Source organism: Oncorhynchus gorbuscha, linkage group LG01 (genome assembly GCF_021184085.1).
Source record: "Oncorhynchus gorbuscha isolate QuinsamMale2020 ecotype Even-year linkage group LG01, OgorEven_v1.0, whole genome shotgun sequence".
In the NCBI taxonomy this organism is placed as follows: Eukaryota; Metazoa; Chordata; class Actinopteri; order Salmoniformes; family Salmonidae; genus Oncorhynchus; species Oncorhynchus gorbuscha.
This window is the reverse complement of record NC_060173.1, coordinates 34,603,491-34,747,669: the sequence shown is the minus strand read 5'-3', so window position 1 is coordinate 34,747,669 and position 144,179 is coordinate 34,603,491. Positions and strand designations below refer to the sequence as shown.

Below are 144,179 nucleotides of genomic sequence, written 5' to 3'. Positions count from 1 at the left end.
TGTGTGTGTGTGTGTGTGTGTGTGTGTGTAACACTGAAGTGTGTGTGTGTAACACTGAAGTGTGTGTGTGTAACACTGAAGTGTGTGTGTGTAACACTGAAGTGTGTGTGTGTAACACTGAAGTGTGTGTGTGTAACACTGAAGTGTGTGTGTGTAACACTGAAGTGTGTGTAACACTGAAGTGTGTGTAACACTGAAGTGTGTGTGTGTGTGTGTGTGTAACACTGAAGTGTGTGTAACACTGAAGTGTGTGTAACACTGAAGTGTGTGTGTGTGTGTGTGTGTAACACTGAAGTGTGTGTAACACTGAAGTGTGTGTGTGTGTGTAACACTGAAGTGTGTGTAACACTGAAGTGTGTGTGTGTGTGTGTAACACTGAAGTGTGTGTAACACTGAAGTGTGTGTGTGTAACACTGAAGTGTGTGTAACACTGAAGTGTGTGTAACACTGAAGTGTGTGTGTGTGTGTAACACTGAAGTGTGTGTAACACTGAAGTGTGTGTGTGTGTGTAACACTGAAGTGTGTGTAACACTGAAGTGTGTGTAACACTGAAGTGTGTGTGTGTGTGTAACACTGAAGTGTGTGTAACACTGAAGTGTGTGTAACACTGAAGTGTGTGTGTGTGTGTGTAACACTGAAGTGTGTGTGTGTAACACTGAAGTGTGTGTGTGTGTGTGTAACACTGAAGTGTGTGTGTGTAACACTGAAGTGTGTGTGTGTGTGTGTGTAACACTGAAGTGTGTGTGTGTAACACTGAAGTGTGTGTGTGTAACACTGAAGTGTGTGTGTGTGTGTGTGTGTGTGTGTGTGTGTGTGTGTGTGTGTGTGTGTGTGTGTGTGTGTAACACTGAAGTGTGTGTGTGTAACACTGAAGTGTGTGTGTGTGTAACACTGAAGTGTGTGTGTGTGTAACACTGAAGTGTGTGTGTGTGTAACACTGAAGTGTGTGTGTGTAACACTGAAGTGTGTGTAACACTGAAGTGTGTGTGTGTGTGTGTGTAACACTGAAGTGTGTGTGTGTGTGTGTAACACTGAAGTGTGTGTGTGTGTGTGTAACACTGAAGTGTGTGTGTGTGTGTGTGTGTAACACTGAAGTGTGTGTGTGTAACACTGAAGTGTGTGTGTGTGTGTAACACTGAAGTGTGTGTAACACTGAAGTGTGTGTGTGTGTGTAACACTGAAGTGTGTGTAACACTGAAGTGTGTGTGTGTGTGTGTAACACTGAAGTGTGTGTAACACTGAAGTGTGTGTAACACTGAAGTGTGTGTAACACTGAAGTGTGTGTAACACTGAAGTGTGTGTAACACTGAAGTGTGTGTAACACTGAAGTGTGTGTAACACTGAAGTGTGTGTGTGTGTGTAACACTGAAGTGTGTGTGTGTGTGTGTGTAACACTGAAGTGTGTGTGTGTGTGTGTGTAACACTGAAGTGTGTGTAACACTGAAGTGTGTGTGTGTGTGTAACACTGAAGTGTGTGTGTGTAACACTGAAGTGTGTGTAACACTGAAGTGTGTGTAACACTGAAGTGTGTGTAACACTGAAGTGTGTGTGTGTGTGTAACACTGAAGTGTGTGTGTGTGTAACACTGAAGTGTGTGTGTGTGTGTAACACTGAAGTGTGTGTGTGTAACACTGAAGTGTGTGTGTGTGTAACACTGAAGTGTGTGTGTGTGTAAAACTGAAGTGTGTGTGTGTGTAACACTGAAGTGTGTGTGTGTGTGTAACACTGAAGTGTGTGTGTGTGTAACACTGAAGTGTGTGTGTGTGTGTGTGTGTGTGTGTGTGTGTGTGTGTGTGTGTGTGTGTGTGTGTGTGTGTGTGTGTGTGTGTGTGTGTGTGTGTGTGTAACACTGAAGTGTGTGTGTGTAACACTGAAGTGTGTGTGTGTGTAACACTGAGTGTGTGTGTGTGTGTAACACTGAGTGTGTGTGTGTGTGTAACACTGAAGTGTGTGTGTGTGTAACACTGAAGTGTGTAACACTGAAGTGTGTGTGTGTGTGTGTAACACTGAAGTGTGTGTAACACTGAAGTGTGTGTGTGTGTGTGTGTGTGAAGTGTGTGTAACACTGAAGTGTGTGTAACACTGAAGTGTGTGTGTGTGTGTAACACTGAAGTGTGTGTAACACTGAAGTGTGTAACACTGAAGTGTGTGTGTGTGTGTGTAACACTGAAGTGTGTGTGTAACACTGAGTGTGTGTGTGTGTGTGTGTAACACTGTGTGTGTGTGTAACACTGAAGTGTGTGTGTGTGTGTGTGTAACACTGAAGTGTGTGTGTGTAACACTGAAGTGTGTGTGTGTAACACTGAAGTGTGTGTGTGTGTGTGTGTGTGTGTGTGTGTGTGTGTGTGTGTGTGTGTGTGTGTGTGTGTGTGTGTGTGTAACACTGAAGTGTGTGTGTGTAACACTGAAGTGTGTGTGTGTGTGTGTGTAACACTGAGTGTGTGTGTGTGTAACACTGAAGTGTGTGTGTGTGTAACACTGAAGTGTGTGTGTGTAACACTGAAGTGTGTGTGTGTAACACTGAAGTGTGTGTGTAACACTGTGTGTGTGTGTAACACTGAAGTGTGTGTGTGTGTGTGTGTGTGAAGTGTGTGTGTGTGTGTGTAACACTGAAGTGTGTGTGTGTGTGTGTGTAACACTGAAGTGTGTGTGTGTAACACTGAAGTGTGTGTGTGTAACACTGTAACACTGAAGTGTGTGTAACACTGAAGTGTGTGTGTGTGTGTAACACTGATGTGTGTAACACTGAAGTGTGTGTGTGTGTGTAACACTGAAGTGTGTGTAACACTGAAGTGTGTGTAACACTGAAGTGTGTGTAACACTGAAGTGTGTGTAACACTGAAGTGTGTGTAACACTGAAGTGTGTGTAACACTGAAGTGTGTGTAACACTGAAGTGTGTGTAACACTGAAGTGTGTGTGTGTGTGTAACACTGAGTGTGTGTGTGTGTGTGTAACACTGAGTGTGTGTGTGTGTGTGTGTAACACTGAAGTGTGTGTAACACTGAAGTGTGTGTGTGTGTGTAACACTGAAGTGTGTGTGTGTAACACTGAAGTGTGTGTGTGTGTGTAACACTGAAGTGTGTGTGTGTGTGTAACACTGAAGTGTGTAACACTGAAGGTGTGTGTGTGTGTAACACTGAAGTGTGTGTGTGTGTAACACTGAAGTGTGTGTGTGTGTGTAACACTGAAGTGTGTGTGTGTGTAACACTGAAGTGTGTGTGTGTGTAACACTGAAGTGTGTGTGTGTGTAACACTGAAGTGTGTGTGTGTGTAACACTGAAGTGTGTGTGTGTAACACTGAAGTGTGTGTGTGTGTAACACTGAAGTGTGTGTGTGTGTGTGTGTGTGTGTGTGTGTGTGTGTGTGTGTGTGTGTGTGTGTGTGTGTGTGTGTGTGTGTGTGTGTGTGTGTGTGTGTGTGTGTGTGTGTGTGTGTGTGTGTGTGTGTGTGTGTGTGTGTAACACTGAAGTGTGTGTGTGTGTAACACTGAAGTGTGTGTGTGTGTGTAACACTGAAGTGTGTGTGTGTGTGTAACACTGAAGTGTGTGTGTGTGTGTAACACTGAAGTGTGTGTGTGTGTGTAACACTGAAGTGTGTGTGTGTGTGTAACACTGAAGTGTGTGTGTGTGTGTAACACTGAAGTGTGTGTGTGTGTGTAACACTGAAGTGTATGTTTTTGCGTAACACTGGCTCCTAACCAGCACCCCTCCAGAGACACTCTCCCAAAGCGGGTCTCTCTCAAGTGGGCCAGTCATAACCCACCCACTGCCATCTCCCAAATCCACAAGAGCTATTTGCTTAAGAAAATAAATAGATACTTACTCCATACTTACATTTAAGACGTTTCACTAGTTACCACAGAAGAGTTATGTTAATTCTAGGTTTTCCATAACGCGCTTTAAAGAAACCTACTGAGAAATCTGGGAAATTACTATGAGTTGTATTCCAAATGTTTTGAAGAAAATATTATTTCCTTTGTATTTGTAAAAACGTATCAATCAAGTCCATGTACACTAAAGGGACTGGAGGAAATGATTTGATGATATTATAACCTGTAGGGGCGGTGTGTTACAGGACAGATTGGAGATGAGCAGCCTGACGCATATATTTGACCATTTCCTTCTCCCCTCAGATCATTGCAGCCCAGGAGGAGATGCTGAGGAAGGAGAGAGAGCTGGAGGAGGCCAGGAAGAAGCTAGCTCAGATCAGACAGCAGCAGTACAAGTTCCTGCCCACTGAGCTAAGGGAGGACCAGAGCTGATTGGTCAAGAGCAAAGTAGATGGACATCTGATTGGAACCTATTGTTACACAGAGATGTAGCTTACTCCAGCGATTTGCTGTTTCTCTCACACACGGGTAGAGTGTATAACGTATTTGGGCCAGGACTGTTTCATGAGTGGAACTAGTGTGTGTGTGTGCGTGTGCGTTTCACAGAGGATGATATTGACATTATGACATAAGGACCAGCTGGCTACAGCTGTGCTTTATTAGCAGGGTTAGGACCTGCAATCTAAAAGTTGAGACAGATGCCCTAATTGATTTTATGGTAGGATACTCAATAAGGACATCACAGTTAAATGAACATTACTGGATCCAATAATGGTAAATACTATGAATACTTTAAAACCTGTAAAAGCTCATAAAAAGGGATAGCTCCTTCTCCAACTGGCACAGGGATCCATAGCTTCAGTTCCTCACACAACATATTAGTGTTGATCTACTGTAGGTATTGCAGTACTCTGATGCATCATTTGAATCATTAGCCTGCATGCACCATTATGACTTGACAGGTCTGGTATCTTAATTTGATCACTCTGTTGCAGAGAATTTTCCTACGCAGTAAGAAATGCAAAGTGTAGTGCATTCAAGGTTTAAAAAGGCTTCTAAATGTTGTAATTTCACTTAAAATGTTAGACTTGATTTGCCCTAATGAATAATGTATCAATCAACCCCCACAAAAATGCCCTTTAATTATAATCCACATAATAATTAAAATGTCCTGTTGCTACAGGATTATTTTCCTGCTGTGAGAAGCAGGGTCAAATTAAGATCTGTACATATCAATAAAGCCACTAACCAATAGTTTAGCTTAGGATTGGGCATTTGTAATATGTTAGTATATGAATGTGATCTTTGGAATTGCTGTTGAATAATTAAACGTTTGGATTTTATGTACTATATTTCATGTAATAGAACTTCAGCTTCACACCAAATTCGTAGTGTCAGTGAGTGGGTTTGAGCGGATAGTAAAGCCAACAGCAGACACTAGTTCATCTCTTACAGCATCGTAATACCTTTTTAAAGTAATACTTCTCTAAGTAATAATTCTCCCTGGTGTGTCAGTAGGGAGATCCCTGCCTCGGCTCCCATGTTTGGACATTTGGCTGTCACTCAGCAGGGAGCAGTCACGGCAGAGGGCTGTTAATGGGTTAAATCTCAAAGTCTATGTGCAATCTTTTTGTCAGACTGGTATTCTCTCCCCCAAGCCCTCAAACACTCTTTTTGGTTTTCCTGCTGCCTGCAGGAGGAGGCTCTGTTTACATTCTTTCTCATATTTGTTCTCTCTTTCTTGCCTTTGTGTTTTAATTCCAGTCTAATTGACAGTAGCCAGAGTTTGGTTGGGAGTTCCACCACGCACGCAACAGTAAAGCTATGCTCTGTCTGTCCGTTGCCTGTTCAGCTGGTGGTGTTTGGTTTATACTCAGATTCCATTGAGGTTGGGAGGTGAGCTTGTCCTCATGTTCATGTTCTTATTGTTCCTCTAACCATAGCAACACATTACCACTCATTATACTGTGTCAGACTAACAAGAGAGCAGCATTGATTGGAATTGTGTATGCAACTGTGTATGCAGCTGTGTATGGCTTTTCCCCTCTTAAACATGTAGGAAACTGTAGGATGTGGTGTAGAATGGCACTGAGATGGCTGGTATAACCTTATGCACTGAGGAGAGCAAGCAATGCCTTCCATGTCCAAACCATTCAGGATTACTACTAACGCTCCTGTCAAATGTATTAGTGATGAAACCACATACAGTACAGTCCTGACTAGGGCCGGGACGATACCAGTATTGCAATACTCGTTACTATCGTGTAAAGGAAACAAAACACAAAGCGGATTTAACTTGTTTAGAAAAACAGCCCTAATGTTGGAATGAAACATCATTATGTTGTCATCCATAGTCACATGTATATATTTTCCAAGCTATAGCAGGCTCTTAAAGGACCAAAGAGTTTGGTCTGCTTCGTGTTTTTCATTTTTGTAATGGAGAAAAATATTGCGATACTGGTATCATCCTGGCCCTAGCCCTGAGTAGGAAAATAGTTCATTTATGTTATTCCAGTATTGGTGTAGTATAAGGTCATTAGTATTGTATCCACTCCAGCAGCTCGGTCCCTCATTGTCAGTCTGTGGTCTGCATTGTGTACCAGTGCCTTAATTGAAATCGCGCTGTAACAGCATCTAAAGGCTTGTTCTTCTGGATAAGAACATGTATCCCGTCTAACCCAAACTCTCTCTGGGCCATTAACTATCACCTAGTCCCATGCCATAACACAATGTATTGCCTTGGCTGGTAGCCCATCTGCCTGCCGTAAACCATGCTGGTATATAAAGTGTATCCATGGATAAGTTTTAGGTTTTAGACTATATACAGAAATGAATACACACTACACTGCATTCCATGAGCATGTGGCAAGTTGTTATTGAACTCTTAAAGATGAGAACTTGCTCTGCCTTGAAAATCATTCAACATACACATAATCCTTATAAATAGGACTAAATAACATCCTTGTTTCATTGTTAAACCACTAGAAATTAAGTCTTTATCGATAAATCTAACGACTATCCTGAGATAAGGTATATTGTCTAAGCAATTTGTCTATAAGCATTAACTGGAATAGGAAAAACGACTAGCTGTTATTCAAATGTAGGTGTTGTGCTTTCTTTAACAAACTGAATTAATTTCAACAGTTTAACTGATGCTGTATGTCTAATATTTATCTTGTCACAAAAGTATTTTTTGTATTCACCGAAAAATAAATAATTTGAAACAAACATGGCCCAGTTTGTTAGTGGTCATTGTGTTTAATTTACTGTACGTATCATTCATTCTTGAACAGGAATCCTGAATGAACTTAAAGGCTGTATCAGCTCACCAACATTCTTTCCAGTAGGTGTCACTGTTAGTCTTTTCAATGTAGAGATTGGGGTCACTGGGTGTTTTGAGACACTGGGTGTTTTGCTGTAGTGGATGGAGAGTGCAAATTCAGGCAGACCAAATATGGTCATACAGTATGTGCTGTATTCCCCTGGTTCACAGAACAGACCCTGAACCATGCAGAGACTGAATGCCATTTTAGATGTTTGTACTTTCAGTTCAGTTGATCAGATTCCCAATAGATTCAAATGAATTACCCATTTTTATAATGTTGTCTGTATAAGTCCTCTGATGTTAAAAGTGATGCCATGAAATTCTGATCAGCTGTTCTACGTCGAGTAGACCTTACGTTGGCAGTGAGCACATTCTCCTCAAGTGACAAATCTTCCAGTAAGTCTGGAGCTCACATACCAGTCCTCCTCTCAGTGCCATGCCCTGGGCTCCCCAGGACAGACTGTATGAAAGACGGTCAGAGCAGAGGTGCCCAGCAGTGCGATACACATAGTCAGCCTAATGAACACCATATTTGGTTGTTTGACTGTTTTGGTCTCATGCGAGGCCACACAGTGGAGATGGGAAACTCAAGCCATGTGTCCAGCAGGGAAGGGGTTGCCATTCCATCACAACTTAGACCAGATGAAGAGGATGATGTTTGTTTGGGGAGCTTTGGCTTAGGAATAGGACTATAACTCTCAATGGGCTGAATAATGGTGTGTAGAACCCACGATCTCCAGTGGGTCTATCCTCTTATTGCCATGAACTTCATGATTGCAGTCTGATTAGGAAACCACTTTATTAGACCTGCAATCAAGTTCTGCAAAATGTCTGTTTGGCACACCAGCATGAAAAACTTCATGGCTCCAACACTAATAGCGATTTTGTTGTTGTTGTTGTTGTTTATATACAGTGCCCTCAGAAAGTATTCATACCCATTGAATTACTCCAAATGTTGTTATTACAGCTTGACTTCTTAATGGATTAAAAATATATATATTTTCACCCATCTACACACAATTTTTGCTAATTTATTGAAAATTAAATACAGAGATATCTAATTTAAATAAGTATTCACACCCTGAGTCAATAATTTGTAGAAACACCTTTGGCAGCGATTACAGCTGTCCTTCTGGGTAAGTCTCTAAGAGCTTTCCACACCTGGATTTTGCAACATTTGCTCATTGTTCTTTAAAAAATTATTCAAGCTCCATTAAATTGGTTGTTGATCATTGCTAGACAACCATTTTCAAGTAGATTTAAGTGAAAACTGTAACTCGGCCACTCCGTAACATTCACTGTCTTCTTGGTAAGCAACTCCAGTGTAAATTTGGCTTGTGTTTCCGGTTATTGTCCTGCTGAAGGGTAGAAAGCAGACAACCACGTTTTCCTTTACGATTTTGCCTGTGCTTAGCGCCATTTTTTTATCTTGAAAAACTCCCCAGTCCTTAATGATTACAAGCATACCCATAACATGATGCAGCCATCACTATGCTAGTAGTGGTACTCAGTAATGTATTGGATTTGCCCCAAACATGACACTTTGTAGTCAGGACAAAAAGTGAATTGCTTTGCCACATTTTTTGCATTATTACTTTAGTACCTTGTTGCAAACAGGATACATGTTTTGGAATATTTTGATTCTGTACAGGTTTCCTTCTTTTCACTCTGTCAATTAGGTTAGTAACTGTAATGTTGTTGATCCATCCTCAGTTTTCTCCTATCACAGACATTAAACTCTGTAACTGTTTTAAAGTCACCTTTGGCCACATGATGAAATCCCTGTGTGGTTTCTTTCCTCTCCGGTAACAGAGTTAGGAAGGGAGCCTGTATCTTTGTAGTGACTGGGTGTATTGATATGTCACCCAAAGTGTAATTAACAGTGGTGGAAAAAGTAGCCAATTATAATATACTTCATTAAAAGTAAAGATACCTTAATAGAAAATGACTCAAGTAAAATAAAAAATCACCCAGTAAACTTCTACTTGAGTAAAAGTATATGTTTTAAAATATACTTGAGTATCAAAAGTAAAAGTATAAATCGTTTCAAATTCCGAATATTAAGCAAACCAGACAGCATCATTATCTTTTCATTTAAATTTACGGATAGCCTGGGGCACGCTCCAACGCGCAGACATAATTTACAAATGAAGCATGTGTGTTAAGTGAGTCCGCCAGATCAGAGGCAGTAGGGATAACCAGGGAGGTTCTCATGATAAGTGTGTGAATTGGACCGTTTTCCTGTCCTGCTAAGCATTCAAACTGTAACTTTACTTTATTTATTAGGGCTGTCGGATTAATAATTTAACTCTAGTTACTTTTTGTAATTTCAGTGAACACATTTTTTGTGATTAACTGCATTGTCTGAAAGTGTTTAAAATACACTGAAAACATCCACAATACATAATCTATACATGTACTGTAAAAACAACAATGCGATGTCCAAACAAGGTGACATTGAGGTTAAAGAAAGAGTTCTTTATCAATTTACCTGATTTTGTAAACTGTTACTTTGGACACAATCAAGATGTCAATATTCTTGTAATGCTTTTTGTATAAAAACTCTTACATTACAGCTCAAATCTCGAAAATTCTGAATTTGCGATTAAATCACAGTAAATCCTGCGATTAACGAAATATCACTTGACAGCCCTAATGTTTATGAACCACCAAACCCTCCTCTCTCTCACACACTCATCACTTGCTCATACTCACTCACACACTCACTTTTCTCTAGTCTTGACTAGGTCCATCCTAAGGTAAGTGTGGAAGCCTAGAGAGAAAGACATTTGTTGGTGTTATAATACAGAAGTGGAGATCTTGCCCACTCATCTCTGCCAATCCTGCTCACTCGTGTATGGAGGCCAGCTGCACCTGGTAATAGTTTTGACGTCTGAGCTCTTACACAAGGGAGTATGTCATTAATATCCAGAGAACCTCTGAAGGGCCCCTGTAGGCGCTTAGAGACTCGTGGACATCCAGCAATCCCAGGCACCCACACCAGGGAACTGTGACCCTCCAAATGTGTTACATTAACAGTGTGGAGTGTTTTTATTAGAGGGACTGTAGCTTGTGCCGTGCCTAATCCCCACAGCCTGGCAGCAATTTACTCCCTGCTTTGTTCTATGCTCAAGTTCACAGAGAAGGGGCCATGCCAAACCATGGCTAAACTGGGTGAAAATAGGTCAATGTTTCGCTTTCATTTATGTACACAGGTGATATTCATCAATGTGCAAGTAATTAGAGAGGGGTGTAAAGTATGTAGCACTTCATACACCTTGTAAAAGCAAATATTCAAATTTGACTGGACTATTGTCTGAATGCTTTTGTGTTGTTGACCAGATTGCATAAGATCGTTCAGTCATGTTTCATTCTGTAAATTAAACTGAACTGACACAGAAATGACTGGTGATAGATGTATCCATAATTATAGTGCTAAGGAATGTCTTGGTAACATGTCTTACTGTCATAGCTGATGATTGACTGGAGATGGTACCAAGGGTTGAGCAGTGCAATCCCACAGCATTCTTCAGAGGTTTTATTTGTCAGGATGTTGCTAATTATATATTTTGAAATGGCTGAATATTAAACATTTATATTGGTCTCTGATGGTATTGCCTATTGAGTTATATTTCAAGACTAAACAGAATTAAAGGATCTATAAAATGAGAACAGCATGCAGTAAATTCTTGGGATAGAAGAAACCCATTGTCTGTGAATGGGCCCTTTCTGGTTTGCAGACTTTTCCTCATGAAAACTAGCCCAACATAAGTAAGGCTGAAGTTGGACTGAGTTCAGATAGCATCATGCTTTTTTTCTCATTTACAGTAAATTCATACTGAAGCAGCAACTGCTCTGATTCTACTCCTGCTGTAGAAACTGGAGAGAGGAAGCATAGAGTTTGAAAAATGTTTTGCATGTCAGGAAAGGAATTCTTTTTGGTTTAAGCTATGCTTTTTTCAACATCTTAGGGGCCCTACAAACATTGATGTTATATAGACTGTTAAAGTGTAGGCACTGAAGCTCTGAGTATGTGGAGTGAAATCAATGTTGAATGTGAAACTTAAAAGAAAATCTAAAGCTAACCGAACAGACAAAAGAGCTGAAACCATTCTTAGGTAAAATGCAATGTAGCCAATGTTTAGATATTGGTTATTTTTGTCAGGATGCTCCATTAAACACAGCCCAGAGCCTGGAGCACAAGAATGGTGGTGTAATGGTTTATTTGAACTGTATCCCCAAACCAAGTCGCAGGTTATATGTTATGGTGAAAGCCCCTGACAAGTCATGAAAAAATTATCTCCTGAAGTTTTTCTTCTAGCCTTGTCTCTTTCAATTATGTTTTTACAGCTGGTTTCCCAACTTCGTTTTGTATTTTCTTCTTTCTCATTTTAAAGTGTCTGCCTCGGCTTAATGTTACAATGCTCTGTTATCTTTGACAATGCTCTTAGAAACGATACCATTAAGCATTTAAAATTGGCCTTTCACTACCTATAGCACATTACAAATAGCTAAGTGATGTCTTACCTAAGTCAGAGTGAGGCCATTGTGAACCTTCAGAGAATGGAGGACTTTAAAACACGTTTCGTCTTCTTGTGTGGACTAAATGGAATATGCTTGGAGAGGTATTGCTCTTTAATATAAATGCAGGTGACAGCAGCTAATGGATGAGCGGAAGGATTCTCCTTTGCAGCGCTGCACATTACTATTTTAGGCCATCAATGGGGGGGCTCTCCCAATATCCTGTCTTTCACTCACCAAACGTACAACAAGAGTCTTCTCAAGAGTACAGAACATAGTTCAGAACAGGGGTTTCATAAAATGGGGCGCTGTCTATGTTCCACATTTTGATCATCTCACAGTTTCTCTCTCTTTTCCAAAATTGTAGAGTAATGAATGTGATGTGTGGTATTGACATGACAAGCCATTACAATCGTTTGGTTATACAGCACTATTTGTTAAGTGTTTTTGACCTTAGATGGAGAGACCTGCACTGAACTGTATGTATGGCTGAATATCACTCCACAGAGCACCGTTTGGGCTAAATACAGCATACTATAGGAAGACATTTTGACATGGCTGGATGAGGAGAGTAATGTCCTTCAAGAAGGAAATCTCCCTTTGAGTGACAGGCACTGGACAAAATATATAATAATACACTACAGTGTCTTCAGAAAGTATTCATACCCCTTGACCTGTTCCACATTTTGTTGTGTTAAAGCCTGAATTAAAAATGGATTAAATATGATTTTTTTTCTCACCCATCTACACACAACAACCCATAACGACAAAGTGAAAACAGTTTTTTAGACATTTTTGCACATTTATTGAAAATGAAATACAGAAATGTCATTTAAATAACTATTCACACCTGAGTAAATACTTTGTAGAAACACCTTTGACAGTGATTACAGCTGTCCTTCTGGGTAATTCTTTAAGAGCTTTCCACAACTGGATTGTGCAACATTTGCCCATTTTATTATTTACAAAACTCTTCAAGCTCTGAAATTGGTTGGTGATCATTGCTAGACAACCATTTTCAGGTCTTTCCATATATTTTCAAGTAGATTTAATTCAAAACTCTAGCTCAGCCACTCAATAACATTCACTGTCTTCTTGGTAAGCAACTTGGAGATTTGACCGTGTGTTTTAGGTTATTGTCCTGCTGAAAGGGGAATTCACCTCCCAGTGTCTGGTGGAAAGCAGACTGATCCAGGGTTGCCTTTGATCAATGGAAACAGAATGCACCTAGCTCAATTACTTTGCTCTGTTCATCTTTACTTCGAGCCTGACTGGTCTCCCAGTCCCTGGATGGTGCCAGGTTTACTCCAAGTGGGCTGTCATGTGCTTTTTACTTGCCACTCTACCGTAAAGGCCTGATTTGGTGGAGTGCTGCGAAGATGGTTGTCCTTCTGGAAGGTTCTCTCATCTCCACAGAGGAACTCCGGAGCTCTGTCAAAGTGGCCATTGGGTTCTTGGTCACCTCCCTGGCACTTCTCCCCCAATTGCTCAGTTTGCTCGGGCGACCAGCTCTAGGAAGAGTCTTGGTGGTTCCAAATTTCTTCCATTTAAGAATGATGGAGCCCTCTGTGTTCTCTGGGACTTCCAATGCTGCAGACATTTTTTAGTACCTTTCCCCAGATCTGTGCCTCGACACAATCCTGTGGCTCTACGGACAATTTCTTCGAACTCATGGCTCGTAGACAGGTGTGTGCCTTTCCAAATCATGTCCAGTCAATTGAATTTACCACAGGTGGACTCCAATCAAGTTGTAGAAATACTATCTCAAGGATGATCAATGGATACAGAATGCACCCGAGCTCAATTTAGAGTCTCATAGCAAAAGAGTCTGAATGCTTGCAGTTGAAGTCGGAAGTTTACATACACCTAGGTTGGAGTTATTAAAACTTGTTTTTCAATCACTCCACAAATGCCTTTTTAACAAACTATAGTTTTGGCAAGTCGGTTAGGACATCTACTTTGTGTATGACACAAATTAATTTTTCCAACAATTGTTTACAGAGATTATTTCACTTATAATTCACTGTATCACAATTCCAGTGGGTCAGTTGTGTCATGGCTTTAGACAATTCTGATAGGCTAATTGACAGTCAATTGGAGGTGTACCTGTGGATGTAATTCAAGGCATACCTTCAAACTCAGTGCCTCTTTGCTTTACATCATGGGAAAATCAAAAGAAATCAGCCAAGACCTCAGTAAAAAACATTGTAGATCTCCACAAGTCTGGTTCATCCTTGGGATCAATTTCCAAATGCCTGAAGGTACAATGTTCATCTGTATAAACAACAGTATGCAAGTATAAACACCATGGAACCACGCAGCTGTCAAACTGCTCAGGAAGGAGCCGCGTTCTGTCTCCTAGAGATGAAAGTACTTTGATGCTAAAAGTGCAAATCAATCCAGAACAACAGCAAAGGCCCTTGCGAAGATGCTGAAAGAAACGGGTACAGACGTATCTTTATCCACAGTAAAATGAGTCCTCTATCAACATAACCTGAAAGGCTGCTCAGCAAGGAAGAAGCCACTGCTCCAAACCGCCATAAAAACGCCAGACTACGGTTTGCAACTGCACATGGGGAGAAAGATCGTACTTTTTGTAGAAATGTCCTCTGGTCTGATAAAACAGAAATAGAACTGTTTGGCCATAATGACCTTCGTTATGTTTGGAGGAAAAAGGGGGATGCTTGTAAGCTGAAGAACACCATCCCAACCTTGAAGCATGGGGGTGGCAGTATCATGTTGTGGGGGGTGCTTTGCTGCAGGAGGGACTGGTGCACTTCACAAAATAGATGGTAGCATGAGGTAGGAAAAGTATGTGGATATATTGAAGCAACATCTCAAGACATCAGTCAGGAAGTTAGTTTGGTCGCAAATGCGTCTTCCAAATGGACAATGACCCCAAGCATACTTCCAAAGTTGTGACAAAATGGCTTAAGGACAAAGTCAAGGTATTGAAGTGGCCATCACAAAGCCCTGACCTCAACCCTATAGAAAATGTGTGGGCAGAACCTGAAAAAGCGTGTGTGAGCAAGGAGGCCTACAAACCTGACTCAGTTACACAAGCTCTGTCAGGAGAAATGGGCCAAAATTCACCTAACTTATTGTGGGAAGCTTGTGGAAGGCTACCTGAAATGTTTAACCCAAGTTAAACAATTTAAAGGCAATACTACCAAATACTAATTGAGTTTATGTAAACTTCTGACCCACCGGGAAAGTGATGAAATAAATAAAAACTTAAATAAATAATTCTCTACTATTATTCTGATATTTCTCATTCTTAAAATAAAGTGGTGATCCTAACTGACCTAAAACAGGGATTTTTTTTACTTGGATTAAATGTCAGGAATTGTGAAAAACTTAATTTAAATGTATTTGGCTAAGGTGTATGTAAACTTCCGACTTCAACTGTATGTAAATAAGGTATTTCTGTTTTAAAAGTTGTATACACTTGCAAACATTTCTAAAAGTATGTTTTCACTTTGTCATTATGGGGTATTGTGTCGATTGATGAGAATTTTTACATTTAAAAAAATGTAATCTGTTTTAGAATAAGGCTGTAACATAAAAAAATGTGAAAAAGTGCAGGGGTATGAATACACTGTATGTGTACATGTTTTCTAAACCATACTCCAGAATTTACTGTAAGGTGCCACGTGTCATGGCAGCATCCTGGAAAGACACTTGGCCAGCTGGTGTGAGGAAGTAGTCCTTGAGGTTTTTGCGCACGTATATAGCAACTCTGGTTGCCCTGCCTGCCGACATGTTGTTTGGGTCCAGAAAACTAGTGTCCACTTGTACCACTTGTCTCCACTCTTCTGGATGCAGGTCCCCGGTGGGTGTGAGTCGCTCTGGATAAGAGCGTCTGCTAAATGACTTAAATGTAAATGTAAATGTGTGGAGTGGACAACAAACGTGGGGTTGATGACTCTGTTGTCAGTGTTTGTAGTGGAAATGTAATAATAGATGGCCACACAGACCTTCATAATGGTCTCAGGTTTCTCTGGGGCAACCTCAAGGGCTTCTCCCAGGATCCTCCATCTTGCAGGATGGATCCCAAAGCAGAGCTCTGAAATTCTTCTGGCTCCTGAGTGGTGGTAGTTGTAAATCTTCTTGGTGTCGTCCAGACCAGAATACAATAAGTGTTTCCATTAGTTTTGAACAGGAAAATGAAGGCTATCAAATGTGTCCTGTAACAACTGTGTAGCCTAAGCTTTGGCCTTAGGCCCCCATCCTCTTACTTGGATGCCAGATCACTTTTATGTAAGGTATATAAGTACAATGTCTATATAGGTATAATTTTCACATCATATGTATAGTCACGTGTTTTTAGAGTATCTTACCTGGATATGGTCGCATCAGGTTTACCATCAGCCTCGTCTCCCACAAAAACATGTGGGCTCGGTGTTTGGGCAAGCACTCTGGCCTTGGTAACGGCAGCAGGCCTGCTATGAATTGGGAGCAGAAATTGCTTCATGAGAAGATTCCTGCATCTCCTTCCTGACTATGTGCCTACGTCAATCATGGTGAAGCCCATTTTTCCACGGAGGGATAAGCAACAAAATCCCTCTTCAGGACATGCCAGATAGCTTGGCACAATTTTATGACGATGGCACAAATTCTCGAGATTCCTAGCTTATAACTTTGCTGCGTGCTGCAACTCGCCAAAAACCAAAGGGTCACAGACAGCCTTCCTGTAGCAATTACAGGCAAGCTGTGAGTTCTTTCCTGTGAGATGTGAGGGGCAAGCCGCTGAAGAAAGTATTTAAAATGTCTTTCCTAGTCGATGCTTCGCATAGGTTGGACAAGAGATGAGTATTCCCCCATTGTCCCCTCTTGTAGTGTTCAGTGGACGAGCTCGCCATTTTCTGTTGTTTTTTTTCTTCTCCTCAGTAGTAAGAGCAGTTCAAGCTCTTGCTGTTCAAACACCAGCAATTGCAGTTCATAGACATACATGTTTGCTTCTGTTTCTGTGGCTAAAATGTAGCGTCGTAAAAGATAGAACACCCGCCTAGCCTAACATGTAGCTTGCTAGCTAGCTAGTATTTGTAAACAGGCATATAGCACCGGATCCGGAAGTTCAAATGTCGTCGCTAGCTAGTTAAAAAGAGTGCCTCGAACCCTCTTGCTTGGTAAGCTACTCTAGCTCCCCAAGCCCCCTAGTGGATAAACACTACACAAGGTGGACTTCCTCTCTGGCTGGAACGCAACGAAAAGAGCAACAAAAAAAAGTCCACCCACTAAAAGGCCTGCGCATAGATCTACGCACGTAAACCGTGTAGCCACCTTTAGCAGCACCCAGTCCCCTGCTCCGTGACGGTAATGGATGCCTCTCTTCGTCTTAGGCACGGCAGCTCCTTTAGAGGAGGAGTGTAAGAAAGAGACAGCATTTCTGAGTCAGCAGGGCAGTAAGAGCTGAGCTATATTGGGCCAAAGCTATGAAGCTCAAACCTTCAGGGGCTAATTTTGGACACCTCTAAAAACTAGGGAGGTAATGTAAATGTATCTGCTGCAGCTGGTCTCAAATAAATAATAGCGCCTATAACAGCCAACCCATACTGAGCCTAATACCAAACCTGATTTTTTTAAATGAACCTTTAATTAACTAGGCAAGTCAGTTAAGAACAAATTCTTCTTTACAATGACGGCCTACCAAAAGGCAAAATGCCTCCTGCATGGGACGTGGAATGGGATTAAAAATAAAAAATAAATTAAATTAAAATATAGGACAAAACACACATCACGACCAGAGAGAGAGCACAACACTACCTTAAAAAAAAGAACTAAGACAACAACATAGCATGGCAGCAACATAACATGACAACAACATAGCATGGCAGCAACACATGACAACACTGCATGACAGCAACATAACATGACAACAACATGGTAGCAACACAACATGGCAGGAGCACAACATGGTAGCAGCACAAAACATGGTACAAACATTATTGGGCACAGACAACAGCACAAAGGGCAAGAAGTTTGAGACAGTAATACATCACACAAAGCAGCCACAACTGTCAGTAAGAGTGTCCATAATTGAGTCTTTGAATGAAGAGATTGAGATAAAACTGTCCAGTTTGAGTGTTTGTTGCAGCTCGTTCCAGTCGCTAGCTGCAGCGAACTGAAAAGACGAGTGACCCAGGGATGTGTGTGCTTTGGGGACCTTTAACAGTATGTGACTGGCAGAATGGGTGTTGTATGTGGAGGATGCAGTAGATATCTCAGATAAGGTGAGAGTGAGGCCTATACAGAGGTTTACAGAGATGACCAGTTTACAGAAGAGTATATATAGTGCAGTGATGTGTCCTATAAGGAGAATTGGTGGGAAATCTGATGGCCGAATGGTAAAGAACATCTAGCCGCTCGAGAGCACCCTTACCTGCCCATCTATAAATTACATCTCCGTAATCTAGGATGGGTAGGATGGTCATCTAAATCAGGGTTAGTTTGGCAGCTGGGGTGAAAGAGGAGCAATTACGATAGAGGAAACCAAGTCTAGATTTAACTTTAGCCTGCAGCTTTGATATGTGCTGAGAGAAGGACAGTGTACTGTCTAGCCACACTCCCAAGTACTTGTATGAGGTGACTTCGTCAAACTCTAAACCCTAAGAGGTAGTAGTCACACCTGTGGGGAGAGGTGCATTCTTCTTACCAAACCACATGCCCTTTTTTGTTGGAGGTGTTCAGAACAAGGTTAAGGGTAGAGAAAGCTTGTTGGACACTAACATGAGGTGGGATAGTTCAGCTGGTATCTGATACAGACCCATGATGGTGAGCAGTCGGAGAGCTCTGTCTCAAACTGTGCTGCTGCAGACTGAAACCGAGCCGCAGTGTCCCCAGGGATTTAAGCTGTCTCAAATGAAATGTAACACTCATCTCTCCGTCCCTTCCCCTTCTGGAAACTTTGCAGTGCACACTAGATGAGAGCCCAAATTGGCTGCACACAAATGTCCTGGCAGGGCTACTTTTTTCTCTCAATTCCATTGCTTCCCCTCCATGTATAAAAGCTGAATAAACAGTTACTCTGGATACTCTCTTGACTGATGCCATTTTTCATGAGGGTTTAAACTGTGTTGAACCAGAGTGATTAATCGATGTGGCTAAACTCTACTCTCTATTACTCTGAGAGCATGGCTGTCCATTCTTCCGGTGTACTGTTCACCCAGCAGCTCTGGTTGCAGAGACTAAACCAGAGACTGAGCTGGTTGACGGAGTGGGATCCTGGGATAGCAAGCTCCAAGAGTTTTACGCCCTTTCCCAGTTTCTTTAATGTGACTCGTGATATGAATGTTCCTCTCAGCATCCTCAGGAGATAATGACAATAATCATATGCTGTTATCTCTAACAGTGTGGCCTCAGGGCAGGGATCACTCAGACCACACCTCCACCACTGGATGTCTATTGATTCTCACGTCTATGCATTCAGACAGTTGTTTGATTACTTTTCCCATCTGCTCTACCTGATGGGGAAGTCTAAATGTGACGGGAAACAGTCACAGCATCTGAACCAACACAGACAGGGTCACAGCCATGCTTTGGTATGAGCAGTAGACAGTTACTATAGAGTTGAGGGTTCCTGCAGAATTCCTTACTGTAGGGAGACTGCTGGGTCAGGTTGTAGTATGAACACTCTGTCAGCCTTTCACCAGTCACTCAAAACCACACTGGAATGTATCATTGCCATAGATTCCCACGCAAGCTCCAAATTACCGTTTTACTTTAACTTTAAAAGTAATTTTGGGGTTTGGAGTTCATTCACAAAATCTAGTTTAAAACCCCTACTGGTGGATTTAATTTTAGAAATGTTATTTAATCATGAAAAAGGAAATTTCACATTTTGGGGAGATGATGCACACAGTAATATAAACTGGCCCAGGTTTTATTTGAGAGCTGATCAGATGGGCTATGCCAATCTATGTACAGTATGTACTGGCCATACTGCTCAATGTGACAATAGATTGCCATTATTCCAGGTTAACTATGCAATAATACATTTGTATCATATATGTATGTACAGCATAGAATATTGGCAGAAAAGTGGTTCAGTAAGTATTCCATAACAAACCCTTATTCCTATTCTAAGATTCGCTTCTCCTTTACGTTGCTTTTTCATCTGTCTCTTCCAGTAGGTTATTACACAAGGAGGAGAGTATTGGAGAAGAACAGTGGCTCATTTGTAAGTGCATACCGAAGGGTTTTATAGCTCTGTGGAATGGAAAAAAATATAAAGTAGGACTTAGACCTCACAAAAAGGCTCTCCAACCGAGCCCTCCACTTCACACACAGAGGCTACAGCACAAGAGACTCCATATATGGACACGTATGGAAGTGTCTCTATTTGTGTAGACACGGAAAGTTCTAACCTTGTGACATTAGGGGCAAAATCATTTAGGCAACAAGATTCTAGGCTACAAACTGCGTAAATGTAAAACTTGGAGTGTGAAGATATTCGTAAGGGGGTCAACCACTCAGAACGGGAAATTGTCAACACAAGACCACTCAATGAACAGTGGGTTTTCAGTTCAACTACTTGTAAAGATCTCCCCCATATCAGTAGCTTTCAACATCCTCTGATCCATGGAGGGAGAATTCCTGACCAGGACACGGCCCTGATGATGCTGGTAAGGAATCTCTTATCTGAAACTTGGAGAAATTCAAGCTGCCAGTAAACAGTCATTTACTTTCTCCTCCCCCTTGTTGGCTTCCCCATTGGTATGTGCAAACAAGCACATTCAAAGTGCAAAATACAATGAGCCCCAAGTTCAAAAATGTTTCCTAATTTGAACAGGTCTACATGAATATCTGCCATAAGCAAGCCCAAGTTAGTGTTTCAAAATGTATCGATAGGGCTGATATTGATATTAAAAAACATTTAGGCTTGTAGAACTTCTATTTGTTATTTGGGTTAAATTGTTGTATTAGCACCTTCTATGACTTAGAAATTAATCATGGTGCCCCCCCCCTCATTTATTTCCCCCTCTTCATGACAGAGCTGCATCAGATATGCCTGACATTCTTCCCTGTGTGTCTTCCCAGATGTGGAGGGGGAACACAAACAAACGCTTTGGGAGGAGTCCTGGCTAGCTCACAAATATTCCATCATTATGGCTACCACCCGCAGTGGTCATTTTGGAGCAGAAAAAAGGAAAATTCTTCATGGGTTTCTTTACCTCAAGTTCATGTTCTCTTTCCATATACTCCCAGTTAGCACATTTCGCTCCTTGGAAGCTGTGGGAATGTACGTTTTTGGTTTACCACTGGCCCTGGGAACAAAGCCATAAGTTTCCTGACCGGTAAAACGGAATGTTCTGAAGTGAACATTTCACCTGTTATGGGAACATACATTTGTAGGTTGCAGGGAGGTTCTGAGAATGTTTTGCTATGGTTCCCTGAAAGTTTCACTAAAGTTCTCAGAATGTTCTCAGAACACTGCTAGTTTAAGTTAACTGTTTTGAACTCCAAACACAGATAGCAAACATGGAAATTAATTTGCTTAAGCATTAATCACACAAGCACATACATTTTTTTGTGACACGGTGCCAGTGAGATTCAAACCTAAACTCAACAAAAAAAGTAACTCACTGTCTCACTGTCAATTGCGTTTATTTTCAGCAAACTTAACATGTGTAAATATTTGTATGAACATAACAAGATTCAACAACTGAGACAGAAACTGAACAAGTTCCACAGACATGTGACTAACAGAAATGGAATAATGTGTTCCAGAACAAAGGTGGGGGGTCAAAATCAAAAGTAACAGTCATTATCTGGTGCGGCCACCAGCTGCATTAAGTACTGCAGTGCATCTCCTCTTCATGGATTGCACCAGATTTGCCAGTTCTTGTTGTGAGACGTTACCCCACTCTTCCACCAAGGCACCTGCAAGTTCCCGGACATTTCTGGGGGGAATGTTCCTATCCTTCACCCTCCGATCAAACAGGTCCCAGACGTTCTCAATGGGATTGAGATCCGGGCTCTTCGCTGGCCATGGCAGAACACTGCCATTCCTGTCTTGTAGGAAATCACGCACAGAACTAGCAGTATGGCTGGTGGCATTGTCATGCTAGAGGGTCATGTCAGGATGAGCTTGCAGGAAGGGTACCACATGAGAGAGGAGGATGTCTTCCCTGTAACGCACAGTGTTGAGATTGCCTGCAATGACAACAAGCTCAATCCAATGATACTGTGACACACCGCCCCAGACCATGACGGACCCTCCACCTCCAAATTGATCGTTCATTGTGTAACTTGGGCAGTTGTTGTTGCCATCCTGTACCTGCCCCGCAGGTGTGATATTCGGATGTACCGATCCTGTGCAGCTGTCCATCCTGTCTCCCTGTAGTGTTGTCTTAGGTGTCTCACAGTACGGACATTGAAATTTATTGCCCTGGCCACATCTGCAGTCCTCATGCCTCCTTACAGCATGCCTAAGGCACGTTCACACAGATGAGCAGGGACCCTGGGCATCTTTCTTTTGGTGTTTTTCAGAGTCAGTAGAAAGGTCCCTTTAGTGTCCTAGTTTTTCATAACTGTGACCTTAATTGCCTACAGTCTGTAAGCTATTAGTGTATTAACGACCGTTCCACAGGTGCATGTTCATTAATTGGTTATGGTTAATTGAACAAGCTTGAGAAACAGTGTTTAACTTCTTCGAGATAGGCGCTCTTTTAATTTTTGGATAAAAAACGTTCCCGTTTTAAACAAGATATTTTGTCACGAAAAGATGCTCGACTATGCATGTAATGACAGCTTTGGAAAGAAAAAACTCTGACGTTTCCAAAACTGCAAAGATATTATCTGTGAGTGCCCCAGAACTAATGCTACAGGCGAAACTAAGATTAAATTTCATACAGGGAATGCCCCAGATTCTGAAGGCGCTGTGTTCCAATGTCTCCTTATATGGCTGTGAATGCGCGAGGAATGAGCCTGCCCTTTCTGTCGTTTCCCCAAGGTGTCTGCAGCATTGTGACGTATTTGTAGGCATATCATTGGAAGATTGACCATAAGAGACTACATTTACCAGGTGTCCGCCCGGTGTCCTGCGTCAAAATTATTGCGTAATCTCTTGGTCCATGCACGTTCCATTTCTTCAGAGGAGAAAGTCAACTGCCACGAATGATTTATCATCGATAGATATGTGAAAAACACCTTGAAGATTGATTCTAAACAACGTTTGCCATGTTTCTGTCGATATTATGGAGTTAATTTGGAAAAAGAGTTCACGTTGTAATGACTTAATTTTCTTTTTTTTTCTTACCTAAACGTGATGAAGAAAACGGAGCGATTTGTCTACACAAATAATATTTTTGTAAAAACGGAACATTTCCTATCTCACTGAGAGGCTCCTCATTGAAAACATCTGAAGTTCTTCAAAGGTAAATGATTTTATTTGAATGCTTTTCTTGTTTTTGTGAAAATGTTGCATGCTGGATGCCAGGCTTAATGCTATGCTATCAATAATGTTACACAAATGCTTGTTTAGCTATGGTTCAAAAGCATATTTTGAAAATCTGAGATGACAGTGTTGTTAACAAAAGGCTAAACTTGAGAGCTAATATATTTATTTCATTTCATTTGCGATTTTCATTAATAGTTAACGTTGCGGTATGCTATTGAGCTTGGGAAGAGAATTACACTCGTGGATACAGGTTTTTTTCGTAGCTAAACGTGATGAACAAAACGGAGAGATTTGTCCTACACAAATAATATTTTTGTCAAAACTGAATATTTGCTATCTAACTGAGAGTCTCCTCATTGAAAACATCTGAAGTTCTTCAAACGTAAATGATTTTATTTGAATGCTTTTCTTGTTTTTGTGAAAATGTTGTATGCTGAATGCTAGGCTAAATGCTATGCTAGGCTATCAATACTCTTACACAAATGCTTGTTTAGCTACGGTTCAAAAGCATATTTTGAAAATCTGAGATGACAGTGTTGTTAACAAAAGGCTAAGATTGAGAGCAAATATATTTATTTAATTTCATTTGCGATTTTCATGAATAGTTAACGTTGCGTTATGGTAATGAGCTTGAAGCTGTATTCATGATCCCGGATCCGGGATGGCTAGAATCAAGAGGTTAAACCCTTTACAATGAAGATCTGTGAAGTTATTTGGATTTTTACGAATTCTCTTTGAAAGACAGGGTCCTCACAAATGGACCTTTTTTTCTGAGTTTGTGATGTTTTGTTCTCCACATCCATGGAATTAGTCCACTGTGCCACCTGGATGGAACTAGCAGGCAATGTTTTTTTACTCATTCAAAGCTGTTCATTTTAGCCTATTCAAAGAAACCCCTTTTCAAAGGAAACAAGTAATCATTAAGATCAGGTGTGGCAAATTAGTGGGCTCGGCCAAGACACCTGAACAAACTTAACAAGATAGAGCAGGGGCAGGCAAAACTTTTCCTGGACTGCACCAACTTGACCAACAGCTAATTTGTCAGTTCAGTGATTGCCTAAATTCAAAGCACCTGGTCTTCCAGGTTGGACAAATCAAAAACAGGGTTACCTATCCCTGCGGTAAAGGATAGAGAGGTTTTTTTTTCAATGATGCTGAGAACCTGTTGTATATATTTTTTAAATAACATTCTTAGAACGTTCTCTGAGCGTTACTAAAGTTTTCTTGTGGTTTTTATGAAAGATTTTCTTAACATTCTCTGAACAATTTGAGAACATGACTTTAAATAGAACCATGAGGAAATCTATAGGAAATGTTATGCTGAAGTACTAAAATTCCCACAGAATAATTATATTTCTTAACATTCTCTGAACTATTTCAGAACATTCCCAATGTCAAACCAGTTGGAGAACACTCCTAGAACATTACCGACATTGAAATGAAATGTAACCATGTTTGGACTTTTGGGAAAATTCTGTTAAAGTAATGAAATACCCAAAAATGTTGTCTAGTTCCTTAAGTGCTAGCTGGGCTCTCTGTGTTTGTTTGAAGTGTATTGGAGGTTAGTTGTAAGCTCATTACTTACTCTAGACAACATATGAGTTTGAATTAAAACAGAAAATCAAAATACATGTTTCTTTATTTCAACTGTGACAGATTGATTTGTACCTCAGCACAGAGTCAGCCCTAAAACAGGATATTAACTTCAACCTTACAAGCAGAAATATGTCAACTGAGTTTGGTACACAGATCAACCTAAGACAAAAAATAATGTTGTTGACTTTGAGGTTAGCCTTGATGGTTTGTGCTACTTGGAAATGTTCTTCAGTGGCAGACAGGAACTCCAGTGAGGACAAAGAGGTGCCCCATTCCTGGCCCACACAAGACTTACCCAGGCAAGATACATAGTTTGAGCAGTGAAAGTCCCTCTCTATCAAAATAAACCTCATATAGCAAAAGATGGAATTCTGTGCAGCTTTAGTGGGGCACCTCTAGCTGAAAGGTGACCTCCTCCACCCCTGAGTCTCTAATTTCTTAGTTATGAAAGTGAAAATGTACTGTACCTGGTTGTGAAGGCATTGGCTGTGGCTAGATGTCGGTCTATGCTAATTTAGTGTGTGATATCAGTAACTTAGTGGAACATAACGTGCAGAGAGACCCAGGACCCTATGACACCAGGGCATTAATAGGCCATGGCACTTAGGTTACAGGAGGGTAGGTTTACGCCCCCCCCCCTCCCCAACATACTCTCTCCATATTTGCTGTGCTAAATGTATGCCCATGCATGGCACTGTAATCCTTAGGGAGTGGACACAGGGATCCAAGGGGCTCTATATATATCTGAACCATGTCTGTAGAATCCTCAAATAGTATTTTACAAGGAACCTTCTAACACTGCACTCCTCAGAAACACAGACTGACTGGGTGTATAGTGGGTTCTCAACCAACTGTAGAGTACCATCCAGAATAGGCCATTGCTCTCAATAACATTCTTGTTTGTTTGACTGACTGATTGGCTTGGGTTCACACGAGGGACCACTTTTTTGTGTGTCAAATGGTAGATGTGATTTTGTCCAGACAGGAGACAGCACAGGTATACAAAGGGTGACTTACAAAAAAAGCAAGCCCAAACAAGCAAGTCCCTTACCACTGGTGAAATAATGATGTAATATTCATAGGTAACACTGTACTCATGAAGTCAAATCAAATCAAATGTATTTATATAGCCCTTCGTACATCAGCTGATATCTCAAAGTGCTGTACAGAAACCCAGCCTAAAACCCCAAACATCAAGCAATGCAGGTGTAGAAGCACGGTGGCTAGGAAAAACTCCCTAGAAAGGCCAAAACCTGGGAATAAACCTAGAGAGGAACCAGGCTATGTGGGGTGGCCAGTCCTCTTCTGGCTGTGACCAGCATGGTACAATAATAATCACAGGCAGAACAGTTGAAACTGGAGTAGCAGTACGGCCAGGTGGACTGGGGACAGCAAGGAGTCATCATGTCAGGTAGTCCTGAGGCATGGTCCTAGGGCTCAGTTCCTCCGAGAGAGAGAAAGAAAGAGAGAAAGGGAGAATTAGAGAGAGCACACTTAAATTCACACAGGACACCGAATAGGACATGAGAAGTCCTTGCCTAGCCTTTTCAGCTACTCTGGCTCTGGCTGGGGCCTTATCTTCAACCCCTGGCCCGGAAGACTGCTTCCCAGATGTAAACCAATGCAAGCATGACAAGAGTAAACTTCATTGTTTGTAGGATTGGCAAGCACATAACGATTTCATCCAATTTTCTTCCTATGCATATATAAAGTTGTGTGGAATATGCTACTTAATGTATCTACAGTATATTTACTTTCCCAACATAGGTGTCAATCTGTTATAATGGCACACTGTGACGTTTGGAGCCCACTTCCTGTGAGGCTATGAGGCCGAGTGATTTTATTTTATTATTTTCAAATGTACCCTTCATTTAACTAAGAAAGTCAGTTAAGAATACATTTTTATTTACAATGACGGCCTAGGAACAGTGGGTTAACTGCCATGTTCAGGAGCAGAACGACAGTGTTGTTTATTTATTTATTTTTTTAATTATCTTGACAGCTCGGGGATTCAATCTAGCAACCTTTTAGTTACTGGCACAACGCTCTAACCCCACTAGACTACCTGTCGCACGTGAGACGCAAGAGTATTTTCAGCCATGACAAAGTCCCGTCACTTCTCTCCCATGGGCTCTCACGTTTAGCTAACAAGCTCTTATACAAGAGTCCAGTGCAGCTCAACTCAGCCCCTCCCTATGCAGCCAAGGAGGGTAACTGGACATTTCATACACACAGGGGACCCTTACTGTAAGAGATCAGCAGACCTGATAGACCCTCACTACCATCTTTATTATTAACGCTGAAACAGACCTGGCTGTGGTAACAGTCAAACAGACATTATTCTCCTGATTCAACCCGTCTGTAATACTCTTCCTGTGTCATTTCGGATTTGTGTCTCATTCGACTGGTCTGGATCTGATCATGTATGTAATCACAACCTTAAAGAGTAGTATAAACTCATCTCTAGAGGAACTTTCATTGTGAATTATCTTACATGCTGCCTGACACAATATAAGGCAAGCCAAAGGAATGAGTTCTTCACCAGGTATCACTTGGTTGGAGTAGTACAGCCATAGTACAGACTCCCTAAAGCACTGGTAAAGAGTGAGGATCCCCCGCTGATCCACTGTGATCTCCATGCATGCCAGGCATGCTGCTATGTTGTCCTGGGCTCAGACAAAGCCAAGTGTCAACTCTCTCACATAATAGAAATAACACAACCTTAGTTTGACAGAGGGTGACATAATGGGAGCCAGGGGAGAGAGTGGTGGTAAATGACCATGAAAGTTAACTCAATGCACTCTTTTATGGAGAACACTTTATTATTTCAAATGTTACAATTTGCATGAGGTTGATTATTTTTCTCAATAAAATTGTAGGTTTAGCCTACATAAACACATAAATTTTCAAAATATGCTCTGATCCCTCACAAAATCATTGAATTACACAGTAGTTATTAAGAGGTATTTTAATTATTGGATTTCAAGTAAACGCACTTCAAGATTTTTTTTCAGTGTCAGGGAAATATTCGGTTCTGTAGCTGTGCCAAGTGGTTAGAGCGTTGGACTAGTAACCGGAAGGTTGCGAGTTCAAACCCCCAAGCTGACAAGGTACACATCTGTCGTTCTGCCCCTGAACAGGCAGTTAACCCACTGTTCCTAGGCCGTCATTGAAAATAAGAATCTGTTCTTAACTGACTTGCCTGGTTAAATAAAGGTAAAATTTCAAATTTAAAAAAGACCTATTAGGACTGAAACATGGTTGACACACTAAGCCAAACAAAACTCGGACTACTCTCTACATTCTGAAACTACAAAATCATATTCACATTCATGTGTCGATTTGATAAGGAAAACCTATGTTTACCAAAACTACAATAAGACCTTTCCTACTCTGACCATTCTAAGAATGACATCTTTCATCTATTACATCTATTGTTTAAAGCACCTAAAATAATAATAATAACAATTCAACAAAACTTTGCTATGACCGCCTTGCACTGTCTGGTAAGAATTGAGGTATATGTTGTATATGTTGCAGCTGTAGTGTACAGTATATCTATGAGTACGAGTTATTCTAATGATTACAAACGATTGTGGCATATTCCCAGCATGGTGAAAAGTTGAAAGGATGAAAGTTGAACTGAACCCTGACCTCTAAACCATATTTGTTTTCCAAGATCGCTATTCTGAGTCAGAGTGAAAAAAAGGATGTCGTAGACAAATCTGCAGATAATATTTCCTATGCCAGTTATTATTATGCAAAACGTTATCTGCTGCTGCATGGGCTGGAATAGCCCTGCAGGAACATCATAACATCTTAATACTACCTGTCACTCAAAGGCAGCCCATGACCTCCACAATGACTAACTACAGTTGAAGTCGGAAGTTTACATACACCTTAGCCAAAAACATTTAAACTCAGTTTTTCACAATTCCTGACATTTAATCCTAGTAAAAATTCCCTGTTTAAAGGTTAGTTAGGATCACCACTTTATTTTAAGAATGTGAAATGTCAGAATAATAGTAGAAAAAATGATTTATTTCAGCTTTTATTTCTTTTATCACATTCCCAGTGGGTCAGAGGTTTACATACACTCAATTAGTATTTGGTGGGGGGTTGCTGCAGACCAGAAGACTGCAGCCAAGGCAGCACTGGTCCACACCTGCACTGTCTGTCAGATGAGCCGTATTGATTGGTACTATATGAGCCTTTAGGTTACTTTCTATGCACCTGTTTCGCTGAGATTGTTTTTTTTAAACATGCATGTTTTGCATGTTATTTTGGAATGTGTCACAAATCAGTTTGCAAACAATGTAAAAAATAATAATAATTGAGATAATAAAGCAGCATACAAACATGGTCTCATTTTTGCTTTCTTAAATAAGGCAGCTCCAAAATGTAGGTGTTTCAGCCTAGCTCAGTCCTTTCTGTGGTGGTGGTGGTGGTGGTGGTGGTGGTGGTGGTGGTGGTGGTGGTGGTGGTGGTGGGGCAGCCAGCGGAAAATACGTAGCGTAGAGGTTAGTAAAATTCTCTAGTTACGCCGTGATTGGCTCAGTGTTCTGGCGCTCATGGGGAAACTATTGGCTCAGTGTTCCAGCACTCATGGGGAAACTATGTCACCGCAAAATCTATGAGTAGAGCTCCAAAATTCAAGCCATTTGGGTACTGCCATAGAGTTACATTGGAAGTGCACATTCAAGAAAGCTAAAGGTCATTGGCCACAGATAAAAAGTCAAATCACGTTATATCTACCGTTGCTTTTATTGGACTGATCATGTCAACATCATACTTTCAAAATCTTAGCTAGCAAACTAGCAGTCATCATCATGAATCAAGTCGACAATCTACTAGCAAATCTTTTTCAATCCTAGTCATATGAAGAGAAAAAAATAAGAGAAACAAGTTGGAAATCACAAATTCATCAATGAGTGGTTTGGAAGGAATCTGTGGCTAACTGCAAGCATTGCAAATAAATCACTAGCCTGGTATTCAGTGGAGTGGATGTGTGGTCCAAGTCTGGGTTTAAGGGTATCTTTGCCAAGCTTGAAAGGATAAATATTCAACATTGGCCATTCTGTCAATCCAGCCTGACTTCTGCCGCATTCAAAACAACTGGAAACTGGAAACTTGGAAATCTCAGACGCCAGTGAGTTCAAGACAACTGGGAACTCCAGAAAGAAATGAGCTCCCACTAGAAAAATACATTTTGAACGGTCATCCAACACGGAATTCCAAGTCGGAAATTGATATGTTGACCGAAACTAAGAAAGTAATACTGAGTGTATGTTGTGCAGTAAGCTGTTAGTAGCCCATGTGCCTCACCCTAATAATTTGGTCCCTTTCCCCCTCATAATTTAGTCTACTGTTCTGACTTGGTGGTGCACATGTGGCCTATAGCCTGTTTTAGAGACATACAGTCATCAAATATTGTAAGAGCTTTCATTGTCTGCTTATATGCCCCCTTTATTTATCCTATGGTTCTGACTTGATGTACAGGAGGAATACTGAAAGAATGGCCCATGTTCTGAATTCTGTCGCTGTACATTTCAAATGTGCTGAACAAATAGCTATATTGACCACGTCCATCCGAGTTCGCTCAATAATGTCTTAATTGAAATGACGGATATCCTCTTAACCGCTCGTCGTCCCCTTATGCCATAGTTTGTACATCTTAATTGTCGGGAGAAACTATCACGTTTCAGGTAAGACCTAGATGCAGACAGTGTCGAAGTAACAAAAGTTTATTACTAGTACACAGGCAGGCAAAATGGCAGGTCAATGGCAGGCAGAGGTCAGTAATCCAGATAGGGTGCAAAAGGTCCAGAACGGCAGGCAGTCTCAGGATCCGAGCAGGCAGGGGTCAATAATCCAGTGTGGTGTGGCAAGGTACAGAATGGCAGGCAGGCTCAGATTCAGGACAGGCAGAAAGGTCAAAACCAGGAAAAACTGGAAACTAGAACAGCCATGAACAAGGGGAAAAACCGCTGGTTGGTATCACAAAACCAAACGAAGTCGCAACAGACAAACAGAGAACCCAGGTATAAATACACTGGGGATGATGAGAAAGATTGGCGACACCTGGAGGGTGGTGGACACAAACACAAAGACAGGTGAAACAGATCAGGAAGTGACAGAAACCACATTTGTTTAAGCAAGTCAGCCATATCAGCTAGGTTTTTTAAAAAGGCAGTAAATGAGGCTAAATGAAGTGTACTGTTTTTGCTACCTTTTTTTCACCTGTGTAATGTTGTCCTTCTGCTTATTCTGGGTTTCAGACTGAATGCAGTGGTAATTGTGCTGCTCACAACTGACAGCAGCAACATGGACAAGAAGGGTGTTGATATAGCTGTGTTTAGGCATGGCTTCCTTATTTTGAGTCTGTTAAGTGTGTTTCTCATCCTGCTGGAGCTAGTTCTTTATATTAAACCTACCTTACGCATCCAGTTGTTTCTCCATTTGTAACACATCCATCAAAAATCACAAAATGCTGTTTTACATTTTGTTATTTGTGTTGGTCTAATTCCTATAATGACAAATATGGTGCTCTTCGATGTCCCAGGTTTGTGGCTTTGGTTAATAAATAATTGTATCTTTACTTTCAAGTCAGATGTTTGTTATTTTATGTTTGAAAGGCATATGTATGCATTGTCTACTATATGTTTCTACTATTTTAGATGTATTTAAAACAATTAAATTGTTGGAGTTCAGATGTTTGTGATTGATGGGTGACTAGGTGCATTCTTTTCAAATAAATATGCTTATTCATTCATGATTATGGATACATTCTGCAACAGTTAATCTGGCTTTGAATCTGCAACAGAACATGTCAACAAGTTAGTTGACGCCCTGAATTCTGTCACCATGAATTTAAATAGATTTCACCTCTTTCATATAGTTGGCAGGAATTATAGTGATTAAATATAGACCTCAACTGGCTGAAGGAGAAGAGGATCCGCTTAAATAAAGGCTGCCTATTTTGCTAATATCATGTAGGCAAAGAACTAGCCTAGTATTCATGGCACATTGTAAATATCTGACTACCACTAGGGTAGTATTATGTACAAGACACAAGACCAAATGCATAAAAAACCAAAACATTTTTGTTAGATACTATATAGAACAGTCAATTGAAATGTCCTGCTAGCTAGCTGACAGAAAAGATGACGTGCTGGAACTGGCAGGGATTTGTAGTCTTGCATGATGTCAATTTAGATGCTAATGACCTAATTGTTAATCTGAGATTAAACAAAGCCAAATATAATGATAGATTTCACCTTGTCTGAAAGACATTTACATGGTTATCAAAACATCACACCAAGGAAAGCCTACATGAAACAGACCTTGTTTGAAGTGGTTCTAAATTCCCCCATTTGAAAAATGAACGGTGAAAAAAACAATTGGAACCATTTCTATGTTTGACCGCTAGGTTGTGAGTATTATGATGCGTTTACTGTGGAGCTCTATGGTAGACTGTGACAGAGCAGGCAAAAGTTTAACTGGAATGCAAAAATGCGCTGAAAAGTTACTTACTGGCCCTTAGGGCCAGTGAGAGATGAGATCCACTGGCCCGACACATGTTTTTACTCGCCCCATGTACCATCTTTAATGTCGGACCCTGTACGCGAAAGAAAATAAATGAATGTGCCAGAAAACAGTAGGCTAAATGGATTTTGACTCATTACCACATTATGTGGGATGTGCAAATTCATGCTCTCTCCCTCCATGTAAATATCTGACTGCAACAACAGCGCACACAACACACCCATGAATGGCAATCAACCTACGTATGTCAGTTGCTCTGATAATAAAAACAGCCCAAACTCAAAGTGAACAGCATACGAAAGACTTGGATTATTTTAGAGGCTTATCTCATAGGGTTTGGCCCGAACACTTGGCATAGTGACTTAGTTGAACTTTACAGACCAAGGCAGGTGCTTGAAGAAGGCAATACTAAAAATATCCTCACAAGAAGGAGAGACTCAAGAAGGCCTCTTTCAGCTTCCTGTCTACATTACAAGAAGTTATATATTTACATACTAATAACAATTAGGGATTACTCAATTAATTACATTTAATTTTACCAATGTCAACTTTAGCCTTTCGAGTGCTTCACAAATGGCTTGCCTCTAGTTTTGTCAATTGTGGCAAATTATTATCTGTTCAATTGATATGGTTAACCTTCAATGCGATGGATGATATGCGAGATAGTCAAACTGATCAATCCATTGATTTATCAATATTTCTTCAGGTTAATTTCCAAACTTAAACAATTGCTAAAAAACTGTCATGTACTGTATGGCCATGCAGGTCCATCTTAAGTAACTCGTTCCCTGTAGATTGTGTTTTACGATTGCTCTTCTTATATCCATCTTGAACAGTCTGAACAGCAGTGACAGTTCTCTAACATTAGAACCAGCAGCGCAACCCCCCCCCCCCCCTCCCCCCCCACACACATTCTGAAATTGCATTTTTGTCCCTCCCAGTTTTATCATTGGAATGTGATACAAAATAGGGGGGGGGGGCTTTAGGACCATGCGGACGCCTCTGAGTGGTCAGGTAGGCTGTTTGGAGTGTTTATCAGACTGGATTAAAAAAATATAATTGAAATGATGTTATGTCCCCTCAACTTCTACAACCAAAGTTGCACCCTTGATTAGAACTACAGTATATGGCTACTGTAGATTGTCAAAGGGAGTAGAGGGAGGTTGAAATACCATCACACTTCAGTATCCCATGGAGGCTGTCTGGCTACAGCCAACTAATACTTAAAGAGTTAGCAGGGAGACTACTTGATACATTATCTGGCAGCTCTTTCCTATTTTACGCCTCTCAGATTGTGAACAATGCCTCGAGGGGCTGGTTGACCTGAGTCTTTCACCAGCAGTATCTCTTCACTGACTGTACACTTGACCTGATCTAATACAACACCTCCCAGGAGGACAATTTCAGATCCATGGATAGCACTGGGCACTGGCACAGTTATGGTCCAGTATCCTGAGACAAAAGGACAAAAAAAAACATTAAACAGTATTCAATACTAAATCATCTCAAAATGACATAAGGGGAAAAAATCTCAATACATTGTACTTACTGTAGTATGGCCCACTGCCAACATACTGGCACAGGTGTGAAATTGGCTTTAAAACTGCAACATGTTCTCTTAGCATCCTGACAAAATGTGTAGAATAGCATTATAAAACAGCACATTTAGCATACTCCTGAGATGGACAGTGTCCTTCCCAAACAGTAGTATTTACTACCTTAGAAATAGGAACCTACATCTTGAAGGGGCTGCTCTCCTGCCCATCAAATCGGGCATGCCTAGATGGGATACAGCTTTTGTCCAATTTGAAGTCAAACGTAGTTTTTTGGTCATTTTAGCTAACCCTAACCCTTTACCTAACCTTAACCTAATTACACTAACCTTATAAGTGAATTCTCATAACCTGCTGCGCAAGTTCTCCTAAACCTGCCCTGAAAAGTCAAGTTTGACAAAAGCTGTATCCCTTCTAGACAAAACTATCAAATCCCATATATAGTCATATCAATGGTCAAATGTCTGAGAGCAGCGAATCACCGAGTAGATCCATAAAGAAAGATAGGGGAAGGGACCCCGATATGCCGTCTCCAAAAAAAGTATTGGATGTCTGAAGGAATTTAGTCCCCTCCCCTTCTCGACAGTACATATTTGAAAAGGCACATTCAAGAAGAGCTTGCACTCCAGCGCAACGTTCAGTGAAGCACAGACGCACAGTCTCTCTCCTCGGGTCTCTTTCGAAACATTTGGTGGAGCCAAACAAAAAATAAGCAGCCATGGATGCCATCAAGAAGAAGATGCAGATGCTCAAGCTCGACAAGGAGAATGCCTTGGACAGAGCTGAGGGAGCCGAGGGAGACAAGAAGGCAGCAGAGGACAAGAGCAAACAGGTCGGCATTATATATGGAACATCTAAATGATTCTAGAAAAGGCACCTGAATACCAGTGGCTCTGTTCGCGGCAGAGTCTCTAAACGTGGATCGATCACCTCTTCAATGTGGATGTATCACTTTTACGGATCATTCGAATTAAGGAGTATTTAAGTGATATTTATGAATAACATATCACGACGGGTAGGCTAATAAGTGACCTGGATATGAATTATCGGAATAATTGTGTTTACTAATTACGCCCATGTCACTGATTGATGGGTGGGTGAAGTTGTATTAATGTAGCCTACTTATAAAGTAGGAAATATAGAATAATTACTGTAGGGAATATGGATAGGCTATTGAAAAACATATGCTTCTTTAAGCATAAATGCAATAGTATATTCACTTTGATGTTCTATTCAACTAAATAAAATATTGTCCTTTGCATGTGTAGTTAGAGGATGAAATAAGTGAATTGGAAAAGAAATTAAGGATCACCGAAGATGAACGTGATAAAGTGCTTGATGAGTTCCAAGCCGCTGAGGAAAAGTTTCTGAACGCCGAGGAGGTGGCCACCAAGGTATTTTATGTGGCTCGCATGATTTTCCCTAACTTCTCTCCTCTTTCTCCCTTTCTCTGTCTGTCTGCGTTCTTGCGCCTTGTGCGCGCTCACGCCCTCTGTTTCCCGCTGATCACCGCTGTGAAACTGTCCACACTAAAACAAACCTCAGCTCGAGGATGACTTGGTAGCTCTGCAGAAGAAGCTGAAGGGAACAGAGGATGAGTTGGACAAGTACTCCGAGTCTCTTAAGGATGCCCAGGAGAAACTTGAGGTGGCTGAGAAGACAGCCACGGACGTAAGTAAAGGGCACAAAATCCCCATTCCTGCACACTGCTTCCCACATCGGTCTCACATCAAACTGTAAAATGTGTAAAATGACAGTTATGTGAGAGGCCTTTATTCGGCCTCATCACTCGGTCTAAAGTATTTTCTCAGATTACCAAATGTAGGTTGAATACTTTTTAGGTGTGATGCACCTGTCCAGCCCTAAATGTCTATGGGCCAGCTGGACTGTAGCTTATTATGATAAAATAATCATATTTAAATCACAAACAATCATGATGTCATGCCAGATATTGTTGAACTGTCATTTTATATATTTTATGGTTGTGTGTCTGTCAAATATCACAAATCACCTAAATCATATCAATATAAAGAACAAAGGTGTTTCAGTGTTCTGGTATTTGAATCTCTCCACATAGATGGCCTACATATGAGACCCCGAAGTCAAATATAAGACACTAAATCAGATTCCTCTCCACAGCTCCTTAAGTGGGGACATTTACGAGTGGAAACTGCATTTGTTAAACGTGCAGTCTCCAAGCGGAGTGCGTGTGCGCCGCACGGATAAATATAGCACACTGCTTTATTTGGTCATTGGTCAAGTTAGAGCTTACTTTTTAGGCTGCGCTTGTTTCTTGCAATAGAACAGACTAGGCCTATAGTAAATTAGTTTCCTTTAAATAATTTTCTAACTATTCTACCATCAACCTGAAGTATTTTCTAATAATGGGATTTACTCATTAAATCCACTTTTAGACCAATAGTATTTTTAAATATTATTATTGTATCTTATTATTAATGTACTTTGTTTGTTCTTGTTTTGAGGTACATTTAGTTAAACTCGTACTCTAGAGTGTAATTTGGCTTCCTTGCGGTATCATTTGGCTTCATGCAGGGACGAATTTAAAATTAGGGAAATGCTCCATAAAAGGAAAACTGTCGCTTCATGCGTGACACCGGGAGCTGCATTCAGGGGCTGAAAACAATATGTATAAAATACCTAGGTTTGTCGTGTTATGGCATGATAATCCTAGGCTAAATAAATATGGAAAAACATTAGCAAGGCAATTAAACTTCTTCATTATTGAAGGGGGATTACAAATGAGATGTGACATTCAGTTGACAATTGATTTTCATGTATTGAAAGTGTCTATAGGGTAGCCTACATCTCAATAGACCAAAGGGACTCCCTATGCTCATCTCCTTTCCTTTAGGCTGTCATTGTAAATATTAATTTGTTCTTAACTGATTTGCCTAGTTAAATAAATAAAAATAATCTGCACTGATATGAAAGCGTTAAACTGGTAAATATATACATTCTTGGTTGGCATTCACCTATCCCATGTTTTCATATCACTGCAAATGAAGGAAAGGAGATCAGGAAAAAACGAATTTGTTGAACTCCTTGAGTAAAATTCTACAAATGCATAAAAGGCCTCTTGGTACTCTTAAAGAATTATACAGTCTGAATATATTTTCAATCCCATGTGTACTGTCTAGATAATACCAGCAGATGGTGCTATACACCCGTGCAAGGTCCCTTAGTCAACGCTTGTAGTAGCTGGGCGGTGACTTTATCATTACAGTACGTCTACCACAGATACACTTTTTATTATGACCAAATGTTGGTTAACCATTATAATATTACGAAAACAAGAAACTAAAAAATAAATTATACTTGTGTATTTTCGTTTGTAGCCTTGAAAAGGTTATGAAAGCATGGTTACTTCCGGTGTTAACGTTCAGTTATTGCTGTGTGCGCTCCTCACAGACTACTCGAGTACCGCGAGCAGCCTCCCCCCAGGTACATTCCAGGGCGTTGTAGCGCTCAGTTTCCATTTCAAGGAAAGTGTTAACGTAGTTTTCTTAAAGTTTAAATAATGACCGGTATAACATCACTGGAGGGCGTTAAACGGAAAATAAAAACCCTGCAACAGCAGGCAGACGGTGCTGAAGAGAGCGCTGAAAGACTACAGAGAGAATTGGGCTTGGAGAGGAAAACCAGAGAATCCGTAAGCATATCGTAAAATAACTGCAAAAAAATAAAAATCTCCAAGTGAAACAATGATATTGCTTTTGAGATGTTTAATATCCGAGTGAGTAGCACAGACTTTAAAAATCAATGGCGATGCACTCGGCACTGACATAGCGGAATTTCTCTGACATCCGTGCTTCTACACCTGCAGTGCTTGCTGTTTGGGGTTTCAGGCGGGGTTTCTGTACAGCACTTTGAGATATCAGCTGATGTAAGAAGGGCTATATAAATACATTTGATTTGATCCCGTTGTGTTAGCTAACAACCTAAATTTATCATGCTCATTGATTACGATTCGCCAACTCGGACAGATTACGAGCTCGAGGCGAATTTGATGATTGCCCCAAGTGTAAATAGTGTTTAGCTGTGGCGGTAGAGCGCGATTTCAATGATGCTGTAACAACCATGTTTCTGATGTCATAATCCGTTTATATTTTCTCTTAATTGATGGCCATGATATACAAAGGTAACTGTTTTCACAAACAGTTCTTTGTTTAAAATATTAGCTTGTTTAATGGTACTGTATCACCCCCAATATTCATCTCCTGGGTATGCTAGGCTTCTATGCACATGCTTTAGTGCACATAATAACCTAAAGTAAATAGTACCTTTTTTTAACATAATTGCTGCACAGAGTTTAAACTATTTTCCATTTCAACAGGAAATAACGTCAAAGAATGTTGCGACAGAGCTGCGAACATCAATAGCAGAATGTCGTTTTAAACTAGGTTTCCTTATAAGGACAAATAGTTGTCGCATGTTCTAAAGAACAGGGGGCCAGCCTCTGAGCTATAGAATCAGGAAATAAAGCCTGTATCATTTGCTGCTAAGGGGGTTAATTGCCAACATCAACATGGTCACTTCATGTTAGTTTATTTGAAGGAGATGTTTTGGGTGGGGTTTGGAAAAACCACTAGTTGAACTGATAGTCATCTTAATTTCACTGGCTAGTTTCCATATCTCCATTCACAACATGAGATGGACCCTGCGCACCACTCTAGTGTTAGTATGTGATCAGGCCTCTGAGCGGTTAACCATAGTATGGTGGGGTATGCAAAATAGGTCAACTTTGAGCACCTTTTATCTCTTGAATGTTTTGCATTCAAGTCCAAAAACTCACTTTCTGACCACTTCTGCAATGGGCTAATATATATGTGGGAGGTTTCATTCAATTCAAATGGGCTGCTGTCAAAAAGGGATTGAAGTGTTTTTAAAGATTCAAAATAATTCGACTTTGGTACATAATAGAAACAAAGAATAGAGCAGTGGCTGTCCATATCAATTGTTTCTGCTATCAAATGTTCTGTTTTTATTACCACAAAAGCATATCTTTAGCTGAATTTGACACTTCCTCAGTATAAAATCTCTTATAAAAAATAATAATAAAAAATAGTGTGATTTCATAACTTATTGTTGTTACTAGTGGTAAGGCAATTAGAAAAGAAGGGAGTATACTTGATCAGTCACACCACCAGTAAAATAACAATAAAGTAGACATTTTGAGAGGAGGAAAGGCTGAACTTCATATAGTCTTCAGATATGGTCCTCTGGGGACTCTTCATTGGTGTGTGGCCTTTGACAGTGTAAACCACTTTGGTGCACCATGAGTCCTCGTTAATGTCACCTCTGAGGTCCAATAATGAGGCCAGGTATTCAGCCTGTCAGCCAGGAGCATTGTTGTCATTACACAGTGTGTGGAGTGCAGCTCAGCACAGGGGAATCCTCATAGGATGGCCCTTTTCTCTCCCCAACAGGTGACACTGTCATTAGGCTGGCAGATGGAGATGGCACCATTTTAAATAGTCATTACCCAGACCTCTCACCTATAAAACACAAGACACTGAGGTGGCAAATTCACCAGTATTCTTTATGTTGATATGTTTGTACTGTATGTTTGTCTCTCTTAATGCATTTTACCCCACGATGCAGGTTCTGGCAAGTTCTTCTCTTCTCTCCTAGGCTGAGGCCGATGTCGCTTCCCTTAACAGACGTATCCAGCTAGTTGAGGAGGAGTTGGATCGTGCTCAGGAGCGTCTGGCAACTGCCCTGACCAAGCTGGAGGAGGCTGAGAAGGCGGCTGACGAGTCCGAGAGGTATACATTTATGGTGGGGAGGGAGTTAGACCATAGACTAGACTGAGTTTCTCTTGCCTCCTTACTGTAGTTAAAACCTTTAGTGAAAGTAATGGCTGGCGGTGCCACTGGCCGGTTCCAGCAAACAACCTGTTTCAGCGGTGAATATGAAATCCTGAAGCTCTGTTTCCATTCCTTTGTTTGGTGTATAAACAAACCCTCTATGCTGCACAGCCCAATGCCTGAACATCTGAGACGAGATCAGACCCTGTCTGGGCCTGCCCTGTCATCTCCAGTGATCTAGTGGTGCAATATTTTCCCCAGTCCCATTAAAAAAGCTGTCCAGCTGCCCAGGCCTTGACTTTGAAAGGGCATATTAAAGTTTGCCTGCCAGCCAGCGTGGCTGTGCATTGGGCGTCCCACGGCACTCCCAGAGAGCTGCTTGCAGTGTGTCTGCAGTGGTACCTGCCCACCCAGGTTTAGTCTGGCCTAGAGATATTGATTTGAGTCATTGAGTTACAGTGCAGTGCATCTGTGAGCCTAGGAATGGGACTCATCTTAGCCTAACATCTGCTGCCTGTCTCGCCCCTTCCTCCCCACAGAGGCATGAAGGTCATTGAGAACAGAGCCTCCAAGGATGAGGAGAAGATGGAGCTGCAGGATATCCAGCTGAAGGAGGCCAAGCACATCGCTGAGGAGGCTGACCGCAAATACGAGGAGGTGAGTCTCTCAGCTGCTGTTGGCCACACAATAACATAATGGCACACTATGATTAAGTCATACCCTAAGTCATATAGGGTGTATGTACACAAATATTGGGTGTATATACACAGCCATTTTGTGTATAGTGTAACTCCTTGGTGTTCTGCACCTAAAGGTTGCCCGTAAGCTGGTCATCATTGAGAGTGATCTGGAACGTACAGAAGAGCGCGCCGAGCTTTCAGAAGGGTAAGATTTTTTTCACTGACACCTAGGAGTAACGCTGCACATTAACGTGCATGGATGAGGTTATTTAATGCCACGCCTGGCTCAAAGTTAACTTTTAACTTTTTATTTTGGAAGTGTTGCTCACTCTCGTTGTTGCATGTACTATTAATTTGCATGTGTTTCATGTTTTGAATGGCCTTTTGTTCACAACATCCACTAACAGACTGATTCGAAGAGCGGAGGACGAGCTAAGAGTTTTGGAACAAAGCTTAAAATCACTTACAGCTTCGGAGGCAAAGGTACTGCAGACTAACAAAGTATTCTGTCAGGTCTATCTTTACAGACTTATGTACGACTTCTTCTTGTCACGTTCATTCACTCTGCTGAATGAAGCCTCTCTTTCCTGCTAGCACCTTGCTCTGCTTTGCTCTCTTCCTATGTGTGGGCTTATGCTCAGGATATCCTAGAACTAGAGCCTTTTACACCTCTAACCTGGTAGGAACTGTGCAAGAGTAACATCTTTCACATGCCATATTAGCATTCTTAATTTGACCAATCTGCAAGCTAAAAGGCATTTACAAAAGCGTCTTTGTAGTCTCCACCTTTATTGTTGTTGCATTCCTGCTGTGTTAAGGCACTTTGGTCTCCTTCCTGTAATTTCCCTAGTTCGTATTTATTTTGTTTTGTTTCTTCTCCCCCCCTCCTGCTCTCCCTCTGTCCATCCTGCTTCCACTTGTCATCGGTGTCTCAATACGCCTCTCCATTTTGGCACAATTTCCTCTGGACCCTCCTCCACCTCCTCCGCACCTTCTCCCCTCTAAAACAACAGCAAATGCTCTGAGCTTGAGGAAGAGTTGAAAACTGTGACCAACAACCTGAAGTCACTGGAGGCCCAGGCTGAGAAGGTAGGTAGTCTGCCACTGTGTTCAGACCCAGGCTGAGAAGGTAGGTAGTCTGCCGCTGTGTTCAGACCCAGGCATGCTTTCCAAATCGCCCCCCCCCCCCCCCCAGAGCCATGCAGGAGAAGGAACCTGAAGAACCATTTACAGCAGCACATGGGTCATTGGTTACAGTATCTGGCTTACGAAATTGGAGAGGGATAAGATTAGTAAAACGTTGTACTTAAAGATGTCAGGCAAATGCCTTTCAGTATTTGTTCTGTTAATTGAAGATAAACCTATTGCATCTAAGCCTTGTTGCTTATGTTTCTTTTAGAACTGTTTGATAGGTCATTAGATGTAAGGTCTTTGTTTCATATATATAAGATAAAGTGGGAGGGTTTTTAGGCTCTGTCTGTCTCTGTAGACTGGTGCAGATGTTACTGTTGGGTAGATGCATGACTCCTGTTTCTGCTTCTTTTGATCCACAGTACTCACAGAAGGAGGACAAGTATGAGGAGGAGATCAAGGTCCTCACTGACAAGCTGAAGGAGGCAAGTTTCACAACCCCCTCTATCTGGGGGCTTTGGCCAGAGGCCAGGCTATTCCAGTGCTGTGGGTACTGTCGGCCCACAGTATCACTGACTGTGTGACATTTACAGACTGATTCTTAAGAACCTGTCTCTCTCTACCTACCACAGGCTGAGACTCGTGCTGAGTTCGCTGAGAGATCAGTAGCCAAACTTGAGAAGACCATCGACGACTTGGAAGGTATGACTTTTTTGCAGTTCATTTCAAAACTGTACTTTGATCTGTTTGGAGTAGGTCTACATGTTATAGTGTCAGTGAGTCTCATTCATGGCCATTCGGTAAGTGTCTATGCTTCTTTCAAAATGTCTAACAAGAGGAGGAAACCCTCTTGCCTTCTATGCAACACCTCGTCAATATACTCTAATCTGTGCTGGTCTTTGCTACCTCTCTCAATTTCCATTATCATATTTCTATTCTGAGCAACACGTGCCCCTGATTGAGTCGGTGTACTTTTGGGTCACATCTGAATGGAAATGACTTTGGTAGTTGGACATTTGACAGGTCTTCCTATTCACGTTTGTTGATAGGTTGGGTTGTTTTTGCCGGTTGATCTGCAACAAATAAGTTTCATCTGCTTAATGAGAATAAGCTATTAGTCACAGTAAGGGATATGCTGCCCTACAACTGCTTGTTACAGTAAATATTCCATCTGTAGGTTAAATCATGTGTCAGGAGGCTCTCATAGTAATTAGAAGGGCTGAAGAAACGGTCATATGGTCTTGATATCTCTGACATGAGATGTTCAGGACTCTGTTCACTATTTCTTGATGATGCTGAGGAATTTGTCGACCTCAATCACATTTCTGTTCTATCCTCTTCTGGTATAACTTTCTTTTTCTTCCTTTTCCACTCTGTCACTCTCCCTGGGCTGTTTCACCCACCTCCCTCTGGGCTCTTGCTGATGACCCGGATGCCCTTCTCCACCCTTCCCACACACCCCTCCACCTCTGCCCCCTCCTCCTCCCTGTCTGTGCACTTGGCCCACGTCCCAATAGATGAGTTGTATGCCCAGAAACTGAAGTACAAGGCAATCAGCGAGGAGCTGGACAACGCCCTCAACGACATGACTTCCATGTAATTCTTCATCTGCGCTGCCTGCTTGTGCCTCTGTCGTCACCTCCTTGCACCTCCCATCCCCATTGTTCAGCCATCACAATCTTCTGTCTATCTGAAATCCATCTGTTTCTGTTCGTACAAGATAGTGGTTCACGTTACTGTTAGAAAGCAGCTAATTAGTTCTATACACTAGGTAGTCTAAAAGTCCTCGTCAAAGGATAGTTAAAGTGGGTTGTATATTGTAAGTACTGGCTAACTGGGAATTGTTTAAGCTCACTCAATGGTTTCCATTCTCACTTAGACTTGTGGTTGTGAGGACAGTCTCTCCATTAAAGTCAGTTACCATTTTTAGCAGTGCAGTAGAGTACTTGAACCTAGACTTGTTTTGTATGAACAGAATACAGCATGGAGGTTTTTCGTTTACCCATTTGGGCTTCCATTTTAATAACTACCATATTGTATTACTTTTTACACAAAAGTAATCGTAATTCATTTTGTGATAGTATTTTAAATGTACATTGTTCGACCAACAGATGAATGTCTTAATTTCAAAATATTCATAATATTTTGTTAGCCCTTAATGCATGTGAGGTGTCTATTGAAATGCAATATTTCAATGTGAGCCTTCTGGGTCTTTAAACTGAGTTTCTCCATGTAGTCGGTGTGCTTTTGTGTTCTGTACATTTTCCAAGTGTAGCTCACTTGTTTTTACTACTAACAAGGTCTACTTCTGTATGGAAGAAAGGCCCCATGTGTCCCCCTTAATACCTTTTTGTTCATAACCACAGTTGAGGGGAAACTGTCACAATCTACAGTCTGGTTTGGTTTTATGCTGTGCCCCTTTGGCATCTGAGAAGATATCAGATGTGTCAAAGCTGGAGGTGGAGCACCATGTATGACAAATGTTTGGTCAACTGATGCTCCTCATGACTCCTTGGAAAGGTCTTTCATGTGATCAGAGGTTTGGTGTGGTTGCTGCAGTAGTTGTCGTACACTGTCTGTATCCCTCCATGGCAATACCTCCCAGTGGGGCATTGTGGCTCTAGCCTGTCCTTTGTGCTGTGGCGCCAGTAGCGCTGATGTGTTGCTGCGCGTCTGTTTTCCAACAAACCCCCTATAGCAGTACCTCACTGTACCTCTTCTCTTCCGCACAGATAAATTGTTTACACCTCATCAAAGACGCCTCCCGCCAGCTGAGCAGCATCGCTCTGCTCTCTCACGGCCTTTCTTCCATTTCCCAACCCTTCTGTCCATGCTTTCCTTTACTCCCCATGTTCTCATCCTGTCAGTGTTGTATCCCATCTCTTGTATAGAACCTCTGAATCTTTCTGTGTTGTATACAAATAAACCTTCTTCCTTCTATGTAAGCTTTATCTCCTTATTCTATCCTTTTCTGTTCCTTCTGAATTTAATTTAATTTTCATTTCTATTTATTTTTCAAGCGGCTCTAATAATAAAACTAGGGAGCCCTGATGTTAGTAATGTCATTGTTTTTTTTTATGTCTCAGGAACCCATAAACATGTTATGGTGCTGGCATTCTCACAAGTTCAGTTGAAAGTACCTCTGTTTTAATGTCCATTGGTGTTGATCAACATTTTCATTCATTTTGAGAGGCGAGATGTGAAATGTGCACTGTCCAGTGAACAGTTCTTGCAATTAGGCCTACTACACACTTGTAGCTCTTATTCAACTTTCCCTCATTTAATAGGTATATACCTAAGGGAGTAGTGATTATCTTACAGCCTTAATGAAGGTATGTTTTTTTTAGGAGCGTCATGGCACATACGGCTGTTAAAACAAATGTAGCTTCTAAGGCGACTGTCATTTGGCTCAATACAGTATAGGTAATGTTTTGATAGGGAGGTGGCACATGTTGGATTGCTATTGAACGAGTAGGGAAAGTAGTAGGCGTGAAGAGAAGCACAGTATGTAGGATTGTCTGCCTTTGCCTGTTGAAAGTGAGTTGGAAAGAGTAGTACGATTGACTATTGAGATGCTGATGTTGATGCCATGAAGTCTGCAATTTGCAATATCATTTTATTGTTGAAATAAATGAATAGATATGCACTTTCCGAATCATTGTTTTCAATTAAATGCGAGCATCACAGGCACTAGCACTTAGTTAACTGCACCTAACTCTCAGTATTTATTAAGTTGAATTGTTAGCCATTTTATGTGTTCCAAGCACTTCATTCACTCACAACTAGAGTTTTGAATGTCCAGGCCACTCAATGATATGTTCTCCCACAGTCGGTGTTTAATGTAGAACCGTGTGGTATGTAATGGGAGCGTGGAATATCCTGGGCATTTATGACATCAGGTAGTGATCCTCCATACAGGGCTGGAATTTAGCAGCTTTTATACTGCCTTAGTTGCACCTATAAGACTTTAAGCAGGATCTGTACAGTACATGCCTTCTGGTGCTGGAAGGTATATTTAGACATTGAGTAGAACCCACTGGCAGTTTGTAACTCTTTAGCTCAATTATCCACCCCAGAGAAATATTGTTCATATCTCCATTCACAAAGTTCAGAGGCATTCCACCCATCCATCCCCTTCTGCAGTTACTGCACTGTTCTGTGGAGAGTAGACTGTATGTATCTATGCCATTTTCAAACAAGGTAAGGTATCAGGTGTGAAGTGCTCCCACATCAAGCTTTCACTTGAGCTCTAGTCTGTTACTGCACTGATTTCCTGTTTCTTTCTCGTTCTCTCACTTTCCTACCTGCTTTCTGACTGCAAAGATCGCCTCTACCAGCAACTTGACAAAAACCGCCTTCTTTCTAACGAACTAAGAGTGGTCTTGAATGAGGACTAAATAGTGTGAATGTTTCATCCATGAGCTTATGTACCATAGTGACAGTATAATGCTGTGTAAGAAAGATGCGTGCTTGTATTGTGTTTCTATGATGCCCATAATGCTGGAGATGGTTACTGCTGGCGTAACAAGCTATCTACAATGTAATGGGTTAATCTATATACTTAGTGTATACTCTTACAACTAGGTACTGTAATGTGCCTTTATATACCATTAAATATAGAATACTATACGCACCACTATTGATTTCCCCAGTTTAAGCATGGTGAAGGCAATGCTATAAGAGCTGTGTACTGCATGTATGGTTACTGCCACAGCATAGTTACAGCATTGTTTTTTTCTCTAACTGAAAGCGTTTTGCTTTTGATGGCTAATTATGTAACTCTGACTAACAGTACATTTTAATTCCTTAATTGAAGTCATCCCGAATATTGATGGTCCTTGGCCTGCTGTTGTGGGGTGCTTTTTGCATGTTGTGGGTTGCTTTTTGCATGTTGTGGGTTGCTTGCTTGGATTTTAATATTTTTGTTTTATTTGGTGTTTAACAGAGAAACTGGCACATGCTAAAGAAGAGAACCTCGATATGCACCAGATGCTGGACCAGACTCTAATGGAACTAAATAACATGTGAAAGCCTGGTTTAAACACTAGTTTGGGCTTTCTGTATTTGCATCTCACATGCCATGAACCCTCCTTCCATTCCATGCCCATGTTGAGGAACACAAACCCATGCTTTTCCCTTTGCACCATCCTGCTTTCAGTGGAACTCAACAAGGAAGGTACAGCATTTCCTTAATGAAACTCAAAATGAGAAACACTTCTATTTTTGCCAGCTGATTGTATAATGAGGTCAGAATTTTGTAATCATTGAGGTTAGTTTATTTTTGACAAGTTATCAGGTGAAATTGCGTGCCATTTGCTACGAAGGTTATTTTTATCTGCATTTGATAGATTGAAGGGGATGAATCTGGCACATACCCATTTCACCCTGGTTATGCACATACCTTACATTTCAATCAAAGACAAAGTGGAAAAATGTTTCACTTAATTCAACTTCAACGTACGTACAGAATTAGTAGTGTAGGAGAACATGATTTTAGTTTTTGAATACTTTTGTATTAAACTTTCCTCAAGTAAGTATACATTGGATAAGCCTGTCCACATGTATATTGGTGCTGTGTTAGGGGGTTGTTCCACCAATTCGGTGCCTTTTTGAGAAGTGTTTCTTGATTTCACCTGATTTTCTGTCATCAAGAGCACATTCATGTTCAAAGTTTTCCCATCTCAAGACGGGGAAAAAATACTATAAGTGCCAAATAAAGTAACAGGGTTGGTCAGACTGTAACAGGGTTGGTCAGACTGTAACAGGGTTGGTCAGACTGTAACAGGGTTGGTCAGACTGTAACAGGGTTGGTCAGACTGTAACAGGGTTGGTCAGACTAATCTTAAATCATCCATAAAACCCCTTGTGACATGGGGAATAGAAGTTTGTGTGCAACAGGGAGTGGTAATTGAAGCCTGTACCTGGGTAACAGAGTTGACATGTTATGCTCGACCCACTCTGTTTTCCAATTTGACTATTAGATACATTTTTCAAAAGAAACATTGTTTTCGAAAGGAATAGTTTCAAAGAAACAAAATGATTGGAACTGTAAAGACATTTTAGGGTTAAATGGGGTCAAATCTTCCTAGAGGATTTTGGCACTTTAGCAAGTATTTATTCTATAAAAAAATCTGATTTATTGAATTCTCCATGTTTATATTAAATGGCACTTCCTTTTAATATAAACTGCTTTTCAAATTCAGTATTGGTGCACAATTTCTACTTAATATATCAGAGGGATGCAAAAAGCACTTCGTGGAACAACCCTAGGACATTTTAGGAAAGGCCAAAATAATTTTTTAAAATAATTTTGCCTATATCAATCCATGGCTAGAAAGGGATCTACGTATACTGCTCGAGTTTTTTTCTTTCTTTTCATCCTTGAACTCATTACAAAATCTCTATGGCAACATTCTTGCTAAATGCATTCCTGTTTTTTTTTGTTTAAACCATGGTTCGAAACAACCATTTTTGTATTGTCTAGAAATATGATTTGAATCATGTGGGTCTGCCTCACTTGTTTTACTATTGTTTTATGAAATTAGATGTTTTAAATGTATATCATCTGACATGTAAAAAAAAATAGTGAATATAAATAAGATTGCACAGTTTGAGATTTTCTAAAGTGGAGTATTTTTATTTGGTTGTCCTTAATCAGTTTTTTATATATTGTAAAGTATCTTTTTATTTTAAGATCCTATAAAACACAATCAATTGGAAGTCTTGAGGAATTACGTGGACCCCTTAAATACAGTGCTGCATTATAAACCTTGTTAACCCTCAGCTTTGTGTGTGCTTCCAGAACAAATGGTAATATGTTCATCCTCCAACCTTGTTACATTGACTGCTCATTCTGATCTAGGTGTTGGTTTGACTTCCAGAGGTCATGCAAGAATATAGTCTAGTCTACCTATGTAATTTGGCATCTATATTTTGGTACTAAGCTTGGTTTTATAGTTTGAATTTAAATGCATTGTAATAGGCCACGTGCTGTATCACTGGATTATAAATGACCCACCATAATACAACTAGTTGTATGCCAGGTGAGATTGCAAGGAGTGAAAATGTAAACAAGCTCATACAGAAGAGGGCATTGTTACACTAGGTGCCGACGGGAGACGTGCTGGCATGTAACCTCAGAGTATTTTGTCACCCTGGGTGATAAACTGAAGTTAAGGTAAGAGGACTATCAGCCAAAGAAAGAACATGGGCCTACTACTACATTTGTATCATCTCTCAGATGTTATATTCATACTGATGACCATCTGGATAAGAAAGGATACTAATGAAAAAGCAATCATGGGGCCATCTGGCTTACTGGTCCTTTTTCTATGGACATTACATATCTTTTATGCCATTTTATAGACCTGACTGCTAGTTATGCCTGTATTGTATTGATGATGTGAATGGCTGTGTGTGTGGTGTGTCATTGCGGTTTGGTTGTGGTATGCTGTCATATTGTTGCTGCAGATTTAGTGCTCAAGTAATTGCCCCTAAGAGAAACATTTTGATTGGATAGAAAAATATAATGTATGAATTTGATACAACTTAAATATTCCATTCTATAAAACAAATTTGGTCAGATTGGCAATATATGAAGTGCATTTGTTGCATTTGAACTGGAGTGAAGGCAGTCGGGTAGGGATGGTGGATGGTAGTTGGAGCTGGAAAAGCGTTGCGGTAGCTTTCGATGAAGAGGAACATCAAGACGAAGCAGCTGCTTTATAAGTGGGATGCGCTGTTGAGCGCTACATCCTGAGGGGTCCGTGCTGATTGTACTGAGATTGTGACAGCCGGTTAAATGGCGTCCCTTGAGGAGGCAAGCACACGATGTATGTCAGGAGAAGTCCAGTATTGTCATAATGAGTATACTTGGAATGTGGAGGGAAAATGAGAGGCAGATGAGGTCTGAGAGAGAGAGAGGGGGAGCTCGATTCGGTTAAAATTGCGGGGGAAATGGTTTGTTAAAGAAGAATGGTAGAAAGTATAAGCAGCGTGAGCTGAAGACAGGAGGAGAAATGGAAGTGAATGAGGTCGTAGTATCGGAGGTGGTAGGTGTGATGTTCTCGGAGCCCGAGGCTTGCACCGAGGGTCAGGATAAAGATGAGTCCGTGACCGTAGGAGTGAAGTTTTGGGAAAAAGTGGACCCTTGCCTTTTGGCGGATCCATTTGTGGTTTCGTGGTGGGTGAATACAGAGTTTGGTGCTGTGGAATCGGGGAGGGTAAACAAAGTGGTCTGGTGATAATTGTTTGTTTCTGCTGGTCAGAGGGAGAAGGTGCTCAACTTTAAACGAATTGGGGCAAAAAATGTGAATTGTTTTGCTCCCAAGAAAAGGGGGCAATTGAAAGGAGTGATTACTGGGGTAGCATTACATGTAAAAGTTGATCAACTGAAGGGGAAATTTCCCAGTGTTTGATGCTCGTCGTTTGGTACAACGCAAACGGTGGCATGAGTGGTGAAACAGAAGTCACTGCCTGTTCTTTTGAGTTTGATGTCTTTTCCTGACAAAGTTATGTTAGTGTATATATAAGTTGTCCTGTACAAGCTTTTGTGCTAAATACATTACGTGTTACAGGTGTCAAGCTTATGGGCATGTGGCAGCAGTGTGTAGGAGGGAGGGTCCAAGGTTTGCAGAAGGGCATGAGACAAGGGAATGTTTAGCATTTTTTAGCATTGGGAAAAGTAGTGATATATGTTAATTGTAGGGGTGCCCATGGGGCTGGGGATCAGAAATATCCTGTGTGAGAGAGCGAGGTTGAGGTTTCCATGGTTGTCATATGCTGAGGCAGTGAAGAAAGTAGAGGAAGATGGGTCGAGGGAGGGATCCTGAGGAGTGGTATGCAGTTGATCTGTACCGGGGGATCGGTCAACAAGTTATATATGTTTCAGTAAGATTGAATTTTTAGCATTCATAGCAATGGTTATGAACTGTACTGCAGGGATGGAACGTTAAGTCTCAGAAAATTGAGGATGTGGTGGCAGCTGCAGAGTTATTTGGGTGTGAGAGACTTGACATCAGAAGAGTTACATGGTGTGTTAAGTGGTGGTGTCCCATCCTTTCAAGTTGTTGACATGGGGTAGGACTAAATAGATTAAAATAGTGGGGTAGGGTGGTTTTATTGAATTGATATTTACATTTTCTATTCTTTTCCAATTTTATTTAAAAATAATTGTGTTTCTGGGTGTAGTGGTAGGGTCTTTTATTTGGTTTTACATTTGTGTTGGTAGGTAGTCTAGTGGTTAGATTGTTGAGCCAGTAACCGAAAGGCTGATGGATTGAATCCTCGAGCTGACAAGGTAAAATAATGTCGTTCTGCCCCTGAACAAGGCAGTTAACCCACTGTTCCCCGGTAGGCCGTCAATGTTAATAAGAATTTGATCTTAACTGACTTGCCTAGTTAAATAAAGGTTAATAATGTTTAAAGCAATGGTCAAGGGGGTTGTACTCCAGTATATAGTAGCGGTAATGCAACATCTAGTGGATGCCAAACGCCGTTAAACCTCATCGAAGAAGAAAAATAAGCGTTTGAAATTGATCTGAGCTCCCAATTCGTCATTTGGCTAGTGCTGTCTGGATTGGGGATTGATTAATTTTGTCCGACGCCAGCAGGGGACTCAGGAAATGTTTCAAACTCGATTCGATTGTAGCGATTTTCTACAGTAAAACAAACGTCAGTCGGTCGATAAGCTACAGAAAAGTAAGTATGTCGCGGTTATTTTACTCGCCATTCAAGCGTCTTTGTGTCAAGTGTAAAGATTGTCCTGCAGTGACCGCGCGCTGCTATTCATTTTTGTTGACTCCAATTCGGTGCCCCCAGCTGTCAAAACAACCGACCTTTGTCGTGTTACAACAGCAGCAGAGAAAATGTTTCGGACCTTCACGCCTAACTTCTCGGTTTTACTCAAGGTCAAAGTTTTGGATTGGGGGGATAGGTGCGGGCATTGTTTTAGCTTTGGGATTGAAATATCACACTGACATAGCTGAGCTCTCATGTGAAGAGGACTTCCAACATACTGGAAGATATGGTGCTGCCATTCAAGTTAGCAGAGACCTTGTTCAGCGGATAAAGGTACAGGTATTTGACGTTTTTTGCATTCAGAATGTTTTTCTCCTGAAATGAAATGTTTAATAACATGACATTCAGTTGACGCATGCAGCTCAACCTCATGTCAGAACATGTTCATAGATTTTCTGTCTATATCTCTGTCCATCGCCTCTTTCTTGCTTGGTGTGACAGGATGAGGTTGGAGCTCCAGGGCTGGTGGTCGGTGTGTCTGTGGATGGCTCTCAAGTCTGGTGCGAAGGTTGGTGTCATGCAGTACCTTTAGGTTCACTGTAGTAGACACAATACACTTACTACTCATATGTTCACAAATGATTGCAGTGCATAATACTGCTGTGTCAAGCAGGTCCCTAACTAACTGATGTCCATGTTGCAGGACTTGGCTATGCTGACTTAGAGAACCGTGTGCCCTGTGGACCAGAGACAGTGCTGAGGGTCGCCAGCATCAGTAAACCCCCTAACTACAGCAGCAGCAGCCCGCCTGTGGGAGGAGGGGAAGCTTGACCTCGATGCCCCTGTCCAGAAATACGTCCCTGAGTTCCCCCAAAAACAGTTTGAGGGAGAAGATGTAAATTGAGTTTCTGAGAAGTTGGAATAAAGATACATTCCAAACGAGCATGATCCTCTCACCTCAAGCACTATTTTCCCCTACATTTGTCCAAATATTTGTTTTTGTGTGGTTCTTGAGGATGTTTTTTCTCTTTGACATGTAGGTGACAATAACTCCACGGTTGATTCTCTCTCATCTGAGTGGCATACGGCACTACGAGAAGGATGCCAAGAAAGTGAGGGAGGACAGGGAGAAGGCCAAACGACCTTTAAAACTGCCTGGTGAAGAGGAAAAGAGCTTGTCTGAAAACAAACCCAAGACCGAGGACAGCAGCACCAAGAGCAAGGAAAACAAACCGGCTCAGAAGAAAAAAAGAGTTTGAGCAAGAAGAGTACTACCTGAAAGACAGCTTTGAAAGTGTCATTCATGCCTTGGACCTGTTCAAAGACGACACTCTCGTTTTCAAACCTGGTAGGAGCTATGGAAGAGTTATCACTGTCAATCAAATGAGTCCTATGTGTATTCAAATTAATTTACGTGAAAGTAAACTAGTGTTTTGTCATCTGCAGGCACCACCTTCCTGTACTCAACCCACGCCTTCACCCTCCTCAGTGCCGTGGTGGAGAGAGCTGCTGGCCAGCACTTCCTGGATCACATGATGAAGATGTTCAGGGAACTGGGCATGCTCAACACTGTGCCAGATGAGAATGACCCCATTATCTATAACCGCTCAAGGTAATGAGTGATCTCTTTTTGCTTCACTGCATATCAGTGGTCAATTGGTGTAAGATCAGCTTTGTTATTGTGTTCTGATTTATTTTTATTTTTTTCAAACAAACTATCTTTTTGTTGCAGGTTTTATCATTTCAATAAGAAAGGACGCATAGTAAACTGCCCTTACGTGGATAATTCTTATAAATGGGCAGGAGGTGGCTTTCTCTCCACTGTGGGAGACATGCTCCTGTTTGGGAATGCTCTGCTCTTCAGCTACCAAGTGGCCAACCTGAAGGACTGCACAGACCTCCTGCCTGGCTTCCTCAAACCAGAGACAGCCCAGGCTCTGTGGGCCCCTGTGGACAAGACGGAGGCCTCCTGGGATAAGGATGGGCTGTATGCACAGGGCTGGCTGGTGGTGGAGAAGGAGCAGAAGTATGGGCAATGCAGGAGGCGCAGGCATTATGTCTCACACACTGGGGGCGCCGTGGGGGCCAGCAGTGTCCTGCTGGTTTTGCCCCGCAAGACAGTCCAGCATCCAGAAGGACTGACTACAGCCCTACCTCGGGGAATAGTGGTGACCATCATCACTAACATGCAGTCTGTGGGACTCAACAGCACAGCACTGAAAATCGCCCATGAGTTTGACAAAGCCAGAGGCTAATAAGAGTTATAATAATAATAATAACGTAGAATGTATGCACACATGACTGTAAGTCGCTTTGGATAAAAGCGTCTGCTAAATGGCATATATTATTTATTATTATTTATTATTATTAATAAGAGTTCATATTCTTTACAAATATAGAGGGTTAAAACTACTGCAAAGTGTCAAGGCACTACAATATCTTTACTAATGGCAGTGGATGAATGATTTATCAGCAGCACTCTTTTGTATATTTGAATTTGATACTGCTTTTTATACATTTCAGCCCGTTTTGTTGAGTAATAAAAGACCATGTTCGACATGGGTGTGCATTGAATATTAAGTCATTAGTTTGGTAGTGTTAATCTTGATGCAGATAAGTGACAACCATTCTCACCTTTGCTGAACTGAGCCTTCTAATCTCGCCACTAGGTGGCAGCAGTGTACTGTTTTGCTATAAATAGGAACCAGTGACTTCTGAAATCACACTGTTCAATACTGATAAGTACCTCAATGGTTAATCTACTTCAGAAAACCAATTGTAGGTCATATTGCGGGGGAAGAGCATGATGGTATTGAGAGACCTGAAACTACCCATATAGTCAGCAGTTTTCATTAGGTCTTAAGTCTAATGTCTGTTCAAATGTTTGGGGTCCTCGCTTGAATCAAAATGAAATTTACCCCAACCCTGGTTTGCCTCGTTACTATCCATCCCATTTGAAACACCCCAGGGGCAGAGTGGTGAATTGATGTGGTCTTAATTGGCCATGAATAGATGACATGACTTCTGGTAGTTCATTTAAAGATGAGGGACTTGGCACCATCTGTTGGTTGGCTCTCAAATGTACATCTGAAATGGAACTGGGAATGTCTATGGAGATATGGAGATTACAATATACCACTCAAGTCTGAATTCTCTGTGGTCCAGACCCATTGAACCTCTTATGAATGCCGACACCTCAATGTAAACGATTGTATTTATAGCCGGAATTATCATCCTTACTTATAGGTCAATTACATCACTTCAATAGTCTTGATTGACATTGATTACTGAAAACAACACCTTGTTTCCTCATACGCAATCACAAGTCATGTACGATTTATTATTGTGATTTGTGATATTACACATGAACATGCATTCAATAATACAAGAGGCTTACTGTAACTAATGCTCACTTCATGTTTGACTTGTATAAAAGTTGAACAAATAGATGCATTATTGATACATTGAGAAAAGCATGTGAATTCTACATGAAGTATTCCAAGTATTGCCACAATATACTCTAATCTATGGTATCACAGGCTTAGAGAAAGTGCACATTCACAATTGAACTTCGACACACTCACTGACTTCTGTCAATCAAAGCATATACTAAGCAAACATTTTACAGTCATACTATTCCTTTGAGTGAAGGCATCATGTTTCTCTCCATGCCATTCCATCCACCAGCTTTAAAAGCATGTATTGTGTGTCAGTTGAAAATAGCCATTGGAATGAAACACATTGGCTGTGTTAACACATGCAACCAAATTCTGATTTTTTTTCCACTAGTTGGTCTTGACCAATCACAATGAGATTTTTTCACAGATCTTTTTCAGATCTCTTATTGGTCAAAAGACCAGTTAGTGAAAAACTATTAGAATTTGGCTGCCTAAACACAGCCATTGTAACAGGTTGTAGTCAGTCCTACACCCAGTCACACAGTATGGAGAAAAAGTGTTGTGGCTGACTGTCTTTGTGTCTACAGTAGCTTCAGCTTTTGATGGCCACTCAAACAGGCTACAGCTTGACGTTTGATGCTTGCTGCAGAATGTTTGTGGGTAGAAGTCTCCTCTGTCCTCCTGGTCCTTCATAGCCACATCTCCAGCAGCATCCAGACCCACACCATAACGTACCACCGTCCATGAAACATTTTGTTATCCAATCCGATGTCCCCAAAACAATATACAACAGGCCTCATACTCTGGGCTCTACTCTCCAATACTGTTGTTCCCTGCCTTTCTGCTGGTTATTTGGTTTGTCCTTCCATACCCTAACAATAAAACAAATACAAGGAATGACACAGACGTAGAAGAAACTGAATCAGACCTGACAACATTAATTCCTGCATACTTATCGATTCATGAATCAAGCTAAATGAAGGTGTTACTTACTTGCAGGTGTAGTAGATTACTACTACCAACACGACTACAATAAAAAGGACAATGATGACCACAGCAGCGACCAGTCCTGTCTCCCCTGCATCATGTGCAGTGGTGAACAGCTGGTACTGCTCACAACGACTGCCTTTGTAGTTCTCACTGCAGCTGAGGGAGAAGGAACTGCATTATTCTCAAGAAAGCTGTCACCAGTTGAGAACCAAGAGCCAGGGTAGGTCTGCCTGGTCTGAGCGGAAGTAAAACAAAGGCTAAATCCATGCAGAACTTCCCAGAACTTCCTTAGCCCGTTGCCAAGCAACACTGTACACCAGTTTGTCTCATGGCTGACAAACTGTTAGAGAATAGTGATGAGAGAGTAACTTACAGACAAGTAAGCGTATCCATAAATGAAATTTTAAAGCATTTTCCTCCATTCATGCAGTAAGAAACCTCTAACTCGTTGCATGGGTCACCATGGTCTACAAAAGAGAGAATAGAAACATTTCAGGTTAACAGACACATAAAACAAATACAGTTACATAATATGGAAATTCTCAATGGCATTCCTGATCAAATTATTTCGCCAAACTCTTTTACCTGCCATCATTTGAATGTTTATTTTCCTTGTTTCTATCCTGAAGAATGTGACAGGGTTCTCTAAGATCCCCACCTACAAAAGTAACAGCTCATTACTAATCTACATAGACAAAATTATCAATTTACATAGACAACAATATAATCAGAGAAAAGGCTTCATGTTTGGTACTTTCTTTCTGCACTAAAACAAGGTATAACAGAAGTAAACTGGTTATGTGTCCTTAATCATATCACCGTATCACTGACTTGAATGAAAATAATAAAGAGGTTTGTTATTCTCTTGCAAGTAGTATTGTTATGAATCTGTCCTTACCACCTCAGGAAATCCCAGTTTGTGGTAAGGTTAGTGCAGGTTTCTTAGGTGAATCACAGAGACAGACTGTTGAAAATAACTCTGCCAACTGCTTTTTGTTGGGCCTTCAAAAGCACAAATGTGGGCGTGTTCCATTGAGCCCAGAAATGTTGTGATAGCTGTTTGTCCACATTGTAAATGGCATGCTAAATGTCAGGATTATCTCTATTGATTCTGATTCATTTTGGTAGGATGCCTGATGTAGTCAAATGGGGTCGTTTTCAATGACTGCCTCAGAATACAATATCCCCACTACAGAGTAAGTAAACAAAGCCTTCCTCACTGGAAATTACGATCATTTTACAATTTTGACATTTCACTAATAAAATGTGCAGTAGTGGTTTACTTTCAAACAGGCAATAGGTGTCTGCATTCACTGTAATGGTACATTGATGGATTAGTTTGTTAAAGCCAAGTAATTATCATTGCATCACACAATCTATCCAGGTTGGGTGTGGATCACTTGTTTTCTGTGTGACTTCAACTTGGCTTTAAATAGACAATCTGTGGGTTTGGTGAGAGGCAATGGAATGACTGGTATGGTGAGAGGGAATTGGAACAAACAGCACAGGCATAGCTAGAATCGTGGGAACTTTGCTTTGCTCTGGCCATCTTAATTACATGTCTTCTGCCTCAACACTTCCAGCATTCTTGTAATCATTGTTCTGTGTACTTCTTCAAAACCGTTAGCCGTTCAAATCAAATGTATCGGACACATATACGTGTTTAGCAGATGTTATTGTGGGTGTAGCGAAATGCTTGTGCTTCTAGCTCCAACAGTGCAGTAATTTCTAACAAGTAATATCTAACAATTTCACAACATTTCCCCAAAATACACAATGTCTAAGTAATGGATTAACAATATATATACATGTAGACGACCGTTCAAAATGTTGGGGTCAATTAGAAAAGTCCTTGTTTTTGAAAGAAAAGCACATTTGTCTATTAAAATAACATCAACTTGATCAGAAATACATTGTTAATGTTGTAAATGACAGTTGTAGCTGGAAACATCTGATTTTTAATGTAATATCTACATAGGTGTACAGGGCCCATTATCAGCAACCATCACTCCTGTGTTCCAATGGCACGTTGTGTTAGCAAATCCAAGTTTATAATTTTAAAAGGCTAATTGATCATTATGTATGCTCTCATTGGCTGGCCCTCACTACATATCCGTCGCCAAACCCACTGGCTCCAGGTTATCTATAAGCCCTGCCTTATCTCAGTTAACTGGTCACCATAGCAACACCTACCCGTAGCATGCGCTCCAGCAGGTATATTTCACTGGTCATCCCCAAAGCCAACACTTCCTTTGGCCGCCTTTCCTTCCAGTTCTCTGCTGCCAATGACTGGAACAAATTGCAAAAATCTCTGTAGCTGGAGTCTTATATCACCCTCTCTAACTTTAAGCATCAGCTGTCAGAGCAGTTTACCGATCACTGTACAGCCAATCTGTAAATAGCACACCCAACTACCTAATCCCCATAATATTACTTACCTTCTTGCACTTTTGCACCCCAGTATCTCTACATTATCATCTGCACATCTCTCACTCCAGTATTAATTCTAAATTGTAATTATTTTCGCCTCTAGGGCCCATTTATTGCCTATCTCCATACTCTTCTACATTTGCACACACTGTACATAGCCTTTTCTATTTTTATTTTATTTTGTGTTATTGAGTGTACGTTTGTTTATGTGTAACTCTGTGTTATTGTTTTTGCCACACTGCTTTGCTTTATCTTGGTCAGGTCGCAGTTGTAAATGAGAACTTGTTCTCAACTGGCCTACCTGGTTAAATAAAAGTTAAATAAAATAACACATTTGATAACCCTTTTGCAATTATGTTAGCACAGCTGAAAACTGTTGTCCTGATTAAAGAAGCAATAAAACGGGCCTTCTTTAGACTAGTTGAGTATCTTGAGCATCAGCATTTGTGGGTTTGATTACAGGCTAAAAATGGCCAGAGACAAAGACCTTTCTTCTGAAACTCGTCAGTCTATTCTTGTTCTGAGAAATTAAGGCTATTCCATGCGAGAAATAGCCAAGAAACTGAAGATCTCGTACAATGCTGTGTACTACTCCCTTCACAGAACAGTGCAAACCAGGATAGAAAGAGGAGTGGGAGGCCCCGGTGCACAACTGAGCAAGAGGACAAGTACATTAGAGTGTCTAGTTTGAGAAACAGACTCCTCACAATTCCTCAACTGGCAGCTTCATTAAATAGTACCCGCAAAACCTCTTTATTATTGACGTTGACATTTAAACGTGTTAACTATAGCAAGGCTACTGGCCCAGACGGCATGTCTAGCCGTGTCATGAGAGCATGCGCAGACCACCTGGCTGGTGTGTTTACGGACATATTCAATTGCTCCCTATCCCAGTTTACTGTCCCCACATGCTTCAAGATGGCCACCATTGTTCCTGTACCCAAGAAGGCAAAGGTAACTGAACTAAATTACTATCGCTCCGTAGCACTCACTTCTGTCATCGTGAAGTGCTTTGAGAGACTAGTCAAGAATCATATCACTTCCACCTTACTTGGCACCCTAGACCCACTTCAGTTTGCATACCGCCCCAACAGGTCTACAGACGATGCAATCGCCATCTCATTGCAAACTGCTCTATCCCATCTGGACAAGAGGAATACCTATGTAAGAATGCTGTTCATTGACTACAGCTCAGCATTCAACACCACAGTACCATCCAAACTCATCATTAAGCTGGAGGCCCTGTGTCTCATCCCCGCCCTGTGCAATTGGGTCCTGGACTTTTTGATGGTTCGCCCCCAGGTGAAGGTAAGAAACAACATCTCCACTTCGCTAACCCTCAACACTGGCGCCCCACAAGGTTGCGTGCTCAGCCCACTCCTGTACTCCCTGTTCATCCCTGACTACGTGGCAATGCACGACTTCAAATCAATCATCAGGTTTGCAGACAGCACAACAGTAGTGGGCTTGATCACCAACAACAACAAGACAGCCTACAGGGAGGAGGTGAGGGCACTCCGAGTGTGGTGTCAGGGAATCAACCTCTCACTCAACATCAACAAAGCTAAGGAGATGATAGTGGACTTCAGGAAACAGCAGAGGGAGCAACCCCCTATCCACATTGAAGGGACAGTAGTGGAGAAGGTGGAAAGTTTTAAGTTCCTCGGCGTATACATCACAGACAAACTGAAATGGTCCACCCACACAGACAGTGTGGTGAAGAAGGTGTAGCAGCGCCTCTTCAAACTCAGGAGGCTGAAGAAATTTGGCTTGTCACCTAAAACCCTGACAAACTTTTACAGATGCACAATTGAGAGCCTGGTACGGCAACTGCACCGCCCTCAAACGCAAGGCTCTCTAGAGGGTGGTGCGGTCGGCACAAAGCATCACCAGGGGCAAACTACCTGGCCTCCAGGACACCTACAGCACCTGATGTCACAGGAAGGCCAAAAAGATAATCAAGGACATCAACCACCCGAGCCACTGCCTGTTCACCCTGCTACCATCCAGAAGGCAAGGTCAGTACAGGTGTATCAAATCTGGGACTGAGACTGAAAGACAACTTCTATCTCAAGGCCATCAGACTGTTAAACAGCCATCACTAACTCAGAGAGGCTGCTGCCTACATAGAGTCTCACTAGTCACTTTAAACAATGCCACTTTAATAATGTTTGCATATCTTAGATTACTCATATCATATGTATATACTGTATCTTATACTATCTATTGCATCTTGCCGTGCAGTTTATACATCACAAACATTCAATGTTAAAATACACTTATGTCAAATATAAAAGTCAGGGATAAGTGCTACCACTTGTAATCATACTCACTAATGTTTAAAGGGAAATCTGCAGTTGCTTCATCAATTTTTGGACTTCTGAATTAATGATATATACCCATTGATTCTTGAAGAATGTAACTTAGAAATGCCTCATGAGCTTTGTTCAACTGTCTTACCCCATCAGAACCCAACATATATGCGTTTTTTAATTCCAATGTTTGTAAACAAAGTAAAAGTGGTTCAAACTATAATGTTGATATCATGGATGGTCAGTCCTTGCATCCATAGTTCTGTCTATGAATTTGAGAGGGGTTACATTTCTCCAGCTCCATCCATCATCTTTTTTTACCCAAACAGGGGTGACAAGAACACTTATTTGTTTTTTCAACTACTGAATGCCGCTTTAAATAGACCTACTACTTTTTTTTAAATACAAGATTGCCTCAATGTCAGTCAAGTATCATAATTGGAGAAACCTATAGCCCCCCAAACTAGATCTAAGAAAGTTATGTGATTGATTGTTTCTTTACGCCATGGTTTAGCCAATTGTCTCAGACAAAATCCGTTTTATATTTTATCAGAAAAATCTTTGAGAATGCCTTTTACCATCCAGTTAATATTTAGCAAGGTGATGGAACTGGATGCTGTCCTACTATCACTGCGATGTTATCGCGAGGAACACAGATGAAGCTCTGAAGAGGTGAAGTGAAGCGAGAGTGTTTTTACATCGACGCTTCTGGGGGGGGGGGGGGGGCTTGAAAAACCTCGTTATGACTGCCATAAAGACGTCAGTTATTTCGGGATTTTCATCTCACATTTCATTGTGAGAGATAGTTTGTTGCCTCGCTTCTATGGATGACGCGGGATCACAATTCAGCACCTGGACAGCTCCTTGTCCTTAACCTATTACTGGGCACATGGAGTCCCTAGCGTGATTGTAGGGAAACCCTGTGAGCAGGCGAGATTTGGGCACTAAAATGCCATCCTTCCGAAATATGACGTTTAACTGAATATGTGGATAGTCGAGCACATTTAAAAGCATCTCCGTGAATGATGATGCTTACAATAAGGATCGGGCTTTTTCGTTGTGCCCTGTATTCTAAGCAGCAGCACGGGTCGTTAGCCAATCCAAATCTGAAGAGGATAGCAGCAGCCTACACACAGCAACCGAGCCCCGCTCACACTGATCATCGGCAAGGGAGACATTACCATCATCATTAGGAGGGCATGAGTCACGACCACACTTTCAACAATGTAGAGCATAAAAGGTAGGTTGTTTTTGTCAGAATAGCATATTGATAAATCATTTTGATACTTCCCGCCTGTGACTTCTGCTCTTTCATCCATTCCGTCCCCCCTTTCTTTTACTGTCGTCTTAATGACCACCATAATTGTCTTATTCGTAATTTATCGTTGCTGCACTATTGATGGCTTTGCTAAATTATCAGGAAAACATATAATGTACTATGTTTATTATATACTGTGTAGTAGCAACCTATATATCTGTTGTTACACGTGCTTTGAACCAGAATAATAGTCATTGTAGAAAGCTGTCCAGGGCCTTGTGAAAAATAATTGAGACATAGTAGCCTTAATCAGTTTAGCAGAGATCAGTGTTGACACGTCTTTAAGGTAAAACCATGTGTTTGTTGGGGGAACTTCACATGTAGGATACATGTTGGGTTCTGACTGAGGAGGTGGATACTAAAATGTAGACAGTAGACTATTGGGAAGTGATGGGGGTATGAAATGGTTGCATGGCTGCATGTCTTCATTTCCAAGAAAATCAAGTAATTATTGTCTGTCTGGAGGGATGCAAGAGCTATGTTGGAGACAACATGGATATATGGCAACAGTTCATCTACAGCCTGCTATAGGGATCTCTCATCTTGATGATGAGTATACAGCAGTGTAAGTATTTACTCAAGTCTTGGAATTGATGGATATTTTATGCAATATTCTACCTGGTCCCAGAGAGATTGTCTCAAAGACCTAACTTATTTGATAGGTTATCAAGTCCAGCACATGACTTATGGCCACATCCATCCATTAGGAACTGTGATTGACAGGTTTCTTTAAAAATACGAAATCCTGCATACAGTATCTCAAATACTTTAATTTCACTCAGTCTTGTCTGCACAGGTGGGACAACCATTCCACTGCATAGCCTTCACTATTGCCTGTGCTGTGGCCAGATTTTCTATAGGTGCCAGTTGTGTGCAGTCTTTTTTCTTGGGCATTGCAGTGATGCAATATTACAGTCTAGTCCTTGAATGACCTGAATTGATTTATCTTGAATGACATCTAATCTGCTGTGCTACACTACATTACTCTGTTCTGCTATAGCTTCAAATACTGACTCCACACCCCAACTCGTGTGTCTGAAGGTTTTCCCTTTGCCTTTGTTTGTAAGACAGACACTACACTGACTTCATAGTACGCTATACATATGAACCTCTCCTCTTCGCCTCGGCATTTAAATGATTGAAGCTCAGGTTAAACGACCTCTACAGCCCATGCTGCTTACTAATATGTGTTTATATTGCTGCTGACAACTTCATCAGACTTTTCAAAAGTGAGGCACTAGCACAATGAGCTTCAGTTTATACCTGCAATGTAGGGAATGTAGCTGTCTGTGAAGTAATACCCCTTTTCAATGACTCATGTGTTTGTGATTCTGTCTGGGTAAAGCCTATGTACCTGGCTGTTCTTCGCTCATGTTTACTCTCTGGAAAGCTGCTGGAATGGACTGTAAATGATCTCTTCAATGTATCTATTTCCTATTGCATAAAGTGTTCTCATCCTTCCTTACTTGTTATGCAAGTGATGTGATGTTTCTGAGCCCCTGGTGCAGAGTTAAATATGTCAAAGGACTCCCATAGCAGAACTATACTGTATGAGAATGTTCATGTTTATATCAATTGATTGTTTTCGATCTATTCTGTGAATTCACAAAACATTTCATGAACATGACATTCAAAACAAATGTTAAATAGTTAAAAGTATAATGAACAAGTTATACATGAGATGTGTATACTGCATTGTTGTCAGAATGTGAAGAGTTATGGAGAGACTGTGATTAACTTCCTTGTTTTCTAACCTTTCTCCACAGGTGTGGTGTGAGCCAAGTCTCCATTCTCTGGTCAAATCAGGAGTAACAATCGTGTCGACGTCCATTCACAGAAACAACACAGCAACATGAGCAAACCCCAGTAAGTAAGACACATGACTACTGATATTTATATCTGTTTAACACATCAAAACCTCTCATCCTGTTCTTATGCATTTTGCTCGTTGTACCCCGAATGCCCGCTATTACTAGCACAGGTTTTGTGATGGGAACCCCAGCATGGTCTGGCCTGATTATGAGAACAGCTCCTGTCTATTTCCTCATACCCTTTCAGCCAAGGACTTTGAGCCTGAGAAGCAGGGGAACAGCAGGGGAACAGCAGGGCAATAGCAGGGGAACAGCAGGGCAATAGCAGGGCAATAGCAGGGGAACAGCAGGGCAATAGCAGGGCAAAAGCAGGGGAACAGCAGGGCAATAGCAGGGGAACAGCAGGGCAATAGCAGGGCAAAAGCAGGGGAACAGCAGGGCAATAGCAGGGCAAAAGCAGGGCAAAAGCAGGGGAACAGCAGGGCAACAGCAGGGGAGCAGCAGGGGAATAGCAGGGAAACAGCAGGGCAACAGCAGGGGAGCAGCAGGGGAATAGCAGGGCAAAAGCAGGGGAACAGCAGGGCAATAGCAGGGAAACAGCAGGGGAACAGCAGGGGAGCAGCAGGGGAATAACAGGGGAACAGCAGGGCAACAGCAGGGGAGCAGCAGGGGAATAGCAGGGGAACAACAGGGGGACAGCAGGGGAATAGCACAGGAACAGCAGGGAAACAGCAGGGGAATAGCAGGGGAACAGCGGGGGAGCAGCAGGGGAATAGCAGGGGAACAGCAGGGGAATAGCAGGGGAACAGCAGGGGAGCAGCAGGGGAATAGCACAGGAACAGCAGGGAAACAGCAGGGGAATAGCAGGGGAACAGCAGGGGAGCAGCAGGCGAATAACAGGGGAACAGCAGGGGAATAGCAGGGGAACAGCAGGGGAATAGCAGGGAAATAGCAGGGGAACAGCAGGGGAATAGCACAGGAACAACAGGGAAACAGCAGGGGAATAGCAGGGGAACAGTACGGGAATAGCAGGGGAATAGCAGGGCAACAGCAGGGGAGCAGCAGGGGAGCAGCAGGGGAATAACAGGGAAACAGCAGGGGAGCAGGCACTCCTGTGCTAGGCATTCCAAGAGAACTACCACAAGTCACCAGACTGTCTCTGCTGCCATCTCTTAGCATGCAGGAGAGATTTTCACTTGTCATCTTCTCTTATTAATAATGAGTCGCTATGTGGTCCCCCAGACAACCTCTGCAGCCTGATGACAGCCCTGGTTATGGCCAAGGAAGGGGAGGGAGATTATGGTGTGGTGGGAGGAAGATGGGCTTGAGGTGGGAGAGAAATGAGGCTGAGGTGGGAGGGAAATGATGGTGAGGTGGGAGAGAAATGAGGGTGAGGTGAGAGGGAGATGAAGGTTAGGTGGGAGATGGTGAGGTGGGAGGGAGATGGGGGTGAGGTGGGAGATGAAGGTGAGGTGGGAGGGAGATGGGGGCGAGGTGGGAGATGAAGGTGAGGTAGGAGGGAGATGGGGGTGAGGTGGGAGATGAAGGTGAGGTGGGAGGGAGATGGGGGTGAGGTGGGGTTAAATGCATAATTGGTTCAATCAGCTGCATCTTCTGTTTAAAGCCAGTCCTTCAGAGATCTCGGTCTGAGCTCGATGCAGACCTTGAGGTTATCAGGATTTTGTCCAAATGGAGCCTGTTTGAAAGAAAACACAGTGGGACAATATATTGCCCAATGGGCGACACACAGACTTGTGATGTGTTTTCTGGTTAACAGGAAGGCGTGAATTAATGATGTCGGTCCTCAGCGACACCCTGGTGAAATGACAGATGGGACATCTTTGTGTGGTGTGACCACGTCTGCAGAGATATTTTCCCCACTGTTATTTTAATTATAGAATAGTCCTTTAAATAATCTCTAACTCTCTATGATGTATTTCTGCATATACTAAGAGTAGTGAGTCAGAGATGGAGAAATACACTATATATACAAAAGTATGTGGACACCCCTTCAAATGAGTGGATTTGTCTATTTCAGCCACACCCTTTGCTGACAGGTGTATAACATTGATCACACAGCCATGCAATCTCCATAGACAAATATTGGCAGTAGAATGGCCATACTGAAGAGGATGCCAACTTTCAAGAATGTCAATTTGTCAAATTTCTGCCTTGCTAGAGCTTCCAGTCAACTGTATGTGAAGTGGAAACATCTAGAAGCAACAACGGCTCAGCCGCGAAGTGGCAGGCCACACAAGCTTACAGAACGGGACTGCCGAGAGCTTGCAACACTACCAAGTTCCAAACTGCCTTTGGAAGAACAGCCAGTACAAGAACTGTTTGTCGAGAGCTTCATGAAATGGGTTTTCATAGCCGAGCAGCCGCACACTAGCCTAAGATCACCATGCGGAATGCCAAGCGTCGGCTGGGGTGGTGTAAAGCTCCATTGGACTCTGGAGCAGTGGAAACGCGTTCTCTGGAGTGATAAGTCACGCTTCACCATCTTGTAGTCCAACCGACGAATATGGGATTGGTGGATGCCAGGAGAATGCTACCTGCCCCAATGCATAGTGCCAACTGTAAAGTTTGGTGGAGATAGAAGAATGGTCTGGGGCTGTTTTTCATGGTTCAGGCTAGGCCCCTTAGTTCCTGTAAAGGGAAATCTTAACGCTACAGCATACAATGACATTCTAGACGATTTTGTGCTTCCAACTTTGTGGCAACAGTTTGGAGAAGCCCTTTCCTGTTTCAGCATGATAATGGCCCCATCGCAGCGCTAACTGTGCCACCAGAAACTCTGGGTTCGCGCCCAGGCTCTGTCGCATCCGGCAGCGACCGGGAGGTCTATGGGGCGAAGCACAATTGGCCTAGCGTCGTCCGAGTTAGGGAGGGTTTGGCCGGTAGGGATATCCTTGTCTCATCAGGCACCAGCGACTCCTGTGGCGGGCCAGGCGCAGTGCACGCTAACCAAGGTCGCCAGGTGCACGGTGTTTCCTCCGACACATTGGTGCGGCTGGCTTCCGGGTTGGATGTGCGCTGTGTTAAGAAGTAGTGCAACTTGGTTGGGTTGTGTTTCGAAGGATGCATGACTTTCGACCTTCGTTTCTCCCGAGCCCGTACGGGAGTCGTAGTGATGAGACAAGATAGTAACTATTAACAATTGGATACCACGAAATTGGGGAGAAAAAGGGGGGTAAAATAAAAAATAAAAAATAAAAATTCAAGACAATGGCCCAGTGCACAAAGCGAGGTCCATACAGAAATGGGTCGGTGTGGAAGAACTTGACTGGCCTGCACAGAGCCTTGACCCCATCGAACACCTTTAGGATGAATTGCAAGCCAGGCCTAATCGCCCAACATCAGTGCCCGACCTCACTAATGCTCTTGAGGCTGAATGGAAGCAAGTCCCTGAAGCAATGTTCCAACATTTAGTGGAAAGCCTCCCAGAAGAGTGGAGGTTGTTATGACAGCAAAGGGGGGACCAACTCCATATTAATGCCCATGATTTTGGAATGAGATGCTCAATGAGCAGGTGTCCACATACTTTTGGTCATTTAGTGTAGTTAATACTCAAGATATAACCCCCTGTGAGTAAACTGATTTATAATATATTTCACATTCAGTATAGAATTGAACATGTTAAAGTTATGGAAGCTTTTATTTATTCATTTTCTTTTCCAATTGTATTCAAAGGCAGTTTTTATATTGATTGACGCAAACCAGTGAGGAGCATTTACTGACAAAAAGAATGATCTGTATTGCCTTTCCGAGTGTCATCCAATAATATAATTTTCTGTATTAAATCATATTGAATAAACTAGCTGTAGGCTCTTCTCATTGCAGATGATCCATGCTAGTTTGATGACAAGTACTCTGTAACAGTAGTGGTTGGCGTGTGCTTTATATGTAGTAAGGTTGTTTTCTTTCTTCGGGCCCTATTCAGAGTTATTTGTACATTTTGTTCCATTCAGCACACAAATATAGTACACTACACACCCTGCGGAGTCATATGTGTTTAAAACAGGCCAGCTAACATTTACTGTAACTACCTTCTGTGGTCACGTGAGCCCCTGTCATAGTGCAGTTAGTCTCTCTGTCATACAATGTCTTGATCCTGTCTCATTACAACAGGATGTGCTAATTAGTAGGTCACCGTTTCCACTTTTAGCTCACAAATGGGATGTTTAAATCTCCTACAGATGATGTTACATGACATGACATAACATTTAGCATGTTTTGCGGGCAGATGTTTCCAGCACTTCAAACCGTAGGTCCCATGGGGTATTTACTGAGACAACAAGGCTACTACAACCAACAGCATTAGTCAGATATACAGCACCAGTGTAAATACTCTGAATTAAAGCCAGTTAATTGTGGTTTAATAGCTCAGTGAGTTCCATTCCCTTCGAATCCACACAGATCCTCAAAACATTGGTTTAAGAGAACTTTGAGTTACACATTATAGTATTCTTTGCTGTGTATTATCCATTGAATAGTATGTTATAAAGCCTATTGCAGTAAATTATATTAGTCTATGATCATCAATAATATAACAGCTCACTATTGGCTGTCATTTTTATAGCTTGTTGCTTGACTGCTCTATGTAGCAGCTGGTGCTGGAGGTCTGGCAGATGTTTGTGCAGAGGTTTCTGCTGAGCCTGACATCACATCCATGTACATACATATCTTCTCATCTCTCTATATACACATCTTATATGTCTGCTGATAGAGTGGCCCATAGCTGGGATGGTACAGGAGCAGGAGGAATTAGCTGTATCGTATATTAACCCTTATAATGAAAGCAAGCTCATTCAATGGCACAAAGTCCTCAGTCTTCTCAAGTTGACGCTCACAGTATTCAGGATGAAGATGGGGAAAGTGCCCCCAACACATGTACACTTTGTAAAGCGAAGATGCGCATATTGATTTTTCATCATCTTTTCATCATCTTATTACCTAAAAGATCTGATTTTACAAATGTGCTGGTGTATCAATGGCCATCATCAATGGAGTCAGGGGCGGTGGCTGGAAATGTGGCTTAAGTTTGGCACGTTGGTGCGGCTCTCCTGATGGTATCAGAGCTTTCCATTGAGGAACAGCCAACCAGGCTTACATGCTTATTGGGTGAGACAGTGTGACAGAGTCGTAGACAGCGGGCCTGGAACAGTGTGGTGGTAAGCACTCAAAATGACAATGATACGGATGCCCTCTACATAACATGAGGCTTTGCTGAAGCAGCACTTTGTAATTCTATGACAGACATGGAAGGCTTTATTTTACAGTGAGAGCACTTTTTTTAAATGTTTCAATTGGGATTGCAGTTTTTATTTACCCCTTGTTACACAAGGCTACGTTAGTCTGCATTTCTTTAATGCTTTCAAATAAATAGCTCTATCTTGTTGAATGTCAGAGTGTGTATTTCTACAGTAAATTGAACAACCTCTACAAAACCACATTTTAATGTGCATGTAATGCTGTATTCAGTGCTAGATGTAATTCAATTGCATATTCTGTTGAGGTCAGCAGTATTTGAGAGGACGAGGATGTTTGTACTTTGAGCACCTTTCCTACAGCAGAATGCAGTCTACGAACCCAACTATCTATTCGCAAGAAAAAGGTCCTACAGTTGAAGTCGGAAGTTTACATACACTTAGGTTGGGGTTATTAAAACTCGTTTTTCAACCACTCCACACATTTCTTGCTTACAAAAAATAGTTTTGTCAAGACGTTTAGGACATCTACTTTGTGCATGACACAATTAATATTTCCAACAGACAGATTATTTCACTTATAATTCACTGCATCACAATTCCAGTGGGTCAGAAGTTTACATACACTAAATTGACTGTGCCTTTAAGCAGCTTGGAAAATTCCAGAAAATGATGTCATGGCTTTAGAAGCTTCTGTTAGGCTAATTGACATCATTTGAGTCAATTGGAGGTGTACCTGTGAATGTATTTCAAGGCCTACCTTCAAACTCAGTGCCTCTTTGCTTGACATCTTGGGAAAAACAAAAGAAATCAGCCAAGACCTCAGAAAAAACATTGTAGATCTCCACAAGTCTGGTTCATCCTTGGGAGCAATTTCCAAATGCCTGAAGGTACCACGTTCATCTGTACAAACAATAGTACGCAAGTGTAAACACCATGAGACCACGCAGCCGCCACACCGCTCAGGAAGGAGACGTGTTCTGTCTCCTAAAGATGAACGTACTTTGGTGCGAAAAGTGCAAATCAATCCCAGAACAACAGCAAAGGACCTTGTGAAGATGCTGGAGGAAACAGGTACAAAGGTATCTATATCCACAGTAAAACAACTCCGATATTGACATAACCTGAAAGGCCGCTCAGCAAGGAAGAAGCCACTGCTACAAAACCGCCATAAAAAAAGCCAGACTACGGTTTGCAACTGCACATGGGGACGAAGATCAGACTTTTTGGAGAAATGTCCTCTGTTCTGAAGAAACAAAAATAGAACTGCCATAATGTCCATCGTGTTTTGGAGGAAAAAGGGGGAGGCTTGCAAGCCGAAGAACACCATCCCAACTGTGAAGCAGGGGGTGGGAGCATCATGTTGTGGGGGTGTTTTGTTTCAGGAGGGACTGGTGCATTTCACAAAATAGATGGCCACATGAGGAAGGAATATTATGTGGATATATTGAAGCAGCATCTCAAGACATCAGTCAGGAAGTTAAACCTTGGTCGCAAATGGGTCTTCTAAATGGATAATGACCCCAAGCATACTTCCAAAGTTGAGGCAAAATGGCTTAAGGACATCAAGGTCAAGGTATTGGAGTGGCCATCACAAAGCCCTGACCTCAATACTATAGAAAATGTTTGGGCAGAACTGAACAAGAGTGTGCGAGCAAGGAGGCCTACACACCTGACTCAGTTACACCAGCTCTGTCAGGAGGAATGGGACAAAATTCACCCAACTTATTGTGGAACTTATTGTGAAAGGCTACCCGAAACATTGGACCCAAATAAAACAATTTAAAGACAATGCTCCCAAATATTAATTGAGTGTATGTAAAATTCCCCACTAGAAATGTGATGAAAGAAATAAAAGCTGAAGTAAATAATTCTCTCTACTATTATTCTGGCATTTCACATTCTTAAAATAGTGGTGATCCTAACTGACCTAAGACAGGGAATTTTTACGAGGATTAAATGTCAAGAATTGTGAAAACTGAGTTTAAATATAGTTGGCTAAAGTGTATGTAAACTTTCGACTTCAACTGTATATAGAGGACAAGAAATTGAGAGTACTATTTTTCCCCTAATAGTTTACAATACTCAATCTTTTCTTTGGTATGCTGTCTTGTAATATACTTGCAGTGTACAAAACATTAGGAACACCTTCCTAATATTGAGTTGCACCCCCTTTTGCCCTCAGAACAGCCTCAATGGCCCATGTTGACTCCAATGCTTCCCACAGTTGTGTCGAATTGGCTGGTTGTCCTTTTGGTGGTGGACCATACTTGATACACATGGGAAACTGTTGAGTGTGAAAAACCCAGTGGAATTGCACTTCTTGACACACTCAAACTGGTGCGCCTGGCACCTACTACCATACCCCAATTCAAAGGCACTTATATCTTTTGTCTTACCCATTTACCCTCTAAATGGCACACATACAGTACACAATCAATGTCTCAATTGTCTCAAGGCTTAAAAATCATTATTTAACCTGTCTCCTCCCTTTTATCTACACTGATTGAAGTGGATTTAACAGGTGACATCAATAAGGGATCATAGCTTTCACCTGGAATCACCTGGTCAGTCTAATGTTTTGTACACTCATTGTATGTCCTTTTACATATTTTATCAACATTATCAGGCCAGTCCGTTCATGGTTATACTGTAAGTCAGTATAGCATATAAAGCCTTTCATGGTTATACTGTAAGTCAGTATAGTATATGAGGCCTTTCATGGTTATACTGTAAGTCAGTATAGTATATGAGGCCTTTCATGGTTATACTGTAAGTCAGTATAGTATATGAGGCCTTTCATGGTTATACTGTAAGTCAGTATAGTATATATGGCCTTTCATGGTTATACTGTAAGTCAGTATAGTATATGAGGCCTTCCATGCTTATACTGTAAGTCAGTATAGTATATGAGGCCTTTCATGGTTATACTGTAAGTCAGTATAGTATATGAGGCCTTTCATGCTTATACTGTAAGTCAGTATAGTATATGAGGCCTTTCATGGTTATACTGTAAGTCAGTATAGTATATGAGGCCTTTCATGGTTATACTGTAAGTCAGTATAGTATATAAAGCCTTTCATGGTTATTCTGTAAGTCAGTATAGTATATGAGGCCTTTCATGGTTATACTGTAAGTCAGTATAGTATATGAGGCCTTTCATGGTTATACTGTAAGTCAGTATAGTATATGAGGCCTTTCATGGTTATACTGTAAGTCAGTATAGTATATGAGGCCTTTCATGGTTATATCGTAAGTCAGTATAGTATATAAAGCCTTTCTTCTATCTGTCATTCGCTTTCAGACCTCCAGATTCTGACAATTGTAATCAACTCTATTAATCATTGAATTAGCCAACGCATGGGTGAAGTTTGTCATCAATACTCTGAATCCATACTCTGAATCCATACTCTGAATCATCATTTCAAAAGCTTTTACTCTACTTTTTTGACAAGCTGCATTAAAATGTCCTCCATCAGACTCAATGAGTTGGACTTGAAAGGTCCAAGTCTCAGCCGGGTATTTTATTTTGATATTTCTATTGATTGTCATGTGGTGATTTATGGCTCAGTGGTGTAAATACACTGGAGGCAGAGCCATGGATGCCTTTTATTCTAGGGGAGTCAATTCTTGGCAATGATTACATTCCAGAAGGAAATGGTCTTAGATATATAGATATATAGATATAGATATTCCTATATTACCTACATTATATTTGTTGTGAGATACTTCTTACATTAGAGCATATGCATTGCACCATGTTCTTTAAACTGGTACAGTTTGTGTGGTGTGACTATGGGAGCTAGGGCACTCGATGCTCAGTGAGATCTATGTTTAAGCTTCCTTGTTGCATTTGCTAATATTGCATGTCTTTGAAAAGATTTCTAGCCTTTGGTGTGCTGGGTGCCCTTGCCTTGCCTGCCAGATGGAACAGCCTGGTCTCATAGAGTAGACGTAACATAGTAAAAGTACATCCGGAACACTGAAAATAGTATGATATGTTGCATTTGGTATGGATATATATAGACAGAATGTTACTTAAGGCAAAAAACAAATGGAGGGTGGTTGGTTGGGGTGAATGGGTAGGCGTATAACGTGAACGTCTAGCAATCCAAAGGATACGAGTTCGAATGTCATCACGGACAACTTTAGCATTTGAGCTAATTAGCAACTGTTTAACTACTTACTACTATTTAGCTACTTTGTAACTATTTAGCATGATAGCTAACCCTTCCACTAACCCTAACCTTAACCCTTTTAGCTATCCCTTCCCCTAACCCCAACCCTAACCTTAACCCTTTAACCTAACTCCTAACCTTAACCCTGCCTCTCACCCTAATCCTAACCCCTAGCCTAGCTAGTGTTAGCTAACGTTAGCTACAACAAATTGTAATTCATAACATATCATACATTTATCAAATTATTTGTACATTTAGCAAATTTCTTACATATCATTCAAATTGTAATTGTTAACATATCATATGAATGCATGATGGACATTCACAAATTAATACATACCATACGAAACATAACATATCATACCAAAGGGAGTGTCTCAGATTTACATTCAGAATAATACTAAATGCTCTGAGACCAGGTTGGGTGGAATGGAGCAGTATACAAAAGTGCACCAAGCCACCCCCTCCCCAGGATGGCAACAAGCCACTGAAGCGGCCCCTGCACATAATGGAACCTAGTCTCGCCAATGATTGTTTGGAAATGTGATTTTGATGCATTGAACAGTTTGTGTCTGTCATGACTGATAGCATCTTTGTTTTGCGGCTAGTAAGGAGAGGTGCAAGGGTACAGATAATGTTGGAATGCACTGGCTCTCAATGTTAAGCATGTGTAGTATGTGGGGGCATTCTTCCCTGAGGCAAACACATCCCAGTAGCCAATTGTTAGTTACAGCATCATATCAGTACACTGAAATGCATAGACTTAGTAAGGATTTATAAGAGTACTATTATACCACCCTGTCAGACACTGTGTCTGAAATGATTGTGGGTACCTATGCAGATAAGAAAGCAACCTTTGAAGTAAGCAGGTATGTTAAATATGAATTAGTCATAAGTCAGTGAAGAGCAGGGGATGTTTTCCTCTCCAGGGCTGACTACAGTACATGAACATTTCATAGGTCCCTCTCTCCCTCCCTCTCTCCCTCCTAGTGTGTACACTATTTACCTCCACATATCACCAGGCTGTTAGTCCCCAACTATCTACAGGCTCTCGAGCACAATGTTTTTTGTTCTCTCTGGCTTGTAATCAATGGCCTCCTCCCTTGCTAAGCTCTGGGGTTATTGATGTCTTCACATTGGCTACGCTGTGCAGAATGCCAAGCAGGTTGGGATTCCTGTTCTCATCTTTACTGGCTGAGCTGGAGAGAGGATGGGGTACTACCCACACCTGGGTTTTAGTGTTGAAAATTAATTGAATAGGAGAAATTCTCTGAAGTTCTGTTACAATGAGATTGTGAGAAAATATTAATTTGTTTAGTTGCATATATAAGTGCATATACAGTGTGTACATGGTGTTCCGTACATTGTGTCCTCCAGGGCCCCTCCCCAGGCCCGGGCCAGAGCCTCAGAGCTGGAGGTGATCTCCCAGCAGGTGGAGGAGGACAACCAGTGTCACGCTCCGGTCCAGGTGGTCAGCTTTGCATACAGAGACCTGCCTCTGGCCGGGCTGGACATCTCCCTGGCCGGATCCCAGCTCATCTCCAACCTGGACGAAGAGGACAACAGAGAGGGGTAGGTGGACACAGAGATTGTACCTGAAAACATCTCCCCTGTGTGTTTGATAATTGTACTATTAGCATAACTGACACAGAACTAAGCACTATCCATATTCTACCTTGACAGAGAAAATGTTTGCCTTCATTCTCTATCATGCTAGTATTAGCTCATCATAATGGTACCTGACATGATACTGAATCACTCAAATTCAAATTCATCATACCGATGGTGAGGGATCCTATGGGGATATGTGTCTGTAAATACTTCAGTTATCATCCTTACATTGTGAAGGCATTAACTGATATGCTTGTGAGCCTACACTATTTGTCTCAGTGACATCATTTCTCTTTGCTATAAAAAGATTACTCCCTTCAACGTGCACTTTTGGCTCAAAACAAAGAGTTTTGTAAGCATCATATTGTTCCTGAAATGTCAGGCGCTGGTGGCTGTGTTGTCTATGCCCATGGGCCCTGTTTGTCCTGGCCGGACATGTTTCTCACATGGCCCTATCACTGCGCTGCAGGCTGAGTGTGTACAGGACACACCCCCTCTTGTTCTGCCTGTCCTCTCAGGAAGCGTGACTCACAGGCCATTGGCGAATGGTAGTGCGGCTCTCTCATCTATGCAGAGGAGGTAGACCAACACTACAAGCCTCATTAGAGCATCCGCCCGCCATTCCACACCATCCAAGGCCTGCTCTGTTAGCTGACCTCACCACGCCCGGCTTGGACCTGGCCCGGCGCAGGGCTCTGTGGGACGCAAGGGGGGACAGATGGGTCCTAGTCCCATGACACACACCCAGGCCACAGAGTGCAGGAGCTGGCAGCACTGGCATCACTGTGGGCATCTCAGGAGAACATGTCCATATGACACTATCATCCCATGATAGAGCACACAGTGATGTGGTAGTCATGGGATATCAAGTTGCATCTCTAAGGGATTTCAGGAGGCAGGCTTTTATGGTTCATTCCCTGGCTAAATAGCTATTTGTTTTGATGAAATTTTCTGGGTTGGAATTATATTTCCCTCCAAGCCTTTTTTCCCTGTAGCGCCATCACACTAATAAGAGAAGGCAGAGGTACCAGTGAAGCTGGATATATGGCATGTTCATTGAACTCTTTAGATTGGAATTCCAGATTTCCAAACCACAGGCATTCCAAGGCCTACTCGTCACCAGAGTTTCACTGTGGGCTCATGTTTCCCTCCATTGGAATCATTTGTGGAAACAGAAGAAATATGCAGCCACGTCATGGTTTCTTGTTTACTCTGTGACTCATGTCTGTAGCATTAGAGGAATGACAGAGAGCTAGGTTGGTATTGCACATTGTCATTCATTACGGTCATTGAAATATGAGTGTACGTTGTTATCCCTACACTTATTTTTAAATGTAACCTTTATTTAACTAGGCAAGTCAGTTAAGAACAAATTCTTATTTACAATGACGGCCTACCCCGGACAAACCCGGACGATGCTGGGCCATTTGTGCACCGCCCTATGGGACTCCCAATCACGGCCGGATGTGATAGAGCCTGGATTCAAACCAGGGACTGTAGTGACGCCTCTTGCCCTGAGATGCAGTGCCTTAGACTGCTACGCCACTCCTTAACCATTCATATTTTTTCAACCTTGTCTTAATAGATTTAAAAGTAAGCTCTCCAAAGAATAATAAAGTGCTTTCTCTAAATGTAGGGTCTTATGTCATGGTCAATATTTGGCATATACACAGGGACTGATTATCTAATGTTGAACATTTTTCCTCATACTACCTCGTTTTTTTTCTTAGATGTCCTTATAAGATTAGCTTCACAGTTCTACTAAACCAGACTGGCATTCCAGACAATGACTAAACGTTATTTTAAACCTGACACAACACATTCCCTATCCCAACACCAAGTATGAACACAAACAGATTATTATTGGTCCACATGATCAAATGTGGGTCTTCATCAACACATTTCTTTATGTGTGATTTAGTTATGTGTTAGTTAGTTATGTGTGATTTAGTTTTTAGGTCTTTAAGTTTCTGAAATCAGGCTGATTGACACTAAATGGAGCCCTTAAAGAGTGCTTGGCTTTGTTGGGCTCTGTATATCAGTGAAACGGAAAAGATAGAGTCTTGGAGTGCATGTGGTAGGTTTTGCATTGTATGTAGCAGCTGCACATGGCTTTCTATCAGCAGACGTGGGCGATTATGTAGGAGGTGGATGTTCTTGCGGACTACAGGGGGCACATGCAGTACTAGCAGATTCAGAGCAGTGGTGAGCTCTGGATTTATTAATAGACTCCTGGATGGAGCTACCTTCTTGCCCAGAACATGCTAGAGACTACGGTGATGTGGCCTGCTGCTTTCCTCTCCCATCACCTTATTTAACTCTTCTGATTAACCTGTCGTATGCTTTTGTCATGTTATGACGTTCAGCTTCTGAAAATCATCATCACAGGGTTGTGACTTTCAAACCTTAGACCATAGAAAGGCAGATCCCAGCCTGTTGTTGGTCAAATTGTACTACACACTTACAGTCTGGTTGTTACAGACTATTTAGCAGTTTGTGAGTGGTACCGGATTATGTATGGTCGTTTGGTAGAGATGTGAAGCTGCATTAAGGTGAATCTGTGAGAGTGATGCCCTCTTAGTGACCTATATGGTGGGTTGACCCTTCAGACCAAGACTCAGTGGAGTCCAGGAGCATAATTTCTAAACGTTGAGCATGAACAAAATATACCACAGTACATGCGTTGGAATTTAGAAAAACTAAACTTGCTGGGAGAAGATCCTTGCCTCCATGCAGACTTTAGACCATGCGTACACACATTTTTCTTGTGGTTTAAAAATTGTATTGCAGGCAGGCAAGTAAGTATTTTGTGCGAATGGGGCATAGGATGTGACACTTATTCATAAAACATTAAAAAAGGAAAACATAATAACAAGTTGCAGCCATTTGCCATTAGTGAGTAGAGAGAAAATCTATGCGTGTTTATTTTTGGAATCTAAAGTAATTAGACATAGGAATGTATTTCCTATTTATTTTATTTTCATAACCATTGCAGAATAAATTCCTCACCTTTTCTGGCCGTGATGGGTTCATATTCCCGAAGTAGCTATACAACGAATTACCATGCACATCTCTCATTTGGGCCTAGTAGCCTTGTAAAAAGGCTAGGTATTTCAAGTTTTGCTGTATGCGATCCCATAGACAGCACGGTTTATAATGCACCGAATTTAACCGGTGGACAGACAGTTGACCTTTTACATTGAAGTATACATGTATGCTACTACTGTAGTACTACTACTGTAATACAAAAAAATACACTAGCCTAGTCAATGTTACAATGTGGAATTCAAAACGTTCTTCTGACAGGTCCACAACAATTGTATTTTCTTTCAGAAACTGTCACATTCCTTTGCATAATACAGAATAAGTTAGTGCAAAATATTAAAAGATTCTGCCAACACCTCCAAAAACATTAGATAAAAGGGACATAAATTCCAATAGCTCCAAATTATACAGCATTCTTGTCGTCATAAAAGGTGAATGGTTGTTTTTTCCAGGTGGAGTTATAATGCTCATTCACGAGCGCACAGTTTAACACATAAAAAATACAAAATAAATGTTAGGTGGATCAGCTTAATATTGCGGAAAGATGATTGCTTCCATCAATGTAATTGTCGGCATCATTTCCAATCCCCCATATCTTTTTTGGTAAATATATATATATCCATATACTGTATATACACACACATATGCATACATATACACATATATACATACACATACCAAATATAGATATACATACTTTTTTTGGAATATACCTTTATTATTCCCCGCAAACCCTACCATCCTTCCCCCAATTGGAGTAAACTAATAAACAATAACACTTAGGCTTCTACCTTCAGTTTATGCATCTTATACACATTTTACAGACATAATCTATTTTACAATAGTTACATTTCGTTCAACTGTGCTGTGATGCTTCACAAAAATACTGAACCTTTCTATTCTCATAGCTTCTACAGATTGTGAATTAAAAATAAAATGTTTTTCTCTTCCCAAATATTTTGCAATTTAAATGGGACAGCTGTCAGTTTTTTGGTCCTTAAATGAAATTGGTATATGTTTTTATTTATCACACTTTTCTTTAACCATTTATGTTCTTTTAACCAGGGCCGACATACAAGTGTCTTGCTTTTTCCCCTTCTATTTGCCTCTTTCATTTTTGTGGTGATGCTGCAATTAATTGGTTGTAATTTTGGGTAGAGCAGACATTTCCATATATTTGTGTTAGCTGCATGTGTGACATAACTCCACCAGTCCTATTTATGATATCATTCATTAAAATTTTTTTTTTTAATTAAATGTCTTCGAAAAATGTTTTTTTAATCAATTAGTATATTTGAGTTTAACCACAATATTTGTTGTATTATTTGCTCTGTTTTTTTTCCAGGTGGATTAAACTGAAATTGCAACCAACTTTCTAAGGCTTGTTTAAAAAATAACAATATTTTGGAGATTATTTCCTTTTCAAATAACTGAAAGTGAGCAGGTGTAACCTGAATAGAGGGAAAAGGGCCATTCTTGAAAATGGAATGAGACATTCCTACCAATTTACTAGAGAACCAGTTGGATTTAAGTATAACTTTTGTATGACTGATGCCTTTAGTGACAGGTGTAATGCTTTAATATTTAATCATTTCTGCCCTCCGAATTCATATTCGTTATATAAATAAGCCCTTTTAATTTTTTCTGGTTTTCCATTCCAAGTAAAATTTAATATTTTTTGTAGGCAAAACCATAAGCAAATAGGTAAACTGTGATATTACTAAAGAGTTAATCAGAGAGTTAATCAGGGTGATTTTTCCACAAATGGACATGTATTTTCATTTCCATGGTAGCAAGATCTTATCTCTTTCTATAAAAATGTATTGAAGTGAGATCATTTATTTCTTTTGGGATTTGTATACTGAGTATGTCCACATCTCCATCAGACCATTTAATTGGTAAATTACATGGTAATGTAAAAAAATAGTGATCCAATACGTAATATACACTTACGTAAAAGTACACTTCTGATAATTTGGTTTTAATCCAGAGAGGATAGCAAAAGTATCCAGATCCTCTTTAAGGTCGTGGAAGGATTTTAGTTGTGGTTTTAAAAGAAAAGATTAATCATCAGCATACAATGGCACCTTCGTTTTTAAGCCACGGATTTCTAATCCCTTAATATTATTGTTGTATCTAATCTTAACAGTTAACATTTCGATGGCAATAATAAATAGATATGCCGATAGTGGACAACCTTGTTTTACTCCTCTAGATAGTTTAAAACTTTCTGAGATGTAGCCATTATTTACTATTTTACACCTAGGGTTACTATACATAACTTTAACTCATTTTTATAAGAGATTCCCCAAAATTGAAATATTCTAGGCATTTATATATAAACTCCAGTCATACTTTATCGAAAGCCTTTTCAAAATCAGCTATGAAAACTATCGGGGACCTGGTGTCCCCGATTTTTCATAGATTTATATTGTTTCCAGTACCTGTCTTATATTATTGCCAATGTACCGTCCATGTAAAAAACCTGTCTGATTAGGATGAGTTATATCTGACAATACTTTTTAAATTCTATGCGCCAAGCAATTTGCTAGGAGTTTTGCATCACAACACTGAAGTGTAAGAGGCATCCAATTTTTAAAATGGACTGGATCTTTATATTTACCACTTGGGTCCTGTTTCAGTAATAATGATATTAGACCTTCTTGTTGTGTGTCTGATAATCTACCGTTTATATAAGAGGGGTTAAAACATGCTAATAATGGTCCTCTGAGTATATCAAAAACAGTTTGGTATACTTCTACAGGTATGCCATCCAGCCCTGGAGTTTTCCCAACATTAAAGGTTATAACTGCATCAAGAAGTTCCTTCTCTGTAATTTGGCCTTCACATTTGTCTTTCTTTAAAGATGTTAATTTTACATTATTATTAGGGAAAAAATCCATACAATTAACTTCGGTTAGTGGAGATGGAGGAGACTGAAACGAAAACATAATCTTGAAGTACTTTACTTCCTCTTTCAAAATATTATTCGGTGAATCGTGAGTGAACCCATCATTTGTAACAAGTTTCAATACATTTTTTTGGTAGCATTTCTATATTGAAGATTGAAAAGTAATTTGGTGCATTTTTCAACATATTCCATCCAGTTCGCTTTATTTTTATAATATATTACACTTGATCTTTCTTGAATAAGTTTCTCCATTTCTTTTTGTTTATCCTCAAACTTATTCTGTGCCTCTATGGTACAGTTTTTATTGCTATCTAACCTTACTGTTAGTCCTTCAATTTCCTTTGTTAATATGGACTCTGTTGATCTAAATTGCTTTTGTTTTATAGTACTGAATTGCATGGCCTCTAAAGGCACATTTAAAAGTGCCCCATACAATAAGGAGATCTGCTGTACCTATGCAATGTCTGAAAAAGTCAGTTATAAATTATTCTGTCCTAGTTCTAAACAAGTTATCATCTAGAAGGCTTTGATTCAATTTCCAATATCCTCGCACACAAGGAAATTCTGTAAGAGTAATATATATGCCAATTATGTGATGATCCGGCCACATTCAGTTTAACACAGTTTTACTACGGGTCTGATTTTGGCGTGCGCCAAGTTTTTAAATCTCAATATTTGTATAAATAAGTATTATTTTCAGAAATGGGGCATACATTTATTTAGTGTAAAATTCATGCAATGGTTATAAATGAGGCCCCAGACCACTCCAGAGCTACCAGTGGGGCCAGGGCTCCTTTCTGAGCTGCCAACCCAGGCCCACAACCCCTCTCTGGGTATATCATCGTCAAGATCAGCATGCCACCCATAGTCCCAAGCTTCCTGTTATGCAGGTGAATGAGGACCCAAAAGCGACTTGGCGAAAACAGAGTCTTTAATCCAGTTTAAGGAAATAGCAATACTCCTAGAAAAATCGGAGCGGTAAATAAAGCATAAAAACAATTTCACTCGTAATCACGAGAACTGACTGGAGACTCGATAATAAACTGCAGGTTGCCTCGGGAAGGCACTTGACCGTAGCAGACTCAGACACCTGCTCACCACGCAGCATCTGAGGGAAACACGACACGACAGGGCGATACAAAGACACAGCACGGTGAACAATATACAAGGATCCGACAGGACAGAAACGGAAAACAAGGGGAGAAATAGGGACTCTAATCAGGGGAAAAGATAGGGAACAGGTGTGGGAAGACTAAATGATTGATTAGGGGAATAGGAGCAGCTGGGAGCAGGAACGGAACGATAGAGAGAAGAGAGAGAGGAAGGGAGAGAGAAAAAGGGGAACGAACCTAAAAAAGACCAGCAGGGGGAAAACGAACAGAAGGAAAAGCAAAATGACAAGACAATATAAGACAAAACATGACAGTACCCCCCACTCACCGAGCGCCTCCTGGCGCACTCGAGGAGGAATCCTGGCGGCAACGGAGGAAATCATCAATCAGTGAACGGTCCAGCACGTCCCGAGACGGAACCCAACTCCTCTCCTCAGGACCGTAACCCTCCCAATCCACTAAGTATTGGTGACCCCGTCCCGAGAACGCATGTCCATGATCCTACGTACCTTGTAAATAGGTGCGCTCTCGACAAGGACGGGAGGGGGAGGGAAGACGAACGGGGGTGCGAAGAAAGGGCTTGACACAGGAGACATGGAAGACAGGATGGACGCGACGAAGATGTCGCGGAAGAAGCAATCGCACAGCGACAGGATTGACGACCTGGGAGACACGGAACGGACCAATGAACCGCGGAGTCAACTTACGAGAAGCTGTCATAAGAGGAAGGTTGCGAGTGGAAAGCCACACTCTCTGGCCGCAACAATACCTTGGACTCTTAATCCTACATTTATTGGCGGCTCTCACAGTCTGTGCCCTGTAACGGCAAAGTGCAGACCTCACCCTCCTCCAGGTGCGCTCACAACGTTGGACAAACGCTTGAGCGGAGGGAACGCTGGACTCGGCAAGCTGGGATGAGAACAGAGGAGGCTGGTAACCCAGACTACTCTGAAACGGAGATAACCCGGTAGCAGACGAAGGAAGCGAGTTGTGAGCGTATTCTGCCCAGGGAGCTGTTCTGCCCAAGACGCAGGGTTTCTGAAAGAAAGGCTGCGTAGTATGCGACCAATCGTCTGATTGGCCCTCTCTGCTTGACCGTTAGACTGGGGATGAAACCCGGAAGAGAGACTGACGGACGCACCAATCAAACGACAGAACTCCCTCCAAAACTGTGACGTGAATTGCGGACCTCTGTCTGAAACGGCGTCTAACGGGAGGCCATGAATTCTGAACACATTCTCGATGATGATTTGTGCCGTCTCCTTAGCGGAAGGAAGTTTAGCGAGAGGAATGAAATGTGCCGCCTTAGAGAACCTATCGACAACCGTAAGAATCACAGTCTTCCCCGCAGACAAAGGCAGACCGGTAATGAAGTCTAGGGCGATGTGAGACCATGGTCGAGAAGGAATGGGGAGCGGTCTGAGACGACCGGCAGGAGGAGAGTTACCTGACTTAGTCTGCGCGCAGTCCGAACAAGCAGCCACGAAACGGCGCGTGTCACGCTCCTGAGTCGGCCACCAAAAGCGCTGGCGAATAGAAGCAAGAGTGCCTCGAACACCGGGATGACCAGCTAACTTGGCAGAGTGAGCCCACTGAAGAACAGCCAGACGCGTGGAAACAGGAACGAAAAGAAGGTTACTAGGACAAGCGCGCGGCGACGCAGTGTGCGTGAGTGCTTGCTTAACCTGTCTTTCAATTCCCCAGACTGTCAACCCGACAACACGCCCATAAGGAAGAATCCCTCGGGATCAGTAGAAGCCACAGAAGAACTAAAAAGACGGGATAAGGCATCAGGCTTGGTGTTCTTGCTACCCGGACGGTAAGAAATCACAAACTCGAAACGAGCGAAAAATAACGCCCAACGAGCTTGACGAGCATTAAGTCGTTTGGCAGAACGGATGTACTCAAGGTTCTTATGGTCTGTCCAAACGACAAAAGGAACGGTCGCCCCCTCCAACCACTGTCGCCATTCGCCTAGGGCTAAGCGGATGGCGAGCAGTTCGCGGGTTACCCACATCATAGTTGCGTTCAGATGGCGACAGGCGATGAGAAAACTAAGCGCAAGGATGAACCTTATCGTCAGACTGGAAGCGCTGGGATAGAATGGCTCCCACGCCTACCTCTGAAGCGTCAACCTCGACAATGAATTGTCTAGTGACGTCAGGAGTAACGAGGATAGGAGCGGACGTAAAACGTTCTTTTAGAAGATCAAAAGCTCCCTGGGCGGAACCGGACCACTTAAAACACGTCTTGACAGAAGTAAGAGCTGTGAGAGGGGCAGCAACTTGACCGAAATTACGAATGAAACGCCGATAGAAATTAGCGAAACCTAGAAAGCGCTGCAACTCGACACGTGACCTTGGAACGGGCCACTCACTGACAGCTTGGACCTTAGCGGAATCCATCTGAATGCCTTCAGCGGAAATAACGGAACCGAGAAAAGTAACGGAGGAGACATGAAAAGAGCACTTCTCAGCCTTCACGTAGAGACAATTCTCTAAAAGGCGCTGGAGAACACGTCGAACGTGCTGAACATGAATCTCGAGTGACGGTGAAAAAATCAGGATATCGTCAAGGTAGACAAAAACAAAGATGTTCAGCATGTCTCTCAGAACATCATTAACTAATGCCTGAAAAACAGCTGGCGCATTGGCGAGACCAAACGGCAGAACCCGGTACTCAAAATGCCCTAACGGAGTGTTAAACACCGTTTTCCACTCGTCCCCCTCTCTGATGCGCACGAGATGGTAAGCGTTACGAAGGTCCAACTTAGTAAAGCACCTGGCTCCCTGCAGAATCTCGAAGGCTGATGACATAAGGGGAAGAGGATAACGATTCTTAACCGTTATGTCATTCAGCCCTCGATAATCCACGCAGGGGCGCAGAGTACCGTCCTTTTCTTAACAAAAAAAAACCCCGCCCCGGCCGGAGAGGAAGAAGGCACTATGGTACCGGCGTCAAGAGACACAGACAAATAATCCTCGAGAGCCTTACGTTCGGGAGCCGACAGAGAGTATAGTCTACCCCGAGGAGGAGTGGTCCCCGGAAGGAGATCAATACTACAATCATACGACCGGTGAGGAGGAAGGGAGTTGGCTCGGGACCGACTGAAGACCGTGCGCAGATCATGATATTCCTCCGGCACTCCTGTCAAATCGCCAGGTTCCTCCTGAGAAGTGGGGACAGAAGAAATGGGAGGGATGGCAGACATTAAACACTTCACATGACAAGAAACGTTCCAGGATAGGATAGAATTACTAGACCAATTAATAGAAGGATTATGACATACTAGCCAGGGATGACCCAAAACAACAGGTGTAAAAGGTGAACGAAAAATCAAAAAAGAAATAGTCTCACTGTGGTTACCAGATACTGTGAGGGTTAAAGGTAGTGTCTCAAATCTGATACTGGGAAGATGACTACCATCTAAGGCGAACATGGGCGTAGGCTTGTCTAACTGTCTGAAAGGAATGTCATGTTTCCGAGCCCATGCTTCGTCCATGAAACAACCCTCAGCCCCAGAGTCTATCAAGGCACTGCATGTAGCACCCGAACCGGTCCAGCGTAGATGGACCGACATAGTAGTACAGGATCTAGATGGAGAGACCTGAGTAGTAGCGCTCACCAGTAGCCCTCCGCTTACTGATGAGCTCTGGCTTTACTGGACATGAATTGACAAAATGTCCATCAAATCCGCAATAGAGGCACAGGCGGTTGGTGATCCTCCGTTCCCTCTCCTTAGTCGAGATGCGAATACCTCCCAGCTGCATGGGCTCAGTCTCTGAGCCAGAGGAGGGAGATGGTTGCGATGCGGAGCAGGGAAACACCGTTGACGCGAGCTCTCTTCCACGAGCTTGGTGACGAAGATCTACCCGTCGTTCTATGCGGATGGCGAGAGCAATCAAAGAGTCCACACTGGAAGGAACCTCCCGGGAGAGAATCTCATCTTTGACCACTGCGTGGAGTCCCTCCAGAAAACGAGCGAGCAGCGCCGGCTCGTTCCAGTCACTAGAGGCAGCAAGAGTGCGAAACTCTATAGAGTAATCCGTTATGGATCGATCACCTTGGCATAGGGAAGCCAGGGCCCTAGAAGCCTCCCTACCAAAAACTGAACGGTCAAAAACCCGAATCATCTCCTCTTTAAAGTTCTGGTAATTGTTTGAACAATCAGCCCTTGCCTCCCAGATAGCTGTGCCCCACTCTCGAGCCCGGCCAGTAAGGAGTGAAATGACGTAAGCAACCCGAGCTCTCTCTCTAGAGTATGTGTTGGGTTGGAGAGAGAACACAATATCACACTGGGTGAGAAAGGAGCGGCACTCCTTGGGCTGCCCGGAGTAGCAAGGTGGGTTATTAACCCTAGGTTCCGGAGGCTCGGCAGACCAGGAAGTAACAGGTGGCACGAGACGAAGACTCTGGAACTGTCCAGAGAGATCGGAAACCTGAGCGGCCAGGTTCTCCATGGCATGACGAGCAGCAGACAATTCCTGCTCGTGTCTGCCGAGCATGGCTCCTTGGATCTCGACGGCAGTGTTACGAGCGTCTGTAGTCGCTGGGTCCATTCTTTGGTCGGATCCTTCTGTTATGCAGGTGAATGAGGACCCAAAAGCGACTTGGCGAAAACAGAGTCTTTAATCCAGTTTAAGGAAATAGCAATACTCCTAGACAAATCGGAGCGGTAAATAAAGCATAAAAACAATTTCACTCGTAATCACGAGAACTGACTGGAGACTCGATAATAAACTGCAGGTTGCCTCGGGAAGGCACTTGACCGTAGCAGACTCAGACACCTGCTCACCACGCAGCATCTGAGGGAAACACGACACGACAGGGCGATACAAAGACACAGCACGGTGAACAATATACAAGGATCCGACAGGACAGAAACGGAAAACAAGGGGAGAAATAGGGACTCTAATCAGGGGAAAAGATAGGGAACAGGTGTGGGAAGACTAAATGATTGATTAGGGGAATAGGAACAGCTGGGAGCAGGAACGGAACGATAGAGAGAAGAGAGAGAGGAAGGGAGAGAGAAAAAGGGGAACGAACCTAAAAAGACCAGCAGGGGGAAAACGAACAGAAGGAAAAGCAAAATGACAAGACAATATAAGACAAAACATGACACTTCCAGCAGCAGGAACAGCAGCATATGCCACTGATCTCAACGGGCCTGTGTGATGATCCGCAGCAATGGCAGATGGTTCATGTGGGTCAACCTGGTATTGTGACTGGAGGAGAGCGAGAGAGGAGGGACTCTCACCCTGCTCCCACCATCCCATTCATTCACAAAGATGCCTGCCAAAGATTAGTGTGAAATGGCTCCATTTGATGAATGTGGACTGGTCTCCATGTTGGGTGGAGGTGGAATGACTGACTCTGTGGTGTGCTGGATCTGCAGTGAGAAGCACAGGGCTGATACATACAGTGATGGTGAGAAGTATGGTATTAGATTAGTTTACACATGGCCAGACTAGTGCAGGGTAGATTAATTACAAATTTGCTCTGAGTGCCCTACTGGCATCAAGTCCTCCGGCTACTTATCCTGTAACAGTTGAGACATGACTGTTGCTCAGCAAAAATGATACAAACGATGCAGTTAATGATGCACTCACTTGTACATTTCAACAGACAGTAGAATTAAGATTGAAGTGATATGAACACCACAGAATGTAAGAATACAGTACAGAATGAATTTGGACTGAATCTTGGCAGGAGTAATATACACTGCTCAAAAAAATAAAGGGAACACTTAAACAACACAATGTAACTCCAAATCAATCACACTTCTGTGAAATCAAACTGTCCACTGAGGAAGCAACACTGATTGACAATACATTTCACATGCTGTTGTGCAACTGGAATAGACAACAGGTGGAAATTATAGGCAATTAGCAAGACACCCCCAATAAAGGAGTGGTTCTGCAGGTGGTGACCACAGACCACTTCTCAGTTCCTATGCTTCCTGGCTGATGTTTTGGTCACTTTTGAATGCTGGCGGTGCTTTCACTCTAGTGGTAGCATGAGACGGAGGCTACAACCCACACAAGTGTCTCAGGTAGTGCAGCTCATCAATGCGAGCTGTGGCAAGAAGGTTTGCTGTGTCTGTCAGCGTAGTGTCCAGAGCATGGAGGCACTACCAGGAGACAGGCCAGTACATCAGGAGACGTGGAGGAGGCCGTAGTAGGGCAATAACCCAGCAGCAGGACCGCTACCTCCGCCTTTGTGCAAGGAGGAGCACTGCCAGAACCTTGCAAAATGACCTCCAGCAGGCCACAAATGTGCATGTGTCTGCTCAAACAGTCAGAAACAGACTCCATGAGAGTGGTATGAGGGCCCAACGTCCACAGGTGGGGGTTGTGCTTAGAGCCCAACACTGTGCAGGACGTTTGGCATTTGCCAGAGAACACCAAGATTGGCAAATTCGCCACTGGCACCCTGTGTTCTTCACAAATGAAAGCAGGTTCACACTGAGCACGTGACAGACATGACAGAGTCTGGAGACGCCGTGGAGAACGTTCTGCTGCCTGCAACATCAAATCAAATTGATTTATATAGCCCTTTGTACATCAGCTGATATCTCAAAGTGCTGTACAGAAACCCAGACTTAAACCCCAAACATCAAGCAATGCAGGTGTAGAAGCACGGTGGCTAGGAAAAACTCCCTAGAAAGGCCAAAACCTAGGAAGAAACCTTGAGAGGAACCGGACTATGTGGGGTGGCCAGTCCTCTTCTGGCTGTGCCAGGTAGAGATTATAACAGAACATGGCCAAGATGTTCAAATGTTCATAAATTACCAGCATGCTCAGATAATAATAATCACAGGCAGAACAGTTGAAACTGGAGCAGCAGCACGGCCAGGTGGACTGGGGACAGCAGGAGTCATCTTGTCAGGTAGTCCTGAGGCATGGTCCTAGGGCTCAGGTCCTCCGAGAGAGAGAGAGAAAGAAAGAGAAAAAGAGAGAATTAGAGAGAGTATACTTAAATTTACACAGGACACCGGATAGGACAGGAGAAGTACTCCAGATATAACAAACTGACCCTAGCCCCCGACACATAAACTACTGCAGCATAAATACTGGAGGCTGAGACAGGATGGGTCAGGAGACACTGTGGCCCCAACCGATGACACCCCCGGACAGGGCCAAACAGGAAGGATATAACCCCACCCACTTTGCCAAAGCACAGCCCCCACACCACTAGAGGGATATCTTCAACCACCAACTTACCATCCTGAGACAAGGCCGAGTATAGCCCACAAAGATCTCCGCCACGGCACAATCCAAGGGGGGGTGCCAACCCAGACAGGAAGATCACATCAGTGACTCAACCCACTCAAGTGACGCACCCAACCTAGGGACGGTATGAAAGAGCCCTAGTAAGCCAGTGACTCAGCCCCTGTAATAGGGTTAGAGGCAGAGAATCCCAGTGGAAAGAGGGGAACCGGCCAGGCAGAGACAGCAAGGGCGGTTCGTTGCTCCAGAGCCTTTCCGTTCACCTTCACCCTCCTGGGCCAGACTACACTCAATCATATGACCCACTAAAGAGATGAGTCTTCAGTAAAGACTTAAAGGTTGAGACAGAGTTTGCGTCTCTCACATGGGTAGGCAGACCATTCCATAAAAATGGAGCTCTATAGGAGAAAGCCCTGCCTCCAGCTGTTTGCTTAGAAATTCTAGGGATAATTAGGAGGCCTGCGTCTTGTGACCATAGCGTACGTGTAGGTATGTACGGCAGGACCAAATCAGAGAGATAGGTAGGAGCAAGCCCATGTAATGCTTTGTAGATTAGCAGTAAAACCTTGAAATCAGCCCTTGCCTTGACAGGAAGCCAATGTAGGGAGGCTAGCACTGGAGTAATATGATCAAACATCCTCCAGCATGAACGGTTTGGCGGTGGGTCAGTCATGGTGTGGGGTGGCATTTCTTTGGGGGGCCGCACAGCCCTCCATGTGCTCGCCAGAGGTAGCCTGACTGCCATTATGTACCGAGATGAGGTCCTCAGACCCCTTGTGAGACCATATGCTGGTGCGGTTGGCCCTGGGTTCCTCCTAATGCAAGACAATGCTAGACCTCATGTGGCTGGAGTGTGTCAGCATTTCCTGCAAGAGGAAGGCATTGATGCTATGGACTGGCCCGCCCGTTCCCCAGACCTGAATCCAATTGAGCACATCTGGTACATCATGTCTCGCTCCATCCACCAACACCACGTTGCACCACAGACTGTCCAGAAGTTGGCGGATGCTTTAGTCCAGGTCTGGGAGGAGATCCATCAGGAGACCATCTGCCACCTCATCAGGAGCATGCCCAGGCGTTGTAGGGAGGTCATACAGGCACGTGGAGGCCACACATACTACTGAGCCTCATTTTGACTTGTTTTAAGGACATTACATCAAAGTTGGATCAGCCTGTAGTGTGGTTTTCCACTTTCATTTTGAGTGTGACTCCAAATCCAGACCTCCATGCGTTGATAAATTTGATTTCCATTGATCATTTATGTGATTTTTTTGTCAGCACATTCAACTATGTAAAGAAAAAAGTATTTAATAAGAACATTTCATTCATTCAGATCTAGGATGTGTTATTTTAGTGTTCCCTTTATTTTTTTGAGCAGAGTATATCAGCATAAGCCAGAGTCATATTCTACCTACCTGGTATCGGTAGATGGATTTCTGAAAAGAGTAGAGGGGAGTCAAACATACAGAGGAACAGTCCTCTCCATCAAATTGGCTGTGCAGTAGGTACCACATGCCGGGTAGCACAATAGATTACATTTAAGGCCTTGGTTTGAGGGTTTGTTAATATTCACAGACATGCAAAGGGCTAGATTGCTTTTTGGGCTGAGAGCAAGAGAGTTCAAGTGTCCTGGTGAAAACTCTTTCTTCGGAAATAGCCTGTCTGCTGCCCTGCAGATGTAGGCCGATCCATCTTCATTCACCTTATATTAAAAGCCTATTTCTTCAGCAAAGAATAGACTGAATCCCTTTTGGCATTTACCTCACTATGTCATGGTACAGGTGTGCAAAAATAATCTCCAAGGTATGTGGCATTTCAAAAACATTCAGGAGTTTAAGATTGAGTGTAGGCTTGCTTCTTGTAACGGGTACACGTTTCAGAATGACTGGCAGTCGCATGTTACTGTATATTTACAGAAGTCCAATTAGAAATGGATGATAAACATTTCAAATCCCACATATTCCTACCTGTCACGTGTGCGCCCTCTCTGGCCTCGAGGTCACCAGGCTGCTCGTTATGGTGCACACCTGTCACCAGCGGTAAGGGCATAATGACACTCACCCTGGACTCCATCACCTCCTCGATTACCTGCCCTTTATGTCACTCCCTTTGGTTTCTTCCCCAGTCGTCGTTGTTGCTGTGTCACGCCTGTGCGTTGTTTGTGGTTCTTGTTTTGAATTTAGTTGTTTATTTATTAAAACACTCACTCCCTGAACTTGCTTCCTGACTCTCAGCGCACATCGTTATACTACCAAATTGACTTGGACTTTCCATTGTATAAATCCCTGCAAAGTATTTACCAATTCCCCTGGTGTTAGTGTGATGAATTGTTAATAAATGCGGAACCTCTCAGATGTACAATTGATTACCTGTGATAGCAGCAGAAGCCATATTCAGCATATTTAGTACTTTGTTGGTTTTCCTCTCTCAGGGACTGATTCTAATGGCTGTGATGATGACACAGATGATTCAGCAGTGGTCTCAGGGATTCTGCCAGTTGTTACATTGACATTTGTAATGATTTTAAAACAATAGAGTGCAATTGGAAAGCAATGCCTTTAAGTGCTTGGATAGGTAGTGGGTTTGTCAGGAAAAGACAGCAAGAAGCCTTTGCAGACAAGGAAAGAACTTCCCCAAACTAAAGTTAGCTGCAAGCTCACAGTGCTAGTCCATTTTCCTCTGCCTATGCATGCTGAGTTCAGCAGATTGGTGTGAATTGGTTGGAGTTTCTACATGGAGAACCCATAGAGCCATGAAGTTATTAGAACAGAGGGAGAAATATTGGACAGGCTTGGACAGGTTTAAAAATCACTTCTTTTGTTGGTAGAAATCTCACATCTACCTCATTACCATATATTTACAGGTTTTAAAATTGAGAGAACAACAAGGCTGGCCCAAGCCATTTTCAAACTGATTTACTTTTTGGAATCGACAGTAATGGTGACTGCTGCCATTGGTCTGGTTCCTAATGCCTTGCCAGAGAGAGCAGACTGGTTCTGGTGAAAATGTGCAATTGAGACATCAATAGCTTTGATCAATTTCAGAACATTGGCACAGCACACCCGGTTTAGAGCTCCCAATTTAGCCCTTTTCATACTTAGGATTCAATGGAGCTTTTCTTAAAACTGAGTGTGTGAGGATGTTGGTCTACTGTTGCCTCATTCATGGGTGAAGTAGGCCAAATGCTGCTCTTGTCAATTTCTTTTTTTGCCATCAAACCTGCCTACTTCTCACTTAAAATGTAGTTGTGTTTCATTTCCAAGTTGTTGTTTTTTACACAAGAAGGTGATTACACAGCATTATAATACAACGTTACATTTGGACATTTCCAAATGCAAAAAGCTGCTAATGTGTGTCATCTTTAGTAAAAGTACAATAATGACAAATTACAACAGAAATAATGTATTTATTTAATGTTACAATATTTAATGTTAATGTTTTTCAGAGGAAAGCAAAAAAACAGAAACTCATTTAAGCCCATATGGAGAAAATTCTCCCTGATCTCTTTTATAAGACAATCGAGCAAGCGCCTGGAAAATACACAAATTATCAACATATATCAATTAATGATTTACTTGAAATGTTACTTTTAAGGTTTACTGACAATAGGCCCAGTGCTAAAATACCTGTAAACCAAAGTGAGTTATCACAAAAGATAAGAGCCAACGTACCTCATAGTAAACGTTTAGCAATGATGGAAAAGCTAAATAAAATAATTGTTTTAACATTTAAAGTTCTTACAGGTGTAGGATCTTAATTTGAGCCAGTTTGCTACAGCTAGTAAATAATCCTGCAGCAACAAAAAATTTGAATTATAAGTAATGGACATCTTTGTAGAGGTTGCTACATTTTTTGTTAAGGCAAATCAAGTCATGACGTTTGAAAGTGGAGATGTTAAACTTTAGAATCATTTTTAAAACTCGATTACACTACAAGTTTACATTTCCTACTGTACAGGAAAATTCTCAGAAACAAAAGAGTGTGTGATCAAATTAAGAACCTACATCTGTACATGGTAAATGTCATCTTGGTACTGGAGACACATATCTTGGAGACTGGACAAAAAGCAGGTATGATTGGGGCAGCAAATATCCAGAAACTGGGCAGGGTCACAGGCAGAGCAGGACTGGGGGCCTGGGGTTGGACAGGCCAGGCACCAAGCCAGGCAGGGAGGGGTTGACATCAGGCAGGTGGGTGCTACCTAGAGGGGCTCGGAGCCCCTCACAGTGGGAATGAATCAGAAAAGAGTAACATTGAGTTAGTGGCAACGGGGCCAACAATCATACTCATCAATAACCATGAGACTACAGGCAGTACAGAATAGAAGACAGCTGCTACATTTGGTGCATTCAGAAAGTATTCAGACCCCTTGACCTTTTCCACATTTTGTTACATTACAGTATTATTCTAAAATTAATCAAATATGTTCATCTATGTTCACAGAATACCCCATAATGACAAAGTGAAAACAGGTTTAGAAATGTTTGTATATGTATTCAAAATGAAAAACAGAAATACTTTATTTACATAAGAATTTAGACCATTTGCTATGAGACTCGAAATTGAGCTCAGGTGCATCCTGTTTCCATTGATCATCCTTGAGATGTTTCTACAACTTGATTAGAGTCCACCTGTGGTAAATTCAACTGACTGGACATGATTTGGAAAGGCACACACCTGTCTATATAAGATCCCACAGTTGACAGTACATGTCAAAGCAAAAACCAAGCCATGAGGTTAAAGTAATTGTTCGTAGAGCTCCGAGACAGGATTTTGTCAAGGCATAGATCTGGGGAAGGGTACCAAAACAATTCTACAGCAATGAAGGTCCCTAAGAACACAGTGGCCTCGATTATTCTTTAATGGAAGAAGTTTGGAACCACAGACTCTCCTAGAGCTGGCAGCCCAGCCAAACTGAGCAATCAGGGGAGAAGGGCCTTGGTCAGGGAGATGAGCAAGAACCCGATGCTCACTCTGAAAAAGCTCCAGAGTTCCTCTGTGGAGATGGGAGAACCTTCCAGAAGAAGAGCCATCTCTGCAGCACTCTACCGATCAGGCCTTTATGGCAGAGTGGCCAGATGGAAGCCACTACTTAGTAAAAGGCACATGGCAGCCCGCTTGGTGTTTGCCAAAAGGCACCTAAAGGACTCTCAGACTATGAGAAACAAGATTCTCTGGTCTGATGAAACCAAGATTCAACTCTTTGGCCTGAATGCCAAGCATCACATCTGGATGAAATCTGGCACCCTCCCTACGGTGAAGCATGATGCTAGCAGCATCATGGACTGGGAGACTAGTCAGGATTGCGGGAAAGATGAATGGAGCATAGAACAGAGATCCTTGATGAAAACCTGCTCCAGTGCACTCAGGACCTCAGACTGCAGCGAAGGTTCACCTTCCAACAGGACAACGACCCTAAGTACACAGCCAAGACAACGCAGGAGTGGCTTCAGGATAAGTCTATGCATGTCCTTGAGTGGCCCAACTAAGCTCGGATATGAACTCAGTCAAACATCTCTGGAGAGACCTGAAAATAGCTGTGCAGCCACACTTCCCATCCAATCTGGCAGAGCTTGAGTGGATCTGCAGAGAAGAATGGGAGAAACTCCCCAAATACAGGTGTGCCAAGCTTGTAGCGTTATACCCAAGAAGACTTGAGGCTGTAATCGCTGCCAAAGGTGCTTCAACAAGTACTGAGTAAAGGGTCTGAATATTTATGTAAATGTAATATTTCAGGTTATTGTTAATAAATGGAAAAACATTTCTCAAAACCTGTTTTTGCTTTGTCATTCTGGGGTATTGTGTGTAGATGGATGATTTATTTATCAATTTTAGAATAAGGCTGTAACTTAACAACATGTGGGAAAAGTCTATTCTGACTGAACAACAAAAGCAATACTGAAACCTCAGGCAGTACGCTTAAAATATAGTAGACAGTGCTAACCTAAGTCACTCCGTAAAAATAAATAAATAGAAAAACTTTGAACATGCTTCCTCTTCCAAGAAAAGGAATACAGTGAAAACGCAGCTCATTCAAGACATGCACACACCCTTGTTGTAAAAGAGTAAAACATGTCAACAAAAAAACACACATTACGAGGGTTAAATGCTAATGTTGTTGCCGGTACGTGAATCCCTGTCACCATGAGCGAGTGCAGCAACTGTAACCGCTGGCCAGAAAAAACATTGACTCTCTTTGAAGAGCAGTTGGCGGACAGATTCAGCATCAGATTAAAATGTGAGGGCAATCTGGCTGCAACATGTCACACCATTTATGGAGTTGATTAGGCTGGCTGGGCAGGCGTTCCCTTTCTCCCTCATCGCTCCATACTTCCCCATTAGTAGACGTGTAGCTGCACTCCCCTGCTAGAATCTTTAAACGAGCTCCAGGCCCAGTTGTAGGAGAAACGTAGGGAAGTCGAGCTTCAAGACATCAAACACATCCAAATGAGCCACTGCATGTGGCAGTCTAACAGCAATTCAGAGGGGCTATATGGTAACGTCAGCACTCAAACCCTGGTCATCAGGTCCGAGGGCAGCGACTATGTCCGAGAGCAGCGATCGTGTCCAAGGACAGCCAACATGACCAATGGCTCAAAAAAAGTGAACTCTGTTTGGGAGAGCAGTTTGTGATCATAAAAATATCTGATTTGTTACAGTATTCATTACACATGGCAAATAAAAAGAAAGTGTGTCTTACCTCACACATCCAACACTCATCTTTGACTTGACAGGCTGATAGGAGATTCATGGCTTCTGGCTGAGTTGATGATTCAGATGAGACACTTCATGGTCCCCACTTCGTTTGTCCTCTCCAGAGTTACTATCGTAGCCATATCATCCTCCAATGGGGACTGCAAGAGCTTCACACCTGAACCTACCAACAAGATACAATTTGAATAAACATTACAGTTTGAAGACTCACTGTGCTACACACTGTCAGTGGAAGGTGTCATTCCAAGAGGTGGCCTTTGCACAAAAAGTCATGACAACTCCGTATGTGACATCCCGTCCCAACGGGGGCGTATGTTGAAAAGTCCTAAATGCTTTTTACAGTGTAACATACACTGTAATTGGAGGGGAAATGCTGCTTTAAAAGTTAATAAATGTACAGTTTTTTTCAATTGCAAACATGCATTGGTCAAATCTGAAGAAACATTGTCAAAACTCTCCACACAGTCAGTGTGTATGTGGACCAAACTGAATCATTTTTCATTGCTTTCACACAAAATGTATTCAATGACCACATTCTCTGAAATCCATGAACGTTTTTCATTCATACTCCACCACCTGCAAAACTATATATTTGCAGCATGTTTTCAAATGCAAACACACCGTTTCCAAAACTGTGAAAAACATATTCAAAACAGAATGATGGCAAATGTTGTGCATTTCTGCAGTCACCATACTGAAACATATAGAAAATCTCAGCAGATTATTTACAGTTTGTCAACTGCTAAAACACAATTTCTGAAACCTTGCTCCATTTCCTGAAAACATTAAACACAAAACCTCATCTTCAAGCACTATTTACATAACCTGACTCATCTTGCAAAATGAAACATTCGTCTCAAAACAGTTTTACCTGTGTTCAAAATCAAACAATGCTCTCAAATAATAAACAAAGTGATCAAAATGATTTACACTCTCAAGAAGTCAGTAAACAATACACGGGAAATAGAAAACACATTGTTCAAAACATACAATTCTCAGGGAGAAGTACATTTTTAATCTAAAAAAATATTCATATTTTTCCATCATTGTCTTTTGATGAATGAAAACATGTTCTATCATAGTAGCTCAAAATTGATCAGAAATTACTACTCTGCTCTTTGCAATTTAGTTTTTCCTCCTCCTTGTACCCCTATTGTTACAGTACTGTACCCTGCATCTCACAAACTTGTCCTTTGTCTCTGTGATACTGTCATTCTTGTTCTTTGTTGATATTAACCTGCAACCAGTCAATCTATTGAGCAGTCAGTACTGCTAAATAAATGGAAAGCACAATGTTCAGGGCAATACAATTTGTCCATTGTACAGTGTACAGCCTACAATGCACTGTACTACAGTATACAATACTAAAAGGGACAAAAATCAAAGGAGTAAACATGTGATCAATGTGCTTCTTCTTGTCTTTGGGCTTGGTCAGGCCAGAGCACTTCGTCGACATCACAAGCAATATTGTCCCTCCTGAGGCAACGGGGGAAGAAGCCTCTTGTGTGCCGTATCCAGCCCTGACATGATTCCTCACCTATATCACCACAGGCTAAATCCATGGCTTGCAGCAGATTTACTCTGGTGTAGGGTTGTCGATCATACACTTTCCATCTCCAAGAGGAGATGAAACTGCCCATTGATGTTAAACCATTCCCTTACCTGAGCAGCTCGGTGGAAACTGACATTGTCCCACACTATCACATAGGTGGGAATGGGGTTCTCATGTAGCTCTTGACCCTGCTGCTCAAATAAAATATCTCTTAGATTGGCAATACATCTTAGAAGGTGCTGGGTGTTATATGGCCCGAGTGTAACATGGGGATGTAGAACACCATGGTTGCTGATAGCAGCACAGATTGTGACATTGCCACGTCGTTGACCAGGGACTTCAACAATGGCCCGCTGTCCAATCATGTTTGGGCCTCTCCTTCTCCTCTTTGTTAGATTGAAGCCTGCTGCATCGACAAAGATGAACTCATGGGGTCTGTCCAAGGATTCCAAGTCAAATATTGTTTGTGTAGAAATACAATATACTGTACGTAGGATTTTGTAAGTCGTACAGAGACAGTCCTCTACTGTAGAGTACAATTAGGCTTCTGATTCACATACATTGTATGTACTGAAGAGTAATGTCATTCACATAGTCTACAGTACTAACACATACTATCTGGATTACAGTAAATGTTTCTGAATGTACACTTACTTGCACATACTGAGCTCACAGTTCTTTCCCCCTTGGTGAGTTGCACTCAAAAGGTACTCTGTATACTTGTTTCATTCGCATCCTGTTACGATGGAGGACACAGTCAATAGTGGAAATGCTCACACTGTCGATTCCCTGGAAGTGTGTGTTGTCTTGTATCACTCGTTCCTGTATTTCTCTGAGTCGTATTGCATTATCTTGAAGGACCATGCCAACTATAACGGCCTCTTGCTCCCGAGTGAATATAGCTGTCCTTCCACCTGCATGTGGCAGCCTTGCAGTTCTACAAAAAGTCGTTGTGCAGTTACAAAACATATTCATGCAGTACAATACATACAGTGATTAACTTTACAAATGTCTACTGAAACAGCTGCATATAGTGTAGTAGGGTAAATTTACAATTACAAAAACACAGTAGTATACTGTACCTGTTCTCTTCTCTGAATGGACACAGAAAATCGTCTCAAATCGTCTCTATAACTGTTGCTCGAATTTCATCAGATATTTCCACTCTTCGTCTTCCTCTTCGTCCTCCTCCTCCTCCTTGTCGCCCACCTCGCATACGCACTCGTCCTCTCACATTGTTTCTTCTATCCATTCTTAGACTCTCTCCTTCCCACCTTCAACAACCTGTTTTCTCTCTGAACTGGCTTATATTGGTTGTGTCGCATCATTTGAAACAGGTTAAATCAATTTTGAGTGGTTGTGTTCAATCAATGACATGTCTTCTCTATTTGTATTGGATTGTTTCCACTTGTGTTTACCAGTATGGATGACATGTGCATTAGAGTGCAGAATGTGTTTTGAGAATGAGAATGTGTTTAGAGTTTTGCTGAAAAGTCTAAGTGATATCTGCAAATTGTGTTTTACCATGTGAAATGGTTTAAGGTATTGACAACAGACGGCATAATTACCTAAATGAGTCCAGGCAACTGAGAACTTTGTTCAGCCAATGGGTTTTAGAGTTTTAGCAATTGAGAAAAACTGTAATCATTCTAAACACAGCTGATTGCAATTTCAGCTGAAAGCATACCCAAGTGTCCTGTTTTTAGTCTCGTTACCAAACAGACAAAAGAGGACGGCTTCGGAATGATTTAGTTTGGAAACATGGATCAAGGAAGACAGGTTGGTATGGAAAGAAGAGTGGCAGGGAGAGGGAGAATGCGTGGAGGACAAAGGAGAGGAAGACCAAGAGCGGTGGTCTCTGATGAGATAAGGGCCACAATTATTGACCATGTTGTAAATCATGGTCTCTCTTTGAGAGAGGCCGGTTTAAGGGTGCAACCAAATCTGCAGCGTTCAACAGTTGTTTCAATAGTACAACTTTTCCAGCAAAACATCCTTCAATGATAATTTAACTACATATTACAGTACAATATAGTATGTTCACATTTTTACATGTACTGAAATATGTTGATTGTTTTGTGTTTTTCAGTAGGATCCAAAGGTTGCCTCCCACAGGAGGGAGGGGCAATTTGTGGGAAATTTGAGTGCTGGCAGAAAATATCACTTTTGGAAATGTGAATACGGTCAGCACAACGACAATGGACAGAGTCCTATATAAAATAAGGATGAAGCAGTTGTACACTGTACCCTTTGAGAGAAATGGTGTACAAGTTAAAGAACTCTGGTATCAATCTATCCAGGTTAGATGTATGTTCAATAACCAAACAGGGTACATACACAGCTATGCATAATGTAAAGTACTGTAAAACTGTGGATGTATTGTATTTTAGAGAGTAATGGAGATGGAAGCCAGGCAAACTGGCTTTGTGGATGAAGCTGGATTCAACATGGCAAAAACATGCTGCAGGGGAAAAAATGTGATTGGACAGAGTGCAACCGTGGATGTCCCAGGCCAGAGAGGAGCTAACATCACAATGTGTGCAGCACTGTCCAATGATAGTTTGCTGTTACACAAACCACTCATAGGCCCCTACAATACAGAGAGGCTCATTTATTTTCTGGATGACCTGAATAATCAACTTGTACCAGCAGAGGAGAGAGGGGCCAGAAACTCCCCTACCCTCATCGTTGTGTGGGATAATGTGGCATTCAACCACTCTGCTGCAGTCACAGACTGGTTTGCTGCACATCTCAGGATGTCAGTACTATTCCTGCATCCATACTCCCCCTTCCTAAACCCCATAGAGGAGTTGTTCTCTGCGTGGAGGAGGAAGGTTTATGACCACCATCCACATGACCAGATGTCCTTACTGGATGCCATGAATGTGGAGTGTGGAGACACTTCTCCTGAAGACTGCCAGGGTGTGGAGACACTTCTCCTGAAGACTGTCAGGGTGTGGAGACACTTCTCCTGAAGACTGCCAGGGTGGAGATACACTTCTCATGAAGACTGCCAGGGTGGAGATACACTTCTCCTGAAGACTGCCAGGGTGTGGAGACACTTCTCCTGAAGACTGCCAGGGTGTGGAGACACTTCTCATGAAGACTGCCAGGGTGTGGAGACACTTCTCCTGAAGACTGCCAAGGGTGTGGAGACACTTCTCCTGAAGACTGCCAGGGTGTGGAGACACTTCTCCTGAAGACTGCCAGGGTTGGATTAGACATTCCAGGAGATACTTTCCAAGACGCATTGCCAGAGAAGATATAAGATGTGATGTTGATGAGAACTTGTGGCCAAATGCAGGAGAGAGGGAGAACTAGAACCCTCACAGTACTGTACAGTATGAGTGATTATACTTTACATGTTGATGAGAACTAGAACCCTCACAGTACTGTACAGTATGAGTGATTATATTATACATGTTGATGAGAACTGGAACCCTCACAGTACTGTACAGTATGAGTGATTATACTATACATGTTGATGAGAACTAGAACCCTCACAGTACTGTACATTATGAGTGATTATATTATACATGTTGATAACTAGATACCTCACAATACTGTACAGTATGAGTGATTATATTATACATGTTGATGATAACTGGAACCCTCACAGTACTGTACAGTATGAGTGATTATATTATACATGTTGATGATAACTAGAACCCTCACAGTACTGTACAGTATGAGTGATTATATTATACATGTTGATGAGAACTAGAACCCTCAGTACTGTACAGTATGAGTGATTATATTATACATGTTGTTGATGGGTTTATTATTATTGCAGCCCTGGAATTTCAGGAATTTGTTTTTTGTTTCAGCTTTGTATTTTTCACAAGTAAATTATGATATGCCAAGATAAAGACAAAATAAAGCCTATTGAAGCCATTTGCTGCGTTTCTGATTAATTCTTGTTATATATACTTTAGTACAGTCAATAAAGTGAAAAGGTGTTATTCTTATTCTATAATGAAATACTGATTTATATGAAAAATCATTCAAACGTCAAAGAGAAAAGTTCATAATTTATGTAATGCTCCCTGTTAATGTTTTTTAGGTCAGTGTGTTATGAGTGACAATGTACTGTATGCTTTCTGACTGAGAATTGTTGCCGGTGTTCTGGTCGAACGAGCTTATTTTGAGATTAACTGTTTGGCCAAGATGCATGTTGGTAATGCAGACTGTGTGAAGAGTTTTGAAAAAGTGGCTTCGGTATTGAAAAGTAGCAATTGAAAAAAAATGTAATATCCCACTTAGGAGACAAGTAGGGAAAATGCCTCAGAAAGATTTTGAGAGCTGGAGAGCTCCTCTTTGTTTACGCCAATTCAGCATTGTTCACACCCTCTTAAGCCATAGCCCCACCCATCTCTTTAAAAAAACGTGTAAAGAAACGCGTGGCCAACCATCAGCATGGTTAAGCCCTCCATTATCTCAACCAATCATGACTAGCTAGGAGTGATTATGTCTTTCTCCCTATGTACAGTAGCTCAGGCTAAACGAGGCTCCTAATTTAACATTCACATTTACAACTCACATACAAGTCTGTAATTAAGGCACATGAAGATTTACATGTTTAAGAAGGCATGTCTGCAAAAACGGCCTTACTGGGAAGTAGGAACTAGCGTCATCCACCCACATTGCGCTGGCGTGTCACATATGAGTGTGCATAGGAATTGGCATGACAACGACCAAAGAAATAGTTATAAATTGTACATTTGGCATGATAATGACCATAGGAGTTAAACCGATCTGGGACCAGGCTACAATGGTGGCAGATGGGATGAGTAGGCCTGATGCCTTAACTTTGTCTTTAATCTTGGCTTGATTAGGACTGAGTGTAAATGAAAGCAGTATTTTTCTGATAGGTTATTTTCAGTAAGACTAGCAGGGGCCTGAGCCAAGCCCAGCCCAGCCTGTGGAGCAGAGCAGGAGTAAGGGCCACCAACAGTGTGCCTGAGTGTGGTCAGTCACACACCTGCTCCCTGACACACAGTGATATATCTGTCCACTCTGTCATCTCTCCTCTCTGTCTGTTGTGAGGGCTGTATCAGCTGATGTCGTGTCCAGCAGCTCACCTACTCTCCTCTCCTGGGCTGTATTGATCAGTCCCATGGTTTAATTCTCCTCCTCTGTCTACCACAGTTCAATCTCCCCTCGCTCCCACTTTCACTCCCTTCCGCAACTTACTCCTGATGCCTTTATAAACCTTTCTGGTCCATACCCCTCTGCAGCTCTCATTTCCTCCTTGCAAATACTGTGTGTGTGTGTGTGTGTGTGTGTGTGTGTGTGTGCGTGTGTGCGTGCATGCGTGCGTGCGTGTGTGTGTGTGTGTGTGCGTGCATGCGTGCGTGTGTGTGTGTGTGTGTGGAGCTCATTGAAGTATTGCCTGTTCTATAGCCACTCTCACTCAGTTTTACCACTGATACTACTTCAATTCAAGTCTTCAGTGCTCCAGGTTTAAAATTATTTCCACAAAATGTCATTTCTGAGCTTTGAGATGTCGGGGGCCATTTACACTCCTTCCAGATAGGGTTTATCTTGACCATTGTATTAAATTAATACATTTTCCTTCTTTGCTGGATGGAGACCAATACATTAATTATGAAACCATATACGTTAAAATGAGCCTTTTTAAACCAAAACTTTATGGAGGTGTTTCCTAAAAAAAAGTGCTTTGTCATTGTGCTACCCTGTCACATAGCTGTGGCAGAAATGTTTTAACTACTGGCTAATAAATAGAATGAATGAAATGAATGAATGAATGTCTTGTCTGTTATCACATGGAATCCTCCTCTAATTCCCTGTCACCTCCAGAGTTGTGCTCCTAATCTGTTGGCACATTTTGGCTCAGAGTGACTGGCAGCGGTGCAGTGGGCAGCAGTGTGTGCCAGTTAGCCCCTGGGAGTGCTCATTGACACAGCATGGCCCTGCTCCAGACCCCAGCCCCTCTGCGGACCTTGGCACCAGGTGGACAGGATATCTAGTCCTCCACCGGAGGTCCAGCTGTAGCCTCAAAATGGCTCCGCTCACTGGGACACTCTTACTCTCCAACCTCTCTCTCCCTCCCCACTCTCTCTATTTTCTCTCTCTACCCCTCTTTGCATAGCCCTGGTGGCTTCAAAAATAACTGCCTCTCTGTCTGTTTGCCTGCTCTGTCCTGAAGCCTGGAAGTAGAATCTTTCTGCCTCTCTTGTGCTTAGAGACGGATGTTGATCATGGTATTTCTTCACTCTGGGAAAGGTGACAGAGTAGTGACAGGGAAGTAAAGCCCTGTCTGCCTCGCACAGATCTGTCATTATTTATTGACCGTAAATCCCTGGGAGCCTCTCTCAAGCCTAGTGTCTGGTAGGAGGGACACAGAGGGGAGACAGGTTGGATTTAAGGCAGACACAATGTACCTAGACAAGCGACCAGCTCACCTGGGAAATTCCACTCATGTCCACACATGAAAATGCATGGCGATGTACAGGGAGGAGGATCACTGGAGCCTACATAGGGTACCAGTATCGAGTCGATGTGCAGGAGTACAAGGTAAATAAAGTAGATATGTACATATAACTAGGAATAAAGTGACTAGGCAACAGGATAGATAATAAACAATGTGATGAGTAAAAAACATTTGTGCAAAAAGGGTCAATACAGATAGTCTGGATATCTATTTAGCAGTATTATGGCGTGGAGGTAGAAGCTGTTCAGGGTCCTGTTGGTTCCAGACTTGGTGCACCATTATCGCTTGCTGTGCGGTAGCAGAGAGCCAAGTTAACAAACAGATCACCGACCATTTCGAATCCCACCATACCTTCTCCGCTATGCAATCTGGTGTCCGAGCTAGTCATGGGTGCACCACAGCCACACTCAAGGTCCTAAACGATATCATAACCGCCATCGATAAAAGACAATACTGTACAGCCTTATTCATCGACCTGACCAAGGCTTTCAACTCTGTCAATCACCACATTCTTATCGGCAGACTCAACAGCCTTGGTTTCTCAAATGACTGCCTCGCCTGGTTCACTAACTACTTCTCAGACAGAGTTCAGTGTGAAATCGGAGGGCCTGTTGTCCGGGCCTCTGGCAGTCTCTATGGGGGTGCCACAGGGTTCAATTCTCAGTCCGACTCTATTCTCTGTATACGTCAATGATGTCGCTCTTGCTGCTGGTGATTGTCTGATCCACCTCTATGCAGACGACACCATTCTGTATACTTCTGGCCCTTCTTTGGACACTGTGTTAACTAACCTCCAGACGAGCCTCAATGCCATACAACACTCCTTCCGTGGCCTCCAACTGCTCTTAAATGCAAGTAAAACCAAATGCATGCTCTTCAACCGATAGCTGCCCGCAACTGCCCACCTGTCCAGCATCAGTACTCTGGATGGTTCTGACTTTGTAACGTTCGTCTTCGCCCTCCTCTGACGAGGAGTAAGAAATGTCAGACCAATGCGCAGCGTAGTAAGTGTCCATAATATAATAAAGCAAAATGAACACTGAACAAAAACAACAAACAACAACAAAACAGTCCCGTAAGGTTAATGACAAAAACACTAAACAGGAAATAATCAACCACAACTCAAAAGTGAAATCAGGCTACCTAAATATGGTTCTCAATCAGGGACAACGATAAACAGCTGCCTCTGATTGAGAACCATACCAGGCCAAACATAGAAATCCCAAATTATAGAAGAAGGAACATAGACAACCCACCCAACTCACGCCCTGACCATACTCAAACAAAGACATAACTAAAATAACTAAGGTCAGAACGTGACAGACTTAGAATATGTGGACAATTACAAATACCTAGGTGTCTGGTTAGACTGCAAACTCTTGTTCCAGACTCACATTAAACATCTCCAATCCAAAATCAAATCTAGAATCTGCTTCCTATTTCGCAACAAAGCTTCCTTCACTCATGCTGCCAAACATACCCTCGTAAAACTGACTATCCTACCGATCCTTGAGTTCGGTGATGTCGTTTATAAAATAGCCTCCAACACTCTACTCAGAAAATTGGATGCAGTCTATCACAGTGCCATCCGTTTTGTCACCACCACTGCGACCTGTATGCTCTCGTTGGCTGGCCCTCGCTTCATATTCCTCGCTAAACCCACTGGCTCCAGGTCATCTATAAGTCTTTGCTAGGTAAAGCTCCGCCTTTTCTCAGTTTACTGGTCACCATAGCAGCACTCACCTGTAGCACATGCTCCACAGCAGATATATTTCACTGGTCACCCCCAAAGCCTATTCCTCCTTTGGCCGCCTTTCCTTCCAGTTCTCTGGAACGAATTGCAAAAATCACTGAAGCTGGAGACTCATATCTCCCACTCTAACGTTAAGCATCAGCGGTCAGAGCAGCTCACAGATCACTGCATCTGTACGTAGCCCATCTGTAAAGTGCTCATCTAACTACCTCATCCCCATATTGTTATTTATTTATTTATTTTTTGCTCCTTTGCACCCCAGTATCTCTACTTGCACATTCATCTTCTGCACATCTATCACTCCAGTGTTTAAATGCTAAATTGTAATTACTTCGCCATTACGGCCTATTTATTGCCTTACCTCCCTAATCTTACTTAATTTGCACACAATGTATATACACTGTAGATTTTTCCCCTATTGTGTTATTGACTGTATGTTTGTTTATTCCATGTGTAACTCTGTGTTGTTGTTTGTGTGGCACTGCTTTGGTTTATCTTGGGCAGATCGCAGTTGTAAATGAGAACTTGTTCTCAACTGGCCTACCTGGTTAAGTAAAGGTGAAATAAAAAATAAAAATGTGTGTGGATGTGTTTTGTATGTATTTGTGCCTGATTGGAACGCTGCCTTCTGCTGGCTGAAACGGAGTCGAACACATGGTAGAAAGCACTTCTCAACGACTCCACCATTGAGGTTTCAAAGAGAACTAATACAATTAAATACATTTCCATCTCTGATTTGCATATCATAACATTCAGCTTTGTTTCTGCATTCCTCCCCCCTTCTGGTGTCAGGTCTAACTGGCTGAAGCCATGCTGTGGGCGGAGGGCAGCCCTATGGCAGGTATGTCTGCTGAGTGCAGGCTTCAACTGTTTCCTGGTGGCTTGTGTCATCCTGGTGGTCGTGCTGCTGTGTCTGGAGCTGCTCATCGACACCAAGCTTCTGCAGTGTGAGTGACCCTGGACCTGTCTCTGTATTAGAACCTGGATCTCAGCTTATAGATACATGAACATTTGAGTTACTTGCACATATCTTCAATTGTGATTCGACCCTTAGTGATGTTAAAACACACAAAACAGCTGTGGAATTAGTGTTATGTTGTAATTTGTAATTTACAAAAATGCACATCTGTTATTAGGAATGTGGCTAATGTTGACACTAGGTCTGTTGTATAATAAATACAGTACCTATTATTACACAGTGACAGTGACAGGTCCAGGACCTGGGGCTGTGACCTCTCCTCTATAATATCAGCATCATTAGTATTCCTCAGTAAACAGTGACAGGTCCAGGACCTGGGGCTGTGACCTCTCCTCTATAATATCAGCATCATTATTATTCCTCAGTAAACAGTGACAGGTCCAGGACCTGGGGCTGTGACCTCTCCTCTATAATACCAGCATCATTAGTATTCCTCAGTAAACATTGACAGTGACAGGTCCAGGACCTGGGGCTGTGACCTCTCCTCTATAATATCAGCATAATTAGTATTCCTCAGTAAACAGTGACAGGTCCAGGACCTGGGGCTGTGACCTCTCCTCTATAATACCAGCATCATTAGTATTCCTCAGTAAACAGTGACAGTGACAGGTCCAGGACCTGGGGCTGACCTCTCCTCTATAATATCAGCATAATTAGTATTCCTCAGTAAACAGTGACAGGTCCAGGACCTGGGGCTGTGACCTCTCCTCTATAATACCAGCATCATTAGTATTCCTCAGTAAACAGTGACAGTGACAGGTCCAGGACCTGGGGCTGTGACCTCTCCTCTATAATATCAGCATAATTAGTATTCCTCAGTAAACAGTGACAGGTCCAGGACCTGGGGCTGTGACCTCTCCTCTATAATATCAGCATCATTAGTATTCCTCAGTATACAGTGACAGGTCCAGGACCTGGGGCTGTGACCTCTCCTCTATAATATCAGCATCATTAGTATTCCTCAGTAAACAGTGACAGGTGGTCTAATGCCACTGTGACCCATAGCACATGGAGAGGACCTCATCTGCATCCTCTTGCTCTGGAGAAGGAGGTGGGTGTCCTCATCTTTCATGGGTTACAGTCAGGAGTCCCCACCTCTGTGGTGTCACAAGCTCTATGAACGATGGTAGGGAGATTTGAGTTACAGTCAGGAGTCCCAAACCTCTGTGGTGTCACAAGCTCTATGAACGATGGTAGGGCTATATGGGTTACAGTCAGGAGTCCCAAACCTCTGTGGTGTCACAAGCTCTATGAACGATGGTAGGGAGATTTGAGTTACAGTCAGGAGTCCCAAACCTCTGTGGTGTCACAAGCTCTATGAACGATGGTAGGGCTATATGGGTTACAGTCAGGAGTCCCAAACCTCTGTGGTGTCACAAGCTCTATGAACGATGGTAGGGCTATATGGGTTACAGTCAGGAGTCCCAAACCTCTGTGGTGTCACAAGCTCTATGAACGATGGTAGGGCTATATGGGTTACAGTCAGGAGTCCCAAACCTCTGTGGTGTCACAAGCTCTATGAACGATGGTAGGGCTATATGGGTTACAGTCAGGAGTCCCAAACCTCTGTGGTGTCACAAGCTCTATGAACGATGGTAGGGCTATATGGGTTACAGTCAGGAGTCCCAAACCTCTGTGGTGTCACAAGCTCTATGAACGATGGTAGGGCTATATGGGTTACAGTCAGGAGTCCCAAACCTCTGTGGTGTCACAAGCTCTATGAACGATGGTAGGGCTATATGGGTTACAGTCAGGAGTCCCAAACCTCTGTGGTGTCACAAGCTCTATGAACGATGGTAGGGCTATATGGGTTACAGTCAGGAGTCCCAAACCTCTGTGGTGTCACAAGCTCTATGAACGATGGTAGGGCTATATGGGTTACAGTCAGGAGTCCCAAACCTCTGTGGTGTCACAAGCTCTATGAACGATGGTAGGGCTATATGGGTTACAGTCAGGAGTCCCAAACCTCTGTGGTGTCACAAGCTCTATGAACGATGGTAGGGCTATATGGGTTACAGTCAGGAGTCCCAAACCTCTGTGGTGTCACAAGCTCTATGAACGATGGTAGGGCTATATGGGTTACAGTCAGGAGTCCCAAACCTCTGTGGTGTCACAAGCTCTATGAACGATGGTAGGGCTATATGGGTTACAGTCAGGAGTCCCAAACCTCTGTGGTGTCACAAGCTCTATGAACGATGGTAGGGCTATATGGGTTACAGTCAGGAGTCCCAAACCTCTGTGGTGTCACAAGCTCTATGAACGATGGTAGGGCTATATGGGTTACAGTCAGGAGTCCCAAACCTCTGTGGTGTCACAAGCTCTATGAACGATGGTAGGGCTATATGGGTTACAGTCAGGAGTCCCAAACCTCTGTGGTGTCACAAGCTCTATGAACGATGGTAGGGAGATTTGAGTTACAGTCAGGAGTCCCAAACCTCTGTGGTGTCACAAGCTCTATGAACGATGGTAGGGCTATATGGGTTACAGTCAGGAGTCCCAAACCTCTGTGGTGTCACAAGCTCTATGAACGATGGTAGGGCTATATGGGTTACAGTCAGGAGTCCCAAACCTCTGTGGTGTCACAAGCTCTATGAACGATGGTAGGGCTATATGGGTTACAGTCAGGAGTCCCAAACCTCTGTGGTGTCACAAGCTCTATGAACGATGGTAGGGCTATATGGGTTACAGTCAGGAGTCCCAAACCTCTGTGGTGTCACAAGCTCTATGAACGATGGTAGGGCTATATGGGTTACAGTCAGGAGTCCCAAACCTCTGTGGTGTCACAAGCTCTATGAACGATGGTAGGGCTATATGGGTTACAGTCAGGAGTCCCAAACCTCTGTGGTGTCACAAGCTCTATGAACGATGGTAGGGCTATATGGGTTACAGTCAGGAGTCCCAAACCTCTGTGGTGTCACAAGCTCTATGAACGATGGTAGGGCTATATGGGTTACAGTCAGGAGTCCCAAACCTCTGTGGTGTCACAAGCTCTATGAACGATGGTAGGGCTATATGGGTTACAGTCAGGAGTCCCAAACCTCTGTGGTGTCACAAGCTCTATGAACGATGGTAGGGCTATATGGGTTACAGTCAGGAGTCCCAAACCTCTGTGGTGTCACAAGCTCTATGAACGATGGTAGGGCTATATGGGTTACAGTCAGGAGTCCCAAACCTCTGTGGTGTCACAAGCTCTATGAACGATGGTAGGGCTATATGGGTTACAGTCAGGAGTCCCAAACCTCTGTGGTGTCACAAGCTCTATGAACGATGGTAGGGCTATATGGGTTACAGTCAGGAGTCCCAAACCTCTGTGGTGTCACAAGCTCTATGAACGATGGTAGGGCTATATGGGTTACAGTCAGGAGTCCCAAACCTCTGTGGTGTCACAAGCTCTATGAACGATGGTAGGGCTATATGGGTTACAGTCAGGAGTCCCAAACCTCTGTGGTGTCACAAGCTCTATGAACGATGGTAGGGCTATATGGGTTACAGTCAGGAGTCCCAAACCTCTGTGGTGTCACAAGCTCTATGAACGATGGTAGGGCTATATGGGTTACAGTCAGGAGTCCCAAACCTCTGTGGTGTCACAAGCTCTATGAACGATGGTAGGGCTATATGGGTTACAGTCAGGAGTCCCAAACCTCTGTGGTGTCACAAGCTCTATGAACGATGGAGGGCTATATGGGTTACAGTCAGGAGTCCCAAACCTCTGTGGTGTCACAAGCTCTATGAACGATGGTAGGGCTATATGGGTTACAGTCAGGAGTCCCAAACCTCTGTGGTGTCACAAGCTCTATGAACGATGGTAGGGCTATATGGGTTACAGTCAGGAGTCCCAAACCTCTGTGGTGTCACAAGCTCTATGAACGATGGTAGGGCTATATGGGTTACAGTCAGGAGTCCCAAACCTCTGTGGTGTCACAAGCTCTATGAACGATGGTAGGGCTATATGGGTTACAGTCAGGAGTCCCAAACCTCTGTGGTGTCACAAGCTCTATGAACGATGGTAGGGCTATATGGGTTACAGTCAGGAGTCCCAAACCTCTGTGGTGTCACAAGCTCTATGAACGATGGTAGGGCTATATGGGTTACAGTCAGGAGTCCCAAACCTCTGTGGTGTCACAAGCTCTATGAACGATGGTAGGGCTATATGGGTTACAGTCAGGAGTCCCAAACCTCTGTGGTGTCACAAGCTCTATGAACGATGGTAGGGCTATATGGGTTACAGTCAGGAGTCCCAAACCTCTGTGGTGTCACAAGCTCTATGAACGATGGTAGGGCTATATGGGTTACAGTCAGGAGTCCCAAACCTCTGTGGTGTCACAAGCTCTATGAACGATGGTAGGGCTATATGGGTTACAGTCAGGAGTCCCAAACCTCTGTGGTGTCACAAGCTCTATGAACGATGGTAGGGCTATATGGGTTACAGTCAGGAGTCCCAAACCTCTGTGGTGTCACAAGCTCTATGAACGATGGTAGGGCTATATGGGTTACAGTCAGGAGTCCCAAACCTCTGTGGTGTCACAAGCTCTATGAACGATGGTAGGGCTATATGGGTTACAGTCAGGAGTCCCAAACCTCTGTGGTGTCACAAGCTCTATGAACGATGGTAGGGCTATATGGGTTACAGGTCCATATGGCTGTATCTTAACGTATTCAAGTCTTAACAAGTTCCTGGAGGCAGATTGAAGAGACGAGACGGTTGGGAGGTAAAGTAAGACAAATAAATGGGGAGAGAGAGGTTGTCTTTCTGCTGGGTGAATGTACAGAGAGAGGGAGGGATGGATGGAGGAAGATTAACGGACTGATTGACAGATCAGTGAGCACAACAAATAAAGACAGAAGGAAAGAGGTGCTTGAAGAGAAATGCTGTAGCTGACAGCCTAATGTAGTACGATGCTGGCCACAATTAGGCTGATGAATAGGCATGAAGTCAGACAAACCTGTGCATGCACATCTTTGCCTATATAATATATACAGTATATATACAGTGCATTCGGAAAGTATTCAGACCCCTTGACTTTTTACACAATTTGTTACGTTACAGCCTTATTCTAAATTGGATGAAAAAAAGTTTTTATCATTCATCTACACACAATACCCCATAATGACAAAGCGAAAACAGGTTTTTAGACATTTTTGTAAATGTAATTCAAATAAAAACAGAAATACCTTATTTTTCTAAGTATTCAAACCCTTTCCTATGAGACTTGAAATTGAGCTCAGGTGCATCCTGTTTCCATTGATCCTCCTTGAGATGTTTCTACAACTTGATTGGAGTCCACCTGTGGTAAATTCAATTGATTGGACATGATTTGGAAAGGCACAAACGTTTCTATATAATGTCCCACAGTTGGCAGTGCATGTCAGAGCAAAAACCAAGCAATGAGGTCGAAGCAATTGTCCGTAGAGCTCCGAGACAGGGAGCCGAGGCACAGATCTTGGGAAGGGTACAAACATTTCTGCAGCATTGAAGGTCCCCAGGAACACATTGGCTTCCATCATTCTTAAATGGAAGAAGTTTGGAACCATCAAAAGACTCTTCCTGGAGCTGGCCACCCGGCCAAACTGAGCAATTTGCAAAAATGTCTAAAAACCTGTTTTTGCTTTATCATTATGGGGTATTGTGTGTAGATTGATGACGGAAAAAAAACTTTGTAATTGATTTTAGAATAAGACTGTAATGTACCAAAATGTGGAATAAGTCAAGGGGTCTGAATACTTTCCGAATGCACTGCATATTCCATTTAACAGACAATTTTATCCAAAGCAAACTACAGTCAAGTGTGTATACATTTTATGTATAAGCAGTCCTGGGAATCAAACCCACTATCCTGGCATTTAACAATGGCCCCGCTCTACACACTGAGCTACAGAGGGCTATGTGTCTGTGCTTGGGTCTGTCTTGGGTCTGTCTTACCAAATGATCTGAACCCTGAGTAAACAAGTCCTCTTGAAACGGTGTCTCTGCTGTGCTGTCTTCACAGTTAACAACGCGTTCCAGTTTGCCAGCATCATTCACTGGATCAGCCTGGCCATTCTATCTGTGTTCTTCACTGAGGTGAGCCACACCCCCCCCCCCCCACCACAGTGGCAGCAGGCTCATTTAAAGCTGATGTAGCAGAGGGTTGATTTAATGCTCTAGTGTGCTATAGTTGATTGAGACAAAGGTGAGCTGGAGAGGTTGCAGTGGTGTATTCTGATTACAACGTCCTATTAAGCCCTGGCCTTTCTTTTATCAACACTTATCGACTTATTAGAGCGTTGGTCAATGTGCTCTATTGGTCCATCACATACAGTATATTGTTAAACGTAAACACGGCTATTTAATTAGCTCCTAATGTTTGTTCACAGCGTTACAGCCTCCTCTATCTCACTCATTCTGATACTATTTCCCTTCACAACTTGCTGTGACTGTTAATTGCTCTTGATGTATTACGTTTAGTCAACACAACCACTTTTATCTAAAATGCAGATAGAGCTTTTCTGTTGCACCGTAGCTTTTAACTAGCACCAGAGCCTCAGATAAACCCTATTGATTACCGTTTCCTCAGGCCTGGCAGTTTATCTTTGTAGTTCTCTGTTCACCGGTCTGCTGCTCTATTTGGTTGAGAAGTACAGTACAGTGGTTCTTCCTTTAAAAGTTGTGGCGTACTGCAGCACAGCTTGCGGGGTGCCGCAGAATTCTATGACAAGTTATTTATGTGTCAGCCATTGTTGTCAGAATGATGCAATTTACCACAATTTCCCACCATCTACCATGTGTATGTGTTTTAGTTATCAATGCAAGCTAACCCTTAGTGATTCATGTAAGTATTGGCTGTGGCAGGACAGCTTCTGCTCAGGTGGAATCCGGAATATGTCAAAAGAAAGGAGAGGAGTGCAGTGGCCTTCTGCAGCCCCTGATGAGTCAGCTGCAGCTGGTGCAGTGTGTGTCTCTAATTGTTTGAAGGAAATCTGACCGATGTGGCAGTGAACTGTAGGAGTATGTCATTGATGAATTGCCGGTGGATAGATGAAAGAGAACTGAATCACAACTGAAATTCACTTTCGCTGAGACATTAGTATTTTTAGGGGTGTATTTACAATTAAAGGAAATGTATTCTATTGCTATGGTTCTCTTCCCCAATCCTTTTTACCCTTTCCCTCCCTATCTCCCTCCCCCACTCTCCCTCCTCCCGCTCTCTCAGACGGTGTTCAGAATTGTGGTGCTGGGGATCTGGGATTACATCGAGAACAAAGTGGAGGTAAGCTCCCTGGGGGACCATCCTGAGGTGGGGCTCAGAGCAGCCCACTACTTCCACAGCAATAGTATTCTCCAAATGTCAGACCTCAGACTGGAAACCACCCACTGGCCTGGAGGGAATGTTCTGAAACTTGGATATGTACAGTGGGGCAAAAAAGTATTTAGTCAGCCACCAATTGTGCAAGTTCTCCTACTTAAAAAGATGAGAGGCCTGTAATTTTCATCATAGGTTCACTTCAACTATGACGGACAAAATGAGAAAAAGAAATCCAGAAAATCACATTGTAGGATTTTTAATGAATTGGTTTGCAAATTATGGTGGAAAATAAGTATTTGGTCAATAACAAAAGTTTATCTCAATACTTTGTTATATACCCTTTGTTGGCAATGACAGAGGTCAAATGTTTTCTGTAAGTCTTCACAAGGTTTTCACACACTGTTGCTGGTATTTTGGCCCATTCCTCCATGCAGATCTCCTCTAGAGCAGTGATGTTTTGGGGCTGTTGCTGGGCAACACAGACTTTCAACTCCCTCCAAAGATTTTCTATGGGGTTGAGATCTGGAGAATGGCTAGGCCACTCCAGGACCTTGAAATGCTTCTTACGAAGCCACTCCTTCATTGCCCGGGTGTGTGTTTGGGAACATTGTCATGCTGAAAGACCCAGCCATGTTTCATCTTCAATGCCCTTGCTGATGGAAGGAGGTTTTCACTCAAAATCTCACGATACATGTCCCCATTCATTCTTTCCTACACACGGATCAGTCCTCCTGGTCCCTTTGCAGAAAAACAGTCCCAAAGCATGATGTTTCGACCCCCATGCTTCACAGTAGGTATGGTGTTCTTTGGATGCAACTCAGCATTCTTTGTCCTCCAAACACGGCGAGTTGAGTTTTTACCAAAAAGTTATATTTTGGTTTCATCTGACCATATGACATTCTCCCATCTTCTTCTGGATCATCCAAATGCTCTCTAGCAAACTTCAGACGGGCCTGGACATGTACTTGCTTAAGCAGGGGGACACGTCTGGCACTGCAGGATTTGAGTCCCTGGCGGCGTAGTGTGTTACTGATGGTAGGCTTTGTTACTTTGGTCCCAGCTCTCTGCAGGTCATTCACTAGGTCCCCCCGTGTGGTTCTGGGATTTTTGTCACCGTTCTTGTGATCATTTTGACCCCACGGGGTGAGATCTTGCGTGGAGCCCCAGATCGAGGGAGATTATCAGTGGTCTTGCATGTCTTCCATTTCCTAATAATTGCTCCCACAGTTGATTTCTTCAAACCAAGCTCCAGAAATCTTGCTTGTTTTTGTTTGTAGGTGACCAAATACTTATTTTGCACCATAATTTGCAAATAAATTCATTAAAAATCCTACAATGTGATTTTCTGGATTTTTTTTCTCATTTTGTCTGTCATAGTTGTACATGTTTTTTAATTCAAATATTGTCTTCTTGCTCATATCTTTGTGTGTGTGCTTGTGTGTAGGTGTTTGACGGTGCAGTCATAGTCCTGTCCCTGGCCCCCATGGTGGCCTCAACGGTGGCCAACGGCCCTAGCAGCCCCTGGGACGCCATCGGCCTCATCATCACCCTGCGCATCTGGAGGGTCAAGAGGATCATCGATGGTGAGGCTGGGAGGGCCTGAGGGTAGATGTATGGGGTGGATGAATACAGTCTCCTCTGTGTCATGTCCTTAACAACAATATTTCTGCAGCTCCACCCTTATGGATGTTATTATCCTAACTGGCTTTTTACTGAGCTTTACTGATTTTTTTTACCATGCATATTACCAACCACAATCAATACTTGCTTTACAACACAATGACAAATACATACATAATCTGATACAGACACACACACGTTGTACTGTTTCTTGACTCTAAGCTGTTTTTAATTGTTATGCCCTCTTGTGGAAGTTCCATGTTTCACATGCACACACATGTACAATGACTGATTTAAGACAGGAAACATATTTTTCTTACTGATCATAATCCCTATATCCCTACTACTGATATTTTAAAAATAAGTTATGTCAGTGTGACTGTTTATCCCTACCTAGCAGTCTCTATAACAGTCTGCCCTGTGTTCTGTCCCAGCCTACGTGCTACAGGTGAAGGTGGAGATGGAGATGGAGAACCAGCAGTATGAGAAGGCCAAAGCTGTCAGGGAGGAGCAGCTGGAGAGACTCACCCAGATCTGCCAGGAGCAGGCAGTATGTTCACACAACTGTCGAACTAGTTACCATTACCTGTCATTGACCAGTAGAGGGCAGCAAAGTGACAGAAATAATTGCTAAAATAACACATTCAAATTCACACACATATTAGTGGAATAACCAAACCTTTAATCTGACAAACACTGAATTGTGTCACACTGACCCTTTGAATACATAAATAGATCATATATCCTTAATAGGAGATACTACCAGGTTCTGTATTCAGTCATAATGATTCACAACATTCCTGTTATTCCCATCCTGGGATTTCCATTCAGGAAAATTATAAAGTCACATTTGTCCATGTAATATAGTAAAGTTGAGGGCTTAGGACTGTCACTGTACAACCCTGCTGGGTCCTGTTGACCCAAGAGGGAAAAGGTTTATGTTCTAACCATTAGAGTGATCTGTAATATGTACACACATATATGTCATCTATTTATGTGTGCAATGGTCAGTGTGACACAAGTCAGGGTTTGGCCATATAGCCAACAGCTACCAATAATGTAGTTAGTGGATGAGATAGTGTGTGGACGTTAGGGCCAGAGCTCTTAAAGGTGTTTGTATGCAAGGATAACACATGTATGTTCTCCTTTGTGTCCCCCCCCCTTCTTTCTCTCTCTCTCGCTCTCTGTCTTTCTTTCTCACTCTCTTTCCTTCTTTCTCTCACTCTCTCTTTCTCGCTCCTCTCTATTAGTTTGAGATCAGGCAGCTGCGGGCCCACCTGGCTCAGCAGGACTTGGACCTGGTAGCAGAGCGAGAGGCTGCCATGCAGATCCACCATGTGTGGGGCAAGCAGAGCAGCAGCTTCCAGGAGGTGGACGGCCTGGCCCCTGGGGGCCCCGATCAGCGAGGCCAGGCTAAAGCCAGGGAGGCAGCAGCCCCTAGAGGTACCACACCCTGATCCTGTTGCATTACATCAGAACACTGCAGATTGTCTCATCAAGATAAAACCATGTCATAGGGTTCTATCTCTAGGGATTGCCTGCTGGCTGTGGTTTCTAACCACAGAGGTTCTCTCTTGAAGCCAGGGGAATAGAGGGATGCCTTGGCCAAGTCAGATCAGATTTTCCAGGCAAAGTGGCCGAATGAACAGAGTGCTCTGTGCTTTGGGTCTTGTTTGTTAAACAGAGGTTGGCTGGGTCGAAAAGAAGTTCTCCGTTCACCTGGAAACCACAACAGACATCTAACAAACCACACCAGATTCCAGGGAGGATAGAATAGTAGCGTACTGTACAAGGAAAATAATTCCACAAGAACAGCAGCCTGATGGGATGCCTACAGTGTGGGACCTCTGAGTCAGAGACCTCAGTGCTATGGGAGTGCTGTTTGAATCAGGACAAGATCCTCTATGTAAATATGCACTCCCCTCCGTGTTTATTTGGACAGTGAAGCACTTTATGTGTTTAGTCCCCTCCCCAATGGGCTCCCGGTCTAAGGCACTACATCTTAGTGCAAGAGATGTCACTACCGTCCCTGGAAAATGCAGATGCTAAGCTACAGGACTGTTTTACTAGCACAGACTGGAATATGTTCCGGGATTCTTCCTATGGCATTGAGGAGTACACCACATCAGTCAATGGCTTCATCAATAAGTGCATTGATGACGTCGAACCCACAGTGACTGTACATATATACCCCAACCAGAAGCAATGGATTACAGGCAACATCCACACTGAGCTAAAGGCTAGAGCTGCCACTTTTAAGGAGCGGGACTCTAACCTGGAAGCTTATAAGAAATCCCGCTATGCCCTGAACTATCAAACAGGCAGTATCAATACAGGACTAAGATCGAATCGTACTACACCGGCTCCGATGCTCGTTAGATGTGACGGGCTTGCAAACCATTACAGACTACAAAGGGAAGCACAGCCGAGAGCTGCCCTGTGACACAAGCCTACCAGACGAGCTAAACTACTTCTATGCTCACTTCGAGGCCAATAACACTGAAACATGCATGAGAGCACCAGCTGTTCCGGACGACTGTGTGATCACACTCTCCGCAGCCGATGTGAGTAAGGCCTTTAAACAGGTCAACATTCACAAGGCCGAAAGGACCAGGCGGATTACCAGGATGTGTACTGCAAGCATGCGCTGACCAACTGGCAAATGTCTTCACTGACATTTTCAACCTCTCCCTGTCCAAGTCTGTAATACCAAAATGATTTAACCATAGTCCCTGAGCCATACTAAGGTAATCTGCCTAAATGACTACATGAGTAGCACTCATGTCTGTAGCCATGAAGTGCTTTGAAAGTCTGGTCATGGCTCACAACACCATTATCCCAGGAACCCTAGACTCACTCCAATTTGCATACCGCCCTAACAGATCCACAGATGATGCAATGTCTATTTCACTCCACACTGGCCTTTCCCACCTGGACAAAAGGAACACCTGTGTGAAAATGCTATTCATTGACTATAGCTCAGCGTTCAACACCATGGTGTCCTCAAAGCTCATCACTAAGCTAAGGACCCTTGGACTAAACATTTCCTTCTGCAACTGGATCCTGAACTTTCTGACGGGCCGCCCCCAGGTGGTAAGGGTAGGTAACAACACATCCACCATGCTGATCCTCAACACAGGGGCCCCTCAGGGGTGCGTGCTCAGTCCTCTCTTGTACTCCCTGTTCAATCATAACTGCATGGTCAGGCACGACTCCATCACCATCATTAAGTTTGCGATGACACAACAGTGGTAGGTTTGATCACCGACAACACCGAGACAGCCTATAGGGAGGAGGTCAGAGACCTGACCGGGTGATGCCAGAACAACAACCTCTCCCTTAATGTGATCAAGACAAAGACTATGATTGTGGACTACAGGAAAAGGAGGACCGAGCACGCCCCCATTTTGATTGACAGGGCTGTAGTGAAGCAGGTTGAGAGCTTCAAGTTCCTTGGTGTCCACATCACAAACAAATTAACATTGTCCAAGCACACCAAGACAGTCGTGAAGAGGGCACAACAAAACCTATTCCCCCGCAGGAGACTGAAAAGATTTGGCATGGGTCCTCAGATCCTCTTAAGGTTCTACAGCTGCAGCATCGAGAGCATCCTGACTGGTTGCATCACTGCCTGGTTTGGCAACTCCTCTGCCTCAGACCGCAAGGCACTACAGAGGGTAGTGCGTATGGCCCAGTACATCACTGGGGCCAAGCTTCCTGCCATCCTGGACCTCTATACCAGGTGGTGTCAAAAGATGGCCCTAAAAAATGGCAGACTCCAGCCACCCTAGTCATAGACTTTTCTCTCTGCTACCGCACGGCAAGTGGTACCGGAGCGCCAAGTCTAGGCTTCCAAACAGCTTCTACCCCCAAACCATAAGATTCCAAACATCTAATCAAATGGCTAATCATACTATTTGCATTGCCACCCCCTCGTTTACACTTCTGCTACTCTCTGTTATCTATGCATAGTCACTTTAATAACTCTACCTACATGTACATATTACCTCAAATAACCGGTGCCCCCGCACATTGACTCTGTACCGGTACCCCCTGTATATTGTCTCGCTATTGTTATTTTACTGCTGCTCTTTAACTACTTGTTACTATTAATTCTTATTCATGTTTTTTAAACTGCATTTTTGGTTAGGGGCTTGTAAGTAAACATTTCACTGTAAGGTCTACACCTGTTGTATTCGGCGCATGTGACTAATAAAATTTGATTTGGTTCGAATCTAGGCTGAATCACATCCGGCCGTGATTGGGAGTCCCATAGGGAGGCGCACAATTGGCCCAGTGTCGTCCGGGTTTGGCCATCATTGTAAATAAGAATTTGTTCTTCACTGACTTGCCTAGTTAAATAAATACAAATTAAGGTGTCTTAAGTGTTTGGACAAATTCACTTACAGTGTATTACATTTAGTCAAAAGTGTAGTATTTGGTCCCATATCCCTAGCCCGTAATAACTACATCAAGCATGTGATTCGACAAAGTCGTTGGATGTATTTATAGTTTTTTGGTTGTGTTTTAGATTACGCTGTGCCCAATATAAATGAATGGTAAATAATGTTTTGAGTCATTTTGGAGTCACTTTTATTGTAAATAGGAATGGTGGATGCTACGATGATTAAGGATAATAATGAATGAATAGTGAATAATGATGAGGGAGAAAGTTACAGATGCACAAAGATCATGCTAACCTCTCACCATTACCAGTAACAGGGGATGATATTTATGCCTCTGTAAATTTCTCTCATCATTAATCACAATTGATTCATTATTATCTGTAATCATGGTGGCATCCACATTAACATAGAAGTGTTAAGAAACATATTCAATTCTTTTTACAATAAAATGACCCCAAAATGATACAATACATTATTTTCTATTGGGCGCAACATAATCTGAAACAGCACCGAAACAAACTGTAAATGCATCCAACAAGTTTGCAGAGTCACAAGCTGGATGTAGTCATTGTGTGCTAGAAATATGGGAACAAATACAAAAATGTTGACAACATTTTATACAATATAAATACATTTTTCCAAATAATTATGACGCCTTCAAATGGGGGGACTAGATGCATAGTGCTTTCATTTCTAAATGGTAAAACAGATCTATGAAAACACCCTCAAATAAAAGGTGACATTCTATACTGTCGCCTCAAATAAAACATTTGATTTCAAATGCAAAATGCTGGAGCATAGAGCCAAATTAGCTTCACTGTCCAAATAAATGCATAGGGGAGTGTATTTGTAAACCAAGAGATTGGTTTAAAAAGATGTCGCACGTCTGTATGATGACCATTGTATCTAACCTAGGATTCAATCAGATCGTGGATTATAGGCATTGCAGTTTATAAAGGTCAAAATCATGTTTTTCATAAAATGTGATGATATTTGAAGGAAACCAGATCAAAGTATGACGACTAATGACTGTTGCTTCTACATTGATAAAGTTTGACCATAAAGTTACTGGTTCCCTCCCCATGTCAAACACTTGGATTCATGGACAAAGTAACGTCACCTTAATCTCATTTTAATACACCAATGGTAAAATTATATTATTTTGTCTAATTTAAATAAGTTCCGCCTATTAACCAACATGGGAAAGGTGTGTTTGCAGAGGGGCGTGGTTTATATAGCTAGATAGCTACTCTACTGGTGCCAAAATTTGACTGTAGGGTGTCAGCAAATATAATTAAATCTTTACCATATTGATCTATGGCAAAGATACTTATATGTTTCCCCTTTCATCTGTGTCTGGTGTTCGCTAGTTACTGGTTAGTTGGGTCTTCATCTGTGTCTGGTGTTAGCTAGTTACTGGTTAGCTGGGTCTTCATCTGTGTCTGGTGTTAGCTAGTTACTGGTTAGCTGGGTCTTCATCTGTGTCTGGTGTTAGCTAGTTACTGGCTAGCTGGGTCTTCAACCTGCATGGAACAAAGGAAATATTATCAAAACATAAGTCTTTAAAATTCTGAACAAACACTCCAATGAATACAGGAGCCATAAAACTTTCAAAGGGAGACAGATCATAAGTTGCGGGAGACAGGAGAAACAAAGAACTTTCCTTTAGTAAAGACATAAATCACTCTGCTCCTCTCTCTGCTATATATCTGAGATTTCACAGAGAGGCTGTGTCAGACTGCAGCCTTCTAAGTGGTCCTCACATGCTCATGTGTTATTAATCGCAGAGTGATTGTCTCTGACGCCACATTTTAGTCCACGCATCCCCTGCCTTCTTGGAACAGTCTTAAAATGAATATTTGAAGAAACATAAATAAAACCCATCTGTCTAGTGGTCCTGAGGGAATGGGGATGGCACTTAGAGGTAAACTGTGACAGGTCAGAGATGCTAGCCACAGGCCCTTCTACCCACCACCTCACCTCTTTTTACATTCCTTACCTCGCTTCCTATGGGTTCAACCTTCTGGTCAGGAATATCTGACTGATGCATTCTGGGAGATCTTTACAGAACAAACATGGGAATAGATTGTCACAAGCTCTATTAGATAAGGGTACCAAACATCTAACTCTAACTTTTTCTGAGAAAAAGTACATACCTATTTTGTTTCTTATTTCTTTCAGATCATGTTGTTCAAGATGACATGAACAACTACATCAGCCAGTACTACAGTGAGGCAAGCAGTGGTAAGAATAAACAATTGTCTACACCCTCACAGGTTTGTTTGTGTACTTTGCTTTGCTCAGGAGGATCATGTGTTGAGTCAAAGTTGTTTTGTGATTCTTGTAGATGTTGGGATCCCAGACCCAGCTCGTGTCATCACCACTGCAGCCATAGACGTGCACCTGCCCAATAACCCCAGCCAGCTGCCCTCGTCTCTGGTGAGTGCAGATGCAGTGTCCAGCTGTCTGCAGCGGACGGGTAGCTCCGTGAGCGAGGCCTCCAACACCACCATGTCCCGCTCTCGCTCCAGCTTCAGCGCCCACCAGCACAGTATAAGTAGCCACACCCTGGGCTCCAACACCGACTGCAGCTCCACCGTCCGCGAGGCCTCCACCTCCACAGACTCCTACAGCGGCCAGCGCTGTTACCCCCCGCCCTACTGCAGCCCCCTGGCCCTGGGCTTGGGAACACAGCCTGGCCCTAGAGGACACCCCAGTGCCGTGGTGCAGGAGCTGCTCTCCTCCCTGTCTGAGGACTCCTGTCTGGGACAGAAAGGCTTGGACCCTGTCAACCTCAAACTGCCCAGCCCTGCTGGCTCCGCCAAGACCAGCCCTGAGCTGGAGCACAGGCTCAATATCTACAACAAGAGGAACAAGGAGAGCCGCAGAGGCTTCCACACCAAGCCTCTCATCCACCTGCAGGCCAGGGAGCCTTTCATGGAGGAGAAGTACAGGCTGTCTCAGGCAGATGCCCCCGTCAGCAGCCTGCCTGAGACATAGGAAAGGGCTACAGGTGGTACTGTATCTCTTAGCCAGCACTGACTCACTCCTCAAATACCCTCCTGAAACTCACTGACTAAAACTAAAGACATGAACTCAGAGGCATCCTCCACTGGCATACAGCAATCTTCCTCATTGCCAAAAGCACCTTGGAACTGTGAATGGCAGCTCTGCCAGCACAGCCCATCGTCCATTGAGGACAGGGAAACATGCCTTAGTGAGCAGGCACTGAACATCTATCAGGAAGTGCCACTATAAATGAGTATATGGAGTCACCAAAAGAAACCAGCATTAGGGCATTAGCCCAAGCTCTGAGGTAGCAGGGCTCAGCAGAAATGTGACTGGCTCTGATGCTTTTGTATGTGATATAATTTAGCGATGGGGCTGGGTGTGTGTGGGTGGAACTGGGTGGTTTGTTTGTCTAATATACTTACTTAGGGATTGGAGACACTAGACTGATCACAAAACAACTACTAACTGGCAATCATGTTATGATGTCATGAGCCACACTAATCAGACATTTTATAAACAAACCATACTGAAAGTCAACCTGGAGTCTCTCGACCTCAACATTAAGTACAGTCCTCTCTGATCGGACTAATGCAGGGTACATTTGATCTGTGTTCTACTGTGTTGAGCTGTGTTCTCAGCTTATTTCTTACCTTTGTCTTTCTACATTATCAATGCTAAAGTTTGTATTCAAATGATATGACAAAATATTTTTAAGCCAGACAATTGAGCGATTGAGGGATGTTTCAGCTACCAAATCTCAAGGGATTTGTAATTGAAGATGTTATGTAAAGTGTTGGTCAGAAGAAAAAGTATTATAGCATCGACCTTTAAAAATATCTGCTTTCAGACATGGAAATCTAATCCTGTGCACTTAAATGTCAACAGGCATTTTGTAAATTGATCATGAAGGGAATTCAGTGCAGAGTAAAAGCAATTAAAAGCAAACGTGGTAAAAGAACAGTCATTTACAGTCAGTTTTATCATCGATACCAAGACCTTTCGGGGGACTACACATTAATAAAAGTGCATTAGTGAGGCAGGTTTAGACTTCCTGAAGATTGCCTTTATTGTGAAGCTACGTTAAATACATATTACAAAATATGCAATAACAGGGAACAAAAATATCACCTACGCCAGGTAAGCAAAACATTATTTGTGGCATTATCATAGCTAGGTCCATAAGAACACATGTCCGGTTTATAAACAGTGTTGTTCTGTTTCCATTTAGGAAGGAGGATGATAACATTATTAGTGTTCCCAGAAAAGTAGCTCCAGAAACGTTAAGGCAGAGATTGTAGGAGAGCTGTAACCATGTGGTCTTGGTACCCAGGTAGTGAAGGTATGGCTGCTGAGCTGAATTTTGGCTCACTTGCTCAATGCTGCAGTCATCTCAGGGACAGCCTAGTGAGACAAAGAAAAAACAGAGTAGTTTAAGATGGTTGCACCCCCTAACCAGGCATATCTAGCAAGGTTGACACAATGGACACAATGTGTGCTTGCGACATGGAAATGGAAGGTTGAACTTTTAGATAAATGTAGGTGTTGAGTCTCACAGTTTGGGGTGACGTCATTGATAAACCATTTCATTTTCTGAGTGTAACTGATCAAAGGGACATGAGCGGGGTTGCCTGCTGAATGACATATAGTTTATCAGTATCAGTAGCGCCCGAGTCGAGTATGTCCCACAGATCAGTTTTCAATTGAAGGAAGAGGAGAAAGACCATACATTTGAATGAGTTATCCGAGGAGTGATCACATGTAAGCTGATAACCAGCAGGTCACAACTCTGCTGCCACGAGCTATTATTACGGAGTTTCCCCATAACACCTGGGCCTCTCACACACCACCACCGCCATAGTAAATAAAAGATGAACAACATTACACACACATGAAAATAAATGCTAATACACTTTCACCGAAAGCACGGGCCCTCTTGTTCAAGAGTATGACAACCCTCTGACACACTGGCCATATGTGCCAGCCAGACATTAGAGGGCAGCTGAGCATGTAAAGTAATGGCACAAGGGAAGAGAAAATAAAACATGAGAACTTATGGTTTGAAGGAGCACTGTTGTATCTCTACACAACAGCAGGCTCTGGCCACAACTCACCTCTGATTAATTCAGCACCTCAATAATTCAACACATTTCCATTAGGTGGAATAATAATGGTTCTTGCAACACTGATCAGGGAAATAGTGAATGTAATATTCTGATTGTCACTGTTGTCATTTCTTGGTTATTGAAATGCCGGGGTCTTGCTGATCATCTAGTCAGCGCTGTGCTGAAAGCTAACCCAGTGATGGGTTAGTTTCAGTCATGGCAAGAGTGTTTGGTAATGTTTCCTCATGGGTGAATATTCCTCCAACACAGTCAGCCTACTATCTCACCTTGAACAGATCAGCCACCAGACCATAGTCAGCCACCTGGAAGATGGGAGCCTCTGGGTCCTTGTTGATGGCCACAATAGTCTGTAGTGCAAAGCAGAATGTGTTTCATAAATAATGCAGCATGCCTACTCTGTATACATGATAGAACATTCTGGTATAAAGGGACAGGGAAGAAACAAGTAAGAATGGTAACTGTACTGTACCTTGCTGTCCTTCATCCCAGCCAGATGCTGAATAGCTCCAGAGATGCCAACAGCGATGTACAACTCCTACAGAGACAACAAGATGATAAAACAAGCTGGATCAGCATAATACAAGCGCTGGGTGCACCGCCACATCTATGTAGTCCCAGTTGTTTCAGGCTGCTGAACACAGGTAAGACACCTTACCGTAGGAATGCCTGCAACGGACTCAATACCAAAAAAAAAAAATACCAGTAGTATAATATGTGGGCCTGCAATATTTATTGAATAACTTTCCATCAATCTCCATCAATCTCCAGAAAACCATCACGACACCACTAAGGTCGTCATTGGCACCCTAGTACAGATGCAGCTGATTGCAGGACAGTCCTGGGATAGAGTATGGAGCTGTTCTAGTGCTGACCCTGACCAGGTCTGTGTAATCTCTCAGAGGGAGAGTGCTGGGGGGGGGGGCGTAGCAGCAGAGTGTAGGACCCTCCCAAGCATCCACCTCACCTATGGGGAAAACACATCAGAAGCTTTCAGCGTAATGCACTGCCATATGAATATTTCAGTGCTACTTAATGTTATTGGAGTAGTCTCAGAGGAGCAGAACATCAATTTATGAACACAAGTCTGCCAACGACTGGAAGTGAGGACCAATATTTCACCATGAGAGGCACTGTCCTATCCAGCAAGTGTACTGTCCTTGCAGAGAGAGAATGACCACAAAACATGTAGTATCACTGTATGGAAAGATCAGAGTACATACAAAAATATTAAAATAAAAAAACTAAAACAAAAAGGTACTAGCAAGAGTCCAATGTCTAACCTAGAGTTAGCCTCTTTAAGCTATTCTAGCAGCTTTGCATTTTCAATTAGAAGGCTAGACAGGGCTACCTCCTGTGGTGTTGCTAAAAATAGCATAAAGCACTGTTTCAGCCTACTATTTCACACCCAGCATTCCCTCAGGTGTGAAAGAAACTCCCTGCAAGGAACATGATTGTATTGGTAGCTAGTCGTTCAACTGTGGTGATGCTATTGTTAGCCGATAAAAAACGACAAAAGACCGCAACATGACAACCTGGCTGTTCTGTTGCCAAGCTGTTATCCAAATGTGGTACTCGTCTGAAACGTTGCTCAGGCATGACACCCCACAGCTTAGATTACATAAACAATACAGCGGCACACTGTCTGTAAACGTCAGGACAGTAGGGTGAAGACAGTCATAAAGACTTTAGGCTACTGAATGCTAATGTGACGATTTTTTGATATACATACAGTGGGGCAAAAAAGTATTTAGTCAGCCACCAATTGTGGAAGTTCTCCCACTTAAAAAGATGAGAGAGGCCTGTAATTTTCATCATAGGTACACTTCAACTATGAGAGACAAAATGAGGAAAACAAATCCAGAAAATCACATTGTAGGATTTTTAATGAATTTATTTGCAAATTATGATGGAAAATAAGTATTTAGTCACCTACAAACAAGCAATATTTCTGGCTCTCACAGACCTGTAACAAGTTCTTTAAGAGGATCCTCTGTCCTCCACTCGTTACCTGTATTAATGGCACCTGTTTGAACTTGTTATCAGTATAAAAGACACCTGTCCACAACCTAAAACAGTCACACTCCAAACTCCACTATGGCCAAGACCAAAGAGCTGTCAAAGGACACCAGAAACAAAATTGTAGACCTGCACCAGGCTGGGAAGACTGAATCTGCTATAGGTAAGCAGCTTGGTTTGAAGAAATCAACTGTGGGAGCAATTATTAGGAAATGGAAGACATACAAGACCACTGATAATCTCCCTTGATCTGGGGCTCCACGCAAGATCTCACCCCATGGGGTCAAAATTATTACAAGAACGGTGAGCAAAAATCCCAGAACCACACGGGGGGGACCTTGTGAATAACCTGCAGAGAGCTGGGACCAAAGTAACAAAGCCTACCATCAGCAAGGGCATTGAAGATGAAACATGGCTGGGTCTTTCAGCATGACAATGATCCCAAAACACTGCCCGGGCAAAGAAGGAGTGGCTTCGTAAGAAGCATTTCAAGGTCCTGGAGTGGCCTAGCCAGTCTCCAGATCTCAAACCCATAGAAAATATTTGGAGGGACTTGAAAGTTCCTGTTGCCCAGCAACAGCCCCAAAACATCACTGCTCTAGAGGAGATCTACATGGAGGAATGGGCCAAATACCAGCAACAGTGTGAAAACCTTGTGAAGACTTACAGAAAACGTTTGACCTCTGTCATTGCCAACAAAGGGTATATTAGAAAGTATTGAGAAACTTTTGTTATTGACCAAATACTTATTTTCCACCATAATTTGCAAATAAATTCATTAAAAATCCTACAATATGATTTTCTGGATTTTTCTTTCTCATTTTGTCTGTCATAGTTGAAGTGTACCTATGATGAAAATAACAGGCCTCTCTCATCTTTTTCAGTAGGAGAATTTGCACAATTGGTGGCTGACTAAATACTTTTTTGCCCCACTGTAAATATGCAAAAACTATGAATACATACTGACAGAAACACTAAATGTCTAATTTAATTTCAGAAAAACTATAACTGGAGCAGTTCAATAGTGGATATAACTACTATTTAAAGCCTGCAAATAGTTGATTAGCTAAATATTCCTCCTGTCAAAAGTGGATCATTATTCAAATACACATAACAAGAAGGAACACAGTTTTGTGCTATTCAAGGGGACATTTGTCAAATAAAAAAGATGTCAGACAGACATTAACACTTATATGACGTCGTTCTTCTGTCCTAACAATGCCGGAAGGTAGCGATCAAAAATTACCATTTAATACTTGAATCCTCTGAATGGTTTGCATTAGGAGTATGAATAACTGACTGACAAATATGAGCAGGATAAAATACTGCCATTAAAATTTGATTTAATACATTAAAGCTGGAATCCGTAATGGTGAAACTGCCACATCCGTTTGTGACAATGGTGTTACTTCAAACAACGAACACTGTTTTTCCCCCTCAGACATCATTGCATATTATTGCACGAGCGATAGTATAGCAGAGTATGTTTCATAAACAAAACAAAAACAAATGGGCTTTAAGCCCAAATGTGACAAGCTTGTCAAAACATTAGCTAAATTCAATTTGGGCAGAATGGCCTGGTCTGTGGCTCTGAGCAGATACCCACTGCACTGTGCTCTGCTCTCTAATGGATCAGCTAAATCATTTAGGTGCATAAATGTGCCATTAACTACATTTCAAATGTGTGGATAATCACAGCTGGGATATCCCATTTGAACCGGATAATGGGAATTTAACCTTTTTAAAAGGGGCTAAGGGATCCATCTTTAGAACACTGAATTCAAGGAATTGTGTTTGCATCTAAAGTAACAGGCCTTTGTCAAGCTGCGGGCAACTTGCACAATAATCAATACTGGCTGGGTAACTCAGAAATTATATCTACGCATTTTCAGATTTATTTTGTTGTAAGTATACACCCATGGTTCCACAAAAGGTTTATCTTGAATAATTGTGCAATATTAATACAGAATACACCATTGTGAGCACAACATTGCCTATCAAAGAATAGGATGAATGTTAAATTATCTAGAGTTTGTCACTTACGGGGGCCACGATCTTGCCAGTCTGTCCAACCTGCATGTCATTGGGGACATATCCAGCATCCACAGCAGCTCTGGAAGCACCAACTGTGGGGAGAATCAATTCAAACCTACTTTACTGCTGTCAATCAAATTTCTTCACCAATATTTTAATTGTAAAGGCATACCGTATAAAAAAATCATGACAGCTATGATGGAAACAGAACATTTCGGTGAAATTGTATAAATGCCAACAGATCATTTGTTCGTTCGACATGGTGGGATCTTTTTGAGTCGGTAAAATTCATTATGTGAGAAATGGCAGTGCCTTTATGCGCAAATATTGATATAATAACAATCATATGGTGTGTGGTCCTACCACTACGACTCGGAAAACCATGCAGTTTATTAGGCTACAGATTAAATAAGTGATGATGAACTTCACAGGGTGGTGAAAGTGGATGGTGATCTTGATACTCCTTTCCAATAAATATTGAGGGTCTTATTCTGGTGACATGATGATCGATGCTTGACTGCCATTTGACAAATAAAAATATTCTATTCATAATATGTTATCCATAATAATCTCATGTAGGCTAACCTAGCAGCACAGCCTACCAACACTATCTGCCAGCTGGAGTACACGTGCTAAGACCAGAGTAGGCACATTTGCTATTTAATGCAACAGTTTGTGACAAAACTATCGGTAGAATTGGAAAAGCGATGGAAACATATTAAACTTCAGATTTTTATTCGGTACATGAAATGTGTGTGCACTACATCATCACGCACTGACTTTTATCCGCAAAAAATCTATTTGGTAGAAACACAACACTGGTGGGAAAATGCACATGTTTTCTTTATGCATATTGTAGAGTATTTGCATGAAAGTCTGTCACCAATTGGATGAAGACCTAGCTACGTATTCAAATGCAGAACTTGCATTTGTATATGCAGGTCAACATTCAAAGACTCATTCTAATCACACACTTACCTGCGGCATTCATTTTGTCAGCAAGGTCATACAGCAGCTTGAAATTGTCTCCACTCTTCAGGCCCCGTCCTAGAAGAAGGGCAAGACAGTAATGATTTCTTTAAACATTTGGCATACACATCAATTCATTTGTCAAGTAAAAGCAAATAGCATGAAGTTAGGTGTCTCTCACCTCCGGACACCACAACCTTTGCACTGGTCAGCTCTGGACGGTCACTCTTGGTCAAGGACGCTTCCAGCCACTCGGACATCCCAGCAGGAGCGGACACAGCAACTGAAATAAACAAACAACAACACATGAGGAAACATCAGAGGATCATATTAAATAAACTGCTTCTCAAGGACAAACTGTCTCATGTCTCCTTGCTTTTAACTATACCCTGAAAAATACCGTATGTTATCCAGCCAGGAATTTTTTATTTTATTTTATTTTAGAATGATAAACAAGAACAATGGCTTTTGTATGTGTGCTTTTCAGGTGTGTATCAGTGCATGGTTAGTACTGGAGCTACCTTCCTCTGATGTAGCACTGCCTCCCTCCACCTCAGCGGGCTCAAAGGATGTCCCTCTGACAGTGAAAACCTTGACATTGTCATTAGACTTGACAGTGCTGAGAGCATTTCCTGTGAATGAGACAAACAACAGTGATGTTCAGTTTTGTAACTACCACATGCAACTCTTTTGATGACAACTGGGAATTAAAATAGAAAATTAATTTCACACAAATAGAGTCTAAAAGACAAAATATCTTCTGGGCTCAAGGTACACCATGAGTTTTCCATAAGACCTATTTGGACATGACAAACAGCAAAGGTTGAAGTGGATCATTTTGATTTATTCATAGCTCATTCGTGCAACTGAAAAATTAGGCTTTTGGGATCTAATCAAAGCTTGTATTGCCGAAAAGCTGATTTAGCTTTAGATTTATAAACAAACTTGTTCTCTATGGTACATGTAAGTACTGTGTACATGGAGAAGTGGTGAGTTACTGGTCTAATTTGTAAGAGCAGTCCCAATCGCAGTTAGAAATTGACATGGTTTCCAAAAATAATTTCAAACAAGATCCATATAGAGTACCAAAAAAATTCTAAAGCAGTCTAAACTGCATTGGTGATTTTTAATGTGGTCAATAGATATGAACGCCATCTTAGGTTGGCTTGGGGGGGGAAACAATAGGTTTCAAAAGTTCAAATATACACGTTCACAAGAAGCTAGTTACCAGCATAGATGGTTCTCACAAAGGTGTCAGGGGATTTGATCTCGATGATGTCTGAAATAGGAGCAACATCCAACTTGGCCGCCAGTCTGGGCAACAGGTTCTACAAAAGACAGGATGGTAAAATAAGCAGGGATACAAGGCAATCTGTAACAATCAGCCAAAGATGCCCCACAAATAACTTCCAGAAACCATGATTGAAAAACCCAGCATACTGATAACAGCTATGTTTGATTTTTTTACACTAGCCTTATGAAATTAAATCCATTATATGAAATCATCTGCAGGCAGACAGCTTGCTGAGGAGTAACAAATGACCTCACTGAAGCTATGTATATAAAGGTGTTATAAGCTTACTTTCCCAAAGGCAGATGCTCCAGCACAAATATGGGTGAAGTTGAACTGCTTCTGGGTTGCCAGGATAAGTGGAGTCAACGCTTCTATGGAAAGACATGCATGCAGGTTGCAGTTAACACCACATGCAAATTGACAGAAAATAACACAAAAATTTAACATACTAACTTTACATAGAAGTAAAACGTCCAACTCATTTACAGCTTCAGTGAATCTGTCGGCTGCATCTACTTCACACTGTGGATATACATACCTGGCAGAGAGCCTTTGTAAGCATCGTTTTGAGCAATCAAAACTGTCTTCACACCGAGGACTTTGCTGATTTCCTGTGCAACCTGAACAGATTATAAATATACAGCAAATCAATCCCTTGAATAAAAACACTAAGAGTGTAGGTCTGGATATCATCCATTTTCAACAGGTTATTTGTCTGATGATCAAACCCACGATTTTAACTTACCTTTGTACAGTCTGTTCCAGCAACCAAACAGGACACATCTCCTCCCAGTTTCTTGGCTGCAGTGATAGCATTCAGCGTAATGGGGGTCAGTTTGTCATTGTTGTGTTCTGCCACCACCAAGGTGCTTTGAAACCTCTGGAGGAGACCAGACTATGGGGAAAATATATTTTCAGTAAATAGGACATAACATTAACATAACACTCAGCCCCAGTCCTGGCCATTCTGCTTCCCTCCTCCTATCCCACAAATCTAGAATAGTGTAGCCTACAGTGTCGGCCTGTAATGTAATTTTATGAATGCCCATCCATGTCGTACCGTCTGATTCATAACCATGGCCTAAGACTAGGCCTAATCATTTTGGCTATTTAATATCTGCATATCAGCTACCCAAGTTTACCAGGAGTTATTCTGAGCCTATTTGCAATGAGAATCGATGTGTTTACACAGTGAGAAATGAAGAAACATTTTCTTCTTCGCTATGATCAGCTCGTCAAAAATGTATGAATGTACAATTGAAATCACTAATTCATGACAATATAGCCCACAGAGTTAAACTCCCGGGCAGCAGTCGTGAGTAGGCTAATTTCATTCCATATTGTCCATTTTATTTTGACCTGTCCTATTTTTAGGTAAAGTCATATTCAAATGGAAGCACGTTTGTATTTGAAAGGGTGACATTTAGGCTATTTGATAGGAGACATGTGCATTATGTAAAAATAAAAAGTGTCTGTTAACATTGTCAGAAATAAGATCTCCAGACTAAGCTACAGAAAAACCACATAGGCTAGTACACTTTCTACTATGGCTACATGATTTATGTTAGATGATTTGAGCGTTGGTGGAGAGCCGCAGCGCTGTGTCTATCCAACAGCACCCTGGAGAGGCGTGCTATGCATGGATAAGATACATATTTTGCGCCCCTGACTTTGGCAAAGTGGGCAGCGCTCCTCATGGGGCGGCATCAGCGCTCACCTAAATAGCCCATATGCCACTGGGTGAGAGAGGTTTTCATTGTATTTAGGTAGAATTATGTGAGGTGTTATGTGTCTGCCTAATGGATGAGCCGGCCTTGATTACATGGTTCTAATGCCTGTCAAACTTAAAACACCCATGATTAATAGCAATGAATAATATGACAGCATTTTGGGTAGTCCAATAAAGAGCAATTCAACATTAATATTGAGTTCATACAGGATACTACTGATTCTGTTCAGATGTAGCTTTTTGGGGAAAGCAACATCTAGTGGGTTATTTATTGGAGGTCAGTTATAGCAGAAAGTGTGAACTAGTACATAACATCACCTGAGGGGAGGAGGGAGCTGTGAAACCCTTCTGTAAACAATCTGACATAACATCAGAGCTAGACATGGGCTTATACAACCTTTGACAGGGAGTAGCAAGCCTATCACAAAGCTAAAACATGACAGTACCAGCTGCTCTATCTGAACCTGTGTCTGAATGACAGTTTCTAGAGTAGAGGTCATTCACAGCAGTCTAGACAACGTCACAGCACAATACACGTATAATAGATTTAGTGTACATTAAATTATTGTCGTTATTGAAATGGTGCTTCAATGTCTTTAAAATCATTGCATGGCCATTTTTTGGTAGTTGCATAAGTGATTGTTTACGAGGTTGCATAAGTAAGCTAGCTAGCTGCTAGCTATTTTCAGCTAGCAAAGGACGCTAGCTGTGCCATCAACTATGATCAGATGATCAAACTGTGGCAATCGATTTATTTCATTTTTATGAATATAGAAAAGAAAATATATGCCATTTCGTTCACTGTGCACAGCTAGCTAACGAGTAAGCTAAGTTAGCTAGTTGACTGGCTTGCTTCCTTGCTAGCGAACGTTAACTGTCTATTAGGCAACAGCGACATTGTGCTGATTTGCATTTGCATATTGCGAATGAATAGCAAGTTACTTAGCTAGTTAATATAATATAATCATATGCGTCTATCGTGTACTTACCAACTGTTTGAAATGTGTTTTGTTGACAGCTCTAAGCATCTTGGAGCCTGCTATTCAACGTTGCCAAATGCTACTTTACTTCGAACGAACTCTGACAGCTGTAGAATGTTCTCGCGAGACAAAACTATGGGATGGACTAAAATCACTTCCGTTTTAGGTGAGAGCAGAATACAATTTTATTTCAGAGACCACGGTCTCCACAAGTAGCTTCCATGGCAACAAGGTCACATTCCACAGTAACAAAGTCAGATTCAACAGCTTATTTTTGGTCTTAATTTAAGGTTAGGCGTAAAGTTATTAGTGAGGTTAGGTTTAAAATCACATTTTATTGAAGATAAATTGTACAAATGACTTTGTGTCTATAGAAGATAGTGATGACCGTCCTAGACCATGTCACCCTGTAGCCTTCGGGTCCATGATGACTGGGTAGGTGGGTGTGAACAAAATCAAATCAAATGTATTTATATAGCCCTTCCTACATCAGCTGATATCTCAAAGTGCTGTACAGAAACCCAGCCTAAAACCCCAAACAGCAAGCAATGCAGGTGTAGAAGGACGGTGGCTAGGAAAAACTCCCTAGAAAGGCGAGTATAGCCCACAAAGATCTCTGCCACGGCACAACCCAGGGTAAACTAGATAGGCCTTCTATTGTCACCAACAAAATCATTATGCATATCCATTTAATCCAGATCTGTAAATATACTAATTTTAATGAGTAGCCAATGTGGCTACTAAATTCTATGAGAAGAGTAAAGGGACCGACATGGAACCGGGCAAGACGATGCACGCCAAATAAAATGTGATAACTGGTTCGGGGCCAGTTCTTGCTTTGCCATAAATTACTTTAGCCATACATGTAGGAGAGATGTAACCAATCCGTAGTAGCCTAGACCATGCCCAGCAACCATGACCCCATTGGCCTCATGGGTATACGGTGGGCAAGGTGAGCACGGGCTAGCCCACACCAAGGTCACGCCAAGCCCACACTAACCCAGCACGGGCTAGCCCACAACAGCCCAACACAGTCCACCAAGAGGCCAGATAATATTTTGCTTAGGGCCCCAAAAAGGCTAGGGCCCGCTCTGACTACATGTGTGGGTATGGATATGGGTAGATAGACCTAAATCAAATCAAATCAAATCAAATTTTATTTGTCACATACACATGGTTAGCAGATGTTAATGCGAGTGTAGCGAAATGCTTGTGCTTCTAGTTCCGACAATGCAGTGATAACCAACAAGTAATCTAACTAACAATTCCAAAACTACTGTCTTATACACAGTGTAAGGGGACCTGCAAGCCACTGCAGACCCTTATAATGAGTTCAGATTTTTTGTGGCCCCCATTCCCATCAAAGTTGCCAATCCCTGCCCTAGAACAGGGTTTCCCAAACTGGGTCCTGTGGCACCCCCTGCGTGCACATTTTGTTTTTTTGCCCTAGCATTACACAGCTTATTTAAATAACCAACTCATCATCAAGCTTTGATAGTGCTAGGGGTAAAAAAAAAAGTGTGCACCCAGTGTGGGCCCCAGGACCAAGTTTGGAAAACCCTGCCCTAGACCATACCCAGCAAACATTACCCCATTGGCCCCTATGGTTATTCAGTGGGCAAGTTGGGCCAAGCCCAGCACGGCAGTTGAGGCTGGTGGAAGGATGGGCTCGTTGTAATGGCTGGAATGGAATAAATGGAACAGAGTCAAACGTGGTTTTCATATATTTGATATGTTTGACACTATTCCATTTATACCCTTCCAGCCATTGCAATGAGTTCGTCCTCTTGTAGCTCCTCCCACCAGCCTCCTCTGCAGCACCGGCTAGCCCACACCAAGCCCAGCTGAAGGCGGTGGCTCATTAGAATATTTGAATATATATATTTAAATACGTGCATGTGACATATGAGAAACTATGTAGGTCTATTACTTATGGTATATAAATTATAGGCCTATGTATGATAGCAACAACTTGGCTGTATTTCTGATACAATGTATCATGTTTCCTGAATACCTTAAACCATTGAACATTATACAGTTTATGCATTGAATTAAGTGTCAGAAATAAACAATAAATATATAAATTCCTATTAAATAGCAAAGGTGCAGAGGCCAATATTGGCAGCCTACATGGGTCCAATATTTGAGCCCGCATTGAGCCCACATCGTGCCAATGTGGACATGTTTACTGGGTAAGCGCAATAAGGGAGACATTTTCACCCAGGCAAAAGCTTAGTCTTATCTTAGATCGTAAACTGTAAGCTATTTTTCATGCCCAATGGTAAAACATAAATAAATAAAAAACGTTGTTTCCACATCATTTAAACCAAATAAATATACGTGATGAAGTTGAGTCAACATTGAAAACTGATTGGATTTGCATTTTTTTCACCAAACTTGTAACCAAAATCCAACGACATGGTGACATTTGTTTTGTTGATTTCACGTTAAAGTCACGTTAGTTGACAACTCAGCAAATGTAAATCAAAACTAGACCTTCAACTGATGTCTCTGCCCAGTGAGCTGTGTGTCTTGATTGTTTGATTGCAGTCTTGGGACATGTCTAGATTGTGATGAATAAATGTATAAATGATTGTAGGAATTAGACTTTTAAACTATCTAGGCCAAATGAATAACGAAATAAATTATACATTTAAAAAAAAATAGGCAGCCTATGAAGACGTTTTATTTAAACGTCTCGGGGTGGGATGGTTGTCATTCATGAACATGTAACAAATAAAGATTAAGTAGCCATTCACAAAACTAAATTATGATTTTCATAAACAATAGTTATGCATTGCCAACTCAAATTAGACAGAGTTGCGGTTTGAATTGCAATTTATTCCATATAGCCTATTCCATTTTTGAGTTTTGTTTAGTGATTAACTGGCCTATATGTCTATAAATGCAATTGCGTTGAAATATAAAGCATGTATTCGATTAGGGCAATCATAATGATTGGTTAACGTTTGCTTATAGCCTATCCATTTCTAGTGTAACTTTTATGCTAAATGTTTATTTCTTTAAACAGCTTTTGGAATCAAACTTGAAGAATGCTTCAAATAAAAAAATATGTAGCTTTTTTTAGGATTCATTGTTTTCTGGACGACATCAACATCCCTTTATCCAAATTACGATTTGTAACTTAAAATAATTTGTATCTGTATTTGTATCTGGGGTGAGGGTCAATGTCAAAGGTGAGGTTCGAGACACAGTCGCAGTTTGATTTTCAGGAGAAGGTTGATGTTGCCACATGGCCTTTTGAATAAAGACATCTTGAACAAATAAACGGGTAGGTAATCTGATATCATGCATTTCTTTGCGATAATGTATTTATTTATTGCACATGCACAAAAATGGATGGATTTTCCATTTCAAAACGTGTCTTAAAACGTACTGAAAACGGTATCTAAAGATTCATTGATTTATATATTCGGACAATACTAATCGAATTTGATTTAGGATTATACAATATTGCAGAATGGAAACATTTATTTGAGTAGTTAGTTCAGGAAATGCATGTCAAAATAGCTTCGCCATTTCCTATTATGGATGGATTTTGTTTGCTTTTCACAATTTGACTTCATAATAATATTGATGAAATAATGTAGCTGTTATTTAAAACATAAACAACAAAATTGACCTTTCTGCTCCAAAAGGACCTTTCTGCTCATTTTCCAGTAGAGGGCTCACTCATAGAACACTCTCATAGTTCTCTATGAGGTCTCTATTCTTATCTTACCCTTTGAAACCAAGGCTTTCAATATGATTTTGCAATGAATATTTTTTAATAATGTATTGTCACCAGGAAAAATAATAATAATACAAATAATAATATTAAGAATATTATAAATAATCATCATCATCATTATCATAATAATAAGTTTAGAAGCATAATCATAACAATAAAGTTTCACTTTCCACTCAACATGTGTGAAATTGAATGTATGTTTAGAAAATAAAATGTTTTTAGTTTAGTAAAATGTGTCTTATCATGCAAAAATAGTATTTTCAAAAATACAAAATGACATTTCATTTTCTAATGGCTTTTAATTACCTTTAGAACTTCCACTTTCATTCTTTTCAAACAAAAACACAAACGCTGGCTTGGACAAAGACAATTTGACAAAAACAATGTTGATCTAGTATTGTTTCATAGTCAAAGACTACGCATAATTTACCCCTCCCCAAACGCACAGAGGTCCAGGTTAGCATGTGACGTCACTGTACGCGTGGGACATTGCTCTCTTCCCACCTCTCACTCGAGGAATAGAAGTTGTCAGCCAGGAACGGGACGGGGCAGTCTCCCACTCCATTTCTTCAGCTATCGGCCTGCACTATCCCTCCTGTATGGTGGATATTATATTCAATTCTTCTTTCTTGGGTGATATGGGGGATCATTCCAAAAGTAAGTAAACATTTGTGTCTCTCTTTTTTTACTTTGACCCAGGCACATTTAAGATTGATTTGATAATTAATCATATTGGGCTACTATTGGAACATTGTACGTACAATCCTATGCATATGTTTAGCGTTAAACAGACCCAGTGAATCGAAAGCAAGGTCATTATCGTTGGTAATGGTGATATGAATACATCTTAGTAGAGGTCTATGATCAGTTTTAAGCGTAGGCTACGGCCCTTCATTCTGGAAATGACAAGGATGACAGAACAGGACAAGATGTATTGACAGACTACAGAGTAGACACAACACATGCGGGGATTTAGCGAGTATGTCAGGGGGATTACATGGGTGTACGTGGTGGTAGCATAAATATACAATGTGCATTCCACAGAGAAGTCTGGAATCGCAATGTGTGTGGGCTGTGGGAATCAGATCCACGACCAGTACATCCTGCGGGTCGCCCCGGACCTGGAGTGGCATGCTGCGTGTCTGAAGTGCGCGGAATGCAGTCAGTACCTGGATGAGACGTGCACTTGCTTCGTCCGAGATGGCAAGACATACTGCAAAAGAGATTATGTAAGGTAGGAGTTGACTAACTTTCCTCACTAACATGATTTCAGAGCTTTGGAATTTCCAAATGCCAAAATTGTGATTTGATTTAGTTACTGTACAAGAAAGTGGAACTGTGTGAGAAGCTTGTTGACATTAATGCAAAAAAATGATCTATATTAGAGACAATAGCATACAGGCTAGTCAACGTTTCTGGTTTATTTTGTAAAAATTTAATTAAAAAGTTTGTTTTTATCGTAAGCATGTTTTTATGATGATTTGAGTCTAATGTTTTATGCTTGGAACGAAACGTGTGTAATATATAGGCCTAGTAGGTACAATATGAATTCCCAAACTGTTTTGATTATTTTTTGTTGCTGATGGCTATATACTTGAAATACATTTGAGTTACTCAGCCAGGATCATAGACATTAAAACCAGGCAAGGATGCGTGAAGTCATTCCTGCTATAGGCCCATGCATTATAACATATTAAGACATATTCCTATGTCCTTTTCAGATTATTTGGGATTAAATGTGCAAACTGTAACATTGGCTTCTGCAGCAGCGATCTAGTGATGAGAGCTCGTGACAACGTGTACCACATGGAGTGTTTTAGGTGCTCCGTGTGCAGCAGGCATCTCCTGCCGGGGGATGAGTTCTCTCTGCGGGACGAGGAGCTGCTGTGTCGAGCTGATCATGGTTTACTGATGGAACAGGCCTCAGCGGGAAGTCCCCTCAGTCCGGGAATTATTCACTCCAGGTCTCTTCATATTGCAGGTCAGTAAAATAATATTGGTGGTAATAATAATCGCGAGAGTATAATATTAATAACAACGTTAATAACAACTAAAATATATAACATAATAATAGGATAATAATAATAATGATTATTGTCTGTAAAAGTGTCCTTTTATTGAGCAAGTTTTCAGACTTTTAAGCCTATTAGTTTATTAAATTACACTCATTGGTAGACTAAACAAAGTACAGCCTATTGGGTGATGTTTGTATCTATTAAGTTGTTTAAGTTATTAGACTATTTTTTTTAAACAATAAGGTAACATTTAGACTTTCTGCAATGGTCGATATATTTGTGGTAATTTAGCCTATATAGGCCTACTGAACGTTTAGAGTTTGTAGGTGTGAAGTTAGAAAAAGAGAGAATAGAAGACCTCATTCAAAACACAAGACTAATTCTACAACATAAAAATAATTAATGTTATTTTAATGTAAAACATTTTGGGGGGAGTTACTAGCCTATTTGCAAGGAGATGCAAACTTAAATAGCCTATAGGTTTAATAAAAGTTTAAAAAGCATCTTATTAATTGGTCTATCACGAAATGACATGTATCAACCTTAGCCTATTATTAGCAGAATAGGGAGAAGAAGGTTATCATCAGCCATGTTTCCTTTCGATTAATTTCTAAATTTGAATCAGTCAGTGGAAATTCAATTTTCAAAGGTATTTCCATTTGAATATTTGTCCCACAGATCCTGTGTCTGTTCGACAGCCTCCTCATCGGAACCACGTCCACAAGCAATCTGAGAAGACCACTAGGGTGCGAACAGTATTAAACGAGAAGCAGCTTCATACCCTTCGGACCTGTTACAATGCCAACCCAAGACCAGACGCACTTATGAAAGAACAATTGGTTGAGATGACCGGTCTTAGCCCAAGGGTCATCAGAGTTTGGTTCCAGAACAAACGTTGTAAAGACAAGAAGAGATCGATATTCATGAAGCAACTTCAACAACAGCATCACAGCGATAAAACGGTGAGCTTATTGAGGCATTCCAATTCAACATAAACATTTCGGTCTAAAAATAAAGGTGTAATTGAATGGCGCGTGCCAAAATGTTGAATGCAATGCATGCATATTGCACTTTAAATGTTGAGACAACCAGATGCTGGTGAGATGTTTGTTGTGATACATTTTCGTTTTCTCTGTAGAATCTTCAGGGACTGACGGGTACGCCTCTGGTGGCAGGCAGTCCAATTCGACACGACAACACGGTCCAAGGGAACCCAGTAGAGGTGCAGACTTACCAGCCCCCATGGAAGGCCCTGAGCGAGTTTGCCTTGCAGAGTGATCTGGACCAGCCCGCCTTCCAGCAGTTGGTAGGCACCCACCCACATTAAAAAGAAAAAGAGAGCTGCACACTCTAGGCACACACACACACAATCATTTTGAAATAAATTAATGTTTATTCACGGAGCTGAACACTATCCACTCGATCTCTGAATCTCAATTCAGATTAGACACTGATGCATTATTCACCCAATACATTTCTAAATAATACATATATGCTTTTATTCATTAAATTCGAATGCTGATCGATTTACATTATGGGCTGTAATAGGCTATACATATTATTATAGGCTTAAATCATCTTTGATTCACACGAAGCAATTTGGACGCATTTTATGTTGTACATTCCTTTTTTATGTGGTTTAAATTTTTATTTATTTAACTAAGCAAGTCAATGCAAGCTGCACGCGACATCTTCTAGAGCAACTTTGCTGATACACTAAGCAATTCAAACGCTATTGAAATGGCATGCAACATCCAATCCTTTCATACATCACGGTTTAATTTATTTGTTTGGTAATTATAACAGAATCGATATAGACAAACTGCTATCTGTACAATTTGGCTAACTAGCCAAAATGTTGCCGATTTGCCAACCATGTTTTAACAATATAGCTAAATTAGCTAGCTAACCAAGCTAGGGATAAGCTAAGCTAGCTAACTAGCCAGTGCAGTACATTTTGAACAATTTCAGTTGAAACTGGATAGAGAATGGTCTGGGTTCACTTTTGAAATGACATGTATTGTCTGCCAGACCATGTACATAACCCATGACTAGCCATTATGTCTAGAATTTTTTATACATTCCCCATTTGGCATGCATTTTCTGTCTCGGTTTTCAGCAACACTGACAGCTGTGTTGACACGACAACTGGTTGGAGTCCGGAACTGAACGATATGAGTTCTGCTCACTGATTGGACATTGCATACAATCAGTTGCATGAAACATGATTGATTTCTGTTTTGTTATGCAATGCAATTTAGACACACGGAGCAACATACATTGCTTCCAGATTACTTCGTGTGGCATCGGCTTTAGGGTCCATATTAATATGCTATGCAATAAACATTTTTTTGTTGCAATATCGGTTAGGAAACAACGCTAATTAAACACCTGTTTTCATCGCAGGTGTCTTTTTCTGAATCGGGCTCCATGGGTAACTCCTCCGGCAGTGATGTGACCTCCCTGTCGTCGCAGTTGCCGGACACACCGAACAGCATGGTAGCGAGTCCGGTGGACACGTGAGACCAGCCCAACAGGTCGCTTCGAACCCCAGCATGCTCCCGCGTGTCCTGCATGAGAACTGGCCAGCTCACAGCATGGATAGGAAAATTATTTTATCTTATTTAACGAACAATATCGTTGGAATTGTCTACGAGGATACCAATTTTTTTCACGGACGGACCTGTCCACAGCATTGTTCAGGATAAGATGAATTTCAAGGTACCAGTGTGCAAACCAAGGCCTATAACTAAAGCAGCCTGAGCCTCGGATCCTACATGGTTGGACATACGTGAGGATTATATCTACAAACATTACACTTTATTATGAGCCGCTAATTTATAATGAACATATCAGAACGTTATTCATAGTGGCCAACAGGGTCATCATTGTAGTTTCATCTAAATTTCCTATGCTGGGTTGGGATCATATGGAGCCCCATGTCTGTATAGATGTGCATGATTTCTAGAGATTATGAATATCAAGTCTTGTAAAATATTGTAATTAAGTGGATGAGATACAAATTGTTTGAGCCTTTTAAGAAAAAGTAAGTTATTATTTATTGTGAGGAAAGACAGGTAATCTTAATAAACCCATATTAATTGTTTCATGTTTAATGAACTGCATGCGAAATCTCTGCAGTAATTCATTAAAATATTCACCGAAATTTCAATTGACAAAATAAATCACTTTATGTATTTATGAAACGGCTATTTCAGCACTTTATGGTAGGTTTAGGCCTAATTTAAATTATGTCACTTTTAGGATGAAAAACGTCAGATTTATAATAGGCCAATATAATCTCAAATTAATTTCGAACCACTCAAACGAAATCACTGATTTGATGTCAGTTTAGAGGACACTATTTCCGAAAATGGCCTAGGTTATTAGACCAAACCAATTTGTAGGCTTGTCAATTTAATTGTATTGGCAATTCAAAATGGATAAAGGAGCAGCATCATAGCGGGTCAAATTCAAGCATTTGAGGCCTGTTAATCACTACCGAGGACAAATTGTTAATTGAATGGGCCTCCACATATGGATTTGCGATGTGATCATTCCAGTTTCACTTCACAAGTCTAGACAGAAGACAGGGCGAGGCGGCTCTTTATCTATGCTTGGCATCACCTGCAAACGATACATTGAACGGAACCACAACAAACCCACTTCTCTGTCGCTGGAGTTAGTGCTAAAAGGGGACTCTCACCCTGATAACGCTTTCTGGAGTGTCTTGGGTTTATTTTCATTTCAGCCGGAATCCCGGATATGAATAGCCTCTGGACATGGAGTACGTCAAGCTTGCCTACGACTGACATATAGCCAACAAGACATCAACAATTTATTGTCGAGGATGAACTTTCTGAACAGAGGATGCAATAGCAGTCTAATCTATATGCATCACGACATGAAACAGCAATTGAAAGAAACATCGTAGGCCTCTCTATGTGACGTCTGGCATCAAATCCAAAAGTTATTAAGTCTATACTCTATCTTGCTATGTCAATTATGTCAATAATAGCTATGCATCCAGTAGCCTACTGACCAATAAATCCAGGTTTCCTGCCATTATACTCCACCTAATTATTCGTCTGGAAATATTTCATTATCGTGGATAAAAACTCAGATATTTTAGAAACAAAGCATATAGCGTGTTTGAGATACAGGCCGAATCAAATGAATCGCAATTTAAACATTATTTAGGCCTAATACACTTTCATAATTGACTTTAGACATGTTTTGCGTATTTTATTTATTTTATTTAGCGTATAAAAGGCAATGTCTAGAATAAAGTTTTAAAAAAGGAGTCACACAGAAAATAGCTTCCCTTTTATCAGATAATTATACAGGTAGTTTACAAATCTTACAGCCCACAATCATCCATCATTAGCCCAAAGAAAAGCATCATTCATCCACTGTTGGGCCACCGATGCGCCCTGAGCTGCGGAATGAAAATAGATAGCCTACTGTAATTTCCTCATGCGCTAACAAATGATTGGAATTTAATGGACACAGTTCCCATACTAAAGTCATCAGTTGTCCTAAACTCTGGACTCAACGCATATAACATGCTGTGTAATTAATTAGGCTACTCTACAGGTTGATGCATAAACAATTGGGGTATAGACGGGGGCAGATTAAGTCATTTGGAAGACCCCCCCGCCCGCCCAGAGCCACCTCAAGCATTTGTGGGCCCTAAGAGAGATTGAAGGTCGGGGTTCCCCAAAATGCGCCCTTCGTGCCCTGTCAGTAATTCAGCCATGATTACAATGTTTAGATCGCTGGCTAGACCAAT

General features: G+C 42.0%; 7 protein-coding genes and 1 long non-coding RNA gene across 14 annotated transcripts in view; 5 read left to right on the top strand and 3 right to left on the bottom strand.

Moving 5' to 3' along the window:
• The window catches only part of LOC124036579 (talin-2-like), a 231,754-nt gene extending 224,691 nt beyond the window's left edge, over nucleotides 1-7,063 (top strand). For both annotated transcript variants that reach the window (XM_046351337.1, XM_046351326.1), the window contains one exon: nucleotides 4,134-7,063. In XM_046351337.1, coding sequence (XP_046207293.1) covers nucleotides 4,134-4,262 — 129 coding nt within the window. In that variant the 3' untranslated portion in view covers nucleotides 4,263-7,063. The remainder of the gene's footprint in view (nucleotides 1-4,133) is intronic.
• A 26,177-nt stretch (nucleotides 7,064-33,240) lies between these two features.
• On the bottom strand, nucleotides 33,241-34,134 carry LOC124005550. The gene is made up of 3 exons (XR_006833652.1): nucleotides 33,956-34,134; nucleotides 33,768-33,844; nucleotides 33,241-33,670 (listed from the first exon to the last, which is right to left on the bottom strand). It is a non-coding gene; the product is annotated as an uncharacterized LOC124005550 (long non-coding RNA).
• Nucleotides 34,135-34,375: 241 nt separating this feature from the next.
• Nucleotides 34,376-48,021, top strand: LOC124036551 (tropomyosin alpha-1 chain-like). Of its 5 annotated transcripts, none has more exons than XM_046351298.1 (10): nucleotides 34,379-34,603; nucleotides 35,040-35,165; nucleotides 35,317-35,442; nucleotides 39,424-39,557; nucleotides 40,139-40,256; nucleotides 40,414-40,484; nucleotides 41,293-41,368; nucleotides 41,833-41,895; nucleotides 42,043-42,112; nucleotides 46,356-48,021. In XM_046351298.1, exons 1-10 carry the CDS (start codon nucleotides 34,490-34,492, stop codon nucleotides 46,436-46,438), a joined length of 981 nt encoding a protein of 326 aa, XP_046207254.1. In that variant the 5' UTR covers nucleotides 34,379-34,489; the 3' UTR covers nucleotides 46,439-48,021. The 5 variants fall into 5 exon arrangements, with proteins under 5 accessions (XP_046207238.1, XP_046207245.1, XP_046207254.1 ...); XM_046351265.1 differs by lacking the exons at nucleotides 35,040-35,165; nucleotides 46,356-48,021 and adding exons at nucleotides 42,928-43,006; nucleotides 44,143-44,350 and having other exon boundaries at nucleotides 34,382-34,603; XM_046351282.1 differs by lacking the exon at nucleotides 35,317-35,442 and having other exon boundaries at nucleotides 34,376-34,603.
• A 151-nt stretch (nucleotides 48,022-48,172) lies between these two features.
• LOC124036542 (serine beta-lactamase-like protein LACTB, mitochondrial) lies at nucleotides 48,173-53,705 on the top strand. Its single transcript, XM_046351254.1, is given in 8 exon segments — nucleotides 48,173-51,481; nucleotides 51,650-51,716; nucleotides 51,852-51,928; nucleotides 51,930-52,043; nucleotides 52,189-52,392; nucleotides 52,394-52,496; nucleotides 52,595-52,760; nucleotides 52,881-53,705. Coding segments are annotated over 8 exon segments (1,620 nt in total). The 5' UTR covers nucleotides 48,173-51,115; the 3' UTR covers nucleotides 53,404-53,705.
• Nucleotides 53,706-54,393: 688 nt separating this feature from the next.
• LOC124036574 (pro-neuregulin-4, membrane-bound isoform-like) lies at nucleotides 54,394-56,501 on the bottom strand. The gene is made up of 5 exons (XM_046351312.1): nucleotides 56,435-56,501; nucleotides 56,122-56,194; nucleotides 55,910-56,003; nucleotides 55,540-55,692; nucleotides 54,394-55,418 (listed from the first exon to the last, which is right to left on the bottom strand). The coding sequence occupies exons 2-5, from the start codon at nucleotides 56,129-56,131 to the stop codon at nucleotides 55,343-55,345; spliced, it is 333 nt and encodes a 110-aa protein (XP_046207268.1). The 5' UTR covers nucleotides 56,132-56,194; nucleotides 56,435-56,501; the 3' UTR covers nucleotides 54,394-55,342.
• Nucleotides 56,502-61,020: 4,519 nt separating this feature from the next.
• Nucleotides 61,021-124,878, top strand: LOC124036529 (transmembrane protein 266-like). The gene is made up of 11 exons (XM_046351229.1): nucleotides 61,021-61,518; nucleotides 63,363-63,462; nucleotides 74,173-74,367; nucleotides 105,969-106,123; nucleotides 112,143-112,216; nucleotides 113,346-113,402; nucleotides 114,883-115,021; nucleotides 115,493-115,608; nucleotides 116,309-116,501; nucleotides 121,646-121,708; nucleotides 121,812-124,878. The coding sequence occupies exons 2-11, from the start codon at nucleotides 63,449-63,451 to the stop codon at nucleotides 122,462-122,464; spliced, it is 1,659 nt and encodes a 552-aa protein (XP_046207185.1). The 5' UTR covers nucleotides 61,021-61,518; nucleotides 63,363-63,448; the 3' UTR covers nucleotides 122,465-124,878.
• On the bottom strand, nucleotides 123,518-133,769 carry LOC124036535 (electron transfer flavoprotein subunit alpha, mitochondrial-like). The gene is made up of 12 exons (XM_046351241.1): nucleotides 133,631-133,769; nucleotides 131,658-131,807; nucleotides 131,451-131,532; nucleotides 131,201-131,283; nucleotides 130,847-130,946; nucleotides 130,140-130,250; nucleotides 129,800-129,901; nucleotides 129,628-129,696; nucleotides 128,659-128,741; nucleotides 125,069-125,134; nucleotides 124,866-124,946; nucleotides 123,518-123,877 (listed from the first exon to the last, which is right to left on the bottom strand). Exons 1-12 carry the CDS (start codon nucleotides 133,667-133,669, stop codon nucleotides 123,842-123,844), a joined length of 1,002 nt encoding a protein of 333 aa, XP_046207197.1. The 5' UTR covers nucleotides 133,670-133,769; the 3' UTR covers nucleotides 123,518-123,841.
• A 4,128-nt stretch (nucleotides 133,770-137,897) lies between these two features.
• On the top strand, nucleotides 137,898-142,493 carry LOC124005447 (insulin gene enhancer protein ISL-2A). Of its 2 annotated transcripts, XM_046314762.1 has the most exons (6): nucleotides 137,898-138,029; nucleotides 138,417-138,606; nucleotides 139,094-139,353; nucleotides 140,066-140,349; nucleotides 140,526-140,693; nucleotides 141,794-142,493. In XM_046314762.1, exons 1-6 carry the CDS (start codon nucleotides 137,972-137,974, stop codon nucleotides 141,908-141,910), a joined length of 1,077 nt encoding a protein of 358 aa, XP_046170718.1. In that variant the 5' UTR covers nucleotides 137,898-137,971; the 3' UTR covers nucleotides 141,911-142,493. The 2 variants fall into 2 exon arrangements, with proteins under 2 accessions (XP_046170718.1, XP_046170803.1); XM_046314847.1 differs by lacking the exon at nucleotides 137,898-138,029 and having other exon boundaries at nucleotides 138,481-138,601.
• The last annotated feature ends 1,686 nt before the right edge of the window (nucleotides 142,494-144,179 follow it).

What these genes read in the sequence shown, in the direction of transcription:
- LOC124036551 (XM_046351298.1), top strand. Translation starts at nt 34,490, where the DNA reads ATGGATGCCATCAAGAAGAAGATGCAGATGCTCAAGCTCGACAAGGAG. An exon ending in CTGACCGCAAATACGAGGAG is followed by an intron (nt 40,257 to 40,413) that starts GTGAGTCTCTCA and finishes CTGCACCTAAAG; the next exon opens with GTTGCCCGTAAGCTGGTCAT. An exon ending in TCACTGACAAGCTGAAGGAG is followed by an intron (nt 41,896 to 42,042) that starts GCAAGTTTCACA and finishes TACCTACCACAG; the next exon opens with GCTGAGACTCGTGCTGAGTT.
- LOC124005447 (XM_046314762.1), top strand. Translation starts at nt 137,972, where the DNA reads ATGGTGGATATTATATTCAATTCTTCTTTCTTGGGTGATATGGGGGAT. An exon ending in AGCATCACAGCGATAAAACG is followed by an intron (nt 140,350 to 140,525) that starts GTGAGCTTATTG and finishes TTTTCTCTGTAG; the next exon opens with AATCTTCAGGGACTGACGGG. An exon ending in AGCCCGCCTTCCAGCAGTTG is followed by an intron (nt 140,694 to 141,793) that starts GTAGGCACCCAC and finishes TTTTCATCGCAG; the next exon opens with GTGTCTTTTTCTGAATCGGG.
- LOC124036574 (XM_046351312.1), bottom strand. An exon ending in ATGGATACGCTTACTTGTCT is followed by an intron (nt 55,693 to 55,909) that starts GTAAGTTACTCT and finishes CTTCTCCCTCAG; the next exon opens with CTGCAGTGAGAACTACAAAG. An exon ending in GTAATCTACTACACCTGCAA is followed by an intron (nt 55,419 to 55,539) that starts GTAAGTAACACC and finishes TTTTATTGTTAG; the next exon opens with GGTATGGAAGGACAAACCAA.
- LOC124036529 (XM_046351229.1), top strand. An exon ending in GAAGAGGACAACAGAGAGGG is followed by an intron (nt 74,368 to 105,968) that starts GTAGGTGGACAC and finishes TTCTGGTGTCAG; the next exon opens with GTCTAACTGGCTGAAGCCAT. An exon ending in GGTCAAGAGGATCATCGATG is followed by an intron (nt 115,022 to 115,492) that starts GTGAGGCTGGGA and finishes GTTCTGTCCCAG; the next exon opens with CCTACGTGCTACAGGTGAAG.
- LOC124036535 (XM_046351241.1), bottom strand. Translation starts at nt 133,669, where the DNA reads ATGCTTAGAGCTGTCAACAAAACACATTTCAAACAGTTG. An exon ending in CTGGAACAGACTGTACAAAG is followed by an intron (nt 131,533 to 131,657) that starts GTAAGTTAAAAT and finishes TAATCTGTTCAG; the next exon opens with GTTGCACAGGAAATCAGCAA. An exon ending in AAAGGTTGTGGTGTCCGGAG is followed by an intron (nt 129,697 to 129,799) that starts GTGAGAGACACC and finishes CCCTTCTTCTAG; the next exon opens with GACGGGGCCTGAAGAGTGGA.